The sequence below is a fragment of the Armigeres subalbatus genome, chromosome 2 (assembly GCF_024139115.2).
Source record: "Armigeres subalbatus isolate Guangzhou_Male chromosome 2, GZ_Asu_2, whole genome shotgun sequence".
In the NCBI taxonomy this organism is placed as follows: Eukaryota; Metazoa; Arthropoda; class Insecta; order Diptera; family Culicidae; genus Armigeres; species Armigeres subalbatus.
The window spans coordinates 358,812,876-358,957,054 of NC_085140.1; the positions used below are offsets into that span (position 1 = coordinate 358,812,876).

Sequence of the window (144,179 nt, forward strand, 5' to 3'; positions counted from 1 at the left end):
AAGAAACCACCTTTCAGCTAGGGTAAATTTTCCCCAAGATTTTGGTCCGCATGAAATTTAAATGGAGTGAGATTTTGGAAGTTCCGTGTGGAACTCCAAGCAATCACGCAGCAGGAAATACATGGAAACAAAATTTGCTTACAAGATTTCCAGAGTATAAGGCCAGTGCAGTGTTGGTAGAACCATGTTTAAATCTCAATCATCGAAGTCTCATGCGTGAGCTAATTCGCTTGCGGTCTGTAGGCAGAGTAACGCATCGCTTATTTGCTGAAAAATGATTTCAGTACAAAAAGCGTCAAAACCAAACCAATGAGTATTTTATGTTTAGGTATGGATTAACTATCCATTGTTTTTAGCAAAGAAAGTTAATTTGATGAATACATCGAAGAAGGGCACGTTGATATCATTCAATGATGCAAATTGCGAATCCATTCATGAACGATTCTCTGAGCTATGAGTCGGGTGAGCTTCATTTGAATCCTGGATGAGATTTGAGAATTTGACTATTTGCAACACTGCATAAAGCTTGAGTAAAAAGAACTATATAGATAATTTTGTGTGAGTCACAGAAGCATGTTTCAATCTTTACTTCTATGATCCACGTGATTGCAAAACGTTTGCTTTAGTCAAAATTATATATTTTGAAAATCTAATAATACTCAGAAATAACTGATTATTCTTTCTATTTTTATCTTTTTCGTGGGACATTATCTTGAAATAAGTTAAATGCGGGAAGTTTCTCAAGAAGCTTTTCAGCGCGAGACAAATAAGGAAAATGCGGGACTGTCTACACTACATGGCCGGGGTTCGGCCAAACCGCACCAAACGCCACAAAAAAATCCCATTTTCCTTCACAAGCTTTCGTTTAACGGTTTCAATTGATAAAAAATCGTGTCGGATATTCCTCAACCCCATGACCAAATATCACAAAATATGGTACAGTTTGACAGAACCCAGTGGCGTCCCAAGTATCCTTTTATGTTTTATAATGCTCTTGAAGACCATATTTTACTTTTCAAAAATGATTTAAGACCAGCATAAAATCAAAATGTTACTAGGGGTAGGTTCACTAGCGTTTCAAAATCATGGAAGGACCACATTCCACGGCAAAGATGTCTCGTTTCTATAGACATTGAGAAAGGCAGATATATAATCAGCGGACTCTACTGAAACTATTCAGACAAGTTTATTTTAAAATTTATCAACGTTTTCAAAAATAAATAGAACAGCTTACTCATGTTACCACAGCCGCAGCGAAACTGCCTGCTTACAGAAACCTGAGTAGCTATTTGCTATCACCGAGTAGGTATATGGTAATTATTGCAGCTGGCAAGGAACTGAAATCGTCTACTGGATCTACCCGATAGTATTCTTTCGCTGGTTTTGAAGCGCTGCATTATTTTTCTTGCTTCATTCTCCCAAAAGTTTTAAATTTGTTTTTGATCACAGGAGTTCTTCTAGTCTGCTAGTAGCATTCGTATATTTTTCCCTTCTTCAAAAAATGTTGTCAGCGGACTGTCTCGTATTATCGTGATATAGCTGCGTTGAATGTCACCTTTAAGCTGCTTGAGCTATTCGATTTACGTAAGCTAGATTAGTTGACTTCGTTCGTTGAAATTTGGGACCATGTTTCCTTACCGTTTCAGTTTGCTCCTGTGTTCCTTAAGACCTTGGTCCACTCTTATTCTTGCTATATATGACCGATGCACATCTTATTTTGAAGCGTCCAAAATTGTCATATGTCGATAAGCTATATTTCGTGGTGCGTTCTGGCTTTGCTGAATGGTGTCACAAGGGCAATCCTCCCGGAGTCAAAAACTAAATTCACTCGCGTTTTTTAGGACAAACCACTCAATACGGAAGCAACTCACAACCGTCATTTTTATTATTGTCTTTGCTATCAATGTTTAGACTTCTGCGAAAATGAATTATTGGCAGTGGCTGATTTTCTACCCGCCGCTGTCACACCCAAGTGCTATATGCGCAAAATAGCCAGCATGAGTTAACCGCAAGAAATTTGTATGGGGAAAGACATCTAACGCGTGTTTTCTCAAAATTAGAAACTTTCCATGAAAAACTATTTGGTACCGGTTATGTAGGAAGGTGTCCGCTACTACGCCTACCAAATATTTTTTTGATTAAGGTGCTGATTTTCGAGATATTCAACATTAGATGCCTTTCGCCATACTGATTTCAAAAAGTTAACTCTAGTGTGCCGCTGTAAGCATGCTCAAAGCAGGCGATTCATTGTCAACGACTGGACTTATTTCCTCATCCTAGTAATCTGTCAAATGAATCGCCTGTTTTGAGCGTGCTTACAACGATACACTGGGAGTTAACTTTCTGAAATCAATATGGCGAAAGGCATCTGAGATCGATTTCTAAAAACTAAGCACCCTTATCGAAAAAATATTTGGTAGTATATCATAACCGGTACCAAATAGTTTTCATGAAAAGTTCTAATTTTGAAAACCCGCGTTAGATCTTCGCCATACATCTCATGCTGGCTATTTACGATAACGCCTGGAAGCGGCGGGTGAAAATAAGCCACTGCCAATAATTCATTACTGTTGATCAGAATGAATTATTGGCAGTGGCTGATTTTCTACCCGCCGCAGCCACATCCAGGCGCTATATTATATGCACAAAATAATCAGCAAGCCACCAGAAATTTATATGGCGAAAGATATCTAACGCAGGTTTTCTCAAAATTAGAAACTTTTCATGAAAACCTATTTGGTACCGGTTAGGAAGGTGTCCGCTATTACGCCTACCAAATATTTTTTCGATGAAGGTGCTTAATATTGAGAAATCGAACTATAGATGCCTTTCGCCATACTATTCAGAAAGTTAACTCCTAGTGTGCCGCTGTATGCACGCTCAAAGCAGTCGATTCATTGAGAAGTTGACATTCTACAATACGTGTCAGAATAGATTGACTTCTAATGTTGTTGTCTGATAAGCAGAGACCCTTGCAAATCTTTTCGGATTGGCTATTACGGCGCCAATACTATTAGCAATAACTCACCAGCAATCAGCATTGTACTAACTAACTTTTGGTATCTTATGGTTCAACAATAGGCTTTGAATCCTGGCAATTAGCTGCACTTTCGGATTGTCGTTAAACAACGTCAAAGAATTGCATATACGCCTCCACGTTAATTGCCAGACTGAATAAAATTCATGTCCATAAAGTTTTCCAGATATGCTGAAATTTTTTCAATGAATTTTATTTCGAACCTTTAACTTATGTCAGCCCTGCTGCTCTTTTCACCAGCTTCATTTTCACAGATGGTCGAATGAATCTCACAGGCAAGCGTCCTTATTGTCCTGTCCTTTTTGCGTTATTGTGTAGGCTGTCGAATAGGTTTGGTTTGTAAAACGTTTCATTCAATCACTATGTTTCCTGACTAACCTCCACTAAACCTCCACTCTCGACTACCTGCAATATTTTCTTAGCACTTTGGGGAATGCAGCAATTTGACAAACGAGTCATCGGAAAAATAATCAAAACAATCATAGAAAACCAATCATGCGTTTCATATTGAGCTGAGAGATCGTAACTGAGCAAATAATTTCAGCTCAGGAGTCTAATAAAGTGCAAAGTACTCAATATATCAATACCAAATTTTCGAAACGACTTTTTATGCTTTTGTAAATAAAGATTCAAACGTCGATTTGACGAATCTGATTGCACTCCAACGCAAACCAACACCGTCAACAGGTACACGGTAAAAAATATACACGTCCATGCGATCTGTCCTGCATTTGAATACGCACTACTTTGGAATCAAATCTATATCAATAGCTGAGCTCGTCGCATTCAAAAACCACCACTTCCATTTGACGTGCACAATGTTTTGAATATAAAACAACAAAATAAAAAAATAGAATTACCTCAGCTCAGATTTGAACAACATACCTTTGCTTGAAAGTCCTTCATCTTACCATGACTCCATCTCACACTTCGAAATACCTTGTGAAATAAGCAGAACAGATAAAAGAACTGTCATCTATTTTTAGAACAACACCAATATCGCTCCACTCTTAAATCAATAGCCTTGAAACTGTGAATTCAATAGCATAGCACTTTCAATTCTAGTGGAGACATTATTGGTGCTGATCGAAGTGCTAATCATTTCAACATCTAGTGAGTAGCACTTTGATCAACAGTGTTGATGTTATGGAATTGTCTGCATTCAACACACTTGTGAAAGGTGTGACACCACTCCAAAATCAAAGGAATATCATGTCGGAGATCTCCATTTTATTTTGTAATATCACCTCACTTTTTATTTTATTTTATGTAAAACACTTTTTGCACTGAATTGAACCCAACCGATAGTTGTAACACCAAACTCCAAACTGATCTCTCCGCTTTTCAAATCCTATCATCAGACTCGCATTCCCGTTTCAAAGCGTCTTCCGGTCTCCACAACTCTCCATAGTTTTTCATAATGCTTGTACTAAATCGTACCAAGCTTTTAAGTCTGGCAAAGCTTTTTCAGTTTGTTCTAAAGATTTCAAGGATTAATTGACTTACAGATTATGTACACTGAAATCATTAAGGTCAATTCCTCCTCCTTTTTGATAATGTTTTGTGATACCATTCATAAGTCCTACATATCATTTTCAATAATAGTGATTTTAAAGTTGATCATTCAATGGATGAAACAGTTAAATTGAGCGAGTTGATTTTTTACCGTGTAGCATAAGCCATCACCTACGTATTGATTCATATCGACGTTTGTCAAATTGACGTTTGAACATTTGGTATTGATATCACGCATGCTGCGAAGAAGCAAAGCTGCAATAAAAGGATGGCAGTTGTGCGTTGCTTCCATATTGAATAGTGTGTCCTTGAAAACACGAGTAGATACAAAAAACAAATCTTACAATTATTGTATAAAATCTTGGCATATACAATTCTGCAAGGTTATAATGCGAAGAGCTTTTTTATACAGATACTGTTTTCAAACAGTTGCCGAAATTGTTTATGCCATAATATTATACAATATCTGTAAAGCTCTTATGCAGAACTGTATTAAAATCTGCCATTCGCTGATTGGGTAATAGATTCAAAATTTGGATTCCGGGAGGCTTGTCCTCAATAAATTTTATTATGTGTTCGATTTTACCGTTTCTACGAAAACAAATAAGTGCAGTATTGAACGTATTTTATGTTAGATGTAAATACATATCTCATTTCAAAAAAATGAAGCCTCTGCGCAGTTTACCTCAGAACATCAACATTTCTGCATTGCTATTCCATTGATTTCCTTATATGACACGTGACATGTTTTCAGAAGATGTGACAATAATAAAAGGCAGACATAATTTTCGGATACAAAATAATTCAGATAAAAACTCATGTTTTCAGGGTTTTTTGCTTTACAGAATTCTTTATTACACAACGCTCCAGGAGGCGACTTTATGTATGTATAAGGGTTTGTTTAGTTGCATATAATGCTCATCAGCTAAACTCTGAGATGATAGTACAGTGTCTTAGTGTGTTCGTTTTCCTATCCATCACACATAAAGAGTCATACATTTTTATATAGTAATAATATTGCAATAAAATAATTATCCTTATAAGAACTGTACGCAGCACAGCATGTATTTTTTAAATCTTTTTAATTTATGTTGTGTATTGTGTATGACATTTAAACTTATCGTTGACTCATGTTGTAGTTCTTTTGCCAGTGTACTCAAACTGTTATCGGAAGGATAAATTGAATATATGCACGTAATGATGATCCATTTTTTAAATGGGGCAACTCTTATTTTTGTGGCTATTGTGAATGAATGATTTTGTGTACGGAAGTGTATGTATTCACTGTTTGGTTCTGATTTATAATTTGCTTTCACGCAACTCTCTTACATAATATATAATACATGGTGAAGCGATGTGAGAGATATACTTGAAACGATTTTCATTTTTTTCGATTTGTCGCAGATCATTTTAAATTATAAACAGTCTGGTGGTAGGTAAATTACATCGTTGTCAATAAAAGTGATAGCCAAAATAAGGGCCTCGTAACTAAATAAAAGATCAGTTGTGGGTGTCTCACTAAAAACTATATCTGAACGAAGTACGATTAGATAAATTAGTTTACAATATCACTAAAATCACTTTCAAGTGCTTCTCTGTTTAGCTTAGTTTGTCTTTTGATTTTCGCAAATTTGTTGTGCTGATTCTCACTTGTCGACTTGTCGAGAAGAAAGATGAACACTATTTTGAATTTTGTTACGACGAATTCGTGTCTGCTTTCAACTCATTTAACACATTTGGGAATAATTCGGCTAACTATTTAAAACCAGTACAGGTCCTTGGAAGACTCTTGTACTTGCGCTTCAAGACCTGCAAAGAAAGAAGGAAAGAGAGAAGAAAATGAGATTTTTGTGCGTTTTTAGAATTGAATAAGCCAACAGGCAGTGTGTTATGAAATCCGTCAAGTATGGATGAAAGGTATTCGTTTTTATTGCATTTTCCATTGCAGGCGATGTTCACATTTCTAGCGAACGAGACCAGAGCAAACTGAATCGGCGTGCAATGCTATAAACCGTATTATGGACAAACTCTTAGACTACAGTCGACTCTCTGCATCTCGATGTTCTATATCTCAATATCTCGCCCTATGTCGATGGTTTTCTCGGTCCTTTCAATCTACACACATTTGGGCTTTCTATATCTCAATAACCTCTCTATCTCGATATCTCTCTAACTCGATGTGTATTGGTCATATTTTGTTCAAGATTATATCTATTTATGTCGATATATTCAAATTTCTAGGCTAGACTATTTTTGGACAAAAACAATCGCATGAAAACAAGAGATTACATTTGTTTGATGCCGTTTTTCATAGCAAATAAGCTTTTTACAATCTAGTACACGTTTCAATTTTCCTTCTATTCCTTGATCTCTTCTTATCTCGATGGTCCTTTCAATATCGAGATGTGGAGAGACGGCTGTATTAAAATCTGAATATACACTACAGCAGAGGTTCCCAAACTTTTAGACATGCGACCCACCTAGCAGAATCCCATATTGCTTGCGACCCACCAGGTACCAAATGCATTCACTTTGCAAAATTAGATAAAAAGGAGTTCGCGTTAGATTGGACAAATCATAATAAATTGCTTTATACTCCATCAGTGTATTGTCACAAATTTCGTCAATATTTTTAGATTGGATGTGGTTTAGATTTGGATAAGATTTGAATTGAAGTTGGATTGATTTGGATTGGATTTGAAATTTATTCAGATTGGATTTGAATTGGATTTCGGTTTGATTAGGATTGTATTTGGATTGGATTTGAAGTAGATTTGGATTGGATTTTAAAAGATTTAGATTTTATTTAGATTGACCTCGTTGACCTCGTCAAGTTTGTTGTTCTTTAATCATCAAATCATTACTTAGATCCTAATTCAAAATATGGAATAGATTTGTGAGACAAAATAGTAACAATAATGTGAATTATGATTTGTCTTTCGCGACCCACCACTGAACAGACCACGACCCCCCTGGGGGTCGCGACCCACAGTTTGGGAACCTCTGCACTAGAGCTTATAGGAAGGAACCTTTCTTAGTCGATAGATATCCATATACAATTTTATTAAGAATAGCTATTAGGTCACCGTTAAACATATACTTATATATTCATAGGTACATTGGGGTCGCTTTTTATGTGGATAGATTCCATCAATTGCTCAGCCAACCTCAATTTCAACAACTTTCTGAATGTCATCAGATTTTTTTCAATTTTTGTTAAGTTTTTTTTCGTATGGTTAACTCAATGTTTCATTAAACCCAAAAGACCAGGCTGTTCGGCCACATTGAGAGTTGACGTAAAGTCAATGTCAACTTCTCTCCACGAACAGCCTAGATAGCCGTGTGGTGTCGGCAGCTGGTTATCTGGCTAAGAATAACATTACGGATTGCCTGTTCCAGTGGTAAAAGTCCACCATACAGGTGACCCCTAATTCTTGGTGTGATGCGGTGACGAATGAATGGTTAGGGGGGTCTAATAAGAACCTATCCGTAAATGGAGCCTGTGAAGCACCAGGGCCCCCTTCACAGTATTTTAGCCCTCGCTGCGCTAACCGGAGCTATGGCGTAGTTGACTTTTTACTTCTCCGAGATAATCGGCTACTCTTATTCAACCTCATCGTGAGGTTAAATAAGAGTGGGGTTATGAATATGTGTTTTAATTAGTTTTCAACAAATTGTCACCTATATGGATTCGCATTATGCGTTTTTTACAATGTGCTTTGTGTATGTTACCTATATGGATTCGCATTATGCGTTTTTTCACAGTGTACTCTGTGTCTCGTCCTTGACGTTCATCTTCGGCTACTCTTGTTCAATCTCAACGTGAGATTAAATAAGAGTGGGGTTATGAATATGTGTTTTACTTAGTTTTCAACAAATTGTCACCTATATGGATTCGCATTATGCGTTTTTTACAGTGTACTCTGTGTCTCGTCTTTGGCTACTCTTGTTCAATCTCAACGTGAGTGTGGGGTTATGAATATGTGTTCTACTTAATTTTTCAACATACTTCCACCAATATGGATTCGCATTATGCATTTTTTTTACAATGTACTTTGTGTTTGTCACCTATATGGATTCGCATTATGCGCTTTTCACAGTGTACTCTGTGTTTCGTCTTTGACGTTCGGCTTCAGCTACTCTTGTTTAATCTCAACTTGAGGTTGAATAAAGGTGGGGTTATGAAAATGTTTTTTTTCAACAAATTGTCACCTATATGGATTCGCATTATGCGTTTTTTTTTACAATGTACTTTGTGTATGTTACCTATATGGATTCTCATTATGCGTTTTTCACAGTGTACTCTGTGTTTCGTTCTTGATGTTAGGTTTCGGCTACTCTTGTTCAATCTCAACGTAAGGTTCAATAAGAATGGGGTTATAAATATGTGTTTTACTTAGTTTTCAACAAATTGCTACCTGTATGGATTCGCATTATGCGTTTTTTTACAGTGCACTCTGTGCTTCGTCTTTGACGTTTGTCCATTGTTACGTCCTCTGTGTTTTTGTGACACCTCTCTTTAGTCCCTAGCTGAATGCGTGTGAGTCTACATAATTGGCTTTCCTATAAATGGTTCCATTCTCCTTTCCAACTTCCTCTTCCTTCCCCTTTTCACTTCCTTTTCCGTCAGGTAAATGATGAGAAAGGCCAGTGAAGGCGATGGCACAAATCTCCCAAATTGAGGGGAACGTGCCTGCTGAGCCGACGTTCTGATACCTGATACCTGATAGTCGATAGATATCCATATACAATTTTATTAAGAATAGCTATTAGGTCACCGTTAAACATATACTTATATATTCATAGGTACATTGGGGTCGCTTTTTATGTGGATAGATTCCATCAATTGCTCGGCCAACCTCAATTTCAACAACTTTCTGAATGTCATTAGATTTTTTTCAATTTTTGTTAAGTTTTTTTTTCGTATGGTTAACTCAATGTTTCATTAAACCCAAAGACCAGTACAAGCAAAACCAAACCTCGTTTAAAGCGACCTCAGAGATTTATTTCCAAAATAATTATTTTTGTTTCATCTTGATAATCAAATTTAAAGTTTTATGAATTGAATAGCCGAATTAGTTTTGGCAATTTTGCTTTAACTGGTCCCTTGGAGACATGACCATTCGATCCACACATAATCAACGCCTCCATGGCAACGACGAAACATTCAAAATGGTTACAACTGCACAAGTTACACTTCTAACTTGCTCAAATATTAGGCATCTCCAACAGGAAAACTCAACGCCCAGGGAAAAGAGGATACAATTTATTTCCACCATGTCGGTTAGTTGAGTTGGGGCGACGACGATATTTTTCCAAGCCGGAGACAGCCCACACAGACACACACGATAACAAACGTGACCATGGCCGACGAGGGAGGTTGAGAATGAAATATGTATCCTCACTTGTAGTCGAATTGTCCTGTTTAGAAGCCATGGGGAGTGGGCATCCAACCTCGACGATGACGATGCTTCTTCGGTAGTAATGCTGGTGCATGAGATTAAAAGCGGCAATCTTCTGTGTCGCATATCCATACGGCCAGTACACATAGTAATCATTCGCATAGAAAGGTCGACCCGGGTGAAAAGTTGTCCTTTCGAGCACGAGTACAAAGGATCTCCCCTTATGGTCGGCTCTTCGTGTACGACAGGCGGAGGCAAAGTTTTATTTCATTTATCACATAAATTTTGCAAGCGCTTTCTGTTGATGCTTTGATATTAGTTTTCGTCATGGACGACCATTTGAATTTGAAGGAAGCAAAAGGGGGCTACACGGAGCTGTTGGTTTCATGAATGGTTCTAGGAACCTGAGAACGAACCATTTGTTAGGATGTGGTAAAAGTTTGATCAAAGTGAAAATGCAATTATGTGTTGTGATAGAAGCTCGAATGGTCTTAAATCTTAACATGTGTCAACGAGCAGGTTGTCAAGGATGTGGTGATAGGATTTATGTATTATGAAACGTGGTGCTGTGCGTGCACAAATAGCTTAGACAAAATTGAAGTAGGAATACATTATGACTAAAGTAATACTAACGGAGATATCGGAGAAATTGGAAACTGAGAAAAAACAGTGCTGAAATAAGATTGAGATTTCAACGTCTAACTCTGTCTATCTTCTCCTGAATAGGTCTTTCGATAGCTTTTCATTGAACTTTGGCAATGCACAATAGCATGATGCCTCGCAAGTTATTGCACAGTCAGATTTAACTTCTTAGGACCTTTCCTATAACGCCCTGCACCCAGTTGGCCGAAAATTGATGGTGTCCCAGATATTGCAGAATAGTTAAAGCTATATTCGAACGGATAGCATAGAATCAGCTTTTAGCACCTCTCTTGTTATGCGATCGACTCAGGAGATATCATAGAGGAGGTTAATAACACCAGTTGTTTCTGTCATTTTTCCCATCCCTCGCTTGGAGTCCTTATACTCATCTGTAGCAGTGATTGACTTCCTTTTCTACCGATGAAAATCATTCCTGGCGAAGCATTTGAAATCTGTTCATTTCTGTAGACCTCGAGGTATCACTAACCGTGCGTGCTAAGGGGTAAATTAGAGCTGCATCTAATTTTTTAAATTTATTTTTTTGCTGTATAGCGATGGGCATTATTAGAATTTATATCTGTAAAATAATCGGATCTTTTGTTTGTTATTGGAAACTCTGATTAAATTGATCTTAATTAATTATCTAAAAGATAACTCGTCCTTATTTTGGGAGAAAAAATAATACGACAGGAAGCATTCCAAGATTTTCAATTAATAAATATGTTTCGTTTGCTAATCGATTGGTTTTCGGCGAGAAATAAAACAAATGTTTGCCAGATTGTCCGGACGTTTCGGTCGATTCACTGGCCTTCGACCATCTTCTGCGGACTAATCTTCATACCGCTAGTAGTAATGGCCGTCTTAGAATAATCCCTGGTCCGTCGTATCAAATTTAATGTCTATAAAACGATCATTTGTCCAGCTATCCACAACAGACACAAGACTTGTATAATGCACGTATGCGTTGGGGCGCAAGCTTGGAGTCTTTGAAAGAAATGTGTACTGCGTATTTATTTCATTGCTGGTTACCCTTAGTTATGGTTTTACACGTAATTATTTTTGTCAGAACATTTGCCATCTTGCCAAATAGTTAGTTTCAACCGATGTTGATGTAAACATGTTTATTTAACAACAATGTAATGATGTTGGTTATTTGTGGATTTGGTTACATTCGCACAAGTTACCGCAAGTTTCATGAATAATGGTGTATGATTTTTGCATCGGCTCCCGTCCGGAAAAGCAAAGCAATGCTGTAAAGGTAAAAGTGTTTCCGCTTCTATTTTTTAATAGTAAACGTTAATGTACTTTGTATATATTATAAATTGCAATCTGAAAAGTATCACATTGGGATTAGCTGTGTACTTTGTATATTGGCTGACCGATTTTAAAACTTATTTCCTATTTCCCGCACATAAATATATGTTCTTGGTGGGCATTTTGTGTTGAAATTAATCATTCGAAATCGAGCATGAAGAAACGAACGCTGACAGCGGAAAGCAACATTAATTGTTTACCCAGAAAATATCGCCACCAATCCGTCAAAATAATTACAAGCAATTAAATTAAATTAATTGCATCGAGCATGACACCAGCCATTTCTTCGCCGACCAACTCACTAACGTTTGGCTGCCATCGACCGGTCTAACTGCTACCATACGCAAACCGCTTTCCTTTGATCTAACGCCGTCAATTCAGTACATAATTGATACGAAACACAACTGCTTAGACTGAATTTAATTAAAGTAAAAAAAAGTAACCCCAAGCCCCAGCATTGGTAAACATAAGAATGTTTACTGCCGAAGTTGGCTGCCCGCTCCTTTTTCGCTTGCGCTAGGGTTTCTGGTTTATTATTAATAACGTGCAGAACGTGCTCTTATATTTAGTTGTTATTATAAGCGAGTACGGCTGACATTGTATATTCTACTGCTTTTTAGTTATAGCTGGTATCGTAACCCATAACTGCTGTCGCGCAGTATAGGTTTCATTGAATATTTCCAAAGTGAATAACTACGATGTTTCTAAGTGAACTGCCATTTATGTATTTGTTTATCATGTTATTAGCACAAATACGCTTTTATGCCCGGTTGGTAGAGATATTTTCCTCCCGAAATTTTCCAAGACCAGGACCGAAGTCAAACTAAGGCAAATTGGGATATAGTCTGCCTTGTAGTCGCACTTCTTATCGATGAGCTATGGAGTTGGGTGTCGAATAAAACAAAACAACTCGATTATGACTACGAGTGAAGGTACATGAGCTCAAATTCAGGAGCAGTAACCCTAATACGTCCCAGTCCGAAGGAAAAATAGCTAAAATTACGGCAATTACGTCTACCAGTTCAGGACGCAACCATATGCCTTAACGTTTTCGGCACTGGTTAAGGCCAGTAACTTCAGGCGCACCCAGCGAACATACATAGCTTACAAGAACCACGCCAGTGTTCAATTAATTTACTAAATGAGCTTTTTGCTTTCCTTCATGGCTGGACTCCACGCTTATACTACTTCGGCGACACCACCAGCACTACCACCAACGTTCTGAACCGGACCCTCTATCAGCTTTGGTGTCAGGTCAGGAGGGCCAATACCGCTGCCGTCATCATCACATGGTATAATATTATAATTAAAAATAATTTATGGCATCGGTAGCCATCGCACACGGCCAATCGCACAGTCCGTTTGGAAGGTTCGTCCAAGACACGCCTTTTTTTATTGCCAACTCCCGTTTGCACACACTCTGCGTTTACAGACACAGATATAAATCGGCGGGCGGTGTGATGCGATGTTTCGAGTTGTGGTGGGCTTATTCAACTTCTCTGAGTAAAACCAGCATCAGCAGAGTTGCGAACGCTCGCAGATCAGAAGCGAAATATGTACAAGAAAATGCAATGCGAAAATGAAGTGCTTCTGTGCATTGCTTGCGGAATGCGATACAGATTTAGGGTTACGGTAGACATTTCCGTCCATGGTCTAATTTTCGTTATTGGTTTGACGATCAATGGAAGCAATATAGTTTTGATAGGTAGATAACTCTGCGTCAAAATACTCACTGATCTGAAATACAATCAAGTCTCGTACAACACGAAGCGAAGAAGACTACAGCACTAACAATATGGATAGAAATTATTCTGCGTTCTGACTGCTCTTTAATTCGCTTTAATTGCCCAAACTAAAATATTTCGTTTCATTGGTTTTTATTGAAAATACCTACTTCCTTCAGCTACCTATGTATTTGTTTCATCATAACTTTTTAACGCATTATTCAGCCCATCATTGACAGTTCCATAGTTTCGAATAAATCTTCTCATTGACAGTTCCATAGTTTCGAATAAATCTTCTCGCAGAACAAGTTTACTTTTGACAAACATGATGTTTTTTTTAGGCTCAGGCGCTTTTTAAGCAGCTTTACGGACCGATATTCTATTAGCATTATCGACGTTATCGTTCATTTCTTCAAGGTTGGTGTCAGTCAAGATTGGAAATCAAAAGCACTGGAACCTTCAGTTTGGCCTCCGGAAATCGAATTTCGGGAGTTTGTTGAAACTAGTTACCAGTGTATAACATTTAAGGAAGCCGAGTCAGAGAATCGACCCCGGTGCATCGAACAGTCTTGAAGTTCCTCAACATCCATCATCCACATTAGAACAGATCCAGCAATCACAACCATCACAAATTCGATTCAAGTCTATCCGCTCCTTCATCGTGCCTTCATCGGAACCGGATCGACCAGCTTCTTTTTCACTGACAGTAGATATAATACCAGAACGTTCGTGGTTTCAAAACATCATCTAAACAGCTTGATCAATTCTGGTGGACGCCACAGCTCCGGAATCTTCGCAAACGTTTGCGGAAATCCAGGAAGAAGTTCTTCCGAAATAGGGTTCGAGTGAACGCGACTTATCCGCGGTTTGCTGAAGATGAGTATACCCGAATGGAGCATTGTCGATCCCTTGAGTATTTGGAAACTCTTCAAGCAAATTTTGAAAATGATCCTTCATCGTTCTGGGCCTACAATAACAAAACGGAAGGGATGGAACAATATCCCTGTTGTCGTCACCTATCGCACGCTTTCCACCCGATCACCTGTCGCAAAAGCAAATTTGTTTGCCAGCTTCTTCCGCTCAGTACATGACGACAATCCTACTTCATTGGATGAAAGCTACATTGAAAGTCTCTCGTCCGGCTTCCTCAGGTCATTTTTAGAAATGCGGATATTTTTGAAGCTCTCAGATAGATCTACACAGCAAAAGGACCGGAACCCGATCGCTTACCGCCCACCTTCATCAAACAATGGATGCTTGTAGTTGTAAGCATGCTTTAATAGTTCCCGTCTATAAACGCGGCAGCACACATGGTGTAAAGCACTACAATCCGATATCCATATTGCTAAATAGTTTGAAAATCTTCTGCATGACGTGTTATACCTAGCAGTACAGTCCATCATTTCCGAACATCAACACTGGTTCATGAAGATTGGAGAACCGTAGCCAGGTCGATGCTATTTATTTTGACTTTTCAAACGCGTTTGACAAGGTCAAGGTCGTTACTCATGCACTAGTGATTGAAAAACTTGACCGACTGGGCTTAACTACTTGGATCATTTGGTGGTGAAAATCGTACTTATCCTCTTGCAAGGCTTTCGTCAAAGTACATGGTGCCTATGACATTCCATTTGGAGTACCGCAGGGAAGTCATTTAGGTCCGCTCATCATTATTCTTTTTGAACGACCTGTGTAATAACCTGAACTACGGGAAACTGCTTTATGCGGATGATCTGAAAATTTACCGCACCATAAAAACGCTGGTAGACTGCTGTGCTTTGCAAACTGATATTGAATATGTTTCAAACTGGTGTAAGATCAATGGTATGCAGATGAACTCGACTAAATGCAAATCCATTGTGCGAGCATATTCGAATATGGAGTACAAATCTGGCGCCAAAACCATTGTGCTTTGATTGACTTGCAACCAGTGACGGGAAATGTCATATCGATGTCATGGGACTAATTTGTTAATAACTTTTTTCACAAGTAATTTACAATCGTATGTTTTATAAAAACATAAAGCACTCAAAGGATACTAAAAATTTGTCTAATAGGTCATTGCTCTAAAACTAAAATTGGCGGCGTGAGAGCCGAATTAGTGTCAAATGACATTAATGTCATGACATTCCGTTTTCACATTTTTTTAAATTCGTTATCATGCCTCACACTGTATATTTAGAACAATGACCTGTTTGGCAAAGTTGTAGGATCCTTTAAGCATTACATGTTAATAGAAAAATCCGAATTGTAAACAACTTTTGAAAAAAGTTATTAGCAAATTAGTAATAGCAACCCCATGACATTTTTTTGACATTTCCCATCACTGCTTGCAACCATTAGCAAACCGTCGAGTGATGCTTCAAAGGATGTTTATTTTTGACGTCATATCGTGTAACATCGACTGTAGTTACATCTTGGAGAATGTTGGATTTCATACACCGTTTCTTCAACTAAAACATCACCACCTGCTAGGGATCCGTGATCAACGCACCCATTGCGGTCAAAATAATCCATGAGATTTTTGCTGCATACTATTCACTGAAGTATTTGTTTTTTGATTTCAATGTTAGCAAATTAGTGTTTAAAATATAAATAAGTCAAACAATAGGCCTGTACAACTTATAAATTGAAGACGGTGTTCAAATAAATAAATATTTCTGTACAATGGATACACTAAATATGTCCAGGGAGCCGAGAATGTTTCTCATCCGAAAACATCCTAGGTCGGATCGAGAATCGAACTCGCCGTCTACGGATTGGCAATCCTAGGCCTATGTTCGCAAGGCTAACTCCAGATCGGGTAGTACTATCCCATTTAATAGAGCACTTGCACCCCCAGTTCCATTCGGCCGAATTGAAAGTTTGGCCGAAAAGGTTAATAGGTTGAAAACGATTTGACCAAGAATGTCATTTGACTGAAAAAGACATAAAGCCAAACTGGTAGTTTGGCCGAAAACACCGTTTGCCCCAACAAGTTGTTTAGCCGAATAGGTCATGTGGCCGGAATTACAACCGTAAACGTCATTTGTTGAACGGGTAATAAGGCCAAAGGATTAGTTTTACTAAACGACATTTTTGGCAGTCCGGTCTAGGAAATTTACGGGTTTGAAATTTTCTCGGCTTCCCTTTGCATAAAAGTAACATCGGGCTAGCCTCATGATATACGAATGCAAAAATGGTAACTTCGCTTCGAAACCTCGCAGTTAATAACTGCGAGGCGGCAAATGTCCCAGTGGGGGATGTAATGCCAATAAGAAAAATAAGAAAAAGTTCATTTCGGCCAAATGGCATTTTCAGTTGAATGGCCTTTTCTGGAAAATTATTTAAGCTCTTCTAGTGGAACGTCTTCTATTGTCGAAGTCGAGTCAAGTACGAGATACTGAAAACGGCTTCACAGTTGAGGTCGAAATACGTATCTGTAAAGCTAACATACCGTAGTGGAATTAAATGGAAAGTACTAAGCTAGACAGTTGGCCCTTTCTGCCAAATGACCATTTCGATCAATTGGTTTTTTTTTTGTCAAATGACCTATTCGGCTAAATGACCATTTCTCGCGTAACATATGATTATGGCTTATGAACCAAAATTACGATTTTTTATTTTCTAGCATAAACGGTTGCTTTGTAAATGATTCTTTATCCTAAGTAAAACTCCGTACTTAATATCTCTTGAGAAACACATTTATTGCTATTTTGGGTGAACGTCTCATGAACTATTTGCACCGTAGTGGTTTTTAAGTCCTTTGTTGGCGCCCTTAGCTACCATGCGGAATATTTGCTTTGGTTTTTAGGCCGTTCACTTTATATTGTTTATTTAGAAAAACTAGCTTCAAGTTATTTTAAAATGTATATTTTTATTAGGTTTTTGATATATCACATAGCAGAACTACTCTGGCTGGCAAATCTTATCAAACCCGATGGTGGTACTAGCTTTGAGCAAACGGCTTAAAAACCAGACGTGTTGCCGGTAATGCGAGTAATCGGCGCGATTTTTGTGTTAGCTGAATTTTTGTAGATTTCGAATGGTTTTTCAATTAATCTCAATCTGCTGCTATATTCTAACCATTTTCATGTTTTTGGCAATTAAATGAGTTACTACTTCAATCAATGAACTAAATTAGTCATAGAACATTTGCACATCATTTTTCTCAGTTCAGTATTGTTGGTTTTACGGCCCTAATCATATGTTGCTCGAGATTTGTACATTTCGACAAAATACCAAGTGGTTTATTTCGGCCAAATGACTAGTTGTTGTTTTCGGGCAAATGGCAGTCTTGGCCAGAAAGGTTTCGATGGAATAAATTGTTCGGCCAAATGACATATTCGCCAAAATAACCTTCGGCCTTGTGGCCAAATGGTTTTCGGTCGAAGACTTTACTGCCGTTATACGCATATGTGTCCCATGTGTGCTGGGATTTCCTATATACATGAGACAGTCATGCGTATAACGTCAGTTTATAGCGACCAGCTTTTCCCATGGTTTAGCCAAAAGTCATTCGAAGGAAAGCTATCTGCCCGAATAATATGTTAACCCGAAAGTCATCTGGCCGAAATCAAATGACATTTTAGTCCAAGTGACTTTCAGCCACATGGGTTTCGGCCTTACACACTCAGTTTTTATTTTTGCAGCTCGGCAAAATCCGCACAGCCGTGTGCCCAGGAAATTAAAAAAACTGATATCGCGTCAAAACTCCGGTTTGTTAGCTGGGTTTCGGCAAATTATTTGCTGATTTTCAGCAACTCAGCGAAAAATATGTTTGCTGTGTCTCGGCTGTGCGAATCTCGATAAAAGTTGAACAAATTGCTGAGATCCCGGTAAAAAAAAATAAATGTGTATGGTTTGTTTGGCCAAATGACATACAGCCAGGACCGGATTTAGCGAGAAGGGGGCCCCGGGGACGACAGTGTGTGGGGGCCTCAAAATGTTCAAAAAAGGTTGGTTTTGATACATAAGATTTGTGGGGGCCCGGGGCCACGCTCTCCCCGATCCCCTCCTAAATCTGGCCCTGCATACAACCATAGTAACTATTTGGTTTTATGATGGTTTTATAAGACTCTTGAAAAGTAAATTGTGGTCTTCAAGAGCGTTATAAAACTTTAAATCTTTCTTGGGAGTGGACCCCTCCATGTTATAAGACTCAATGCCGATTCATGGAAGCAAATTTTGCCAAATTATAAAATATTCTGTTGCTTACTGTGATTGTGCGTATGAACAGCTGCCCAAGGATGTTCTGTTTCACATCTCGACATTTCCATGACTCGATGACCCCTTCAATATTGATACAAGGAAGCTCGTCTGTATTCGCCCAAATAACTTTCGGTCTTGTGGACTTCGGACAAATTACTGTTGACCTCTCCGTAATAAATGACGTTACCTTTCCGCAATAAAAGAAGATTAACCATTGGTATCACACTTATTCAAATCGGAAAGTTTTCCTTAAGCAACCAATTAACTTTAAGGACAATCCTCTCGGAGTTTGAAATATCTTGCGTTTTCAAAGGCAAAAACATACGCAGCAACGCATAACTGTAATTTTTATTAGGGTAAGGCACCCATAAATCACCCACACCCCTGTTTTCGCTCACCTATTTTAAAATCTTCATTCCTACACAGAAAAAAATCCGTGGTGAAAACTACTATTTTGTAGACTACGCTCTGTTTTTAAAACTACCTTGAAATTTCAGTATTTTTTACCATGGTTTCAGAGAAATACACAACTTTTTCAGTTCATATGACAACACTCCGCATGGGCCACAGTTGATTTTGACTGCGCGCATGGTAAAATTAAATAGGTTTGCTATCTGCTGAAAATCGTCGGTGCATATTCTTAAAATAACCCTCGGAATGATAGTTTAGACTGCAATATTTTTTTGCGTGTCATTATTGAAAACAGTGAAAGTTTATATTTTTCCATACAATTATTAAACAGACGGGGTCCCGTTTCGTAGTTGGCTACACGTTCGCCTTACAAGCGAATGATCATGGGTTCGATTCCCAGCCCCTCCACCAAACCCTCGTCAGTCACCGGATTCGCAGCTCATACAGTGGCGTTTTGGGGTACGCGCCTTACCGTACGGTTGCCTGATGACGGCTGACAGCTTGTTCTTCTCGGAGGCATTTCTCCAACGTTACCCGGATAAATGGCAACCGAAAAATGCAACGATCATTGGATACATGACATGGACAAACGGACACAATGGACTCACGATGAGACAACGACAACAATAACGAATTATGGATTTATAGATTTTGTTTGGACTCTGTTCAACAGAATACCACAGTAGATCTCCTGGCACAGTAGCGGTTAAGAACACAGAGTGCCTACCAAATAAATATATGAATAAACAAAAAGTGAACAGATATGGAAAAAGGTGAACTTAACCTGTTTTCAACGACTAGTTTTCCAGAAATAAAGATTTTAAAATAGGTGGGCGAAAATGGGGTGTGGGTGATTTATGGGTGTTTGCGGTGCACCATGAGTGAAATAATAAAGATGACAGTTGTGCGTTGCTTCCGTATTCAGTGGTCTGCCCTTGAGAACGCTAGTACTTTTAAATATTGATTCCTTGAGGATTGTCCTTGAATTAACGTTTTTCGATGTCATATAGTAAAATTCCACCCAATTTATTTGTTTCACTATTTTTAGAAAAGTCACTTGCTTATGGCAGTCAGTCAATCGTTTTCAAATAATTGCACTTTTTCGCCCCAAAATTTAAAAATCTTTCTGGTATTTTAATTATTTATACAACGATTTATGCATGTTAAAAATTTAAGAAGCAGGCTAATAAGATTTTATTGAAGAATCTCTTCCGTAATCCTCATAGGGTAGATGAACCAGTCGTAGTAACAGCGCCAAAGCACGATTGGTCACGCCGGGAAATTAGGAATAACAATTATTTTCATCTTGAAGATGATATTTTTTGGAACAAAGTGTCTTCAGCAAAGTCAAAGCTTATTATTTCAGCTTTATTTTGAAGTTTGTTCAACTACATTTGTTTATCTTAGCGTACAATGTTCTGGAAAGTTGTTCCTTATTTAATTTTGAGGTATTTTTTATGCTTTAAAATTTTTTAGAAGACGTCACTTCGATAAAAATTAAATCTAAAAAGTTACAATCAAAATATTGATTTTAAAGGGTCACCCTAACATTATTATTTGAAATTATCCCAACTAATGAATATACGTATCTGTCAAGGTACAATTAAGTGGTGGAACTAAATGGGATTGTACAAACTCGTCTTATGACAAGTGAAGACATTCCACTAAAAAACTCAAAATAATTTTCTTAACATAACTAATGATACAAACGACGTACAGCAATGGTTTTGAGCAAAATGCCTCAACATTAAATCAGGATCAACTTTCTAGAACATTTATCTCACAATATAGTGGGACCACCCTATTGCAACAAACTTTTAAATAAAGCTTAAATACAGACCCCATTCGATTTTAGCAACATTCGATTTTGGCAACAAAGCCATTCGATTCTGGCAACAAAACCATTCGATTTTGGCAACACAAATGTTTTTTTTCTTTAAAAAAGTGGCACAGTACCGTCATATGGGGGGAAGGTGATCATTGAGGCGAAGATGATCATTTGATGTGTCAGTCAAAACTGCCTAATTTTTTCAAGTAATGTTACCGCAAGGTAGAAAATCCGAGTTTTTCGATTATAATCATGAAAATGTATTTCGTGGAGGAAAAAGAGCGATAGCTATTTTCTTTTCAAATTACGTAGTAAATTCAACATTCATACAAGTAACGTAGAGTATTTTGACGGATAAATCATAAATATTTTGGTAGAGCTGTCTTGATCAACTTCAACCAGATTACTCAAAAAATGTGTGATAATTTAATTAATTTGAATAAATGCGAACACATTCCAGAAAACTAAAGTTGTTGATTATTGCAACGTATAGCAGTACATGTTTTGAAAATATTTGTGTCGATTTAAAATGTAAACACACATTGTTATTGCATGTTTTGTCTTAAAAATGATCATCTTCCCCCCAGATGTGTGTATGTCTAAGGTCACAATAAGTGAAGAAATGTGAAGAATCACGAGAAAAAAAAAACCATTCGATTTTGGCAACACAAATGTTCCGAACGTGTTGCCAAAATCGAATGGGGTATGTAATAAGCTTTGACTTTGCTGTAGACACTTTGACCCTAGAATATTATCGTCAAGGTGAAAATATTTTTTTCCTCCTAATTTCCCGGCGTGACCCATTCAAAAAATGTGTGTGTCAAACCGTGCATTATATTGTAGATCCAGTTGAAAACCGAACTGAGCTCTCGCGACAATCGCATTTTCTCCCATTTCCGGATGTCGCAACTGCATCGCGAGTAGTGCGCATCTATGCCATAGCCATGCGCCATCATGCGCACCACTCGCGATGCAGCTGCGACATTCGGAATTGGGAGAAAATGCGATTGTCGCGAGAGCTAAGTTCGGTTTTCAACTTGATCTACAATATGACCAATTGGCAATTACAAATCAAATCATCGAATATCATGTGCAAATCAATAGATTATATTCATAACTAGCAGACCCGAGGAACTTTGTTTCGTCTTTAATTGATTTATTCTCTGCTTAGTTCTCGAGTTGTGTAGACATTTCTGTTTCATTTGTATGGAAGCCCCCCTTTCCAAAGGAGGGAGGGGCCTCGAACCATTTTAAGAACGTTCCCCGGTCTCAAAAACCTCTGCATACAAATTTTCACGCCGATCGGTTCTGTAGTTTCGGAGTCTATAAGGTTCAGAAATTCATTTTTATGTATATAGATATACGATTACATCTTTAATTTCATCCAAAATAAACAAAACATAATAACAAAACATCTTTTTTCTTCATTTTTGACAATCTTTTTACCAATTGTCGAACAAGTTCGATTCGCCATAAGTAGGAACCAAAGCAAGAAGTTGTGGCACAAATGATGCATGGGTTTCTATTATGGATCAAGCAATTTTGGATATAAATATGAGTTCTGTTATCACATTTTTTTTTGAGAAGCAGGAAGGAAAACCCATCGTTAGACATAACAATATCCACATGTCCTTTATTATTTTTTTTATTAAAATAGTTGTTCTTAAATGTAGCACCCACTTAAATCATAAATATTTGTAAAATGAAAGATTTAGGTACATTTAGGCTTAATCTGTGTCGTTATTCATTGCTGTCAGTATTACTTACTGTGAGAATCATAAAAATGAGAAACAAAGCTGTTTACGCTCCAATTTTTTGTATTGGATTGTAATGGGTACATGTTACGATTTCAAGGGGCAGTAACCCCATGTAAATTTGCAAAACACGTTACAAACAGCACTTTTCATTCTAAACTTTTCGAACGATGTACGCAAAAATTCTCATTCAAGTTCATCGAGAGTGGCATACAATCACAATGAAACAATTTGAAAATGGAGATTCTTATCAGTACAAGCTGCTTCATTTCGTTTCGGACCAAAAGGTTCTAATATCCCGCATCATTTTTTGATATGTTTGGTGATTTGTCGGATCGTTACAAACGAATCGTTTGTGTTGCTTTGTGCATTCCATCATAGCCTCGGATATCTTCCGTCAGTCATCATCGTTCCCGTCGGTTGTCGGCACATGATTCCTGCTTCTACGTGGTACCTAAGACAATGATCGACGGTGATTATGACGCCGCGCTCGAGTCGTGGCCGACGACGGCGACGACTACCACGTCTGTCGGTGGAATGTAGATTTGACAATACATATTTGAGCAGGGGAACGTCTTGTCCTATACTCCAAGCTGCCTCCAATACATGCCGCTCGGTCACCGCCACGGAGTTAGAAGGTTCGTGAAGTGTGGCGCGTCTGATTCATCATCATGCGGCCGGTTTGTTTCGTTTCAACAAATTCATCATATTGTCAGTCTGAGATCCGTTCCGAAAGAAGCTTAGAGAAATGTCACAACCAGGAAGATTCTCCTTTGGAGCGACTTGTAAGAAACGTGCTGCAAATCAAAGATTTTGGTTTTCTGTGTAGAATTTTGGCGTACAGAAAGGTTGTCATCCCGTATCGAAAATGATTTGTTTGATCGAAAAGAAATAATGGCGTAGACAGTTTTGTGAAGCTCTCGACTGATGTCTACTTGTTACTTCATTCAAGAATATACAATTTTGTAACAATATTTTTACAACAGACTTGGAAATGAAAAATCAAACATTGAATATTGGATAATAAATACATTTTCCAAATTTATATCGAGATATTGCATCTTTATTCCAAGTAGCTGCTAGTGGAAATTGCCTTGGAACATTTTTATTAAAAATTATGAAAAATGTTTAGGAAATAATTACTTTACTTTAAATGGTACAATTTTGTGGAAAATGTTGCTTGTTTTTTCACGAAAAAATATTTTTTTGATGATTTGTTTTTGTTTCGTTATAATTTTGCTAAGTTGGTGATGTGCGTGCGGAAAACAAAAATAAAAATTTCCAAGGTAGTTTTCTGGGGTAATAGACGACCCATGTCCATAAAGCCTATTTCTGTAAAAGATGTACGAAAACCTGACTCTTCAGTAAAATTTGTACAGAAAAAACAAAAACTACACATTTGGGTTATTTGGCCTAATGCCGTTTGGCCGAATAGTTGAAATGTATTTCCTTAGGGGTCGTACACTAATTACGTAAGCACTTATGGGGGAGGGGGGTCTGCCATTTTCATACGCTCCATATAAATAAAAAAGGATTTGCATGGGAAAAATCTTACATGGGGGGAGAGGGGCTGAAAAATTCAAAAAAAAAAATCGCTTAATTGTTATTAGTGTACGGCCCCTTATTAAGCGTGTGAAGTGAGAAGTGAGTAGTGAGTAGTGAGAAGTAAGGAGTGTTTGTAGTAGGCAGCAAGAAATGAGAAGCAACAAATGAGAAATGAGTAGTGTGAAGTTATTGGTAGCGAGTAGCAAGCAATTTCTGAATGAAGAATGAACAAAGAAGAAATAAGAAAGAATTAAGGATAAAGAAGGGAAATAGAAGAAGAAAGAATGAAAAAGGAAGAAAGAAGTAGGAGGAAGGAAGGAGGAAAAAGGAGGAAGGAAGAAGGAAAAGGAAGAAAGAAGAAGGAAGAAGAAAGATGGAAGAAGGAAAAAGGAAAAAAAGGAAGAAGGAGAAAGGAAAACGGAAGGTGGAAGAAGGAAGAAAGAATAAGGAAGAAGGGAAAAAAGTAGGAAAAAGGAAGAAGGAATAGGTAAGAAGGAAGAATAAAGAACGAAGAAATTAGAAGGAAGATGGATAAAGGAAGAAGGAATAAGGAAGAAAGAAGAAGAAGAAGGGAGAAAGTAAAAGGGAGAAGAAAGTAGGAAGAAGGAATAAGGAAGGAACAAAAAAAGAAGAAGAAAAAGGAAGGAAAAAGAAAGAAGGAGGAGAGGGAAGAAGGAAGAAGTTCTCTGTTCTCAGTTCCCTTTACTCTTTCCACTTTTTACTTTCCACTTCTCATTACTCACTTCTCATTTATCATTACTCGTAATCTGAGGTCAATTTTTGTTAACAATTCGGTCAAACGGCATTCGGCCAAATGGCTGGTCCATTGGACGGTCACACAACTATAATGCCCACAATCGCATATTTGTCCCATATGAATAGGATATCCAGCATAGTTGGCATAATTTGCCATCATAAGCATGTCATGAAAGGCTTTTATATTATTCAGTAGCATGCGGGAAAGGCACCTTCATCTCTAGGTGGATTGTGCTTGTTTCAATTTGCTTTTAAACACCATATTAGTAGCTTAGAACGACGCGTGAATTTATCCTTTGGACAGAGCGAATTCAGCACATAGGAACAGGAATGTGAAGAATTTGATTTGGAAGTGGCTTCAGTTCGGAAAAATGAAGAAGCTCATGAGTGAATGTTAACAGTAGCAGATATGGCCCTACAACTGGGTGGAGAAGCATGAATGATGATAACAAAAAATGTCGCTTTAGATCACATGGTGGACAGTACACGGTCGGACAGAATGTGAATTCCTGACGTTTTAGCGTTTGGCCTTGCGCTTCCTCTAGCACGGAGCAGGTTAGGGTTGGAATTTCATGTCGGCGGTGTGATGTGCTGAAACTTTGCGAACACTGGTAGCATCACTTTGATACCAATCCAATATATGACGAATGATGATTTGTGTCAGTTGGATTGCTGTTGCTATTTCTTTTCCGTATTATTCGATTGGACGAGTCATTTTGAATGATTTGTGATGATGAAAAGGGTAATTCATCTGCTGAGAAGAAGCTGACCAGAATTTGAAATAATTGTAGCCAAGGACACTTCATGCTTCATGCCGACGGAAACATATTTATTTTTTAAAATGAAGATTACCCTCACCAAACAAAGTTTTTTTTTTAATGACAGGTCTCTTGCTCGGTCACTGACAGTTAATTTGGAATTCTAATTGGAGCATGTCCTGTCTTTGTTTATAGTCTTATCAGTTAAAATAAATAACAACACAAAGAGCTACGAATTAAAAATTCTATTGTTTCATAACACTCAAGTTTTTTTCTCAAAAAATATGGTTTATTAGAGTTATTGCCAAATCTGATAATTCTCACATACCTGCCATCGTTGGATAACTAGAATATGCAGCCGCACTTTCCAGTGCATGTGCCGCCTGTTGCTCGTGATGTAACCTAATGAGGAAAAACAAAATTTAGAATTTGATCCTGTTGTGCATATTTAGCTTTCTGTAATCATAACTATCCTGCATATGTTCAACCCCTTACCTAGATGTGTGCCCGTATTGCTGAGGTAACCTCAGTAAGCTACCGTACTGCGCCATGTTGTGATGATAGGCGTGCGCGTGGGCTGCATGTGCGTGGGCGGCATGGGCATACGACCCATAGTGAGCTGCATGCCACGGGTCCGTTGAATAGCCTCCGTCGGTCGAGTAGAGATCGGAAACCTACAAAAAGACAGACGGATTTATTCAACTATGGGCTTGTCTAGATTTGCTTATGCAGCAACGAACCTGATGGTGAGTAGGCGCGGGTGTAGGATGGACGTAGTTGCTATTCCAAAAGGAAGGAGGAAAGTTTCGACTCGACATGGAACTGTAACCTTCTAGAAAAAAGATAGAGAATAAAAAAAGAAATGTTAAAATTTGGTTTTTCATGGTACGTTTGAATACAACTTTTCACTTTTGAGATCGGTGGCAATGACAACAGCGTCAACGGGTGACATTTCCCAAAAATCTTGTATGCAGACCCCCATTATGTTACTGTTTTATGTGATGTTTTCCGCCGATGGAAATGCGGCATAAGTCACGAAATGAAGACAGTTACATGTAAAAAGCAAACCAGCAGCGATCTGTTTGGCTGATATTCCTTTAAAACAGACCACTTCTTGTGGAGCACATTCGCACTACAGTTCTTTTAAACTTGTCGAGAAACCCCAAAACAACACCGAGAGCAATAACATTTAATCGATTTCGGTGAAGTTGAAAGTTTGCTGCTTCAGCCATACAAGCGGGAGCGACTTCAGGTCTGCAACACAGGTACCATGTGGCCATGGAACCTATAGGTCCCGATCACGAGTAGCCTCGAAATGGTATTTGGTTTAGGGAGAAGCGAGCTCCGCGGCTATAAGTCGAGGACGAAAGTAAAACAGAATTCCAACGAAAACAGAGAAACACAGAGACAGCGGCCAGAATAGTGGAAACTACCGTGCGATGGCGGGAAAATTTCTGGAAGTGTTCACGGCACGAGGAGGGTGAATTAGGGTTTATGGTTTGGAACGGAAGGGAACAGCCCCTGTTGTCGTTTCAGCCGTTGTTGGTTTTGGCTGTGTTCAGCTCCCAACGGGTACAAAATTCACTGGAAAGGCATTTAGTAGTTTGGCAAGAAAAAGGTAAAGTTCACTGAGTGGAGCGGCGGCGTAGATCAAACTGGAGTGTTGCAATTTGGTTGATATCATGGCGGTAAATGTCGTGAAAAAGGAGAGGTGAGTGGGATTGAGCTGAGCATTTTAGATGTCCGAGTTGGTCAGGAGAATGACGTTAGATTTTTCGTGAAGGCTCTATCTGGGTTGCGTTTCAGATGCGAACTCGAACAATTGGATTTTGGGTAAAATTAATTGCTGTGAGATGCTTGCTTGTTACATAATTTCAATTATTTCAGTAACGAACGTTCGAGCTGCATAGCTGCCAAATAAAGTTCTAACGATTAACGAGAGCAGTGCTCTATATATTTGCTCTAAAGCAACAAATGTCTTGACATTTCCTAATTTTTTAAAAAGCGTGACGAAACTTATAGATGATCTAATATTCATCATCATGCGCTACATCAAAAATTAGCAATTTACGACTCATATCTCATTTAACACGCATTGTTATAAAACATATTTACATTTAATAGGAATTATGCCTTTTTAAGCACAACATGTGAAAGAGTTTTATCACTCACCCCCAACCAGATAAAAAACAAATGTTTTTTAAACAAAATATTACTGAATCTTGTCAACAATATCCAAATGTTTCTAATCAATTTATTTCTGCTTCGCTTTTGCGAAGTAATTATCAGAAAGAAAAGAGTTCATTTTCCAGATTGTTTCCACTGGTTGAAAACTCGTACAGCAAGAAGGTTCAAAGTTGAAGTTATTCACACGTGTAGTGGTTTCGTTCTTTATTACAGCCGTACGTTGCCCCGGCTGTAAGATTTTCCCAGTTGCTATCGATAGAAAGGAATTTTCTTATGGAGTTTGGTTCACTCGTAAGAACCGTTTCTTCGAGGTTCGGAGCATGAGAGAAGCTGCTGCTCGACAAACCACTCGAAGCGGAAAATTGCTAGCTGATTAAATTTATTATGTTGCACGACGATCAAAGGTTTCGAGTTTTAAAAAGTCTGAGCACTTTATTAGGGCGATGAGGTTTTTTAGTATGTATGTAAGGGATTGGTAGGAATCTTAAGATGAGGCATGAATATTGGAAACCAAATTTTTGTAGTGCAGAGGTAAGATGCATGGCTACAAACACGAAGAAGATGGCTAGGTCGCAATATCGATCCCAGTTTAGAAAGTTATCATGACAGCCCTGGGCATAAGATAATTCGTGTTACTTAGCAAACAAATCACGCAATTAATAACTGAGAATGTTCTTAATGAATAAGCTGCGAGGGGACAAAATCCCATTCGTGGGTTGCGAAGTCACAAAAAGAAGAGGACCACATTTCTCATAAGACCCCTACTTAGTCCAGTGGTTTGAATATTTATCACGTATCTGAAATGCTTTGCATTCATCAGCCAGATTGAAATTGTTGAACCTTTTGGCATTCAAAGAAACAGATGAGTTCTTTCCGGTCAGTCGCACGAGCAGCCGGTGAAGGTTTTTGCATATTCTTCTCCTCACAGTGAGATGAATCTCGGCGGTTTCTTCACCGAGATGAATTCTTCGAATTGAAATAGAAAATATTCGGCGCGCCATGTTCAACGAACAATTTAATTTTAATTTATAGCGAAATAGCATCTGTTTGTACGGTATTTTTATGAATTGTAAAACAAACCACATGTGCCTAGAATGCGTTGTTTGCGTGAATCGTTGATGCTTCGATCGAAAGCCAGTCGGTGGCGCGGATTCTTTGGCAGACGAGGTAGCGCTCGAACTATTCAAATTGCTCATGGTAATAAAAGTGTTTATTTTTCGGCTTCACGATTCGATGACCAGACATATTTTGTGTCGTCGTGACACGAACTACCATCACGGTTTGGGTTTGAAGTCAGTTTATTCTGATTTTTTAAATATTTCCTCAACTGCTGTCAGAGCTGTCTGTCCTCGAATTAGCATTTTTGTAACATATTTTTAAACAGAAATAACAGTAATATAGAAATGAGATGAATTTAAATTTGTTTGGCCTAAATGCTGCGGCAAATCCACCACCCGAAATTTATATACTTTTGTTCGATTTATGATTTTTGGGGCAAATCCGATGCCGAGTCCGACATCCCTGCTTGTACACGAGCTGGCGATAGACAATCAAACGAGAAGATTTTCTCAAGTAGACAGGTTTTGTCTGCTTTACGATAATTGGCTCATTTGTATTAACTGTAAACTGGTTCATCCGTTGAGTGATTGACAACTTTCACCTTAAAATTGTTTAGCTTTGCCAAGTTTGTAGTAATAACACAAGCGATTGGATATTTGAATAATATAGTTACACAACACATTGTAAAAATCATAAATCGTTTTTAGTAAATTAGATTTTTTTGTTCTTTAAGCTTCCTATAGGATAAATACATGAAAAATCTCCAATCCAATGACTAGTTGTTTGATTTGCATAAACCACACGTAATTAATAGCAAACGCCGGCGTCCGATGGATAGATTTTGACAAAGCACTATTGTCGTGTGAATGTGAGTAAGCCGCATGGGATGGTTCACATTTCACATATCTCCAGTGCAAAATAACTCAATCTCACAGCACTGTGACACCGGCTTATTTCGGGAGCACGAAAGCGCGTTTCCAAGATGCAATTGTAATTCGCGTGAACTCACTTCTGTGAACCGTTGGTGTTTGCGCATCACACGGCCTCTAACTGTTCGGAATGTTTATCCCGCTGTTGGATGCGTCCTGAGACATCCCGAAACCCGTTCCGTTTTTCGTCAATTACGAAAGTGAAAAATTTGCGCGCCGAAAAAAAATAGTCATCCCGCGCTGTGTTGGATGCAATGCCGTTGCGAACACAAAAATGTTATTTCAAATATTTGCACTGCTCGAATGCATGAAATAGTCAAAATATCTGGGTTTGATTTCTTTCCCGACTGACTTGCTCTTGTCTCCCCACTTCTGTGACCTCCTCAGATGGATCCACAGAGGAAACAGACAAGGCGACACGCAATAAGGTGCTTGAATGATAGGATTGAGTGGATTTTGATGCCAGCTAATTTCATGAATGGGCTAGCGTTGTTTAAATTATCCGTGTAAACTATTTCAGGCATTTACAACACAAATATAGTGTCTTGAGAGAATGGCGCACACACCTCACCTTCTCGAATTAAGTCAGATTCAACGATGTGAACGGTGGGTGATTATAGCGTGCCGCTCTCCGAAAGACAGAGCTCTGCGAAAGAATGTGGCCGAGGCACAGCCGTATCGGAAGCTCACGTCAACATGTTCGAAATGGTGTCATCGTGACCATTATCAGAAGACGCGACATTATGCATAAACACGTTAGGCGTTAGTGCATAAGTTAGACTTCAGTGCGTTAGGCATAATTTCAAAAGGTAAAATATGCATTTCACTCATTAGCGTAACTAGCTCCGATGCCTGCGGGGGAGACCTATAGCCCCTCCCTCTATTCTTTTTATTTCAAGCTTCTTTCCAAAAAATCTTGAACATCTTACCACTCTTATTTTAACGAAGAAATCAAATTGAAATTTACGCCAAGTAGGGGAACAGACTGCTTTGACAGGTTTTGTTCTATTATTGTCGGGGGGTTTTTGTCGACCGAATTTTATGAAATTTGGCCACAATATGTTTTGATTTGCAAAGAATGTTTAGGCCAAATTTGAGCATAATCAGTCGTAAAAAAAACCCCTGACAATAATAGAACAAAACCTGCCAAAGCCGTCATTCCCCTAGATATATTATGTTAAGCTTTTATTCACCAATCTCATATGCTTATGGCAAAACGTAGCCGATTTTACACTGTTCGCTTTGATAACATATTGTTCGTCGATTTAATAAAAACCCCTTCTGCAGTTGAGCTCGATGCTGATACTTTATCTTTCTCAGTAGACATTCGCTAATTAAGGTTTCTATTCGCTAGTTGGTTTGAGGCCTTGCTCCAATTAGCGAATGATCGTTGTCCTTCGTCATCAGCATTATTATGATCTGCTTCATCAAATCGGCATGAAGTACACTCAATCGATTATTTAACTTTTCTAAGCTCAACTTTCCCAAAGAACCGCATATTTTCGGATTTCTCTAACCTTTTTTAAAAATTTCAAGCAAAAAATAGAAAAATATCTGATGTTTAATTTTGGTCCAGCATTCGCCAGATGTTCTTCAGGCAATTTCACACTTGCACCACTTTTTCATATTTTGTTTTCAATTTTTATAATAGTTGGAGGCTTCGAAATGCCTATATAGATGGATTCCATGGGGAAGTTGACCTCAACTTTTTACTTTAACCCTTTCCTTCCCACGACTTTTTTCGAAGATTTCAATAGAAAGGAATCACTTTTAAGAAGAATCCTAGAACGATAATTATTTGGCATAGCCGGAATCGATCCCAGTCACCTTCAGCAATTTTCCCATGACTATCGGCAAGTACAGCGGGAATCAACAGCGAACCAGTTTCCGTCCCCTTTTATCGATGATTGCTCAACTATTGCATCTCTCTTTAGACATCGCCACTCGTTTCATTTAACGGCCCTCATAGGGCCATTAAAATATGCGCGGTGTTCCCTTTTTTCGGAACTGCCCTTTTCGCTCCCGACCTTATTTCCCTGTCGATTGGCTGCCACCACCTTATTGCCAATATAAATCTCCGACGACTCGGATTCGACAAGCTTGTGCTGCTGCTGATCTTTTCACATCGCGGCAGTGGAATCCACTTCGATTGGGATTCCTCGTTCGATTACTACCAATATAATGTCGTTGCTTTTTTTCTCCCTTTCGGTTTTCTTTTGCATCTCGTGTAATCACATTGGAAGGGAAATCTCTCGAAGAAATCGCACATTGGCAAGCATTAAGGCAATATGGGTCGTGAGAGCTCTCTCACTAATTGGGTCATAAAAACTATTTTAAATAAGTTCGTCTGTATACATTTTGAATATTGCCTAAGCTCAGATTAAATATTCAATTTTGAGAATATTGTAGAGTCTACTAGCCTCAGTTTTAAACACCAAACTAAGAAATCTTCGTATTGCCCACCAGAGTGTTTTCTCCCCATTTTTTCCTATAAGCTTCTTTACTTTGCTATGGCTCCGTTTGCCAACTTTTTTCTTACTGGCGATGGCGGTTTCTTTCAACCAATCTTCGAGTGGTACCTGCCCCCAGCAGTTCCCCCAACCACGGGCAAAGCAGTCAGAGAGATGGAACGATTCGGACGTAGTAAATCACAAATCGAGATTATTGCGTGGTGGACAACAAAAGTCGTTGTCAACAGTTGAGCCCGGTTCGGATGGGTGACCAGTTGGTGAAGGTTCCCATGCATGGGATAGGGCCGAGTGAGCAGAGCAGAGAAAGAATTCGTTGAAGGATTAACGTCGATGCTCTTGTTGAGGTTTCGATCGTGCCGGGCGGAGATTCACTATCGGCTTAAAGCGCGTTGTTTCGTTTAGTGTTGTGAAATAATTTGTTGTCCCCGATCCGCCTCTACCGCGAGCCCACCGAGTTCAGCGCAGATTGAGCCGATCTCGGTGTGAGAAAGAAGTTGATTTTTTTGTTTAAGTTGGTCGCAAAATGTGGAGGAAGAAAAATGAAGATTTTAGCAAGGTCGTTAGCGGGGTTTTCTTTAACTCTGGTCCGACGGTAAATCGTGGATCGATCGTGGGAAATGCATCACCTGAAAAGAGGCTTGTTTATGAATGCACAACCGGAAAATAGCTATTTATGCCCCATATGCTTTTCTTGATAACGAACATTTTGAAGCCAATATAATAAAGTGTGCCATTGGCTTACTGCTTGATTAAAGCAAGTTCTTAAAACTCTTAGATTCGAAATGTAACAAATTAGTAAATACAGATCAGTTCTATAATAGTGGCAACAGTTTAGGTAATTTCCTTTTTCATTTCAATGTTATCTATGATGACCAACACAAACATCACAAGTTGTATGCTTCACAATATTTTAATAGTTCATCACAACGTTCATCACAAAACGATTTTTTTTAACATGTCGATAACTTGTCGTTCAATATTTTTGTATTGTGGTGTTATGAGGTCCAAGGGTCTCGTGAAAAGTGTTTCACAAACGTTGTTGCTCAGTAGATTATAACGAACCTCTTGTGTAGCAACATTACTGAATACATTTAATGGAGGATTAAATAAACTACTTTCTGATTGAACAGAATTGGCAGGTTGTAATAATGTTACAGTTAATGTTGTAATGCAGGTAATATTCCATTTATCCTTCCATTTCAACGGCGACAGAATCACAACGCGATTGTCGCGTCGGGTGTGTTTGGGGAAACCTTTATATTTCAGTTATCTCCGGCCATTGCACTGGTTCAGAAGTCCCCAAAACGTGCGTTTTTTAGTTTTCGACCTGAAAACTACATTTTAGAGTCATGATGTCTTCAGAAGAGTTGAAGGATATTTCTTAGGCTTTCTTTTGATAAGAAAATATCAATGATCTATCCACCTTGATGGGCGGTATGAAATAAAATAATTACGCAGATTTACAAAAACATTGGTTGTCCTCTGCAATGTTATAAAGAATGTGAATTGGAACATCTTTTCTGAAGACACAATATTGGACAAACGGTTTTGTAACGAATTAGAGCACGTTTTGTATGGATGACCCCCAAAAATCATATTTTGAGCACATAACTTCTAGAAAGTTGTGCATAATGACAAAAAACATGTTTGTCTAGAAGACTACTTTGATCTATCTTGAAACATGTCAAAGTTATTGAGGAATCTTTAGAAAAAATAGTCAATTTTCACATCCACACACCATGAAAAGCGGCAAGAGGCGGCAAGCCAAACAGCCACCATCCGTCGTGTTCCACTATTGTTTTGAATCAACTTAAAATAGTCCTTATTAATGTGCGTTTTTAAGTACAACTGTTACGTAAACAATTAAAAAGTGCAACAAAAAGTACGAGACACTGAAGACGACCACACAGTTGGGGTCGAAATACGTATCTGCAAAGATATCGAAATAATTGGTGGAATTAAATGGAGTTACTTAACTCGTCTTAGACGGTTGAATACATTCCACTAAAAAGAGCTTAAAATATATTTTTTCTGAAGAGTGGCTAACATGATTAGTTATTTATTGCATGGTTACAATCTAGACAAATGTCAGCCTTAAATGTAGCTGTTTCGTCTTGATGGAGATTATTACTATATAATAACCAATCATGTTAGCCACTTTTTAATTGTTTACATAACAGTTGTACTGAAAAACGTACATTAAGGACTATTTTAAGTTGATTCAAAACAATAGTGGAACACGACGGAACAAAACAAAACATTGTGCATTCGGTAGCTTAAAACCGAAACTTTCAGATGGTGGGCAAGGGCATAACGGTAAATCGTGCAATGAACACCCTTGGCATTTACTCTTCTCTGAAATCCAGATTTCGACACAAACATTGCTGGTGCACCATTACACTATGGGGAATTCTCATACAAATGGGTGGCCAAAAATATTTTTTCAATGAAAACTGTTTCTATGCAACGTATTTTATGGGCAGGAATATTTAAAAACCTTTTTCAACCCTTTAAGGGCCATCGTTAACCCTTAAAAAAATGACGAAAAAACATTTTTTTCGGTATTTTTTTTGTTTTTTTTTTCATAAAAGAGCAAACAACTATATTTCTAGTAATAATGTTGTTTATTTTCTAATCATAACGAGGTATAGAGAATAGAAGCCACAATTTTCAAGAAAACTTTGATTGCAGCGTTCTCGTAAACGCGCAAATCACTCACTAGAACGTGGTACTAGGGTCACATTTCAATCCCCCATTTACAGATCAGGGGACATTTGGGGACATTAGGTTTGCGGGACCATTTTATAGCAAAGAATTATGATAATTAAAGTTTTTCCTCTATAACTTTTTGATATTAAACTTCGCGTGCAGAACAAACCAATCTATCAGAGGCTAAAGTTTTAAGCTTTGAAATGGTATATAAAACAAAAAAGAAAAAATGACTTCATAACATACATATCAAAGTAAGTGATGATTTTTTATTTTTATCAGCTTTTTTCACTTCATCAGCCCATATCTTTTGACTGAATAAACACAGCGCTTCAATATTTTCCGATTCTCTTATCTAGAGTACATACTCTCATATGATATATAAATTAGACAAATTGGAGATAGTTAATTTTCCGATTAATGGCCACCCTTTTCCCCATTGTGCATTAGTACAAACTCCTAAAACTTTTTTCCACTGCATGCCACCAGATTCAAAAAGCTTTTTATTGTAGTCATGGCGGTGTCGCTTTTGGTTGTGACAGACTGGTGACAAATACCGTGTGCAAAATTTGACAAATTCTTTATATTATACGAAATTCCGATGATATGGAAATGCTAATATCATCTTCCAAACTTGGACGTACATGTTCATGATAGCATTAGAGGCGAAAGTATAGAATTGATAGTTCCGTTAGGATACGGCAGGCATGAAGAATGTTTTTATAGAAGTCGATTTGAAAGCGAGCGGAGGGCAATATTTGTGATGGCACATATCGCACGACCTTCCTTCTGCCAAGCTCCCGTAAATTCCGTTTAACAGGATAGATCATAATGACGTTTCACCACCCGACAGGGAGGGCTTTGATAGTGAGATGTATAAAAGATGATCCTTCCAAGTAATTTTGTAGGACTGTACATTTGTAGGAATTGAACAACTAATAGTTGTCCATAATATTACCTCTCCATGCTTGGCGAGCTTTCACAGAATCGTAGATTGAACCATTTTCCCGCGGTCTCTGCACACGGGAAGTTCTTAGGAATTTCTATGGAGTATTTTCCGGAATTGTCAAGTTGATTTATTTGGATGTTCCAAAGGAAACTATTTGAAGTTTGCACAGGATTTTTTTCTAATTTCTGTGGGAAACTCTTCAGAATTTTCACGATTTTTTTTAAATTTTTTTCCGTCATACTGTTTGGTAAAAGTAGGGGAAGGTTTCAAGAATTTTAAATTTCTACGGGATTTCTACCGATTTCTTCTTTAGATTTCTACGGGAAATTCTTTATATTGTTCAAGAATTTATTCCTCGGAAATATCACGAGAATTTTTTGAGGAAGTGTCACTACGCTCAGGGAGTCGAGCATGTTTCCCAACCGAAAACTTCCTTGACCGGACTATGAATCGAGCTCGCCATTTCCGCCTTAATCGTTTGGCAGAAAGGAACATTTGGCCAAAAAAGTTATTTGGCCGTACGAGTTATACGGCTGAAAATGTTCTTTGTTGAACTGGTAAAGTTTAAGGGAATGTGGCTGAAAATGTCGACCCGTTCAGCCAAATGGCCCTTTCTGCCAAACGATCTATTCGACCAAACGACATTTTGACCCGTCTGTCCATTTTGGCCAAATGACATTTTCGGCCAAATATCACGTTAAGCTGAAAGTCATATAGCAGAATTCATAAACGGTTATTAGGTCATTTTAGCGTTTGGCCGATCTGGTACTTTGGCCGAAAAGTTGTATGCCCTAACAGGTCATTTGGCCGAAAAAGGCCGTTTGTGTGAATTAATCGTTTGGTCGGCTCAAAATGTTCTATCTTTCAAAAGATTATTGGCCAAACGGCCAAAGGCCGAAAAGTTGTATGCCCTAACAGGTCATTTGGCCGAAAAAGTCGAGTGGCCGAATAGGTCATTCAGCCAAAAAAGGACGTTTGTGTGAAATGGTCGTTTGGTAGAAAGGGTCATTCGGCTCAAAATGTCCTATCTTTCAAAAGATTGTTGGCCAAACGGTCAATAAAACGACTTTTTTGGTTCGGCCAAACGAGACTTTCGGATGTATGTTCACTCCGGTAAAATGGCCCATTCTACCAAACGACCATTTCAGCCAAATGTTTTACCGACCAAACGACTTTTAAATGAACTGTTCCGCGAATGACATCTTCGGCCTTACATCTATTTTGGCCAAATTACATTTTCGACCAAATAACTTTCGGCCAGATGTACTTCGGCCTAATGGTTTGTTCGTTCAATTGTTATATTCGATAATGATATATCAATTACTCATAAATATCAAACATCGAGCCCTCCCGCAAGAGCAAGCTCGTTTGCGATTTCAAAAGAATACAACAACCTAAGTTTTTCATGCTAAAACATATCGTTTCACTCATTTTCAAAAAATCATTTCGGTTCAAAAGGAGTTTGAAATCAATTTAGGGGCAATTTGTTATTTATAGATGCAAGAGAATCCATTGTCATATGCGATGAACGTCAATTCACTGTTTGTAATAAAAGGGAACAAAAGAAAACCTACGATGATTTAAATGGATGATTCAACTCAGCCATGACTTTCTAGGTACTGAATTGGGTGCGTTTCAACTAAAAAATTGATTTGCAGTTTGAGCTTTTATCAACAATGCTAAGCCAAATTGCTTCTGCCCACTTCAATGAGAAATCCTTGGTTATTTTCATAGGAAAATCTTCAGAGTTTCCACAAGACGCTGTTCGATATTGACACGGATAATCTCCAAAAAATGTGGAAAATTATAGATCAGCGGCGTGACAAATAAAAATCGGCGACGCGCCGATGTTAAAATATCGGCGGCGCACTTCTCTAGACCAGCGGTTTTCAACCTTTTTCTTGGGAGGTACCCCTTAGATCTTTTGCGTTCATTAAGGTACCCCCTATGTTTATCGCCCTAATGAAAATAAGCGGAACTAATATATATGATAAATGCTCCTGAAAGCTAACGGGATATGTGACTCTCTATTATTCACATAGTTCTATCCAAACATTTGTTTAAAATTTTTGGTTTTCCTGAAACTTTTCAATTCAAATTATGTTTTTTTTTTTTTTTTAACTAATTTTATTTGCTAATTATCTAATACATGCATTCATCTTTTAGACTAGGTGTTCCGTGTTTTCTTAACACTATCATCCTTATTTGCTATGTTATATTTTAGTTATTATTAATACATTTCAATTGCCTCTGGCAGTTAGAATTTTTCCTCTGGTTGAATTGAACCATGTAGGAATTACAATGTTTTCAACTTAAACTAATCTTAACCTATTTTATACTAAGGATACAAGGAGTTAATCGTTGCAATAGAAGATTGCAACGATTTTTGTCTGAAATTGAAAATTATTTTGTTGGACATTTGGTGCAAGGTCTCAATATTAGAAATTGTTTGATGTTCATTGGTACTATACCACAGAGGCAGCTTCAGCATGATTTGCAGTATTTTATTTTGAATCCTCTGAAGTGCCTTCTTTCTGGTATTGGAGCAACTAGTCCATATTGACACAGCATACAACATGGCAGGTCTAAAAATTTGTTTCTAAATCAAAAGTTTGTTCTTAAGACAAAGTTTCGATTTCCTGTTTTAAGTGGATATAGACACTTAATATATTTATTACATTTGGCTTGAATGCCTTCAATGTGACTTTTAAAAGTTAATTTTTGATCTAGCAGAAGTCCTAAATATTTAGCTTCGCTAGACCAATTAATTGGAACCCCGTTCATAGTGACAATATGTCTGCTAGAAGGTTTCAAATAAGAAGCTCTCGGCTTATGTGAAAATTATAAGCAGAGTTTTGGAAGCATTCAGGAAATTTTCCATTTTGCAAGTAAGTGGAGAAAATATCCAAACTTTTTGCAATCTACTACAAATGACACGAAGGCTACGCCCTTTGACTGAGAGACCTGTGTCATCTGCAAACAAGATTTTGACACCCTGGTGGTAAATCAGGTAAGTCAAGTAAAAATGTTATACAAAATAGGCCCCAGTATGCTGCCTTTGGGGACACCAGCCCTTACAGGTAATCTATCAGATTTAGAATTCTGATAGTTTACCTGCAGTGAACGATCTGATAAATAATTTTGGATCAGTTTAATAATGTACAGAGGAAAATTAAAATTCATCAATTTTACAATCAAACCTTCATGCCAAACACTGTCAAATGCTTTCTCTATATCAAGAAGAGCAACTCCAGTCGAATATCCTTCAGATTTGTTGAGCCGAATTAAGTTCGTAACCCTTAATAACTGATGAGTGGTTGAATGCCCATGGCGAAAACCAAATTGCTCATCAGCAAAAATAGAATTGTCATTAATATGAACCATCATTCTATTTAAAATAATCTTTTCAAACAGTTTGCTTATTGAAGAAAGCAAACTGATTGAAGCTGACTCTTCAGAAGCCTCAGCTGGATTTTTGTCCGGCTTCAAAATTGGAACAACTTTGGCGTTTTCCATTTATCTGGGAAGTATGCCAATTGAAAACATTTGTTAAATAAATTAACCAAAAGGATAAAGAGCTCTCAGGAAGTTTTTGATAAGTATGTAGAAAATACCATCATCACCCAGGGCTTTCATATTTTTAAATTTTCTAGTAATAGATCTCACTTCATCAAATTAGTTCCCAACGAAGGGTCAAAACATTATCTTGGTTGAGAATGTCTTCGATGCTTCGTGTAACCTGATCCTCACTTGGACTAGTGAGACCTAAGCTAAAATTATGGACACTCTCGAACTGCTGAGCCGTTTCGCCATTTGTTAATAAATTTTATTTCCCTCTTTAAGCGCTGGAATTGGCTTTTGAGGTTTTTAAATGAATTTTCGTTAATTTCCAAAAGGGTTTCGAACTGGGATCCAACTTTGAGACATTATTATTCTCAAAGTTGGTATTTCTCAGAATAGCGAAACGTTTTTTAATTTCATTTTAATCTCTCCAAATAACTTTCAACGCGGGATCGCGAGTTCTTTGGTATTGCCTTCGCCTCACATTTTTAAGACGGATCAGTAGCTGAAGATCGTCGTCAATAAAAATGGAGTTGAATTTAACTTCACATTTCGGAATTGCAATGCCTCTGGCTTCGACAATTAAATTTGTCAAAGATACGAAAGCATTATCAATATCACTTTTGGTATCGAGAGGAATATCAACATCAAAGTTCCTATCGATATACGTTTTATATAAATCCCAATCAGCTCTATGATAATTAAAAGTAGAGCTGATTGGACTGGTAATGGCTTCTTGTGAGATTTTAAACGTCACAGGAAGGTGATCAGAGTCAACATGAGTTACCAATTGGCCACACAGCTGACTTGAGTCCGTTAAAACTGTAGAAGGATTTCGACTGGAAGAAAAACAAGTTGGTCCATTGGGATATTGAATAGATATTATGCTGCAGAACAATCTTCAAACAAAATTGTACCATTGGAATTGCTTTGAGCATTATTCCATGAACGGTGTTTGGCATTGAAGTCACCAATTACGAAGAATTTTGATTTGTTGCGAGTCAGAATTTGAAGATCAGCTTTCAACAAATTCTTTTGCTGCCCATTGCATTGAAAAGGCAAGTAGGCTGCAATGAAGGAAAATTGTCCAAAATTTGTTTCAATAATAAAATAATTTGAATCTCTTTTAATGGAGAGTCCTGGTTTTAAATACGTTTCAGTTATAATGGCAATGTGCACATTATGAACTGAAAGGAAGTTGAATAATTCATCTTCCTTACCCTTTAGAGAGCAGGCATTCCAATTTAGAACTTTCACACAATTATTTGGATCCATTGAAATGTGGTCCGATAACAATTTTTTGTGTGTACAGCTTCAGGAATGGTATTTGCTTTGAACATTGCATCAATCATGTGATGCAATTGTTCAGTTAAAAAACAAAATCTGAAGCAGTCATGCTACCTGCATCGGCAACATGACCGTTATTTTCCGTTGGGACATGGGTATAAACCTCATTTTGAGAAGAGAAATTTTGTCTACCAGCAGCGATGTTTGCATACGTAGGTACATTCGAAAATTGGAATTTACTGAAGTGCTTGCTGCCGTTGACGAGCAGCAAAATTTGTTTGTGAATTGTGGTGGGTATGAATTGCTCGACCGGTAACTGGTTTCGAAATTTGAGCGTTTGAAAATTTCTACCCGGCGAATCTGGGGTCCATTAGAATTTACCGTCATCAATTTTGCACGGGAATTCAAAACTTTTTTTTCGTGATGGGCATTCCCAGAAATTGGATTTATGATTGCTCTCACAATTGGCATATTTAAATTTATTGAATCTTCTCTCACAGGACATGCGTCCTTGGCGAGAGAGGATCCACCACAAATCATGCATTTGGCATCCATGTGGCAATGTTTGGTTCCATGACCCCACTTACGGCACTGGGTGGGGTTTTGGAAATTTCCCCCAGGCCTGCGGAAATGTTCCCATGTAACACGGACATGAGACATAATACAGGCCTTTTCCAAACTTTTCATATTATTTAGTTCACTTTTGTTAAAATGAACTAAATAAAATTCTTGAGAAATGCCCCTCTGGGAAGAATCAGAATGGGATTTCTTTTTCATCTTAATTACGATTTGCTCCATTTCATCATTAATCAAATCGAACTGATTGCTCAGTTCGATAGGAGAAGAAACAATGTCATCATTAGATTTAGAAGGAATATCTGAAGTCTCCAGCTTCCTTCTATTTTTTTCCATAACTTAGGCAGGACGGTCTTGAAACCTTGTTTCTTTGAAGGAAGTGGAGAATTCAGAGACTCCCCCTTCCTCTTGTTTTTGTTAATGCTCATGGCTGAGCGTGGAGACGTGACCTTCTAAGAGTTTTTTCCCAGAACGGTGTCCCTGCAGGATTACCACCACTTGTTGGAATTTACTTCCGCAAACGGGTCCAACGTAAACGAAGGCACGGGTCCTTGCAAAGATCGTAACAGGATCAGTGGGTACAAATAGCGCTGAGAAGCACTGTTGAAATTGAAATAGCTTCAGGTAGTATTAAAAACTTCCTTCCGCAAAGAGAGTAAGAACCGCAAAGCACGAAAGCACGATGCGGTCTGTGAATTCAAATTATGTTTATACATCAAGCTTCCTACAAAACTTTGAAGAACCGAGCCTCTCGAAAGGAGGCTTCCGAGCCTATTGAAAGAAGGCTTCCGAGTCTCTTGAAAGAAGACTTCCGAGCCTTTTGAAAGAAGACTTCCGAGTCTTTCAAAAGGTGGTTTTCGAGTCTCTTGAAAGGGGGCCTTTAAGACATTTGGATGGGACTTTCGAGCTTCTTGAAAGAAGGCGTCCATTTTGAAAGAGGCTTCCGAACTTTTTTTTAAAGAAGATCAAGCCTCTTAAAAGGAGTGTTCCTAGTCTCTGGAAATGGGGCTTACGAGCCTTTTGAAAGGTGTTTTCAAACCTCTTGAAAGAAGGCTTCTAAAACACTTGAAATGAGGCTTCCGTGTCTTTTGAAAGTAGTTTACCGAAGCTCTTAAAGGGAGGCTTCCGACCAGGGCAGAAGCCATGAACAGAATAACAAAACATGATATGGGCTTGGTTGATATAATAGATAAAAGAACAGGCAACAATATCAAAAATTTGCACAGAAATATCATTTAAATATCAAGATATGCTATGGATATGAACAAACTAATGGCACATGATATTGATAACTTATTACAAATAGCAAAACTTGATCTTCTGATGATATTTTAGTGCAAAATTTTGATATTATCGTCTGATATTTTATTTCATATATCAATCATGTCCATATCTCATTTTGCTGTCTTATCAACATTTGATATTATTGAGCTATTTTCGCCTACTCGGGGAGGCTCTTCAAAAGCCTTTTGAAAGGAGGCTTACGAGCTGCTTTGCGGGGGCTTAAAAGCTTAAAGCTTCTTAGCTTTTAGGAAAAAAGTCTTTTAAGCCTCTCAAATAGGGATGGATTTAAGTTCAGAAGCATAGTCTTAACATAACAATATTTTTCCAACACGTACTTATTCATTGTTTCGATCAGATTTTCAAAATTTGTACCTTCTTCGTTTGGTCTTTGGCCCTTCATGTACTGTGCTGGTTGTGGTAGACTAGATTGATTGTATTTGCGTGCAATTTATGTACAATGCAAAGTTTTTGAATCAAAAATTAAAAATTTCTCAAAACTTTATCAATCAAGAAATTTTATTACATCCGCCATTGCGCATTTTTACGAGGTGAAGCTAGCAAAGGTACCCCCAGGGGTACATGTACCCCAGGTTGAGAGCCGCTGCTCTAGACCTTCAAGGTCGTGTTATACTTTCAGAATACAAGGGAAACGATGCTTGCTGAGAAGAGAAACCTTAGGGCCGATGTCCACTTAGTGGTTTTTGAACGCTGCGTGCACTTGGCGTTAAGACGCAGGTGTGCACCGGGAAAAAGCGTTAACGTAGCGTACTGGTGGTGTTGAGAAACCGCTACGTGAGCATCGGCCCTTAATATGTTCACTAGACTGACTCAGCCTATAGGGTGTCCTAGAAAGTATAAGCACGATTTAAAAATAACATTATGTATGACTTTGTTTATTGGGAATAATTGATTATTATTTTGCTTTTATGCCCTTTACTTCACTTTACTGCAGTTCAGTATCACTTTTCCGAGATATTTTTGATCGTACGCCAAAGAGTGGGATTTTGATCAGATGGCACCCATCAATCTGTTTTACAAAGTTATGATGGAGTCCGCTTCTTTAATATGCTTTCACAAATGTGTCTTTGTCAAAGCATGAAAAGTTATAATAGAAATTTCCTGGGAATGGTTTAGAGAATCCATCTTTTTGGGTACGGATTCGACACTTTTTGCTTTGTATCAGATTACGGTGTTCATCGCGTAATACACTGATATAAAAACCGGCCAAAATAGTACTGGGTTATGATGCTTTCGGAAAATTGACAGTAACCGCCGTTACAAGAATTCCTGTACGTACACATAAACTGTTATTGTATTGGATTTGAGAATATTCCACATTTAAAAATTGTTTACAAAATCATTACTTTTTTACAGAACTTGCTTATCAACATAGTCAATACTTTACCAGTACGGATCATGTTGAACTGGTCCCGTGGAAGCATCTTGAAACCAAACTCCAGTCATGGCTTATCATCATCATCACCTTGCATAACGATCTTCCACATAAAAGTTTATCGTATAACTTATGGGCCCATGTTCTGAAATATGCAGCATGTTATTCACTTCTTTTTTTGTTTTCTTCTGCTCCCTAAAAGTCCGTTGTCCATTCTGTGTCTTGTTCGGTCAACTTTATTCTTCGATGTTCTCAGATTTTTACAAATCTTGAACAGAATTACCATTTTTACGGGAAAAGATTGAACGATTTTCCGATCGAGCATATGGCTCATGTCATAGGAACCGATTTACGTTCAGATTTTATGCCTGGAAATGAAAGCTCCTCACCTCCTACCGAATCGCATTTCAAACTGCTCCGATGCTCTTATCTTCTATTTTCGCCATCTGACTCAGTGAATGTTGGGAACAGTGCATAATTCGAGCAAAGTCTGTTTGCGCTTTTTATGGAAAAAGCTTCGCAATCCCATAAAAACTTAACCAAATGGTACTTATGAATCACAGAGTGACAGATTATAACGTAAGCAATGATGCTCAGTGATTATCTCTCATTTAAAATTTATCTGAAAAAAAATAGGAGCGCATCAAAATCGTGCTTATACTTTATGGGACACCCTATAGTATAAGGGAGAATAGGAAGTTATCAATTGTGATCGAGATCTGTCTTCAGATGATCTCTCGGTGCTTTGCCGTAGGTTGAGAAGACTTTCTCTGAACATTTCTGCTCTATCAATTGTTGCCAAAACTGGCACAGTTGATTGTATGTGATGTTTTCAATCAAAATACTTGGTACTGAAAAAATACCGCCATGTGTTCATTTAGCACTTTCAAAGTTGTAATAGCTTATAGTCGCCATTTTTGTAATCGTAAATTCATGATGGTATCACGATGATACTCGATACAGGCGAGTAAAAAAAAATATAATTCAAAAATTTAGTAGACCATATCGGGAATCGGCCAAAAGCCATTGAAAATCTCTATTGCCACGCATCTTGCAGGGTAAGGATGGTCTCATTGGAAATTTATATTTGGCCTTAAATCATGAGGAAGCTATCATGGGATTTTTACAAGTTCTGATGACCCATCACATTGGAACCGTTGACTTACGAGTGAAATAAAATATACATCAACATTTCATGTTTCATTCCTTCTTCAGCTGATGAAACGCGGACAAACATAAACCTTCCTACAATTAGATCCCTCAAACCAATCATATTGTTTGGTAAAAGGTGTACAAAGTGTCTTATATTTTCGTTCATGGACTCCGGTTTTGAATGATACCTCATTTGTACCACTTTGAAAGGCTACAAACCACTTCCGAGGTGTTGACAAACGGGTGCTGTCTAAGGGTGTCACCTTTCAAGAAGCCATCATAAAGTGAAAACATCTTCACTCGTGTCACACGTTTCGACTCGATTTCAACGGAGATCATCGTGACTCGTCAGGTGTCACCACCTAAACCAAACGGAGGGGAACAAACTTAACCTATAACACACATCACACGCGCAGTAAGCAATTACCACCATTCTGCCACCGCAAGCCACTCCGACTGACGTGGGGTGTCACTGTAAATTATGCTTATGCTAATTAATATTTTAATTATCATTCTCCCATTCAGCAGTGATGGGCTCCTAGCTGGCCGGCCCTTTTGGCATCGACCGACGCTTTCCAAACCTCGTCCGATGCAATTTTGCGCGCCGTATGAATTGCATTTCGTTTTAATTAAATGCGATTATAATGACGCTAATGATGTATATATTTCACAACGCTGATGTGCATCCAACTGAGAATAGTGGGCCATTTAATTGAAGATGAAGGCGGATCTTGTAAACGTACATAGCACTAATGACGTGCGCTTTGCCCGCATCCTTCCGTGTTGCTTATTCATTACCGCAAAGCGGCGGCGTCAGACTTTGAGAGACTTTTGGTCCATCAGACTAACATCTTCAATGAAATTTGTTTGATCGGTGTGCAACGCCTCATACATACGGTGCCAGACGGGCCGACGGTGTGATAATGTGGGAAGTCGTCATAAATTACTAAACGTTTCCCCCACAAGATGCCTCAGCTTCTGGCTGAATAATAGCGGTCCTCCGGTATGGCTCAGTGATCTTTGCTGGGATGCAATGCGGTACCTACCAGACGAGAACAACGAAGACGGTCTAAAATACGTTACTCCGTTGAGCGGATCCAGAATATGTCGCGAGGGAAAAAGGGGCGACACAACCAGTTGGCAGCAACCGCGATGTACCTACATCGAAAGGCAGCAATTCCCGTCACACATAAACGAGTTAATGAAAATGCGTATAAAAATAATAAATTATGGCACGTTTTAGGAACCTAAAAATACAATTGAATGTAAGCAAAGCTTAGCATGTTTCGTTACGAACGTGAGTATGGAATAACAGTGGAAAGACGTTATCCAGATAGTAAAGGTGATCTCCTCTAACATTTGGCGAACAATTTTTATGCAACTACTAAGTTTATCATTTTTTTCGGCCATTATTGTTTTGCGTTTGGTATACTTGTACAGAGAGTTTCAAAATTTAGATTTGTTGCTTAAAATAAAGCGTTTTGAAGGTTATGTTCTTTTATTGGCAGTCAATGAAGAAGCGTCATAAAATTTCATTGTACTTACATAGAAATCTGCCCTGTCAACAATTTACTAAAACATATAAAAACTGTCATCAACCCTAGCTGCTTAAGCAAAGGATTTAAATAATATAATTTGCAAAAGAAAAATATTTCAAGCGCCAGCTTTGTTACTGTCAAAATTTTAATAATTTCGTCTACTTTGCATGCGGACGAAACGAAAACTTCAAAGCATTTTCCAAAATGAGCGCCTTTTATGGAAAATGCAGACTAATGTTCGCTGTCTCACTGAAGCTAATAAATTTATTTGCAGCTAACGAGTTCATTGCCGTTAATGGTACCATTCTTGACGAAAATAAAAATCTCAGACAGGTCTGCATAAAAAAAACACAGTTGGGGGAAAAAGCCTTTGCTGACGGTGCAGATTCGCAAGATGCTGATTCATTGTTGCGAGATGAATAATCTATGGTAGAATGAAAAAAAGTATTCTTCTAATTTGTTTGTTTTTCCTTAACGACATAGCGATTTCTATTCACAAAAACTGCTGTTGCTTTCCACTGTTTCCTCAGCAGGGAAATGCCTTTTGCACTGTGGAATAATGTATCAGCCCAACTTTAAAATAATCATTTTTTCTCTTTTTATGTGCAGCGATAAACATCCTTATTGATTATGACTTATTTGTTATTTACTTACGAATAGCAGAATTTTTGTTATTACGTTTTTCTACAATTGTAATCCCGTAATGTAATCCCGAGCGATTTACAATATTGGAAGAAGTGGCAAGAAAAATACTATGCTACAGTTATACTATGCATACCGATTCTAAATTATGCCTCTGTAATGAGTCACACTTAGATTGAATGATTCACTTGCTACATTACTATATTCTTTATTTTTATGAACGTAATGTTTACCTATCAAGATTGAATTTTGACAAGACCAATACGGATGCCTATGTCCTTACAGTCAATAGAAATGGGAATGGAACGATAAGAAGTGGAAGGAAGTCGAGTCAAGTACTAGACACTGAAGACGGCCTTAATGTTGAGGTCGAAACACGTATCTGTCAAAGTTACGATCACGTGGTGAATGAAATTGTACGAACTCTTATGACAAATGGCACGATAGTTCGATACATGCGGAATAGGGAGATGTCGCCGAATTTTGACAGGTGAAGAAAGAATAGAAAAATGTAAATAAACATTTTGCACTGGAATGAACTTTTTGTTATTCGTTTTTCTCCAAATTAATCTTTAACGAAAGTGATTATCATATATCCAATCAACAATTTCAAGTGCAATAAACCTTTTTTTAATTCATTTGCGAGTTTGTGTTTTTGTATTATCCACTTTTATCGAGTTAAACACTACGGATTTTTCATCAATCAAAACGTATTAATTACAAACCGGGACCGGTTAAATGAAGAATTTGTTAGTGATATTATCATAGGATCATCAAGACTGCTTCATTCCGTATTTATAAAACTCACAATTCCGTTCGAAATGGATGAAAAGGTAGGTCAAATCAGTAGATAGAATATGAATCGTTTTGAATTTTCACCTTTTGCAGAATCTTTTTTTACAAACCATACGTGTGGATGTCGATATAGTTGATCTGTTCGATTTCGCAGAAAAGAGCCGTCGGAATTGGATTGAAGGCAATCAATTATTCAAGAACAATCATGTTCTAATCGCAGGAGCGACAAAAATAAAAGGCAGCCAAATACATATTTTCTGCAGCTGTCTTCGGGGATCTAATCCGTCTGAACCACCAAGGCAAGTGAACATTGTGACATCAACAAATTTCAAGGATTGGCAGATACACTGTTCATGTCCTGCAGGGAATCATCACTGCAAACACAAATTTGCATGTCTCTTGTACATTCACACGTAAGTATAACATACCTCTTGTTGTTCGTAGTGCATACTAACTACTCTTTCTTAATTTTGGCCAAGCAGAACTAAAGAGCTAGAAGTGTTATCGGCTACCGACATACGACAGCAATGGGGTAAAGTTGCCAAGGTACAATCAGAAACGATGTACTCGCCAGTACCACTTTCCGGATTGTGCAATCAGAGATCTAAGCCTGCCGGATCGAATATATCCGATGACTTATGTAATAGCATACTGCAACTTTTCATAACAGGTAGGTGTTTTGTTTTACCATTCGTAAATAAAGGTTTTTGAATCAGTAATCATTTTGCATTTCAGAGCTGCCAGCAAGTGCCCTTGCAAAGTCATTTAAAGGAAGAAACGTACTAGCTAGAAATGATCAGCAAGATGAGGAGTTGGTTCAACACGTTGTACCGGCAGAAGGCACAGGCAAGGATATTAGTCATGTACCTCTACCTTCGTGGAACCCCCAGCGGCCACCGCAAAAGTCGACTAAAGAAAATAATTCAGAGGAGAAGGATCACGTTCGAAGTTACCTAGACAGACTATTCGGGATTCCTGCTGTCACTTCAAAATGGAAATACTATTTTGGGCCTTTGGGTGATTCATACCAACATGCTTTCTATGAATCGAAAATATGTGTATCTCCATATGAAAGTATTTCAATTTGTTTGGAAACTCATGACCAATCTAATCCTGTATGGCGACGAGAAAGACGAATGCGCATCACGGCGAGTGAGTGCTACGATTTATTCACCTACTATAACAATGATGATGGAAGTCGAGATTGAATAAAAAAGTTGTCCCCGATTCTACACCCCATGGAAATGCGATTACCCCAACTCCTGTATGGGAAGGAAACGGAGAGTAAAGCTCTGCATAGTTACAGGCGTAGAAATATTGGGAAAACAGTTATAAGAATGGGTCTAGTTATACCTCCTCAAGTACCTTATTTAGAGTGCTCGCCAGATGCGGTGGCATTGGAAGAGAGGACCCTAATTGAGATAAAATGCCCTGTTGTTGGTAAATATAAACCCGCTACAGAAATTGCCGCAGAACTAAAATGGTTGGAGAACAAGAATGGTGAATTCTACTTGAGGAAAAAACATTCATACTATGGACAAATTCAATTGGGAATGTGTCTTCTGAAACTCGAAAAAGCTGAGTTGGTCATTTACTGTGAGTTTAATGATGATTATTTGAGCATATGTGTACCATATGATAAAGATTTTATTGCTAGATTGATTCCAGTATTATGTGACATTTTTTTAAATATATTTTTGCCTATCCTTTGTTCAGAATAAAATCGCCTATGGACATACAACTAATAAAGAAATGATTAATATTCAAAGTAAGCTTGTAATTGATTTAATTTTCTTCATAAAAGTCGTTTTACAATCAATTTGTTGTAAATCGTTCGTCAGAAAGAATAGGGGCGGATAGATTCACAACCCCTCCTAGTATTATTAAAATGTCATCCAACAAAAATACCAGCGAACTGTCCACTTTATCCGTCAATATGCTAAAATTTTTCAATCGTTGGATAGCTCTTTCAACATGCACTCGTGCTGCAGCTATGGAGTAAGGGTATGCGATAAGACACTTTTTCCTAACGAAACGAAACGAAACGAAATTTAAAATGTCTATGTTGATTCGAAACGAAACGAAACGAAATATATATTTACTTTCGAGACTCCGAAACGATACGAAATGAAGGTCCATTTAATTTGAAGTTTTACGAAACGAAATTTCAATTTTTTTCCGCGGAATTTTTATTGAATTGTTTTACATTAATGTACGCAATTCTGATTTCATTTTCTCAAAGTCTAATATCTGCTTTGCGACCAATTGAATTTTGCTAACAGAAGAAGCAGTCTGTGATAACTCACCGTGTTCCCGTTCACCATTGGCGATAAGGCTATACCCCAGCATTTGTATCGCTTTCAAAGGAATTCAAAAGGAAGGGTGCTCCCGAATCTGATCAATTTTATATCAGTTCAGCTTTATATCAGTAAGTATGTATATAAAAATATAGGAAATGTGGGATTTTTTTCTGATTTAAATTCTATTTAAAACCTTATTTCATTTAAGACTTATGTGATTATGCTGAAGCATACTTCATATTCATTTATCAGCGTGGTTTTTTGGTATTGAGCTTAATCAAAACCAGAATATGAAAATATAATATGCGCAGATAGAGAATTGTTAATAGTGTAGTATATTGCCAGATTTTCTTAAAATTGCACGAGGCGAACCCTTCATGAAAGGTACCGCCGCGCTTTCTGCACCCCGTTTACTTGATTCTTATGGGGGAATAGCATTGCGGTGTATCGTTTGGCGCGGCCGTACTTTTCGACAGTCATTCGCCGCGTGAAATTTTGTGCAAGTATCCATTTGGGAACATTACAAATGCCGCGCAGTGTATCATATCCAGAAAATCTGACAATATTAGACGCGCATTACCGTACAACTTATGATAAAAGGCACAATATGTCAGTAGTCATTAAATGTCTAGATCTTGCATTTGTTATGTGTTCGACAACACTGTTCATGATGATGATTGCTGCTGAGGTGGTGACAGTTCAATCTTGTTTACCCGCAGCGACGGACGGACGCGATCCTACAAATAGCCCACATTTGCGCGCTAGACAAATCCCCTTTTGCACAAAGATATACCGCCGGAAATATGTATAAAGACAAGCATGATTTTTATAAATTTTCATCATGTTTGAGGATCGAAATCTCGATTTGTAGCAATTCGATTTGGCTAAAATTTCACTAGTCACCTGTTTTTAACTTGAACTTTCGATCTTTGAGTGCATTTGAAACAGTTCTATTAATTTTGACCGAATCTGGAAATAATTATAAAGACACCACTTTTTTATATGGGGCTCCATACTACAGAACAGTCTTTATAATTATGTCCAACGGAAACGCGTATAAGCAGAAAATATGCATCATTGAATGAAAATTCATGTCATTTTAGGCCTACTGGCAAAAAATCAGCCCAATCGAATCACTAAGAATCGAGATTTTGACCTCCCAACATGGCCATTTTGTATGAAAATCGAGCTTGTCTTTATACTTATTTCCACCAGTGTATGTCTTTCAGATTGCATTTCAGAAATGTGATCGCAAAGTTTTTACGGCAGCAGTTGCCAGGTATAAAGAAATAATTTTTCCTTTCTCATACAAAAAGTTGTACCAAAAGGCTACCATTTCCTTCCAAATTCAACCTTTTTCGGAAACCCATAGTCTTATATACAATCAACTCGAGGAACCAACCTATTGTCTTTTTGTCCTTGTTTATGTGTTTGTGCATATGAGGCATGCAAAAATTGTTGTCGAATTTTCATCCTCAACCGACTTCAATTAAGTGCAAGAAACAGCTGCTATGAACAGTATGAGCCGGTTACGCCCTTACAGTCAATTGGAATGCTCTGTATCTTCGTGAGCGTCACGGGAAAGGAATCTTTGGTTTGTTGAAAAGATAATTCATGTGAAGCCACCTTGGTAAGCGACTAAATATTTATTTTTTAATGAAGCTATTTTGAAAACTCGAAGACGAAAACCGTGTTTCAAATCAATCGAACGCAAAATCATGTGTTTCGTTTGATGTTTTCCTTAGGACCTTCCTAACTATTAAGCGGTGCTTAGTCATGCGCTTAAATCTAGTTTGATGCATAAGAGGTGAAGAAGTTGGCCTTTAATAAAAAAAAGAGGCGCTTTAAAAATAATGTATAAGGGCCACGACTTTGCTTTGTTGACAAAGTTGTACTGATCTGATTCATATCTGATTACATTTACACTCTGAGCCTGACGTCTTAAATATTGAGTCGGACCACTTTTGAAAAAAAAAATGGAATAGAATAGTTAAAGATAGGCTAGGTGTACCAGTTGTGGCTATAGCACCAGTTGTCGCACTAGTGCTTTATATGCCAAATGGCCAATCGAATCACCGCAAACCAAGTTCAAATCGATAATAGCATATTCATATGATACGATAACACCTTTGATTTCCTCCAAAACAAACAAAGCATAATTGTAAAAACTGATTTTGCTTAATTTTTGACGTCCTTTGCACCAGTTGGCGCACTACCCGGATAAAAAATACAATAGAGTTGCAATAAAATATCATAAAATTACAATACATTTTATTTATGAACATTAAATTCTATTGTTTTTAAATCATACCAATTTAAGTGCCATATTGTTGTTCCAATAGATGTACAATAGACTCAATTGCCAGTAAAAAGTTGGCAATAGAATCACAATAAATTCAATTGTAATGGCAAAAATTTGTTCGAGAAAAAATCGATTTTTTTATTGTAAATATACATAACAACCCCCATTTTCTATTGTAAAACTGCCATTTACAATAGCCGTTATGGTGGAAAACAATATTCTTCAATGTTATTCTATTGTGAGCCACAATAGAGTTTACCGTAATTACTATTAATTTCAGCGTAATGTTACAATAATTTCTATTGTAATTGTTTTGGATTTTTATTAGGGTAATTGGTCCCTATTTGGCCAGTCCCATAAGAAAACGATGAGATTTGCCAAATAAGGAACCAAAATTAAGAATAGTGCCACAACTGGTGCATGGGTTCCGATTAATAAATTTTGAGGATAATAACACATTTTATTGTGTGAAAACCAAACTAAAGAGCAGGAAGTAAAACCTTTCGCTTGATATATAATGTCTACCCACATGCCTTTTACTTATTTTTTTAAAAATAGTTGTTCTTATGTATGGCGACAATTGGTACACCCACCCTATTTTTCTTTTCTGTTGTACATTTCTAACGAAACACCGAAGGCGTTTTATTGAAGAAATACATACCTACGTGAATACGTACATATTTGTCGACTTAGAATGGGGTTTTGTAGTAAAAAAAATGGTATAACATTAAGTTTTGAAAACAGCTTTATGATTTTGTTCAGCGGTGCAGCAGAAATTTTTGAAAATACACGACTTACGAGACAGTTTGGTTTAAGTCTAAATTTGTTTCGAAATTCCGCGGAATTCCGTTAAATTTGGTTAGAAGCTAGTTTTTTCAAGCGAAATTTTTGTAATTTTTCGAAACGAAACGAAATCAATAAATCAGATTTCGCCATGCCCAAATTCCGCGAAATTCCGCGGAATTTCGTTTCGAACCACCTGAAACGAAATTTTTCGAAATACCGCATATGCTTACTATGGAGACGTTTGCGCGTGCTTCTTCTGTAGTCAGTTGGTCTTCGAATAGTATTGGTGGTCGAGTCAGGTGTAAGTTGTGTTCAGATAATTCCTTAGCAATAGCGAATCCTTTATCTACCATGATCGCATCGTATTCTTCAAATAGAGAAACCATGTCAAATCCATTGAATATGAACTTGTCCGATGCTTTTCCTCCATACCCAGGGCTAATGTAGCTGAAACATCCTCCAGGAGTAACCGATACTAAGTACTTGGCAGTTTCTTTTCCTTTATAGTGAGAATATGTTATTATTCTACAATGCAAACAGAAGGACCGTTGTATCGGAACTTCGGTACAATCCAGCACCGCACGAACGTTTTTATGCTTAGCGAAATGATAGGGCAAATCGTTTGAAACCATTTCAGCGCTTTGCCAGGGCACAGCAATCCGCATAACATCTGCTAGGATTGGAACAGCTGTAATGAAATATCGGGATGCAGTTCTTGGCGAGAGGTCGAACATAGATGAAATGCAGCGGAATGACAGATTTGTTTTCAGCTTTATGAAAACCAACATTACCACATTTTTCAGCGATATTACCCACTTCGACAAAATTGATGATTCAGGAACCATCTGCAGCGCTTCAGTTATCACATCAATCATTTTGAAATTACTTATTCCTGTCCAAGCAGTTAATTGTTCCTCACTTTGAATTTCGATAACATTTCGAACTTTTTTCAAGAAAAGTTTGTCCATTTCAATAGTATCAACTTGAATGGAGGCATCTTGTTTTTCAACACGCACTGGTTCCACTAATATATCATGATTTCCAGATGTTTCGACCTGCGATTCATTGGACAATCCACTAGCGGCCGTCGCTTCCGTTTGCACTCTTTGATCTTCGTGTAGGAGCTGGGAGCGCTGATCTTCTTTTCCTTCCGTTCTGATATCCTGTATTGCCAACTTCGGAATGGCACCGCGCTTCAGTATTAGCTTGCGTTGATCGGATGACTCTAAAGTATAAACTAAATGTTCGTCATTTGTATGCACAATAAGGAAGCTTGAACTTACTGATCGTATGGAAATCGGTTAAATCGAAATGGTCGCTGCATACTTTAGCAGATGCTGAGGGTTTACATGGCAACTCTAACGCAGAACACCATTCATTGTAAATGTTTTGATCCGTTTTAATATCCGGGAACTTGTGGAGAGAAATTCCGGGTCCTTTTTTCTTGGAACATGACCGAACTACACATTTTACGTATGAATCTTTGTGAAAACTATCGTTCATATTGCGATTGTTGTTGTTAGAAACACTACTTTAAAAAACACGAATTTACACCACTCACGAAACAAATATTTCTTTGGATTTAGTAAAAAAAGACACTACAAAAGCTGTGTTTTGTGTTTACGGAACATTATATGGGACTTCAAGTGATTTTTCTAGTAAAATCAGCGAAATAAAAACGAACATTTTTGCACGACTTTTGTTTACGTTTATCCTATTTTTCTCTAAACTTTTGAAGGTGGCGCCACTGTTCCACGACCCAATCCTCACAGAGAATGATACACAAACTTAGAACAAAAATGGGGAAAACGCAAATAAAAGAAATTTCTCCACTCATCTATCGTTTTTGAATCTATTGTTCTTCTGCTCTACTTGTATGGTAAAAAAACAGGATAGAAATTTGAGCGGGCAACAAATATTCTAAAATACGAGAAAAGCAAAAAAACGCCAATAACTGAAAATATTCGTTAGCAAATCCGATTGTTTACAAAAGTTCCACCCAGAGCTTTTTCTAATATTTTTTATTTGTTTATTTTTCACTCCTTGACTGGAAACACTAGGACATGTTTTTTTTTACAAAGGATAAATAAATAAATTAATTAATTATTTAGTGAATAAATAAATTGTAAAATAAATAAAAATAATTAAATAAATTAAAAAAAAAACAAGTTGTAGCAAAATACATTTAGTAGAATATTATAGAACGATCTTAGCATGAAACCCAAAGTCTTCCGCAAGGAAGCCACTAGAGCACCAGGTCTATCATCAAAATTGCAAATTCAAGTCTCTGTACTGAACATTTTAACAACCAAAACCAACACACATGCTGTCCAAGATGCGTGCCGTAAATCATAGCGCACTTAAAACTGTCTCATCTTTCTCTTCCCACCAACGGCGAAGCAGCTATACACAACTATAGCAAAGATTCGGCGACATTAATCATCTTAATTTAAATTTAAATGACGCTATTTAATCCAGTGTGTTTGGTTGCGGCTGGCAGTCAGTAGTGGCAACAGCAGTGTTGTTGACAGCCCCGCATGCACTTTGAACGAAGCGATTCTTTGCACGATTGCGGTGTGTAAAATCAACAAACAATATTTTATGGCTTGTATTTATTATGCGACCACAAAAATAACAATAGCCAAGCAACTTTGCAAATTAAAATATTTCCAATTGGCTGCATGAATAGTGCATAGTGTGTGCTCATTGTGATCGTGGCGTGAAGAATGTTAATTTTATTACAAAAATAAACACTATTACAGCGTCGAATAATTTATGCACTCATGCTTGGTCATTTTGCATCAGTTAAGCTCAAAGGTTTGACTTGGAGGAGCATTCGGGTGGAAAAACGTTCAATTATTTCTATGCATCATATGAAAAACAGGGAAATTCCCCACCAGAATTCACACTTTTGTCTTCATGTATCAGTTAAAAACTATTTAAACTTTGTCACGTGGATAATCACTTTGTTCTATTTAACGCCAACAGCTCGTGAGCATTAGCCAATCTCGAATTGAAATTAGAATCCCTTTGAAGCTTGCACTCGGAAGAACTTAGAGTTGAAATTGACTGTCAATGCCCTGCCGTCATTGGAGAAATTCTTAGGTTTCCTACAGCCTCGTTGTCATTGTCTGGAGCACATAGAACATAGAACAAAAAAACTTTTCAACCGCTCCGTTGATATAAAAAGCTTCGGTATTAACCGCGGAAACAAAACTGTACTAGCGCATTACTAATCCGCAAAATCATTCAAACAGCTGAAAAAGTGCAAGTCTGTAAATATAAAAATCACGTGACTCAAACTTTTGTAGACTACACAAGAAAAAGGTCGAATTACAATTACGTCATAGATATGAAATTCATCATCATCATCGAGGCGAACAAAATAGTTTAAAAATTGAAAAATACTATTGTCCAAACAAAATATCCGTAGGTCAAATTTTGACAAGATACAATAATTAATGATTTTTAAAAAGTCAACTAAGTAGCTGCTTAAAAGGCAGCTTTTACGTGTGAAACACATTTTATTTTTTATTAAAATTTTATTTAGAGATTTATTTCGGAAAATGTGTTGGAGGGAAACCACTTCTTTCGGTGGGGTTTGATCCCGACTAAAATAAAAACTTCCCCCCTAAAAAATTAGAAATTCTCCATAAAAAAAGAAAATTGCCATTAAAGAAATCAGGATATAAGCAACAAATAAATATAAAAAATCCACAAATAATGCAAAATTTCCATAAACAATTATTGTGATTTGCGATAAGTCAAACCATTGAAGATTGAACCAAGACAATTTTTTTCAAAGTACAAAACATAATATATTAAATAGCAAGCGTTCATTGTTCATCGAAAATTTAATCAATATAACTGATTTTTTGTATTTTTTATTGAATTTTTGATTGATTTATTGATTTTTTGATTTTCTTTTTATTTTTATGACTTTCTATTAATTATTTCGTGGAAAATTTTCATTTTTTTTTTGAAAGAAAATAACTTTTTAGTGGAAAATTTTGTAATTGTCAATTGCCAATAATGATTCAACTATGAAATTTTTGTTTTTTTTCAATGGAACTTTTTGATTTCTTTATGAGAACTGCAATTTTTGCGTATTTATTTTTGTTTTGTGGAAAATTCATAAGGCCGATAAAAATATTTAAAAACTTTTTTGTCTCCCCCCTCGGATTTTTTTTGCCAAAAAATAATATTCTGAGGGGGCAGCAAAATAAAATTGGATAACACATAACTACATTTGAACAAGCTCCCAAAAGAAGCCGTGTAATTATGTATATCACCATTTATTGTTTACAATTTCCTTCATCCACTAATTCACTTGCAATCTTACTCACCTTCTAGCATCTATTTTCATTTGACACCATCCAAGTGAATACAGTCTCACAATGGCACGAGTGCGTGTGATATGTACTGCAACCGATGGTAATAGTCTGCCGTCGCCAAGCGATTATGTTTTGCACTTTTGCAGATAATTGTCTTGGTTCAATCTTCTATTAAATGGAATGATTGGTCTTTTCACAATGCGCCTTTCCAACCACTAACAGCAGCAAAACCAAATTCTAAATTTTTGTGATTAAATTTCACTTCACTTGCTACTGACGCCAACGTCACCTACTCGATGATTTATTGCTGAAACGCGAATAAATTGTTGCAGCGAATCGTAGATTTCTGCCGTCGCCAAGCGATTATGATTTGCACTTTGAAGAAAATTCGTCTCAGCTCAACCTTCTGCTGTGTAAAATCATGGTTCTGAAAAGAACCGATTTGTTTTAAGAATGCGCCTTTCCAATCACAAACAGAAATAACATCAGAATTTTGAAAGGAATTTTTACTTGTCTGCTACTGACGCCAACTCGATGATTTGCTGCTGAAATGCAACTGACGCCATCCATGGGAATAAGGGTTCATTCTCATAATTCATAACGCAAATTTGTTAACATTCGACCCCCACCACATCCTTGTAACGTTTGTCTGTGAATAGGCCATACATTTTTAAACCGTCTTCCTCCGACAAGCGCTTATAACTCTGCTGAATCTGTGTCAAAAAGTCGAAGGTCAAAAGGTCGAAGGTCAAAAGGTCGAAGGTCAAAAGGTCGAAGGACAAAAGGTCGAAAGGACAAAAGGTCTAAGGGACAAAAGGTCTAAAGGACAAAAGGTCGAAAGGACACAAGGTCGAAAGGACAAAAGGTCGAAAGGACAAAAGGTCAGAAGGACAAAAAGTCGAAATGATAAAAGGTTAGAATGACAAAAGGTCGAAAGGCCGAAGTTTAAAAGGTTGGAGGACAAAAGGTCGAAAGGACATAAGGTCGAAACGAGGTGAAGGTGAGGTCGAAGAAAAGAAGAAGAAATAACTGGGTCAAAAGGTCGAAAGGGTGAAAGATTGAAGAGACAAATGGTCGACAGAACAAATAGTCGAATAGACAGAGCTTGGATGTTTAATTCTATTAATCATTAACCGTTATTACGTGTTATGCCTTATATTTTAAACAAAGCATGTACTTTGTCTTTGACGCATTCACCACCAGTCCAACTTTTGATGCTTCACGTTTCAGGTGGGTGTACAGTTCTGCCACCTTTGCAAATGTTCGGCCGACAATGTCCATGTCATCCACGAAGCAAATAAATTGACTGGATCAGTTGAAAATCGTACCCCGGCTGTTACACCCGGATCTCCGCATGACACCTTCTAGCGCAATGTTGAACAACAGGCACGAAAGTCCATCACCTTGTCTTAGTCCCCGGCGTGATTCACCAGTTTGTCGCCTTTCTTGTAGATGGGGCATATAACCCCTTCCTTCCACTCCTCCGGTAGCTGTTCGGTTTCCCAGATTCTGACTACCAGTTTGTGCAGGCAAGTGGCCAGCTTTTCCGGGCCTATCTAGATGAGCTCAGCTCCGATACCATCCTTACCAGCTGCGTTATTGGTCTTTAGCTGTTGAATGGCATCCTTAACTTCCCTCAAGGTGGGGGCAGGTTGGCTTCCATCGTCCGCTGAACTGACGTAGTCATCTCCTCCGCTGCCTTGACTTTCACTGCCTGTACTCTCAGCGCCATTCAGATGTTCCTCGTAGTGCTGCTTCCACCTTTCGATCACCACACGCTATCTCTCACTTTTCACTTTTTTAGAAATTTGTTTGTCTAGTTTGGAATTATTTTTTGACCAGATTTCAACAAGTATTGAAGTATTGATCGACATCATTTTTTTTTATAAATCTGAACGATGGATAAATCTCGAAAGAAAAAAATATGATTAAACGAAGGAAAAAATCTACAATTAAATATTATCAGAAAGACAAATAAACATAAATCCTGCGAGGTGAACCGGCCCAGGGCCGAAAACCTCATTAATAAAAATAATAATAATAATAAACATAAATGTGCAAAATTATGGTTGATTAATACTCAACGTTTTTCTTAATTTTTTAAATTTCATTTATCCCATCTTACCTTTTAACCCTTCGATCATTTGACCTTCAACCTTTTGTCCTACAACCGTTAGTTCTATCTTTTGTCCTTTAGATGTTTCGTCCTTTCGACCTCTTGTCCTTCGACCTTTCGACTCAGATTTTTTGTTTCGACCTTCTGTCCCTTCGACCTTTTGACCCCTCGACCTTTTGTCCTTTTGACATTCGACCTTTTGACCTTCGACCTTTTGACTCACAGTTTTTGTTTCGACCTTTTGACTCATAGTTTTTGTTTCGACCTTTTGTCCCTTCGACCTTTTGTCCTACAACCAATTCTGCTACCGACCTTTATTCCCATAAAGTGTTGGTCCTGAAAAGAACCGATTTTCTTTTCACAATGCACCTTTCAAAACACTAATAGCAATTGTCCAAACATTGCGTTTGGACAATTCTCGCTTAACTTTTCAAAAGGACCTAAGTCACATTTTTTTCATAAATTAATTTGAATACTGCAATCAATAGCTTCGATGTTCTGTTGATTGCGATATTCAAATTAATTCATGAAAAAATGTTACTTGGGTCCTTTTGAAAAGTTAAGCGAGAATTGCTATTAGTTTGCGTTTTCATTGGAGTACTACTGCTGTCGGCAACAGTCACTCGACGATTTACTTTCTGCGAGTGCTGCTGTTGGCGACGGCCAATCGACCACTCTCTTTCCACTGCTAAACGGCGTCATCTTGCGACATCTGCAGTGCGTCCTTGGGTCTGCTTTCTGCGAAGTCTTGATTAAATCCGAAATAGGTTGGAAGATGGCTGAGTTATTAGCACATACTTCCTGATCATTTTTCGTGACGGGCTCAAGTCTGAACCTGCAGAATGACCCCCATTTTCCCGAAGGACGTAATCCTACGTCAATAAGCTCCTAAAACGACACCTTAAGTAACGTTACTGGCCTTTGCTTGAAGTTCATTAAGCACTAATTTACGACTTCATTTCGTCTTCATCCTTCACCGGAAATGAAAATTACCCATCACACAAAGCTAGTACTAGTCGACGCGTACCAGGCCAATTACGTCATAGAATTTTTTTTTTCAATTTACAAAGAAAATTCTTTAGAATTGCAACATGAACAACCGTTGAATTTCCACGGTGAATTCTTCTGTATTTCTAAATTTACAAGGGGAATCTACAGGAAATTATCCTGTTTTGAATTTCCACTGGAAATTATTTTAAACTTCGTCTGGATTTGTTTGAACTTTCGAGGTATTTTTTGTGAGGAATTATTTCGGTAGTTTTTGTGAGGAATTATTTCCTATTTGCTCCATCGGATTTTTTTAAAATTCAGTTGGAAATTTTCATACGGCTTTAATAAGGGAAATACATTTTGCGTGCAAGCTCAAGATTTAAAATCCTCACGCAATATTAATCACTTCTAATATGACTGATATCAACTATCTAAACAACATTACATAACCCTTTTTCAAGAAAATTATTAAGCTCTTTTTTAGTGGAATGTTTTACTGTCATAAGACGACTTACGCGGTAGTGTTCCTATAGTTGCGTGTCCCGTATTCAAACAATGAGATTCGCAACTATAGGAACACAAATTAAAAAAATACCGCAACTATTGGAACACTTCACCAATAATTGGAGAAATAATTTTAGGCAACAATGGTGGATTCTGTTGTGATTGGATCAATCTTCGTTTCAATTATAATTGATGATCTTTTGAATGCACATTAAAGGTAAGTGAAATAAAGTACCGACTTGATGTAAACGAAGGAATGGTGGTTGAAAGAGCTTAGTTCCTCCACTATTGGATTTTTACCCTACCTCTAATAAGAGGCCGATAGCAAATTAAATTCATGTATGGAAGTAGGACTGCAGTCGGTCACATGTTATGTATGGGTGGAAACGAAACAATATTGAAAGTCAGCAGGACATCGCTGCAGAGGCAGATATGGAGGCGACATATTTTTTTGTTTCTTTCTGTAATTTTTACCTGGGTGAAAGAGGCATGCTTTCATAAGGAAAAAAATAAGATCGATCAAAATTACACATCATAGCAACCAACGGTAGCAAGCGGTCGCCTAGATTCAAGTAGGACCTTTGAACCACCCGATGATCAATTTACTTCCGTGCACACTTAAAATAAATCGCAGATGATTTTGAAATTTCACCAAAATCTCAATAGCAGAACTGTTTGGTAAATAATTTCACAGATATCGGCGATTTTGACAGTTGAACAACAGAAAAAATCACAGAAAATTGGTGAAATTAAATAATTCTGCTCTTGAAATTTTGGCTTTGTAATGATTTAAGTGTGTATTGTGCATGTTTGTTGTAATTTGTTGCATAAATAATGGTATTATTTATCCATCAGTAGGAAACAAACTAAAAGTTTTCTTCATTAGTCCATGATAAAACATTCTAGAAATCTTCAAACCTTCCCACAAACCATTGATGTGACCCTCGTTCCAACTAATTTTCCACCACCGCTAATTTGTAGCTCAATAAATCATTTCCTGCGGCTGCTGTGTCGACATCATAAATAATAATACTAAATTTTATAAACCTTTATCTGTCTGGATCATCAGCATCATCATCATCACTGTCGTTGTCGTCTGCTTCGCTACTACTCAGTGCTGTGTCGCCACCGTTTTGTATTTTACCTCGTTGTTTACCCGTTCTGTCTTTGTCCCATTCTACGGTTCTAGTCTCGCTGACACCCAAACAAACCACGGGGACACAATCCCAAATCAATAAATAAATAATTGACTGCGGCACCCGTCGCGGCCGGTTGTCCCGGGATACACGGAAGGGATAACCGAAGATCAGAAGGAATCGCTTATGCGGGGGAGGATGGTTCATAATGTGCCACTTGAGCTCTCACATTTTGAATAGATAGAAAATTTATACAGATAGAAAATTTAATAGAAAATTTATATAATCCCGTAATAATTTATTACCAAAAAATCAGTTTTATGTGATCACCTATTACATTGACTTGAAATATGTTTTATACCATGCTTCTCCATAATTGACCAGTTAAAAAAATTACACTCTGAAATTATGCCTCATAAAACTTTATATTAATTCACATAGAAATTCAAAGCAATTTTCAAGTTTTGGGCCCTCCTTATCCTAGCAGTAAGACGCGCGGCTGCAAAGCAAGACCATACTGAGGGTAGCTGGGTTCGATTCCCGGTGCCGGTCTAGGTAATTTTCGGTTTGGAAATTGTCTCGAATTCCCTGGGCATAAAAGTATCATCGTGTGAGCCTCATGATATACGAATGCAAAAATGGTAGCTTGGCTTGGAAACCTCGTAGTTAATGACTGTGGAAGTGCTGAATGAACATTAAGCAGCAAAACGGCAATGTCTCAGTAGGGGAATGAAATGCCAATAAAAAGAAGAAGACTATATTAAGTTTTATTCATACGAAGAATTGAGCTTCTTGATCATGGCTTTTATTCAATCGCATTTTCAACATTCAGCCATCGATGCGTTTAACGCACGTCCCCCTAACTATTAAAAGGAAGGTAGGAAAAAGTGAGTAATCGCTGAACCGATCAATTTATGAAGCTGTTGAACAGCCGCAGCAGCAAGACCTTGCATTGTTGAATGCACACAAATGCAGCCCTTTGATGGCCCTCTAACCTTTTGTGTTTGTTTTGTGGAGCACAGTATGTATACCATTCATTGCCACCGCTAATACATATTTATGCTGTGGGTTGTATTTTTCGAGTGAAGTACAACCGAAGGAAACACCTTGGGTGAGTATAAATAGAACTTCCGAAAATAAACCTATAAAGATGTCACATAAAATAAGGAATGCGCGTACGGAGCGAAGCAACTGTCTTGACATCTCGGTTACAGGGATGTTGATAAAGCAATCAGCTTGGGTGATGTAGAACAAAGCTACGTGATACATATGATGTTTCGGTAATCTTTATCTAGAGTTCGGTTTAAAATCTGTTTTTTTTGTTCTTTGTTTTTTAATCAATGAACTGATCTAGATGCACTATCTGAAATATGAAATGGACCGGTAAAAGCTCGTTTCAAAATCAAATTATAGTTTCTAGACTAAATTTGCTTTCATGAGAAGTCCCCAAGCAATGACTATGCGATCCATAAATGCCAGTCTAAACGCATCGGATGAAAACCCTTTTTCCAACTTCCATAACTATGTTTCATTAGATGTCTATTTCAATAAATCATTCATTTACTTCCTCACGTCTTAATTCGTTCTCCCGTAGGAGATCTTGTGCTCAAGAAGTAATAGCAGGGGTTGAATTTAACGCCTTTTGTGATTTATTTTTATAGCTATCTGGTTAAGAAGGCATAAACAGCTAATTACCACGGTTAAGCATTATGATCTCCTCGCACGGTCCGTGGCTTTAGATGCAGCTCCCGGAACGATTAAACGAGCAATAACGTTTCTTAACGCACTCGTGCCAAACTACATCGTAACCGACGCGTTCTTGACGTGACGTTTCATCGAGACAGTTGTGAAGCAAACGTTCGTCAGTTTTACGATCTGAGCTTACAATGCACACCACTGCCACCGAAGTCTCGTGTTTTCGAACTTACCTTTATTATTTTTATCGCTAAAATTTAACGCCCTAGAAAAGTGCTCGTCCACCACGCTGGCCGCATCGCCGGAATAATGGGTAAACACTACACACGTGGCGGACACGTACTGCGCTCGGCCTCCGCCACCACCGCCAGAGGTCTCACCACTACTGCTACCGCCAGCCGGACCACTGGCCCCACCGGTTGCACCACTCCCGCTGCCATCCTGGTGGTGCAGATTATGTGGCGACTCGGGACCAGACGAACAAGAGCTGTCGTTGTGCGCCCCAGGGATGGTTCCTGGAAATCAGTAAATAAATGTTTAAGTTTTCTTTATATTGGGGGTATTTAAGATTGGGATATAAAAAATTTCGATACTCAGGATATTTCTATATGTTCAATAAAAGAGCAAATATTTTTTTTCTGGGTTGGATCATTGGTTGGTTGGATGCAATATATTTGTTTTTCCAAGGTATGTACAAACAAACTTTGTTGCGTCCAATCAATTAAAACTTATTTAGAAAGAAAACAGAAATACAAATCAGTTCTATTTGGGTTAAACATATTTCAAATAGAACTTATATGTTGACAAATATTCATGGATTGCTAACGATGGTGTTTTTTCAACAAGTTTGGTATATAGCATGATGTCCATGGCCAACATATCGTGGATTACTATAATCGCCATGTTTTTTTTTTTGCAATACTGACGTGTTTTAACTTCATTAACTGTTATGATTTAATGACTGAAAAAATTTTGCTTCAAGGATATGGCTTCCTCAGTCTTTGGGTTGATCAAAATTAGAGATGGGCCAGTTTTGCAAACCCGAGCCCAGCTTGAACCCGATAAATAAATTCCTTTCAAACCCGGACCCGACCCGAACCCGAAATAAAAAATCTTATCAAACCTAAACCCGACCCGTACCTGACAATTTTCACATTCGTAAACCCATATCCGACCCACACGCGAATTGATTCAACTATTTAAATCCGAGCTGGGCCCAAACTATTTTTGCCGGAAAACTCAAACTAGATATTGTATATTTTTATTCACTTGAAAAAAGATGTAGTTCCAATCAACAAAAAAGCCTCAAAATTATCAGACACGAATAAAAAAACTCAATATTTTATTTCTCAAACCCGTTACCTGACCCAACTTTTTTATCTCACAAACCCGTACCCGACCCGAAACAGACATTGCATCAATTTTCAAAACCGTCGGGTTCGGTTTCGGGTTTGGATGGCCACCAATGCCCAATTTATAAGAAAGGGCACATACCAGAATTACTGAGGGTTCACCCTTTTGAGCTCGGCGTACAAAATTCTGTTTAACAAACTGATACCGCTTGACGAGTCCTTCGTCGGCAAATTTTAGGCAGGCTTTCGTGAGTGCCGATCAACGACGGATCAGTTGTTCAGTCAGCGGATGATCCTTAATAAATTCCAGGAGTACAACTTGCAGACTCACCATGCTCCTTGTTCATTGCACCATGTTCATTGATTTCAAAGCAGCGCAGATTTATAAAGGTACCTATTTATTGCGGCTACTTGTTGCGCTGGAAAAATACCATTCCTATGGGCAAAATCCACGACCAATCGAACGGTGCTATTTTCATGCGCCGGAAATTATAGAACTGGCCGTTTTGCCCCATTTACTTCTAAATATCATATTTTTCTATGACAGCTACAATTTAAAGTCGATTGCGGCAAACTATTTCTAATATTTCTATGTTTTCTGATGTTTATTCATTTAAAAATACGAATGGCCGAAATATATACTAAATTAGTACTAATTAGTATTACTAATTGTATTTTCTATCAAATTAGCATCAGAAAACATAGAAATAATTAGCCACAATCAATTTTAAATTGTTAAATTATTGTAAAAAAAAAATTCGAAGGCAGATGGTGCAAAACGGCCACTTCCATTTTCCAAGGCCGGAATTTAAATAATTCGTATTTTCTACCAAACTAGCATAACAAACATGGAAATAGTCAGTCGCATTTGATTTTAATTGGTGGCTGTCATAAAAAATACTATTCCAGGGTAACAAGACGTCGCAGTCGGAGAAAACAAAAGTGATCTTAATTATGTATCTACGGGGGTATCACAAGACAGCAACCTAGGACCAGTCTTATTTCTACTTTTCATCAACGACATATATTCGTTGCCACTAAAAGGAAAATTATATCTCTTCGCCGATGATACATCCGTTTTTTACCAAGGTTCAACTAGTGAAGCAGTCCAAGTACAAATCATCTATGACATCCTTGTGCTGGAGAACTATTTAAATAGGAATTTACTGTCGTTAAACCTAAGTAAAACTAAATATATGCTGCTGTATTCTTCTCGACGACGATTGCCTCCCAATGATCCTTTAGAAGTTCAAGGACGTGTAATAGAAGAAGTGAAAGCGTATTCCTTCCTAGACTCTTGACTTCACCATGAGCTGGTCTTCCCACATCAACAACCTCAAAGCAAAACTAAGTTCCTTGTGTGGATTATTAAGGAAAATCTCACTGTTTGTTCCGAAGAACTGGTTAATGAAGCTATACTTTGCGCTCATCAACTCCAGACTCCAATCAATATCTGGATGCCATATAGGGTACCGCCAGCAAATTTCGCCTAAAGGAGCTACAAGTGCTGCAAAATCGATGTCTCAAAACGGTACTGAAGAGGCCTTATCTTTTCCCATCTGCTTCACTCTACGATGACCCAAATAATTCTGTTCTACCAGTAAGAGCGTTATATGAAATACAGACTCTTATGAAGCGAATGCTGTCAACATCAGATACATTACACCATAATTTGACATTGAGGACAGACATGGGAAAGAAAACAATTTCCTATGTGGCCAGTAACTATACAACGCCCTGCCTACGTCATATAAAGCATCCAATAGTACCAAGATTTTCAAGAAATTGTTGAAGACATCTTATAAACAAAACATTCCTCGTTATTTAAATTGACTCTTCTACCGCTGACACAATTTTATTTTCTGTTTCCTCCACCCTACCGTCACTAGCCACCCGCCGCCATCTGAACCACTTGGCCGATTTCAACCAAATTTGGTACACACATTCTCTATCCTCAGGAGAAGTTAACAAAGGGGGTGGGATGGTCATTTGAAAAAGGGGGAGGGGTCTGGAGGGAGAGGTATTGTTTAGAAAATTCAGTGTAACTTCTGAACCCCTTTACCGATTTCAACCAAATTTGGTACACAAATTCTCTATCCTAAGGAGAAGATAACAAAGGAGTTGTAATGGTCATTGGTAGAAGAAGGAGGGTAAGGGGGAAGGGGTTTTCTTCATAAAAAGAGCAATTCAGTGTAACTCCCAACCCCCTATGCTCTTGCCCGATTTTAACCAAATTTGGAACAACCATTCTTTTTCTTAAGAAGACGAAGATAGGAATTAGAGATGATATTTAGAAATCGGGAAGGATGTGGAGGGACTGGCATTGTTCAGCTCTCAATCACCTCAGTGTAACTTCTGATCTCCCCTTAACCGATTTCAGCCAAATTTGGAACACATATTCTTCATATTAGGGAGACGACGATAGTGGATTGAGTATGGAAAAGAGGAGAGTGTGGGTGAGTGGTATTGTTTAGTTATCCATCAACTCAACCATTCATCGAGATCATGGTTTCCCCAGTGAAAAACAATGATTAATGTGTTTCCTTCTGAATGGTGAATGTGATCCCTTCTTTAAAAATAGATGTTTGCCCGGAATCAGTCATCGGTGGATGTTTTTCCTTCTTTAGAAATAGACGTTTTGGCGAAAAAAGTAATTTTGGGTTTGGTTCCTTTTTCAAAATCAGTCAATGTTTTCAAATGGAATCTGCCTTCTTTTAATCAAATGATGAAATATCAATAAGAAAACAGAATTATCCTGTTGACAAATTGGTTTATTAATTTTCCGGTTATGAAAAAACTGCGAATCAAACTGGCAACTCCGAGCAAGGCCGGGTACATACAGCTAGTAATAAATAAATAAATTTTAAAAAAATGGGGCAAAACGGCCACTTCCAATCATGGTATAGGGTCGGAATAGATTCCACTCTTTTTTTCTACTAAATAAGCATCAGGAAACATAGAAACAGTTTTTGGGTCGGATTTTCCCTACTATGCAGTGTACGATTCAGTGAAAAGAGAAGAGTTGAGGCAGATAATGTCTGAACATGGTTTTCCGGCGAAACTGATTAGACGCTTGATGACTCTGTATAAAACGGGGAAGGGTCGTTTGGCCGAAACCCATTCGGCCGAAGCCCATCTGGCCGAAAGTCATTTGGCCGAACGGGTCATCCGACCGAATAGGTCATTAGGCCGAATAGGTAATTTGGTCGAATAGGACATTTGGGCGAATTGAACATCTTGCCGAATAAGACTTTCAGTCGAATAGGTCATTTGAAAAGTGAGAAATGAGGTGTGAAAAGTGAGACGTCTTACTTCTCACTACTTATTCCCCATTTCTCACTGTGAAAAGTGAGTAGTGCGAAGTGAGACGTCTCACTACTCACTTCGCATCTCGTATAGTAGTATGAAATGAGGAGTGAGAAGTGAGACGTCTCAATCCTCACTCTTCACTTCTCACTTCTCATTGTTAAAAGTGAGAAGTGAGTACTGAAACGTCTAACTTCCCACTCCTCATTTCTCTTTTCTCACTGTGAAAAGTGAGTAGTGCGAAGTGACCAATGAGATGTCTCACTAGAAATGAGTAGTGGATAGTGAGACGTCTCACTTTCTTACACTTCATTCCTCACTTCTCGCTGCCCTGTTCGGCAAAATGTCCTATCCGGTCAAATCTCGAGTGTTTTTTGGAAACGTCGTAAGTCCAAAAGAGAGGCTCTCTTTGTTTACTTTCTCTTTCGATTATTACGAAGCCATACTAACATTTACATCGGATTTTTTAACAGAAATCTGAAGAAAATAGCTTTGTCTAGCGTGTTGAGGTGGAAATATTGCAATAAATATGAAACTAGCTTATATATGAGTTAAAGAGAGTCTCTCATTTGGACATACCACGTTTTCAAAAATCATGTTAGAAATGTCCTATTCGGCCAAATGTCCTATATGGCCAAATGTCCTATTCGGCGAAATTTCCTATTCTGCCAAATGACTTTTGGCCTAATGGTCTGTTCAGCCAAATGGTATATTCGACCAAATAACTTTCGGCCTAGTGGCCTTCGGCCAAATGGCATTCGTTCGAACGATATTCGGCCAAACGCCCTTCGCCATTTAAATGTCGGAAAGAAGACTAGCGAGAACAATATACAACAATATACAATATAGAACCGGATAGAGGCCGGCTACTTCGTAGAAGCTAACGAACACGGCTGCTGCACGCCGTTGAATAGGATCTGGGACCCTAAACGTTCGGGGATACTGGAGGAACATTACTCAAGACCGACGATTATGGAGCTCTTCAATACGTCAGGCAACCCGAGTAACACACTTATCATAGACAAGTTTTGTGACTCGTATGCGACTAAATTGAGTCACATTAGAGTTGCTGCAACCAAACCAGACAGAATGGTGTTACTAGGGAAAGGTGTATCCACGCTGTAGTCAACCAGATATCAAGGGGTGCTAGGGCGAATCGAACCGCCACTCCACGGCTCGCAAATACACTTAGAAGACATAGAAGCCGCCAACCACACAGCCACGAAGCCCATACTGTATATTTCTGTAGCTGCTATGCTTCTCAAAGGTGGATGGCAATTTAGTGTCTTGGATATTACCGGCCTAAAACTGGTCGTTGTAGAATGCGACTTCAAGATGGCAGACTGGAGCAGTCGTTTCACAAACGCCAGAAACGCGAGCCAAGCATCGACGTTCATCAAGATCAAGGACCAAGAGACGGGTCATATATTGACGTAATATTGTGCAGCATAAGTTAAACGATCGAACGTGTTTGGTTGGTTGAAGAGGGGTATACGTCTAGCGACCATTAAGATGTTCGTTTCTGTATGAACTACACCACTCCAGGAACCACAAGGCACCGCTTCATGTTTTCAAAAAGTATCAAAAATTTAACCGGTCAGCCCAGAAACACAAAATTGTTATTAGAGGAATAATAATATAATAAATTAACACTGATTTGTAATAAATTAAAGAATTTTGTAGAACAACGACTTTTAGAGGAAACATTGTTTTTATGCACTTAGGAGATTGAAAATTACTTTAACATGGTTAAAACGTGAACAGAACGAATTGCAATATTCACAAGACTTGTGGAGCACACCAAAAGCTCCCATTTAGAGGTTGTTGCGATTATTTTTGGCGTTCAAATCTCTCGTTAGATTTATTTTTCAAAATTGAAAATCTAAATTTCATCCGAATTTGCTGAAAATTTGGCAGGAAGCTTATTTTAGCATGAGAATTGTGAATCTGGGCTGACCTGTTGAACTTTTGACACTTTTTGAAAACATGAAGAGGTCTGCAGTGTAGATCCAGCACGGAGGACAACGCAGTTTGATCCCAAGCAGAGGCTTTGCGCTGGGTGGTTACCACGATATGCCTAAGTGATGAGGATCGCTATACTGACAAGAGCGTGTGACGTGTCCACGCCCAGGGAAACACAATATAGGGTTGGCCGTCAACTGGGGTACTGGAGGAAGGACACGATTGCAAGCTTTCGTAGAACTTTTTCATTAGATCTTTATTATAGTTATTTTTTCAATTTATAAGAAGTTCATCACTTAGCTAAAACACGACGTGTCAAAACAGAACAGACAGACTGGAGGGAGTGAGGATTTTCAAAGATGCCAGCAGCAACCGGAACTACAAAATCAAGGGAAGCAAGCAAGCATGCATCAATGAACTATGCAGGATGGTGAACGATATTCCTTGGGGGATGAATACAGGGTAGTGATGGCTAGACCTAAAAGCACACTTTTTGAGAAGTCCCTGGAGTGGTCGGCCAGGATAATGGACGCATTGTTTCCGACACACGGCTCGTCTCTTTGGCTTCCTTCTCCGTACGAGTCCGACAATGTAGAACCACTAGTGGCACTTGAAATTGGGCAAGGCATCGGGTCCAGACGGGATCCCAAATCTTGTCCTTAAAGAAAGCAGTACTTGTTGATCCGATTATGTTTAGGAGTGTTTAGGACGTTCAACCAAATTACAAAATGACCTATTTCTATTCGACCAAACGACTTATTCGGCCAAATGGTATGTTCGAACAAACGGCATTTTCGAACGTTAGATCTGTTTTGATACATGATATTTCCGGCCAAATGGCACTTACTGCGAAGATCATCCCAACACAATTCGCGAAATGAATGTCTCTCCGACTGGTCCACTATAGGAATTCGTAGTTACTGCCTATTGAGTTTCGAAACTGTAATTCAGATGGCTGCCACTTTCCTAAGCCATTTTTTAAACTGGGAATTCTCGTCAAGCTTGAGGCTCCAAAATTTAATCCAATGTTTATTTTCGCTGTTTGGTGGATTTATTGATTAAAGGCAATAATTGATATTTATCATAAGACGAATTAGTACTATCCCATTGAATCTCACCACTTGATTGTAAATACAGATACTTATTTCGACCTCAACAATAAGGCCGTCTTCAGTATCTTGTACTTGACTCGACTTAACGACAAGACACTGAAAACGGCCCTACTGTTGAGGGCGTAAAACGTATCTGTATTTACAATCAAGTGGTGGAATTAAATGGGATGGTACTAACTCATCTTATGAAAAGTGAAAACATTCCAGTGAAAGATCAAAATAATTTTCTTATAACAAAAATAAAAAAAAACTTTGGGATGCCACATTGTTTTCAATTATGCACCTTAAAATGTCTTGCAAATGCATTTATGGCGTTGCAGACGTTATTTCATAAACAAGAGAATATGTACGACAAAACCATTTTAACTGCATTTACACTAAATTAATTGCATTAATTCTTAACCGTTGTAGCCTATTAAATGATAATTTAATTAAGCAACCAAATTTGAATCCAACCACCAACATCAAACTTTACGACATACATATGTAGGATCGGAAGAGGGGACTACCGGAATTATCATTGATAATGCGCGTGCGCGCCACATAATTTATGTTGGCTGTCATCTTTATCTGGCCGGTTTGTCTGCGCAGGCCGTGTGTGGTTGGCTGAAAAATGAATGTGCATCGACAACATCTCGCGTCATCACCCTTTCCTGTTAGTGCTTGTTACACAATGTGTAGGTAGACAGAATGTTCCTTCTACAGATGTTTAAACGATGACCCTCGGAAGTAACTGGGCAGATAACATCGTGGATGGGGGTTAATATTTTAAACATTTATGAGCTTCCGTGTTGTCCTTGCCGTGTTCTGTTACACAGCGATGAAAGGGTTTTTATTTGTTTTATTGAATTGCTCAGAACAGAGACAGATGGGGTGAAGAGATCCACCTGCACCAGTCAGAACATCAACCATCGAATTTTCGACAGTCTTGAAATCGTGACAAAAAACTTTTCGGTAATAAATAAATTGTCCTGAAAGTGAGATCAATCATCGGTTGATTGAAAGACCATTGGGCGACCTTTGGTTGATGGTAATAAATTTGTTGTGGGACCGTTTCTTACCTTCGTTATCACTACGTGCCGTGCTGATGTCTTCCTCTTTGGTTATGTGCCTCTGGAGCGCGCCCAGCGGTATCGTTGGTATCGTTGTGTTTGAGGTGGAGGAGGATAGGGCCGAGGTTTGGGCAGCCGCCGCCGCTGCCACGTTCGACGATAGCGAAGGCGGGAGTAGGGGACTGCATGGTGAGTGAGACCCGGCTGATGTACTGGAGGATGCCGCCAGAGGAACGCCCGACGACGGATAGAGATCCTGGTTGAACTGTAATGGGAAAGATTTTTTTTTAATTAGTTAACCAACAAAAAATATGTATACATACAATTTCAGTTTATGATGATGAATACTACTCACAAAAATGTTTCGTGCTAGAAATTTGATTAAAAACTAGATTGAAAATGTATTCTAGAATCCTTAAAATAATAATTTCGTATAAGATGCGGTTTCCAACAAGAAACGAGCCTCAAATACGAAGGTAATTGCAATCCACAAAGTGTCCGATTATGCATCAATCTTCTTTCCACAAAGTAAGGGACAATATAATAGTAGTCGTCACTTCGAATAAGCCACATATTACGACACATCGGCTCATTATTTTCTTTCTGACTCATTTTTTTTATCTGAAAACTTATTCTGTTTCTTAGCTCAAATAGTTTTCCTCTTCATGGAGAATAACAATCCAAAAACTACTGACGTCGAGAGCGGACAAGCTTTCGTCGCCTCCGACCAAAGCAAAATAAATGGTTGAAACGTATTAAAATAATTCAACTTATATCTAAAGACTACTTCAAGCATCTTATGAATCGCATTCCACGACACATACTTGATCCCTTCCCTCGTCGTATCGGGCAGTCTTCCGTCCGGCTAGCACGCTCGCTCATTGCTGTGGCGTTGGTGGTATGACGACACAGCAATGAAGGTGATCGACTCAACAGCCAACAACACGACGTAACTCGGCGGGACATTGACTGATGCTTTGCTCTTGTTGTTTGTACGTACATATCTTTACCAAGTTATTTGATCGTTGTCGTCTGGTGTGTATACCTTATTCGGGTCAAATAATTTAGTGCAATACCATTGCATGTGATCTTGTTTAAGTAGATGATCACGCTGTCGATTGTCGCCATCGTTATAGTTCAATTCAGTTTTGTTTTTCGTTTAATTTCTTATGATTCTGTTATATATTTCTACGAAAATGAATAAATTGTTTTTCTTTGTTTGGAAAACACAATTGAACTTAGCAAACAGCTTCGAAGCTCTGATTAATTAATACAAAGTTGTGACTTGGCTCGGCCTCACTGGGCAATTTAATTCTTGTCATTTAATTTCTCAATAAACCTCAAACTGCGGTTCATCGGTTAATTGGCTATTTTCCCTGTTGTTGACCATCCTGCATTGACATCAACTACTATGTTCAACTGTGAATAGGCACAGCATGTTAAAGATTTGGTTTTAAAATGGTGTTGGAGGTATCCACTTTCCTTCGGTGATCCTCAGTAGATTAGACAGGTTCTCTCCCTACTAAGCTAGAAAGGACCTCTATCGTCCTTCGGAGTTTAGCTGATGGGACAAAGGGTGACAACCGAATGACAAAAGCTCACACAACCTTTACTTGACTTGATCGTTGCATTTGCTGATGAAGAATGTATGTAGCTGCCAGACAATAATAACTACTCATTCTAACTCGATTTGAATATGTACTACATATGTGTGGAAGTTTGGTACTAGAAATAGATTGTAAGTGCTTGACCATATGTCTAGTGTTGGAGATTAGGAAACGAAGCAATTAAAGAGAAAATCTAGCATATCGGACAATCCTTCCTTGAGTTAAATTGTGACAAAGGAAATCTCTTGCTCAATATTATTCGTTTATCTACCCGAAAATATATTCCCAAATTATAAAATATTTTGAGCTGATTGTATTTTTTGGTTTGGAAAAACACTCAACGAGTTTCTTTAGTTTTCATTTTTGAAATTCTTCTTAAAATATCAACAAGAATACTTGGGAAAGATTTTAGATTTTTATTAGAGCTTCTTCAATATTTAATTTGCAGCTATTCCCCAGGAACCGGTTTATCAAATTCATCTAATAATACACTTCCAAATTATATTCGAGTATTCCGCGAAGAAATTCTCAAATAAAATAATTCTACCTACATACATATGTATATTTGAAGAGCAATAGTCCTCCCTTCAGTTATTCAGATACACTAGTAATCAATGATAACTATAACCAGCGAATCACGGTTGATTACCTGTCGAATTATGATTTTGACTGAAATTGACTAGTATTAGCTGATACCAATTTCTCAACGCTTTTTCATTTTACAGGAATTTCTCTGGGAAATCGAAATTCTGGATCAGAGCTCACCCAAACCAAAGATGTCCAGCTGCATGCCCACTGCCAATGACTTGCGATTAAGTTCATCTCCACTCCCTTGCTTCCACCGATACAAAAAAGCTGATGCCGACTGTGATCGCGGCGGATTACACACTGCAAAGCCCCCGGCTGGGGTCGAACGGTGGTGTTGAGCCGATGAGTTTACCACCCGTTCCACCCTCATCATCATGAAACCATGAAACTGCAGCCATCTTATTATATGGTTCTGCAATGCACGGCGGACGGACCGGGCGATAAACCGCAACGCTGCGCAAGGCGAATCGAGGAGAGACTTTACGAACTCGACCTGCTGGCCGAACGTGGCCGTTCGCATCGCCATCACACCGCAAACGCGCTGGATAATTGGGCGTTAAGACAATTGGAATTCTTTTATAAATAACCGCGCGCGCGTTTAAGATAAATCATCAGCCGATTATTAGTTTATTTTATTCTCGGTCATTAATTTTGCGCCTTTCAGCGCGTTTTGTGCGTTCGGGATTTTCAATTGGTTTGTGAGGTGATATGTGCTGCAGGGGCTTGGTTCGCCTTTTCGGACGTTTGAGAAGCGATACCCGCAGCAAGTTGATATCAGAAGTGCCGATTAGCTGTGTTGGTAGAGTACAATGTCCCCGGTGTACAGTTAGGTCGATACCAAGCCAAAGTTGTACTACTTGAAGGGTGTTAATAAAGTCCAATATAAGATTTATGTTTTAATATTATGGCTGTGGGAAGCTGCAGGCTGTTCAAAAAAGTTCTTTTATGTGCCACTCGCGTTATTTGGAAAATAAATTAAAAATGATCTTATGAATATTAGAGTTAATATAATGTTGGCAAGCTTTGTATCACACTGAGTTGCAGATAGGACATTTTCTTCTTCTTATTGGCATTACATTGCCCCCTCGCAGCTTATTCAGCAGTTCCACAGTTATAAACTGCAAGGTTGCTAAAGCCAAGTTACAATTTTTTGCATTTGCATATCATGAGGCTAGCACGATGATGCTTCTATGCCCAGGGAAGTCGAGAAAATTTCCAACCCGACCGAGAATTGAAGCCAGCCACCTTCAGCATGGTTTTGCTTTGTTGTTCTTTTTCTTATTTAAAGTTTGCTTTTGCCTTTTTCGAATAAGTATATAATAAGTATATGATTTTTAATTTTCCAAACACGCGCAAAAATCTTTGTCATTGCACACTTTTTCTTGTCCCGGGATTCGGGATAGAAAATGTTGCACATTTCGGGGAAATCCCGGGATCCCGGGATTTTTTCGTAATATTTCTTGATTGCTTTTCAAAAACAAAAATATGTTACTGAAAAATGGCAAATACGAGGATTTGGCTAATTGAATAATTTAATAGACGTGGCGTTATTATACATCGACTTCAAGGGCGGTAACCTCACAGCCCATCGATCACAAGCTATGATAGTAACCTATCGGTCTGTATCATAAACTCGCGTAGGAGTCGAGCACCCCGACAACAAAACCGCGCAGTAACCGTAATGTCCTCTTTATCTACATACGGAGTTCACCGCAGCCCACCCGCAACGTTTTTATTGTCGCGGTGAGCAGATCACTGCATCACAGTAGTCTCTTTTGCAACTGTTGGTTTTGTTCAAGACGCCACCAATGCTGTAGTTTCGACATAATCTGTTGAGACACTGTGTTCACCGCCAACCATATAACTTCCTACCGGCACATCCTCTCGACGAGGTTGTCCGGGGTTGTATCCATACCGCTAACAAGCAGCATGGCATTGCGTTCTACCTCGAATCGCGGGCATGCGAACATCACATGTTCTGCCGATTCTACATCACTTAAACATTCCAGGCACTCCGCCGAATCAGCGAACCCGAACCTATGCAGGAACTTTTTAAAGCAGTCATGTTCAGACAACATCTGTGATAGGTAGAAGTTGACCTGACCATGCTTCCTACTAACCCAATTCGACACATCCGAAATAAGCCTGTGGGTCCAACGTCCTTTGACTGCGGTGTCCCATGCTCTCTGCCATTTACATCAAGTGTAATCAATGCGCAGTACCTAATATCTTGTCTATTCAAACCACGCGCTACCTTTGCCGTATCCGTTGCCGATTGAATTGTCTCGATGGTGGAACGACATTTATGAAACCATACTGGTTGCTAGATTAGCAACCAGCACACTCCGTATAGTCCGACAATCTATTCAGGATCATCCTCTCTAGTAACTTCCCAGCAGTGTTGAGTAGGCAAATTGGTCTGTATTCCAAAGGATCTCCCGGTGGTTTGCCGGGCTTCATCAATAGCACCAATTTCTACCGTTTCCAACGATCTGGGAAGTTTCCTTCATCCAGGCATCGTTGGAGGCAGCTCCTAAAAATATCTGGATTAGCAAGAATGGTGTGTTTAAGGACCACGGTTGGAATACCATACGAGCCTTATTGAGCTTAAGTTTTCTTGCAGCTACGATAAGCTCCTCGTTAGTCACTAGCGGTGCCATGTCGACTGACTCGTACGGTGTAGTGGGCCAGTTCGATGATTCATGTTTTGGAAACAACCGTTCTACTATTCTGGCTAGCATCTCTGGGGATCTCTCAGGAGACGTGCTGTTGGTCCTAGCCATCACTATCCTGTATGCTTCCTCCAATGAGGTGTCATTTGCCATTCTGCACAGCTGCTCAAAGCAGGCTCTCTTGTTACATTTTATGTCGTAGTTCAGAGCTCTGCTCGCAGACTGGAATACCCGGCGTCTATCGACAATTTCGCCGCAAGAATATCGGTTACCCAAGTGATCTATACTCCATCTAGGAGGACAGTAGCAGCTACGAAAGTAAACTCTGTTTACCTTTGCTATGATAAAACCCTCATCGTAAGGAGATGATGTTATCTACCAGCTGCTGTTTCCAGCAGGGATGTGGTATGGGCTGGACAACAAGGCAACATCAACCTGAATTGGTTTGCTTATGCTCAACGAGCATACCGGCCAGCCCACTTTCAGTTTTGCCTTATCCAGCACCTTCTTGGCTTCAGCCACAGGTACTTGGAATGAGGCAACCTGCATTCCCGCATAGCCTTCGCGTAACTGAATCGCGGATTCTTGGATCTCGACATTGCACTGATCTCTCAGTGCCTCTGCCAGGTCTCCGGCCTCGGTTATTCAATCCAGGCCCTTGTACTGGATGTTCGAAACTGGACATAGGGCTCTAACTTGAACCCCATATCCCAGGACCTCATCCGTCAACTTTTTGTGCTCAGAACTATTCTAAGCAGGATTCCGCCTCAAGATGAGAAAAATCTCGCCTTTCCGCATTCGACGGATGCAGATAACATCTTCTTCTAGACTAGAAAGCTTTTCGTTATATCTCATAGTCTTCAAAACGTCGGCGTAGCTTTTATCCTCAGTCTTGATGATAATCGCCTCACCTTTGTCTTTTCGCTTGCCACTGCCATTGGAAGGTGCACCCTTTTTCTCACGGGCTCTACCCTTCTTAGCAGTGGCCTGCTCTGCTCCATTTGCCGCACTCCTTACGGCTTGTTGACGACTACGCTTCGCCTTTTTGGGATTCACGACCTCCGTCTACGGCAGGTCCTCCTCCCGGCGATCCTTAGTTACCCTCTTTGGTGGAGGCACTGTTTTCCTCAGGGCCAACTGCCCTCTCAATCCTCTCCGGGCGAGTTTTCGTATCTCTCCTCTTAGGCGGCACTGGAACCCTTTTAGCTACATTCAGGTCCGCCACCTGTGTGACCTTACTTAGCTTCGCTGATGGCCATCCGCTTTTGGAGTTCCGCAGTCTGACGCTCTGCCAGCCGGATGCGAATCTTTTACTCCGCCTTCTTACTGACATATAGTCTTCCACTCCGACTTCGCTTTCACTGCTAGAGCACAGAGGGTCAGTACGGCCTGTTTCAGATCCTTACTATAGATTTTTTGCCTTTCTCGTACAACAAAGTTGTACCAAAAGGCTATATGATTGCTTCAAAAATGAACTTTTAATAGAAGGCCCAGAGACCCATAGTGTTATATACCGATCAACTCAGCTCGTCGAACTGAGGTGATGTCTGTATGTATGTATGTATGTATGTGTGTGTGTGTGTATGTGTATATGTGTACAAATTTTGTAGACACACTTTTTGGAACTTAGCATTATCCGATTTACTCGCAACAAGTTGCATTCGACGGGGAATGCGGTCCCATTGTTTGCTATTGAAAATTGGCTCGATCGGACATTGCATTTCGGAATTATTGAAAAATCATTGTTTTTTTCCCAAGGAAAAAAAATCAAAACAAAAAAAAATTTTTTTCCGAAAATGGTGACGATGCATTTTAACTAAAGCAAAAGCATGCAAAATGATCAAAAAAATGTGATCTATTCTCCTAAAAAGCTTTTTTGACCTTTCTAATGTTATTCTTTCAATATATTTTATAATGAACGAGAAAGGCATCATCACCGCTAGGTAAATTAATCTGGTTTTTTTTTATCTATTGCATTTATTTGACAGGCTCAGGCGTGTATAACACTTAACGGAGCCGAGACTCTTTATGATATTTAAAAACTATATCATTATTATTAACAGTTAGTAAGGGGAAAGGGACATTGACCAAGATACTCGTGGTGACTCAACTCAAGGTTAGATTGCGTAATTTCAGGATGGACAGGGTTGGGATTTTGGATTTTTCAGCTGCTCATCCGCGTATTTGACGTCAAAACGTTGTAGCGTAGAGTCGTGCTCCAGTTGTGGTTCGTCAGGGAGCATCTTCCGGATGGCCAGAGCTTCATGGTACACGGAACAGTAAAACAAAGACAAGAAAAAAACCCAGATTAATCCACCTAGCAGTGATGATGCCTTTCTCGTGCATTATAAAATATATTGAAAAAATCACATTAGAAAGGTCAAAAAAGCTCTTTAGGAGAATAGATCACATTTTTTCGATCATTTTGCATGTTTTTGCATTAGTTAAAATGCATTGCCACCATTTTCGGAATTTTTTTTTTTCGGTTTTGATTTTTTTTTCCAAGGGGGGACCCTTGGGAAAAAACAATGATTTTTCAATAATTCCAAAATGCAATGTCCGATCGAGCCAATTTTCAATAGCAAACAATGGGACCGCATTCCCCGTCGAATGCAACTTGTTGCGAGTAAATCGGATAATGCTAAGTTCCAAAAAGTGTGTCTACAAAATTTGTACACATACACACATACACACACACATACATACATACACACATACAGACATCACCTCAGTTCGTCGAGCTGAGTCGATCGGTATATAACACTATGGGTCTCCGGGCCTTCTATCAAAAGTTCTTTTTTGAAGCAATTTTATAGCCTTTCGGTACAACTTTGTTGTACGAGAAAGGCAAAACTTGGAAAGAAAAAAAAAATGAAATATTAGACTTTGATGTCAGACGAGCAAAGAAAGACATAGATAGCCTGCATATATACCACATCGCGATCCCCCAAAACACTTCTTACTTCCCTGTAGGGTTGTTTACCTCGGGCCACAAGGGTATCCAATAGTTGCTCTCTGGAGGCGTCATTTTCCGAGCAATACCAAACTACGTGATCGATGTCATCGTAACCGGCTCCACACCTACATATATTGCTATCGACCAGGTTTATTCTATAGAGATGTGCGTTTAGTGAATAGTGATTGGACATAAGCCTCGACATCGTGCGGATGAAGCCTCGACTTAAGTCCTCACCTCTGAACCACGCTCGCGCAGAAACTTTAGGAACTATGGAAAATAGCCACCGTCCAAGTTCATTGTTTGACCAAATCATTTGCCAATTTTGAAGAGTACTCATTACTATAGATTACGAGGGTATCTAGAAGCGACATGATTACATCTGAAACGTCAGTTATCACCTGCTGTTTAGGATTAGCAATAAATGTAAAACTAGCTTTACGTTAGGTCAACTGGGAGATTGGGGGAGAAAAATATCGTTTGATATATGTACTCATATTGCTCACCAACACACGAACCTACTACTACTCTGCTGTTAAAATTAAAATAAAGTCAGTTGATAATCGTTGCCCAAATAAAACAGTCGCTTTAAGATTAAAATTCTAGTAGTGCCAATAAAGTGGACTTGTTATTTGCTCGCCGTATTTGATTGGGTGTAACTTGGTGTCCGGAAGTGCTAGTGAGTCAGTGCCGTTCGAGTAGGGTCCTCTGAGGTCACATCCTGCCACTCCCGAGCCGTTGGTGCAACACCTGCATTGTCTGGCCTCCGCTATTCTCGTGGCTGGTCATCACCGAGATTATGACCAAGTGGAGCCGTCCATTTTTACGTCGACCATTCGCCGTTTCAGGTCGGTGCCGCCGGGCTTGCTAAGAGAATAGAATGTCAAGACTACCAGCCCTCTCTTCACAAAATTACAATATTCAAAACATAATCCAGTAATACGCAGCCAGCCATCTTACTGGCATCGATTCTGATGTGCCGATTGGCACTCCTGCTGGGCTCGTACGCTTTAAGCGGCACACGGTCGTTTTGATAGGGTCTACTTGCAGATACTTGTGGCTTTTGGGAGAGGTTTAGCGGAGCCCACTGCCAAACCCCACCACCTTCTAGGCCAGCGGTTCTCAACCTTTTTCATGAGTGGTACCCCTTCGAACTTTTGCATTAATTGAGGTACCCCCTATTTTTTGCTTTTTTGCCTCTTGAAAGGACGCTTCCGAGCTTCTACAAAAGAGCTTTCCGAGCCTCTTGAAAGACGCATCCGATCCTCTTGAAAAAAGGCTTCCGAGCCTTTTGAAAGGAGGCTTCCAAGCCACTTGGAAGGAGACTTCCGAGCCCCTTGAAAGGAGGCTTCCGAGCCTCTTAAAGGAACATTCCCAGCCTCTTGAGCTTTTTGCAAGAAAGCTTCCGACCTCTTAAAAGAAGACTTCCAAGCCTTTAAAAAGAAAGCTTTCAAGCCTCTTGGAAGGAGGCTTCCGGGCTTCTTGAAAGGAGGCTTCCGGGCCTCTTGAAAGGAGGCTACCGGGCCTCTTGAAAGGAGGCTTCCGGGCCTCTTGAAGGGAGGTTTCCGGGCCTCTTGAAAGGAGGCTTCCGGGTCTCTTGAAAGGAGGCTTCCGGGCCTCTTGAAAGGAGGCTTCCGCGCCTTTTGGAGGAAGGTTTCCGGGCCTCTTGAAAGGAGGCTTCCGGGCCTCTTAAAAGGAGGCTTCTATAACTTTTGAAAGGAGGCTTCCGGGCCTCTTGAAAGAAGGCTTCCGGGCATCTTGAAAGGAGGCTTCCAGGCCTCTTGAAAGGAGGCTTCCAGGCCTCTTGAAAGGAGGCTTCCAGGCCTCTTGAAAGGAGGCTTCCAGGCCTCTTGAAAGGAGGCTTCCAGACCTCTTGAAAGGAGGCTTCCAGACCTCTTGATAGGAGGCTTCCAGGCCTCTTGAAAGGAGGCTTCCAGGCCTCTTGAAAGGAGGCTTCCAGGACTCTTGAAAGGACGCTTCCAGGCCTCTTGAAGGAAGGCTTCCAGGCCTCTTGAAAGGAGGCTTCCGGGCCTCTTGAAAGGAGGCTTCCAGACCTCTTTAAAGGAGGCTTCCAGGCCTCTTGAAAGGAGGCTTCCAGACCTCTTGAAAGGAGGCTTCCGGGCCTAATGAAGGAGGCTTCCGGGCCTCTTGAAAGGAGGCTTCCGGGCCTCTTGAAAGGAGGCTTCCGGGCCTCTTAAAAGGACCTCCAGGCCTTTGGAAAGGCCTTCGAGCAGCTTGGAGGTACGCTCCCGACAAGCGTAGAAAGAGCTTGCCTTGATTCCTCTCAAACAAGGCTTTCGAACCATTGAACTCTAGATTTTAGTTAAGAAGCATATTTTCAACATATTCTTCAACATTTTGTTTCTATCAGGTAGATTGCATAGAAGATTGTTCATTCGTTCGATCTTTTGTAACCATAGCCTTTGGTTATGGAGGTCAGGATTAAATTGGCTTTAATTTACTGACAAGACAAAGTTTTGAAATTAAAAATACACAATTATCAAAACATTTTTAATATGGATTGATTGGAATTGTACTAAGTATGCCATTACACATTTTTGTCCGAGGTACCCCCTGGGGCTAGCAAAGGTACCCCCAGGGGTACATGTACCCCAGGTTGAGAACCGCTGTTCTAGGCAGATCCCCTTACTCGCAGTCACTTGGGGAGTAGTCGTAAAGTTCTTGGACATAGTCTCTGCTGCTCTCCAATACTGGGACATACCCACCTAACAGTGTTCAATTTGACTTTTCTTATATATAATTACCTGAAATTAGACAATTATTGAAATATTTTGTTTTAATTTCTTTATTATAGTGATTTTTCAAAAAATTATTGTAATAGCTCTAACTTGCAAATGTGCAAATATGTGCAAAATTTATCGACGCCATCTGACAGATCCGACAATACTATGAAATGTGGTATATGTAAAGTAGCGGGGACATGCGGCTACAAAAGACTTTTTTCACAGTCAAAAACGCCAAATTTTTAGAAATTTTCAATTACGTGGCTAAAAAAAAATAAACGCAATTTTTATTACTGTAAAAAATGCCTTGGGAAGGTTTTAGTTTGAGTATTATTGTACCTAATAACATAGAACTTGTAACATGGTGTAAATATGTGTTTTTAAGGCACTTTTGGAATATTTTTTTAAATATTTTCCACTAGGGCTATTTTATTACTTCTCGCTGTAAAAAGTGAGAAGCGCAAAGTGAGAAGTGAGGCGTCTAACTACTCACTTTGCACTACTCACTTTTTACAGCGAGAAGTGAATAGTGCGAAGTGGGTAGCGCTTCTCACTTTTAAATGTGAGAAGAGAAAAATGAAGAGGAAGAAGTGAGACGTCTCTCTTCTCATTCCTAATTTCTCACTTCAAATGACCCTTTCGGCCTAATGACCCTTTCAGCCAAATGACCCTTTCGGCCTATTGACCCTTTCGGCCAAACGACCCTTTCGGTCAAACGACCTTTTCGGCCAAATAACCCTTTCGGACAAATGAACCTTTCGGCCTAATGACTCTTTCGACCTAATTACCCTTTCGGTCAAATGACTCTTTCAGCCTAATGATCCTTTCAGCCAAACAAGCTTTTCGTCTCAATGACTCTTTCGGCCAAATGACCCTTTCGGCCAAACAACCTTTACGGCCAAACGGCCCTTACGGCCAAACAACCCTTTCGGCCAAATGGTTTGTTCGGCCTAGTGGCATTCAGCCTAACGGCTTTCGGCCGAATGGGTTTCGGCCAAACGACCGACGTTATATGCTTTCTGAAAGATGGGGCCTGTATCGTCGCATTTAGACACAACTTGGGCCTCCGAGAAATACTTCAGATGTAAGACCCACTACCCGAGTCACACGGGCATTTGTTGGCTTTATCCAAAGTTGAAGGTCCTATCACCCCTTGGTGAGCAGGCAGCCTGGAAACCCCGACGCGGGCATGAAGACGCATTGCTCTTCTTCAATTTTGCTTTATTCCCAAAAGATGCTGATGCTTCTCCCCTTTCCGTATTTTCTGGTCATGCTTTATCAGTTCAAAAAATGACTTACGATTTCGGGGATTTGCCTTCGCATCAAGCAAGCGTAACCATTTCTGGAGAGTTTTTTTAAAAGTACTTTTGAAAACCGTGGTTTTTGAGTTGGTGTGCATTATTTTGCATTATCTCATTTGTTCGCAACAAGTTTTTTTGCTTTTTTTGCTATTGAAAATAGGCCTGATCTGCATTGCGAGAACTCGATTATGAAAAAAAAAATACAACAATGTGGAGATCCTAACGGAAGACAAATAATAAATGTCAACCTTTAAATGGTTACTGACATCGCGCTTAAAGAGTGTCTATGCGTATGTGTGAAATAGACCCATAATTCCCCAATGCATATCAACAAACCAAACCTTCGTATACAGAGCCAATAGCTTCAACATCGTTCGCTGTGCGTGTTCACGCTGGGTGTTTCTGGCTAAGCATGGGAAGAAAAAAGAACTCGAAGCGAATAATTTATGGGGCTATTTTACGAATGCCATTAGATATCACCCAAGACTGAAGTAGTCGGTGGTGGCACTGATGGTGTAGTACGGGGAAGAGGGAAAATTAATTTTATTCGTAATTTTTCAATTCTTTATGGATGTTTTTGCCACCCGAAGCTACTGTAATCATAATCTTGTCAAGACAGCACGTCGTCGCGGCTAAAATGATAATTAATGATCAATTTATCACTAATAAGTACTACTCATCAATGATCATAAAGAAAAAGCATTTCAAAACTTGGAGGAAATGATTGATTCAAATGGGTTTACGAGCTATCTAAATTTTATTTGATTCCTTCCATAGCTCATACACGTAAGACAATGTATAGTTTGCTTTGCAGAATATCTAACCTGTCTTGACAGCCTTTCAAGCGTCACTATACCATCTTCAAATGACAGTTTGTCTAGACTGTGTGTAAGGCAATGCAGGCGCAGTTCCGTACGAGATTAAGCGATTTTGCAATCAGTCACATGTAGCACAAATCGATTTCAACGCACAGCTTGCTTTGGAATCAGAATTTCCAATGAGTTACAGCTACACGCGAGATAACATCTCATCCGACGGCAGCTGTCACAAATTAATGAATATCGATTCAACTGAAGCACTATCGGTCAAGCAGCCTGCGTGCACTACGGTTGTTGTTTTGTTCCACATTTCGTGTTCCGCTATCTATCGGGGCTAGCTGTACAAACAAGTAGGTACATGTCTCTGCAATCGCAATCAAACTCCGCTTCTATGCGCGCGTACGTGCGTGCGGTTTCTGCGTTCATTGAGGATTAATTCCTCGTAAGTTATTTACATCGGAAACTGGACTTATCGTACGCGAGGGACTGTGCCAGCGGCTCACATGAGCCATCACCTGTCCGGGATACCAACCACCGAATCAACGGAGCAACGACTTTCGTCCGGTTGCGCGCCCGTTGAAGGTTGTTCATTGTGAGTAGCTGCCCGAGCGAAGGGAAAAACTCAGAAGCTTCAACAACCAAACAGGTTCGTCGCTTTTCCAGTGAAATCAGTTTGCCCCTGCCCCGCGGATTGGTTAAGGAAGTCTGCATGCAGTAGCTAATATCCATTGAGAAAAACACTTCTCAGAATCTTCAGGTCCCGGCAAGCGCAAACGCAACGCATGATCCAATGTGTCCATTTGGGAAAACCACTCACTAAGACCGGCAACGCGCAGGAGTGACGAGAGGAGTCAACTAGGGTCTGTTACATCGAGCGTCGCATGGGGTCCTCACGCAAGTCGCGCTTGTTGGCTGATGTAATGACGAGTGCAACCGACAGAAAAACAAATTGTCAGTAGCTTATTAAATTAATAAAAATTATAAAACTACGACATGATGGGATGATTGCCGCACTGTAGTCTCGACGGTGTTTGCCAGCAAATAGACTCCAGCGCGGGTAGCTCTCTGTGTGATATTTCCTTTGATGGGTAAAGTGGCGTAAATTAAATACAGAGTAATTGTTTAGTCTGATGATGTTTAGTGCAAAATCACCGTTCATATAAGGCATCAGACTATGAGATGGGTTTCCATTTGTGAAAAGTCAACTTAGTTTTGCAACGTAATTTTGATAGGAGCTTATGTTAAACGGTATCGTTCATAATCGATATCAAATACCTATCCAATGTTTTGAAACTCATTTATACAATACCGCAGCAATTGACAATTGTGAAACTAAATTCGCTCGGCTTGGCACGACATTTCAATTTACTATAATAGATTCATATTTCAGATGCAATTGCACCGTTTGCTCTCATTAGCTCTCTCCTCGGAACAAGGCTTCATAAAATTCATCAAAATTCCTGCATCAATTAGAACCACCACATCTGATAAAGCTCACCGTTGGTAGGTTGGTAATAAGCGAATTCAAATTCCTCAGCCGACCGTCTATTTGCCATCAACGTCGGCTTCGGTCAGTCAAGAACAAATACATGCGTGGAAGCTTGGGTGTGATACACAGTTCACCTTAACATCCACCAAGTAGCCCCAACTGATTAGGATTCCTAGAATCGTACATGGTGTCCAACTCTCTCGCTGGCTCTCAAATGGTTCGGGGTGATTAATACATTGTTAGCGTCCGGATGCTGCGAATGAGTAATCGCCCGCTACACTGCTGGCTGCAATGTATGATTGATATCGATCGATGAAGTCGAATCGCGAGTCCACATATGGTGGATGCTGCGAGGAATCCGTCAGAGACGCGCCCGTCTCAGGGAGCACGAGTGGAATGCTGGTGTATCTGCGAGTTGAAATGCTCTACATACACGGTCAGTAATACAGCCGGTGTGGTAGCTCGTGCCCAACGCTAGATGCCCCCGCTGATGCAGCGTGATGCTGCTCACCCCTTCGACGACGGTAACGGTAAGCAGGAGACTACAATTGTAATTCATCATACCATCTCGAACCGATGAACCCCCGCTGCGTGTGTGCGCAATCGATATCGTCAAAGCTGTTTTTGTAGTCAATACAAGGTGAACAGTTAGTTTGAGTTTGCTCAACTTGATAGTAATGTTGGAGGCGATTTGTGCCTTTTATTGTGTATTTAGATGTAGGTAGGGCAACTTATTTCACTTTCCACCTCACGGTCACAAAGCGCTCTCATTTCTTAAGAAAAGAATAAATTAATGATTGAATTGGTACTCAATGTTGAAAAAAATCATACATATAAAGCATAGGATGACAATTAAAATGATAAACTTGAGCTAGTACATCTTATTCCTTAATTGAATACGCATCAACAAACGTATATAATAAAGTTTCACTATGGCTAAATTAATTTGAGCACTTCTCGTTTTTAGTCCATATTTGTGGACCGAAAGTTAAGAAAAAAAGTTCATTCGTTCATCATTCGTTCATTCATAATAAACCTGTGCAGGGGTTCAGAAAATTCACTCATCTGTCATTCGAGCGGGAGTTTTCACTCGCACAAAAGTTCATTTTGCGTTCATTATGCGACCCGCACAATCGTCAGAGAGAAGTTCGATTTGCGTTGGTCTATCTTAGTCAGTTGGTTTCTAAAATTTTTCTCATAATTTACTTGTTTATTTTTTTATTTTTTTTTGCTTTTGGTGGCTATCTAATAGGAGAGAGACCTCTAACATGCGCCTCTAAGCAAATCTTGTAGTTTAGCGATGATTACAGCGGAATGAGTGTATTTTCAATGTGAAATTTAGCATTTCTAGAGCTTTTTTTAGAATCTACGCTTTCTTTCCCTAAGAGATAGGCAAGTATATTATTTTTTGCTTGATTTGCACTTCAGAATGGTTGCTGCAGAAAAAATCAGACTCCATGTTATTGTGCCACATGGCATAGCTCGACAAACCATGAAGCGATAGATAAACCTGTACTTGATGAATTTCGATGCGATGTCTATTAAATCATTCCAATCACGTAATAGGCGTAGAGAATATAAATACTATATAAATAATCTCCCAAGCTAATTGAGCAAAATGCTGTCATATGACTACTGTAATAATGTTACTTTTCCATTATAGCACTCAAATGAGTGTAATATATATATAGAGAGTCGATATAGAGAGCTATTGGAGGATGATGAACTGCCTGCCGGAGGGTTGGACGGCTTCATATGCCCAATCTATAAGAAAAGGGCACAGACTAGAGTGTGCCATTTACAGAGTGGCCACCCTTGTGAACTCGGCGTACAAAATTCTAACGCGTATCCTGTTTAACAGACTGAAACCGCTTAAGGCGTCTTTCATCGGCGAATACCAGGCAGGTTTTCGTGAGGGCTGATCAACGACAGATCAAATGTTGAGCATGCAGATGATCCTTGATAAATTCCGGGAGTACAACTAGCAGACTGTCCATCTGTTCATTGATTTCAAGGCAGCGTACCATTCAGTGAAAAGAAATGAGCTGTGGCAGATAATGTCCGAACATGGTTTTCCGGCGAAACTGATTAGGCCGATACGTGCAACGCTGGATGGCTCAAGTATCATGTACTCGTGTTGCAGACGAAGTGTCAACCTCATTTGTGACCTTATCTGGATTGAAGCAGGGTATCAGGTATCAGAACGTCGGCTCCAGGGGCACGTTCACCTCAATTTGGGAGATTTGTGCCATCGCCTTCACAGCCTTTTTCATCACACACCTGACGGAAAAGGAAGTGAACAAAAAGGAAAGGAATGTGGATGGGAGAACAAAGGGAATGTTTGGAAAAGGGCCCTTGAAGAGGGCATACAACGCATAAGCGTACAAGAGCTTATTGCTCCTTACCACAACGGGTTATGAACAACAAAATACTCTGAAGGTTCAGGTTTCTGAAGTCAATTTCACTAAGTAAGTGTTTACCAAATATTTGGAAGCGCAATTGTGCATAGACTGGGCAGTTACATATTAGATGATAAGAAGTTCCATAATCGGATTCACAACTATCACAAACAGATGATTCAACGCGTTGAATATTTGCCATGTGATAGTTCAGTCGGCAGTGACCTGTCTAGGCCTTGACTAAGACACTGCAATTCTGTTTAGACAGATTAGCTAAATAGCTTGCTACTACCGGAGATGGCTCCCGGATGTACAATTTTGTTTGATGACATGAATCCAGACTACTCCAATGCCATTTGTGCTGAGTGACAGCCCAAGAGTTGATCAAAAGCTTCACCCAACACTTGGATATTGGAATAGCTGGCTCAGGACCAATAAAGTCATGCGATGCTCCATTACGAGCTAACTCATCAGCCAATTCATTTCCAGCTATGGAAGAATGGCCAGGTACCCATATAAGGTGTAAAGTATTTACTGAATTCAGTTCCTGAATTTGAGTTCGACATGCGATTACTAACTTCGGCCTTGAGTTGGCCGAGGCGAGAACTTTAATAGCTGCTTGGCTATCTGAACAGAAGTATATTACTTTGCCCATAATGCGCTGCTGCAGTGCAGATTGCACTCCACACATGATAGCAAATATTTCCGCTTGAAAGACAGTGCAGTGTGTACCCAGTGAGTGTGACTGTTCCAATCTCAGCTCACGCGAATAGACGCCTGCACCTGCTCTACCTTCGAGAAGGGAGCCGTCAGTGTAACAAACAATGCTGTCCGACATACTTCTCTCCAAATAGCCAGATGTCCACTCATCCCGCGAGGGGAATTGTGTCGAAAATGTCCTACTTGTGAAACTACTAACTTGTGTGAGATCACTTGGAGCAAGGAAAATTTTGTCCCAATTAACCATAAGCGGTAACAACGAAGTGTGTGTAGAACTGCGGTTTACAGGATTCTCTTCCATAAAACCGAGTACCCATAGTCGGTAAGTATAAGAAAATGCTTCTTGTTTGAGATGTATGTGTAGTGGGGCCACGTCGAAGAGAACTTCGAGAGCAGCCGTGGGAGTTGAAGAGAGCGCACCAGTCATTGCCATTAGGCACATCCTTTGAAGATGGCCTAATTTAGACTGAATTGTCCTCACTTCCCCCTTTTGCCACCACACAAGACACCCCTAAGCCAAAATTGGTCGTACAACTGTTGTGTAAATCCATTTGATATATTTGGGTTTAAGACCCCAAGTTTTACCAAAGGTTCAAGGCATTGGCCGAAAGCCATACACGCCTTTTTGATTCTGAACTCAATGTTAGGAGTCCAGGAAAGCTTTGAATCCAAAATAAGACCCACATACTTTACTTGATCAGTTACATTGATTACAGAACCAAAAAGATGTAATGGACGAATACCATTACGATTACGTTTTTCCGTGAAAATAACAATAGATGTTTTATTCGGATTGACTGAAAGGCCATATGTGGCAGATAATGTCCGAACATGGTTTTCCGGCGAAACTGATTAGACCGATACGTGCAACGCTGGATGACTCAAGTATCAAGTACTCGTGTTGCAGACGAAGTGCCAACCTCATTTGTGACCTTATCTGGATTGAAGCAGGGTGATGCACTTTCGAATTTTTCGAGGGCGCTATTATGACATCTGGCGTGCAGAGGAACGGCACTATCATCACACGGTCGCATATGCTCCTGAGCTTTGCGGACGCCGTTTACCTCATTGGAATCGATCGCAGAGCAGTAGTGGAGGCTTTTGCCCACTGAAGACGGAGACGGCGAGGATAGGCTTAACCATTAGCTATACCAAGACAAAGTACATGATGGCAGGTAGAGATAGAGGAAGACCTAGTGGTGTTGATGCTGAGGTAGTGCTTGATGGGAATGTGTTTGAAGTTGTTGAAGAATTTGTTTACCTTGGAAAGCTTATGACTTGTTACAATGCCGGGTCTTATGAAGTGAAAAGACGTATTGCCGCTGCGAATAGGGCCTAACAGGGATACGGATTGCGTAACCAGCGTAGGTCCCATGGACGAACGTTAAAAAAGGCGGGGAGCGAAAAGTGTACAATACTCGGAGGGAAACTAGAAAATGGTGTGTGGCGCAGACGCATGAATCATGAGCTGTATCAAGTGACTCTACGACACTACCCATAATTCCGTTACACATAATGCCCCGAAGGCCGCTACCCCTAATGGGACAGGGGGAGATTATGCAACACGTGCTCATGCACGATGCAGAGGCAGACTTTGAGGCAGTTGCGGTCCACGTCAGCATGGCTACAAGGACAACAAGGTTGAAGTTGATCCTTGGTCGCTGTAGTAAAAGCTGAAGCGTGGTCTACATCTCAGAATCGACAAGTGGGTGAATGGTTGAGTAAGAGTGAGTGAATAAGTAATAGAGTATGAATGAGTGAATAAAAGTGGGTGAGTTAGTGAGAGTGAGTGAGTAAATAAAGGTGAGTGAGTGAGTAAGAGTGAGCGAGTGAGTAAAAGTGAGTGAATAAGAGTGTAAGTAAGTGAGTGAGTAAGAGTGAGTTAGTGAGTAAGAGGGAGTGAGCGAGTAAGTGAATAAAAGTGAGTTCATGAGTAAAGTTGAGTGAATAAGTAAGATAGAATGAGCGAGTAAGAGTGAGTGAGTGAGTAAAAGTGAGTGAGTGGTATGAATTAGCGAGTGAGTAGGAGTAAGCCAGTGAGCACCAGTGAGTAAGTGAGTAAGAGTGAGTGGGTAATTAAGAGTGAGTGAGTGAGTCAGATTGAGTCAGTGAGCTGGAGTAAGTGAGTTAGTAAAAATGAGTACGTGTGTAACGGGGGATGCATGAGTAAAAGCGATTGAGTGAGCGAGAAAAAGTGAGTAAGAGTAAATAACTAAGAGTGAGTGAGTAAGAAGAAAGCGAGCGAGAAAGGGAGAGCGAATGATTAAGTAGAAGTAGATGAGTGAGAGTGGTTGAGTGAGTAAGAGTGAGTGAATGAATAAGAGTGGGTGAGTGAGTAATAATTAGTGAGGCAGAGGAAGTGAGTGAGTAAGGGGGTGTGTGTATGAGAGAGAGAGGGAGATCTTGTTTGTCTTCGGGAAGTAGTGTTGGCTTAAAGAAGGCATCATCCCTGTTCGCCTTCTATCGGGCAGATGCGTCGCTTTTAAAAAGGCATTATTTCCTCTGTGTGCCTTATACCGGGCAAACACGTTCATTTAAAGAAGGTATTTTTTCCTCTGTGTGCCTTATACCGGGTAAACGCGTCCGTTTGAAGAAGGCATCATCTCCTATGTTCGCCTTATACCGAGAAAACGCGGTCTATTTTAAAAAGGCTCTTTTACTCCATTCCGTAGAATAGTACTGTAATGTCTGTAATGCATTTATCAAAGTAGCTCTATTTTTTATTCTTTGCAAAGATTATCATTTTGCGATTTATCGATATCTGTTGGTGTTAATTATATACCGGGCAAACGTGTTAATTTTAATAAGGCATTATTTCTTATGTGTGCCTTATACCGGGCAAACTCGTTCATTTAAATAAGGTAATATTTACCCTGTGTGTCTTATACCGGGCAAACTCGCTCATTTAAAGAAGGCAATATCTCCTCTGTTCACCGTATACCGGGAAAACGCGTTCTATTGGAAAAGGCTCTTTTACTCCATTTCGTAGAATAGTACTTTTTCAGGTCATAATGACAGGAATGACAGTTTAATTTAATTGGAAGTAAAATCGAAACTGTTGGTCAAACAGAATCTGTAATGCATTTATTAAACATTTCTCTTTTTTTCTTTACAAAGAATGTCATTTTGCGATTTATTCGATATCTGTTGGTGTGGGGTGGAGCCATAACAAGTATACAAAGAAGAAAATAATATGAATCGTATAAAATACGGCAGACTTCTGTGGGCTGGTCACTCCGAGCTAATTTCGGAAGAATGAATAGCGAAAACAATATTCAACAGAGAACCAGATAGAGACCGGTGACTTTGAGGAAGGCCACGAACATGTTGTCTGCACGCGGTGGAATCGGACCTGGTGACCCTAAACGTTCGGGGAAACTGGAGGAATACTTCTCTTTTCCAACATGTTACTTCCCATTTCTCATACTTCCCTTTTTCATCTCCATTTTCACTTCTCACTTTTTACTTCACATTTTTCAATTCTTCTTTTTAAACAGCTTATCACATCTCGCTTGCTACTTTTATATCTCAGTTGTCTTTTTCATTTTTCCACACACTTGACACTTTCTTTATCACTAACCACTTCTCTTTCCTCTAATTTCACTTCAAATATCCCACTTCTCGCCTTTTCATGCCGCTTCTCACTTCTCGTTTCTTTCATCAAATTTCTCACTTTTTATGTCCTACTTCCCATTAAACTATTTCCCCCTTAATTTTTACTTTTCACTTCCCGTGTCTTACTTCTCATCACACTCTCATCACTTATCAATTCTGTCTCATCATTTCTAACATACCATTAGCGTGCCATTTCTCACTTACGACTCACAACTTCCAACTTACACAGATTTGGGTTCGGTTGACTAAGATTAATTTTGACATTTACTTAGATTTTGAAAGCTGTTAAAAACATAAAAAATGAGTATACTCCCGTGCCGAGTTCACATTGAAGGCATAGGCAATCGCAGCCCTACTGGAGTGATCCAACAGCCTTTACGTAACCTTAAAGTATAATTATTATTATTCCGCTTAAACAGAATTCTGCAACCAACCAGCGGATGGCAAATTTTAATACAGTTTTGCAAGTGAACTTTACAGAAACTGTATAAAATTTTGGCATAAGGTATGTCGGAAGATTTTCATACAACCCTTGTTTGAAACAATTTTAATTCAGCGATCCATTAAAAATCTAAATCTGGCAAAATTGATATTCATTTATCCTTGTTTTATATGACCGGTTTCTTTTTTGAGCGCAACGTAATTAATAGATGAGGGGGTTAAACGCAAATTGCTGTAAGCGACAAAAACTTAGTTTTAAGAAAAATGAGTGTAAAGTTTTTCAATTATTTTTCGTTCCATACAAATTGTATGGAAGTTCAAAAAAATACTAATTTTCTGTGAATTTTCACATTTTTTGCAAATAACATACAAACTATATTAACATATTGCTGCAAAGCTCTAAAACCAAAGCATTTTTTGCTATAGTCAACTCAAATATAATTAAATTGTCACTTACACCCCTCTGCTTCTAACGTCTGAGTGGCTAGTTTTTCAAGCTACCCTTTTTTTCTTTTTCTTCTCTAACTTATTTTTTTTCCGCAGAACACCCTAATGTTTTCGACGTTCATCGCACTTGTTTCAATTTTGGTTCAACGCTGGATGCAACTCCGCTATGGTGCAATGAACCAACTGCATCGCACTGCATTGCCCACGTATGTATGTTACCACAAACAGCCTCAGTGATACTCTATTCGGAGTCCGTGTGGAAGGTATTTTTATTGGATTACTATATCGAAACGAAATATTTGATAAATGTTGTTTCGCTGAGTGTGGTCTTGCGAGCATTTTCCGATGCCGCACGCAGGTAGCAACGCCAGGCTGTCGAATCCAATGCACGCAGTAATTATTTTATCGGTAAACGTCGATCGACTGCGTCATACGGCGTGCTCTCGAGTGTCAGTGCATTTCCAGTGGATTTGGTCCGTGGCGCAGTGAATTTTTCACCATTTTCCATCGTTCAAATTTTCAGACCAAAATGTGGATTTATAGAGGAGAACCTCCCACCTACTGCTACCTTCCCACACTGCTGCGCTGTTCAGAGTTGTTCATTAAGTTTAATTAATTTCACTTCCAACCACTTGAAATGAGAAATTGAACGAGTTCAATTAATTCTGGTAGTTCATAATTCTATGCAGTCAGGTTGAATTAATGTGATTAAAAATGGAAGTTTGGTGGTCTTATTCAAACGGCATTTATTACCCTAGACGTCGTTGGCTGTCGGTAAGCAGCAAGGAAGCCTTTGCATTTCTCACCTTCCGTTGGCTTTAGCCCTCGATAGGTTGACGGCACCCACCTCGCTACCCTTGGATCGTACCGTAATTAATAATTAATGAGCAAATTAAATATTAATATTTCTCCTTAACTGGAGTGGCTGCTCTGCGTCGAAAGAAGCGACGACTGGCAACTTGGAATCGCCATTTTGACTGATGGAAGCCATTTTTACCTCTACGGTAGGCAAACAATTGAGATTAATTATGCTCTCATTACGTCGATGAATGGCTAGTGACTAATCGCGGAGGGCGCTGAGGGTTGCGCGGCCAAACAGCATAATTGTTGGTAATAATGAGCGAAGAGGCTTCCAAACGTACTCGTTCGAAAATAAACCGTGCAGCAATGCAATGCACCATGAAAACCTAAACTTCTCGCTTACAATGGTATATTGTTTGCTAATTTGTCCATTATGGGCACGGACGATGGCGAGGGTGGATGTGCATTCGGTTGGAAAATTACAAGCGAACCTGAATGAGGTGTTTAGTTTTTCCAGGAATCGTGTTACAGTGGAAAGCTTGCAGTTGCTACCGACAAGAGCAAAAACGAAAAATTCATCGTGTACTGGATAGTGTACATTGCTTCACTATGCCCCGTTCTCTATAGCACTTGGCTGGTTGGCTCGAGACCTTCAACTTTCAGCAAACGAGCGAAGACTTTTTTTCATGAATCATCAACAACATGCAGAGCACATCATAACTGAACATTTTTGCAAACGACACAATCCTGTAATACTGTTGAAACAGAGATTTTTTTCGTTGTGCAATTCGTCTTGGAATCATACGTATAACAAAATATGTACGAAATAAAATACATTTTCGGAATATGGCCGATGACCTAACTTATAGAACAAGACTTTGTCTCGATACAGATACAGCTATGACCCAATTTTAAACATGTCAAAATTTTGACTACCCCTGGAATGAATTTTGGAAGTCTATAGAGGAAGAAGAATTATTCCAATTTTTTGGAAGTCTGTATTACAATCACAAACTTGTGCCCGTACAATGTACCGTATATAAATTTTTATTTGCGCAGTTTTGACCTCCCTAATGAACATTTCTCGATTCATTATAATGGACTTTAAATGCATCAGGTGATTTAATCTGTTTTTTATTTTACGAAAAACTTGAATAATATTACATATTAAAAAAGTACATCCGAGTTGATTATTGCAAAAGATCGTGAGTATCAAAAACGTTAGTCGTTTATGTTTTTGGGTCGTTGACGGGTTCATGATGGAATGCGCAGGATATTAAATTTGAACAACCGGTAGATGTACAGGGTGGCAACTTTCAAGTGTGTATTACAAATTTCAGGCAAATAATTAGTCTTAAATTTGATGCATATCAACAAGCAAGTATAATAAAGTTCCATTGTATCTGATTTAGTTTGAGTTGTTTTGTTGCATTCGTTTTTGTCTGTGTTTTAAGATCGAAAACTCTTGATGAACCGGAAATCTGTACGCTGCCTCCATTTCCAAAATTTAAATCAGTATCTGAAATAAACCTGAAAACATTATTTTACCTTAGATGAATACACTACTAGGTGCTGCAATCTGCCAAATTTATGTAAGAGAAGAAGGCGGGGGTAAAAAAATCATTTTCAGTGCAAAGTGTAAACAAACTCGCTGGCTCTCCCATACTGAAATCCAAGATGGCTGGTTTGGATCAAGATGAATACACCACTAGATGTTCCAATCTGCCAATTTCATGATTGAGTCATCTTGGATTCTAATATGGGAGAGCCAGCCGGTTTGTTTTCATTTTGCACTAAAAATGAATTTTTCACCCCCGCCTTCTTCTCTTCCCCAAACTTGGTAGATTGGAGCACCTAGTACACCTAGTACTGCATTCATCTTGGTTTGGATCACGGTATACAGAAAACAAGGTAGGCTCGTTAGAAGAATGACACTTCGAATGTGACGCATATTTTATCGCCACATGTTGGAGTACAAAAGTGAGCATGCTGCGACCGTAGAGCATCGTCTCGGTCCAGCTTGTGCGAAGATAGCAGTGACGTCACATGTTGACATTCAAACTGAATGTTTACATACGTGATGAGCCTGCCTTGTTTTTTGTATGCCGTGGGTTTGGATCTTGGTTTGTAGTCTGTTGTTTTTGTTATTTTTGCAATCCATTAAATTTATCATGCTAACAGTTCACTCGTGACAAATAAACTGGAAATAATTAAAAGTCCAAAATTAGGAAATCCAAATCATTTCAAAATTTAAAACTCCAACTAATTTAGATTTTGGTTGAAATACCAGAAATGGACCTGCGTGTGGTTCGTCTATCGATTTACAAATTTGGGTCACATTCAATCACGGATACAAACTAAACTACCGCCATCGGGGGTGACAATGGGTCTGGGGCGAGAATGAGTCATCACTCTCACCGACAGTCTAGACGTCGGACAACAAAATCGTTCAAAGAGGTCTCTTATATTTTAGTTTTGTTTCCCTCAGATATATTCACTCTATACCAAAAGCATTTCAAGTAGCATTAAGACCCATTGATTATACAATTCATTCCGTGATGATTTCTTTGAAAAAATGTTGTATAGTAACTGCAACTGGGACAGTGCGCCTTACAGTTAAGTGTTTATAGATCTCTTATGGGCCAAACACAATTGATACGTTTGCGTGCGTTTTGACAGTTTTCCCATGGGAAACCCATTATTCAAATGGCCATTCATGGGATCGCAGTGTACCGCGCGTGAAAACTGACGTTAATTTTTATGTTCCTGTCTTTTTCGTAAAAAAAAGTCTGAATAACTTTGCTAAATTCGAACCTACCGGAGAATTCTAATCTGTCAGACCAACCAGTCCATTCTTCAAAGGAATCCGTAAGCTACTGATGGGAATTTCTAATGGATAAACCAGCGGCTACTCTGAAACGTGTGCTGGTAGAAAGATATGTCACCGGAAGGCATGCACGATACCATCAAGCAACATAATGCCAGAAATTTGATTCATGTAGAAGAAAGATGTAATTTAAAACATTTCATGCTATGGAGTGCGGTGATTCCAAATTGAAGACGAATGCGCTGTTCAAATGCGCTGCCGTTGAGTTTAGAAACTGCTCTACAAAATGCATGATTGGATTGCGAATCGATCAGACGAAAGGCACAAGGGAACTGACGAATCTTGTAATTTGATGAGATCCAATCAGTTATTATAAAATGACTTCATAGGTTTAGAGGGATGGGGTTTAAGATTTTGTGATAGTATATACACTAGGGGAAGAGGCCCCAAAACGCCCCCCCGAGGCAAAACGCCTTTTGTGGTTTCCTTCATATTTATCGTCATTAAGATGGCCGTAACAAAACTAAATCTAAAATTATGTAGGTTAGGCGAAAAAAGTTTCAAAATAGTGTATGGGAAGGTCGGAAAAACCGAAAATTTCCATATTTTGGAGAAACATCTAACATTTTGGCGAGGCAAAACGCCCTAGTGAAACTAACCTACAATGTACTTGCGTCTCCACGCACTATCCATACCAGAATGCTGATTCGCCGACGCATGGTGCTTTGTTCCCTAGGAGCTGCCAGCTAAAAGGCGTTTTGCCTCAGACGAATTTCGCGCCAACCCTTCTATGGGGCTGGCAGCACCATCTCAGAATCGAATGAAACTTGGTGGGCATAAAGATATGGTATTTCTAAGCCACTCTGCATACTTAGTTTTTCAAAAATTGTCAAGAGTAACATTTGATGAGGGCCTATTTTTTTTCATGGATTTTTTATAAATCGATGTAACTCTAAAATGACAAGACCTACAAAAAAGTGTTGTATGGCGGACTGTCGTGAAATTCCCAGAAGTTTTTTGGAAAAATATCCAAAAAATAAAATACCGATTTCTACACTGAAAAAAAAAATAGTTTTAAAAATTAAAATCGATATTACAAAAAAACCTCATCTCAGAAATCGATGAAATTTTTTCTGCAGATAGGTATTTTAATTATCTAACTTTTCTGGGAATAATGTTCCTGTGACATATTTAAGGAAAAAAAGTTAACAAAAACTTTTTTCATGTCCATATTGAGTGAAAATTTATCAGCGTGTTTTATGCCTACAGCGCCAATTATAGGTTCAAAAGCCTATTATCAACCAACGACACATTTTGGACGTATTAAAATTTGTTTGGGAAGCTATTTAGCATAATCTAACATAATTGTGGACCAACATTTGAAAAGGGTTTATGTTTTTTTTGACTTTTTGTATCGAAGTAACTTAAAAACAATTACAAAAAAAATAATTACTTTGAAAACGGGCAATGTTGCCGAAACGAAACTGAAGTGATATTTAATTGTAATAGTGGAAAAGAAGATGTTGTTTTTCAGCAAAGGCTAACCACTGAACAGTGTAATTTAGAAACCGTTATAAAGCCTGTCACTAGCCCTTTAACCAGCGGCATGATGACAGTCAGCCGCGAACAGAAGAAGAAGAAGAAGAAGAAAGCCTGTAAATGATTTTGTATCGTATTTTATTGAAAAAATTGATAAACTTATAACTTATGACATTATTTGCAAACAGCACTTGTACTGTTAGATTTCTCTGAAAATTATTCATTCATTATTCAAAATGCTGCTCAAGGTTGGAATAATTCCCAGGCAACAATACATCCATTCGAAGTTTACTTTAAAAGAAACGGTTAATTAGAAAACGTTAGCTTTATTAATCAGAAGTAATGACCCATGACACAAAAGCTGTTCACTTATTCATTTCAATATTAAATGACTTTTTGAAACAGTCGATCGATTTTACAAAAAATACTTTTGTGTCTGGGTGAGCTGCAGCACATTATAAAAATAAAAGGAACTTTGCAAGTCTGTGTAATTTAAATTCAAAACATGGCTTAGAAGCAGAATGGCACTTTTTTACAACATCGCACGGAAAAGGCCCTTGCGAAGCTATTGGTGGCACTCTCAAACGAATGGCAAAACGAGCAAATCTTGCCAAAGATTATGGAAATACTATCAAGACTCCTCGGGAGTTGTACGAATGGGCGAATGGGCACGTTTTCAATCAAACAAAAATATCACTATAGGGGAACTGTACCGGTTTTGGCCATGTTCCTAATTTGGCCAATTTTGCGAATAACTCCAAAAATAAAACAATTCGCAAGGGTTTTATTAGTTCCAACAAGAGATATATCCCTCAAGCTTCAGCGCTGCTTTCAACTGATCGATTATTTTGGAAAAATATGTATTTTTCAGGGTTGGCCAAATTAGGCACTAAGTTGGCCAAAACCGGTGCACTTCCCCTATTACATTTCTGTTATATCACGAATGAGCAATACCGCCATCGGGGGTGGCAATGGGTCTGGGGGTGAGAATGGGTCATCGCTCTCACCGCGAGCATGGAGGGCGTAGAGGAAAATCGTTCAAAAAGGTCTCTTATATTTTTGTCTTCTTGTCCTCAGATACATCCATTCTACAAGCATTCTAAGTAGTTGAAACAGTGACCCATTCTCACTCCCATTTGACCGATTGTCACCCCCGACGATGGTATTCAACAAGAGTTTGATGAACTTTTCAAAAAAGCAAAAACTGTAATTGGCACACAAAAGCTTCATTCTTTTATACCAATCGCTCATAATGAAATCCTGGCTAAAAATATTCCAACTCAGATGAAGACCCAAAAGTCTTTGAATTGTTCGACTAAGTTTACAAATTAATGAGTATTCAAGTAGAAATAAGAATTAAATGTAGTAACAAATAAAATTGAAGAAAAAATTAAAAAAATGCGGAAAATTTATTATTCTTTAAATGTGCGTTTACCGGAAATCCCCCTAATGAAATTACCTACCGAGCTTCATCGTTTGGAATCAAAATGTTTATCTGATTAAAAAAATCGACCTCCAATTTTTTTTGTGCTAAACCAATTTTAATCTTTACATTCATTAATTTATTTTCTCGGTGAACGAAACGCTCTTTTATGTTTCAGACTTCATAGTTCAGACAAATTTTCAATAGTCCATCAAACATCACAATTTTGTAAATCTGGTCATTTGTGTGTAACATTGATATAAGCAATCTAGGAAAATATACGCCCTTTTCAAATGTTGGTCCACATTAATGTTAGATTATGCTAAATTGCTTCCTAAACAAATTTTTATACTTCCAAAATGTGTCGTTGGTTGATGATAGGCTGCTGAACCTATAATTGGCGCTGTAGGCATAAAACACGCTGATAAATTTTCACTCAATATGGACATGAAAAAAGTTTTTGTTAGAAAAACTTTTTTTCCTTAAATATGTCACAGGAACATTATTCCCAGAAAAGTTAGATAATTAAAATACCTATCTGCATCGATTTCTGAGATGAGGTTTTTTTGTAATATCGATTTTAATTTTTAAAACTATTTTTTTTCAGTGTAGGAATCGGTATTTTATTTTTTGGATATTTTTCCAAAAAACTTCTGGGAATTTCACGACAGTCCGCCATACAACACTTTTTTGTAGGTCTTGTTATTATGAAAAAAATTAGGCCCTCATCAAATGTTACTCTTGACAATTTTTGAAAAACTAAGTATGCAGAGTGGCTTAGAAATACCATATCTTTATGCCCACCAAGTTTCATTCGATTCTGAGATGGTGCTGCCAACCGCTGGTCGAGTTGGCGCGAAATTCGTCCTCATGAGTTTTCCGGCAACATAATATAACCACTTTTTTAAAATGTGAATATTATCAATATGATTGAGATTTTTGACAATTTTTGAATGTCATCAACTAGCTATCTTGTTTAACTGTTGCATAATGTAAAAATACCCATGAATAGGAGGACATCCGATTGAGGCAACTAAGTTTTGAGAGTGGAAGTGCTCTTCCATTGATAAAGATTAGCATTGATCATGAGACCCTGAATCAAAATCTATTAAAAGACAACTACAATGATACTAAAACTACAAAAAGTGTTTCGTCTGCTCTCAGTTGTTATTGCTATTTTTAGTGCCAGTAGCAGTGGCCTTATTAAAATGTATATTGTGCTATTCATTGATATACTTTGAAATTCGTTAAAATCGAGAAGGTGGTGTCGATAGAAATGAAGGAAAGGAATAAAATGGAAAAAAAATAATAGGGGAAGGGGAATCAAATATAATTGATTTCTTTCTTGTTTCAGAGAGCGAACAATGGCGCTTAAACCTAGGCTAATTAGCCAGGGCAAGTTTGATAGCTTTGCCCCATCCCAGGGAAATCAACAACGGAGTGACAAAAATTTCTAAGTATGGTCACTCCCATCGTTTGTTCAAACTTATTATATCATTTACTTATGATGATATTCCTAAACTAATTTCCCTACCAACCATCCAACTCAAGGGGCAACTAATACTAGCGAGTAACTACGTCGTATCTACAGTAAATTGATCGAAGAGCCCTGGTTCGGAAAAAATGAAACACAACGCCATCCAGTTCACCAAGTTTTAGGCAATACATGATTTCAGTTTCCTTTAAATTCTTAAAAAATCACTGAACAACTATTTTTATTACTATTACTTTTTGAGCAATCTTTAGGGCTCACGTTTTGGTTTGATGGCATTCGAAATATAAAATGCGGTTTGAAAGTTTTCTAGAATCTGTAGAAGGTAGGAATCAGGTGTTTCCAATACGGGGGAGCACTGTGTTTCATCAACAAACTGATAAACGCCATAGCAATCGAACTAGCCACCGTTTCTTTGTTTGACGAAAATCGTGGATACTAGAAATATCACGAAATACTATTGCGAGACAATGAGTAATATTATCGCAAAGTTTAGAGTTACTTGCCTCTTGATCCAACACCTTGACAGCTATGATGTCATATCATCATTTCTTTCCTTTCCCTAGTAACGGAGAAGATGGGCGTGGCCAGCAATGGTCGCTTTCATGCTTTATCATTTTTGAACTCAAATTGGGTGCTATTAAATCCCAAATAGTAACACATAAGCAATTGGGTTAAAAAAAAGTTAAAGGATATACATGACAGCTATCAGAATGCAATCTACGAAATACTCCGTTACAACGCAACGCTCTAAATCAAATTGCCATTCATGCATTCGTGTGCTGAGCGACTAGCATGAGTATTGTTACGCCTAGTAAAGACCGAAGTTTCCTCTAACGCATCGAAATTTTCCTCGAACGGACCGAGATTTGAACCCAACCGCTTCCGGATGAATTGTTTTGTAACCACGGCTCTTACTATGTAGCTATGTAGCATTTCGTATATTTTAAATTACATCCATCTCTTGAATCTATAGAGTAACTAGGCGTCTCACTTCTCACTGTAAAATTCGACAAATCCTCCAGAAGTAATGCTGGGAGAAATAATGGGCGGAGCCCAAGGGATTTTGGTCAGTATTACCCTCACTAGTCGAGTCCGACACTCCAGTAGAGTAGAGTGGGGCAAGAGTGCGCGGGGTGTAAGAGTACTTTTTCGATTTTTGAGAAGTTATACAAAAAGGAAAAACTAGCAGTACTGCGTTTGCGAGATGTATGACGATCCATGCAATTTTTTGAGGATTCATACAAAAATTGTAGGATAGGGGGAAGGGTGATCAAATGGCCAAATTTTGCGTTACGTAATTAGTGTACTTTCTTTAAGGAAATTTCTTTGTTTGCGCCACGCGAAACCTGATATATTCTTACCTCCATAGTTTTTTGGTATTTAAAAAAACACAATGTTTTTCTCGTATGACAGTTCACATTTCTAGGAACCCCTCCCTCTTTCAGAGCTACGTAATCTTTAAACATTCCACAACATACTTTCAGTAAACATCAATTAAATGTTATTAGATCCTTTTTGTGTTAATAAATACTTAAAACACATGATTGGAAAAGTGCGTACTCTTACCCCACCCAATGCGCACTCTTACCCCACCGGTGGGGCTAAAGTGCGTTTTTTAGATGTCTTGCAATAAGGATTCTTCTAAAACGAATTTAATTATACATATCCATTATTTTTTCCACTGGGTAACATAAAGGAAGAGTATACGAATCGTCGACATAGATTTGATATGAAGAAGCTTGTTTCGAAAGATCCCCATGTTCGATTGAAAACTAAGTGCTACTCTTGCCCCACTCCACTCTACACTTCCGTGTGGTAGCTTGGCAGCTACTAAGCACGTGTGCTGGGTCGTGCGTAAATACATTCTCCCTTGTAAAAAAAACAAGTCGGCCAATTGACTTATTCGGTCAAATGACCTACATGAGTATTAGGGTTACCGTACTTAGTGGAGGTAGCACCAATAGCGTAAGTCATGAAGTTTCAATGAAATTTTTCATAATTTAATTATAAACTTTATGATGGTTTCAGTTAATGCATCGTGCTTTAAATGTCCTGTTAAATGCAACTTATCCTAAGATTTTGCTTGAAAATCTATTAAAAACAATGATTTTCCTTAATAAAATTGACTCCTTTGCACTTTGTAACGAGTCTAATAAGAAATAAATGGATAGTATTATTATGGGAACCAAAATTAAGCTTTACAACCACTAAAGGAATAGTGTTAGTGGTGCTAGTAATATTTGGTATTTCAACTGTCTAAGACGAGTTCAGTATTTCGATTCAATTCAAGACGACCTCACAGTTGAGGTCGAATTACGCATCTGGTAAGATAACAAAACGTGGTGGGTATGACTGAATAATTCCAAGAAAAAGCATAAAAGCAGCATAAAAATAAGTTTGTTGATTTGTTTGTTGATAAACTCAGTGGTATTGAACGATTTGTTAATGCCCACAACCGAATTTAGGAGCGTTTCAGGAAAGTGATGAAACAAATTTTCGAGCTAAAATTCTGATGACAATCGTTATTGAACCACAAAATAACTATATTTACCATATGAATGTGCATTAGAACTCACTTTTTCAATTTAATCACACCATTTTATGACACTTTGAAAAAGGTCAAACAAAATTTTCGTGTTGATTTTAATGTAGAAAAAAAAATTTGTTCATAGTTCAAAGTAGAGGTGTCTATCTAGTTCGGTATTCTGCACAAAACATCGTGTTTCGATAGCAAATGAAAGATAGATGTCAAAATAACAGTATCTCCTTTCTGTCAAAAGGAACGTGGGGGCGCCCACAACCGAACCACCTCCCCTCCCCCCATTTCATTTTAGTTTATCCATTGGCAAAGATATTAAAGCTGTTAATTTCCCATCGTCATCGATTTGGGAAAACATATTTTCTTTTGCGGATCTGCTAACCTCCACTCTTGCTGCAGTTTCTCTAATATAAAGCCTAGTTATTAGAAATGGGGCACTGCATTATAGAGATAGTGGCGTTCCTAGTGGTCGGATATCCAAGTTTTTCACAGCGTTTCATAATTAGTAAACCATTCTTTTCGGTCTATTTTTTTCACAGTTTGAAGCTAACGAGGTTTCAAAATATTTACCATGCAGGAAGAGAAACGAAAAATAATTAGGCACAGTCCTGCAAAATCGATCTGCGTCAAAAGCCGGATTTTACCCTTCATTCAGTCCCATGATGGCCCATTTGAGTTTTGGCTAGATATAGCCAGCTGCCATTGTAGACAGTAGGTGCTACAATGGTTCTATAATAGTGAAGTCCAGTTCATCGCAAAAAATTGAATCCATCAAATTGTCCTCAGCTCCATACAACTGAGTAATTTTGAGTGTTAATTAACCAGAAACTGAAGACAAAGGGAGCAGTCACCAATGACATTGGCCGTATGGAGATTGGTGGAAACAGCTAGCCAAAATCATAACTGGAGAAGGTGTGCGCCGACGGACAAGCGACATCAACAGGAAACGGCGAAAATTTCTTCGAAATAATGATGCATGATTCGTTTAAGACATTCATATGGAATAAAATAACATAATTTTTGTTCCATTCTTGGAAGTTTTTCGATCAAACTAAAAGTTCAAGAAATACACGCAATTGTAAGTGCCTATTTTGTAAATCATTTGGTCTTTACTACGTGGTGAGCAACCATGCGACTCCATGCTCGCGTGGTGCATTTGTTGTAGATAGTGTTTGTAATCAAAATAATGATTTTTCAACAAATTGTACCTCTGGAACGGCTTGTCCTACATCTCTTCATTGTGAAATTTAAAAAAATATTTCATTAAAAAATAGGTATAAAAACACGGAGACGTTTAAGACCCTCCTCATGAGAATCAAGTAATTCAAAGTAATTCAAAGATGATATGAATTCAAATTAATCGCAAGTTTCTTCTTAGATATCACACTTTTTTGTATTCATTTCGTGACAGTAGATTAAGAATCAGTCCAGCAGTGCAAAAGTTATGATTTATTTTAAAAAAAGTTATGTTTTATTGATGATTTATATGTTAATAGCGAAATAAAAAGTACGGGTCTAATTTTTTTCGGAATCGTTCGATTCTACACAATATGACGACAATCGAAGAGACCCCATATTAGTTTTAATTTGAACTGCCGAGACATAATGGCGTGAAAAACTAAAACTTGAATTCATATGAGAATCTTTGAATGGGCAGCTCACTACGGCCTTTTCGCCTAATATGCAGAACAACGTCTGCCGGGTCAACTAGTAGATAATAGAAGTCATTAAACAACTATCGTGAATTTCTGAACTATAACATAGAATTAGACCTGCGAAAAAAATCTCAAATCTTCCATAGCAATTCCTTAACATTGTTTTGCTCAACTTACCCGCTCATACTGATAGAAGGGTCGACTGGGTCCGGCGCGGCCGTACAGATAAGGATAGTATGCTCCGTACATAACTTCCGGGCAGGACACTGCCATTGTCGCGATCCGAACGGAACCGAGCAACCAAACTGAGCCTGCTAAGCTTCAGTTGGTTGCAGGGGTGTAACGCACCCTTTTCTCACCTGAACGTGACCACACTACGGAGGTTTGAGATCCTCACTCTCTGACTGATTGCACTTTTCCACTAGCAACTCTCTTCACAGCTGTCAGATCTCTTCAAATCACTTAAACCGACGGGCGTTTTTGGCAGTTATATTTATTCACACTTTTCTGTATACCACTCATAAAACTGCTACCGCGCAGACGGAACACTGACGATCCATGGAGCGAATACTGTGCAGAGTTTGAAAACTGGTTCTGATTTGAAATTTTAAATCGCTTCTTCGTGGTCTCCCGTCACCGCTACTGGTGCTGGTGGTGCTCCGGCAGGCATAATGGTGGCAGGGTTCTCCGCGGCGGCGGCTCGTTAATTTCTGCTCGTTTCTCTTCACGCTGACGCTGCTCCCTTCTGTCTGACGGGCACACTAAATGCAACGAGCGAATCACGCGTGTTCTCACAACTCTATATTATTTCTTTTCTTGATTAATGAAGCACTGTTAAGACTTTTTGTTCCGGCTAATGTGAAATGATTAATTTAAACACTTTTTTTCGGGAGGTGGCCTCCGTCGTGTAGATCAGCTCACCAGCAGAAGCACTTTTGAACTGATTCACTCGTTCGTTGGTTGTTCTTAGTTCAATCCGCATTAATCTGCAACAGAAAAATAAGTGCAAAAGTGGTTTAATAATTAACCTCGGATTACACTCACTAAAAATGACCAGTTGTTTTCACCTGCGATAATGGATCTTTGCACCTTTAGGGTCTTTCGAAAATCACGGTAAAAATTTACTAAACTTTAACGTTCTCTTACAGAGAGTTTTTATTGATTTTATTAAATACTAGCAGACCCGACGAACTTCGTTTCGCCTAAAATTGATATATTCTCTGCTTAGTTCCCGAGTAATGCAGAAATTTCTGTTTTATTTGTATGGGAGCCCCCCTTTCCAAAGGAGGGAAGGGTTTCGAACCATTTAAAGAACCTTACTCGGCCCGAAAAACCTCTGCATACAAATTTTAACGCCGATCGGTTCAGTAGTTTCGAAGGTTCAGACAGACAGAAATTCATTTTTATGTATATAGAAGATATCTGCTACAATTTTATCCATTTTTTAAAGTACGTCATTAGATTAATATATAATTGATGGCTGACAGCTGTTCACAGATATTTCATAACCCCCTACTTCAACAACAAAATGTACGTGATTTGCAAATGACCCTTTGGCGTAATTAGCTAGACGGAAGATCGACAAGTGACGGCCAAACACAATTCATTCGCTCATATAAATGAAACAATTAAACTCACATAAAACTGACTCCTCTGCGGAGCTGGTTCTTGTGCATGCTAATTAGTGCGGGTTCCGCAATCATGTTTTCCCATTTCATGACTTCTTAATGGGAGAGAAATCTCGGTGAAAGAAATTGTTTAATTTTCATTCGGAGCTGTGTTACAAAGAACGTCAGCAAAAAGTCTACAAGAATACAAAAACGCGCGACACTCACTAGCGAGGAAAAACAGTTTCCAGACTACAACGGCGACGCAACGCCAGGTACGAGTATGGTGGTTTGGTGGTGCACCTCAAGGTAAGGAAGCGCATTTTACACAACGATTACAAGAGCCGGGGCCAACCATCCACATTGGTTTGTATTGGAACAACAGCCTTGTTTTAACGGAAACTGTATGGCGACTGGAGGTGAATACTAATTAGCAGTAATCATCATTATCGGGAAAGTCTTCGCTGGGTGTACCCTGCGAGAGGAAGAAGATCTTAATGATCAATAATGGTTGGAAGAAGATTTGTGATGACCGCCCTAGTTGAATTTCATTTGTCAATCCATTGCTTTGGTGTTAAAATGATTTTTTAAAATTTCGAGCATTTGAAAAAAAAAGATGGAACTCAACAAAACTGTCTTTTCATACAATATTTTTCTAGACGGGACAAACGCACTTGCAAAACGGAACATGTTCAAAAACTTTGTGACAATGTGTTGAATTTAAGAAGAAAGCAACATTAGTAAATATCGTCAAAAGCCGTATGCAAAAAGCACAATAGGGCAGAATTAAGTAGATAAGAATAAAGAGAATCTGAGAATTATGTCCACGCAAATGGTTTTTGATCAAAATTGATTCAAATGAAGCTAAACCCAACCAGCGGATGTCGGCTTTTTTCAAAATCTTGCATAAGTATCTGCCAAAATCTTTATAAGAACTTAGCATATATTACATCTTAAACAGAATTTCTACTTTTCCGTTCCGATTAGAGGAAATCAACCAAATTTCGGGTCGAAGGAGATTTTTTTTTCAGTTCAAGTTTTTTTTTCTTTTTTGAAGTGTTTTTTTTAACGGCATTCAATCCTAGAAAACCAAAAATGTTGTTGTGAAGCGCTCACTCTAGCCACATCATTGCATCAACTGCTTGTAGCTGATAGGTTGTTTATGCCATAAAGATTACTATTGTTGGCATTGCCAAAAGTTTGCATATAATTCCATTATAATTGAAAAATCACTCTAATAAAGACATAAAAAAAGGCAAATCAACTTTTCACTGCGCCACCCCACGCAAGGGGCCGTTCACAAATTACGTAACGCAAATTTGTGTAATTTTAGACCCTCTTCTTCCCCCACGAAACATTTTTGTATGAATGATTCAAATTTTTTATGGACCTTATCGCTTGGTCTGACCTCCTTCCTTCCCCTACAACGTTACGTAATTTGGGAACTGCTCTTAAGCGAAACATTGTTATAAAACATCTAACTACTTTATCAATCGCTCAATACGTGTTCTCAGCGAAAATATGCTTGAGTGGGCAGGGCATCATCTGCTCGTAATATAGTGTGAGAACTGAGAACCTGATCATACATGATTTAGTCAGTTATATACAATTCAGAAGTATTCCTTCTTATTCGAATATACCGTACGAAAAGCACAACTTTCCTTATTATCCTAAATTAAAAATAGGTTTGTGATTGAATAGGGTAATTGGTAATTTTGGTCTCCTAGAAGAAGTGCTTACCAATGGGTCTGGGTCATTTGGCATAACGCCATTTGGCATAAGGTCATTTGGCATAAATACCATTTGGCATAACAGACATTTGGAATAATTTTGAACAGCATCAAAAAAGTGGGTTATTAGACATAACGGACATTTGGCATAATTTTGAACTGTGGAAGAGAAGTGGATCAAGGATACCTTCTGATAAATTTAAACTGATGGAAGACATTTGCGAATGGACGGACAAACGAAACGGAAGAACTACTTCCGAGGAAGAGATTACATTTATCATTAACTTATTCTAGGCAAACGGCCACTTCCAAAAAAAGAAATCTCAATTCCCGTTGCTTGATGTCGGACAAACACCTTCGTTTGAAGAAGGGATCGAATTCCCAATTACCTCAATCCGGGCAAACACCAACTTCCAAAAGACGAATCCACCATTTACTTTATCCTGGACAAACTCCTACTTTTGAAGAAGGCACATCACCATTGCCTCAATCAGGCTTGACAAAACTCCTCACACTCGCTAGAGTCAAATAAAATCATCATCAGCAAATAGCAGAGGTACGAAAAATAGTGTGAGGAAAAGCAAAATAAAAACACATGTGGGTGAAGCCTACTTTGAAAAAGCGATCACATCCACCATCCGGGCAACCGCCTACTTTAAATTATTGTCCGTAGTCCGGACAAACGCTTAGTATTCAAGAAGGAATCACATCCACCATTGCCTTATACCGAGCAAACGCCTACTTTTGAAGAAGGAATCACATCCACCATTGTTTTAATCCGCACGAGCGCCTACTTTTAAAGGATGGATCACATCCGTCGTTACCTTAATCCGGGCTAACGTCTACTTTTTAAGAAGGGATCATTGTTTTATACTCGGCTAATGCAAGCTTTCTACGAAATTATTATGCCCTTGAATATTATTATCGACCGTTGTATTTTCACCATTCCTGTTTTTTTCAGCACCACTTAGTCAAGCAACTAATTTAGTGAACACCGAAAAAAAACTATGCCAAATGTCGGTTAAATGACCCTCACGTTTGATGCTGTTCTTGAATATGTCAATTTTTTTTAATCTTTATTATAGTGATTTTTTCAATTTATAAATTATGTCAAATGTCCGTTAAGCCAAATGACTGTTATACCAAATGGCTTTTATACCAAATGACCTTATGCCAAATGGAGTTATGCCAAATGACGCGCTCCCCTTACCAATATTTGCATATAACTCCCAAATAACACGTTTGATGCAAGAGGAGACGAATGTCTTATCTATGAAGTACAAATCTTAAAAGGGCATCATTTGTAGATAAATTGCTGCAGACTTAAATGGACATATTCTTCTTTTTGGACAGTGCAACATATTTTGGACCCCCAAATGTACACATTTTGGACAACTCCAATTTAGTCTGTTCAAAGCCAAGTTTTCGATTAATGGTGGTCAATTGAGTCGAAACAAAGTCTTATCTTTTCACAATTCTCAATTTCGACATAAACTTACTGTGTATATTCTGAGATTTGACGTATCTTATCGAAACATGTTGTAACTTCATAAAAAAATTCATAAAAATTACATCTAAACATCGTTATTTTCGCACAGAAAACTAGCAGAATAATATTGTTTTTCTCATGTTAGTGGGGGAATAAGTAGCGTCATTGATTTTAGTAAAGAAAAAACAAAATGCCGCCAAGGGAATCCAAATTTTGCAGGAGTTCAAATCAATTTGGTTACGGTATACAAAATGAAATGAGTAAATCCCCAAAAAACACGATTTAGAAATGTCGCATAAAAACCCAAGTGTTGGGTAAAAATTCGAACGATCTCACCAATGTTTTAACTAAAATAAACTGTGAAAGTTTGAACTCCTAGAAAACTTATAACATAATAACTTTTAGCTCGTTTAGTGTAGTTTTACTCATTTCATTTTGTATACCGTAACCAAATTGATTTGAACCCCTGCAAAATTTGGATTCCCTTGGCGGCATTTTGTTTTTCAGAAGCCAAAGGTACACACTTTCAAAACATAAATTTTCCTGTTAAGTGTAAGTTTGAGTAACTTCATTTGATTTCTGATGCAATCGACTCTCTACATCTCGATGTTCTTTATCTCGATATCTCTCCTTATGTCAATAGTTTTCTCAGTCCCTTTGATCTACATCTCGATTAGCTCCCTATCTCTATATCTCTCAATCTCGATGTGTTGTGGTCATATTTTATTCGGAATTCTCTCTCCTCATGTCGATATATTCAAATTTATAGGCTACTAGACCATCTTTGGACAATAACGAACACTTCAAACACAGAAAAAAAAACATTCGTTTTGTTGTCGTTTTACATAGCAACGAGCTTTTTTCGATCTAGAACCCATTTCAATTTTCCGACGGTTTCGATCAGCTGGTTGAAATTTCACGATCAATTGATTGAACGGCTCGGTTTTGGTAAAAATACATGTTAAACCGTCATCATGATATAATTCCATTTTCGAAAATGTTCCATGGTGTGGCGAATATAAAGTAAATATTTGTGTTAGGACTCCTGTCATTTGATACCGTTTTATAAAATGAATTGTTCGAAGTACGGAATATGATACCGTGTTACCGAAATCCGTCTTTCTCAAGGAATTGTTGAGGGTTGAAAGTAATTAATTTATGAGAGATTTTTCTTATCCTGTTTATGCACTGAAAAGTAAGACATGGAAAGTAGGCTTTGAAATTAAATCAAAATAAATCAAAAACAAAGCACTATCTAGCAAACGCGGAATTCAGGTGCCATTTGTTCACGTGTTTTTAATAATTGTAAACAAAGTTCTACGATCTATAAAGCAGTGGGACTGCTTCTCAAGCTGCGTACGGAACTATTCATAGTGATAGTCTAATCAGTCGGTTTGCTTTAATTTAAATATTTTGCAAAATAACTTTAACGGATTAAGACCCTTTGATTCAAAATCTCTCCATGGTGGATATATACCCAAGATTTCTGGAAAAGGCAAGAACGTTGAACGAAGGCCTTTCTCGCCATCCGACGGAACCTAGTAAAAGGCTGCTAAAGTTGCTGGCGAAAAACAAATGAAACATGGCTAAAATTATACCGAAGACCGCTGACCTTTCCAAGTTTTCTCAGCTGTCATCGCCAGAAAAATCATGAACGTACTCCAAAGGGAAGATCTACTCCAGGGGTCGTACACTAATTATGTAAGCACTTATGGGGGGAAGCGGAGGTCTGCCATTTTCTCACGTTTCAAATAAATAAAAAAATATTTGTATGGGAAAAATCTTACATGGGAGGAGGGGGGACTTTGAAAACCCCAGAAAAAATGCTTACGTAATTGGTGTATGGCCCCCCAATATTTTCGTGACAAAGGAGGAGCAGTTGATCGCCAAAACCAGAAAGAACTCGACAGTCGACATCCGAAATTAAAAACATCAACAAACAAAGCTCAACAAACTCATACGATTCTAAATTAGAATTCACTAATGTTTTTGAGTCTATGATATAAAGTTATTCGGAAATTTTAGTTTAAAAAACGTAATTTGGTTGCTTCCATATTACATTCATATCACATTAGTGCACTGCAGTGTCACTTAAAGATTTGTTAAAAAGAGCAATGCAATCCGCCGGTCTGCAAAGTCCGTATTAGAAATTGTGTAGTTGGATTTTTTTATTTATCTGTTAATTAATTGGCGGACCAGACGGTCTAATGGATAGACCCTGATAGATAGAAAGGATAGACAATAATCTGCCTTCAGCATAGCAATTTGTGGGTTCAATTCCAGGCATCATCCCTGCTCTTCTTTGTGAAATTATGTAAATGCCTCCGCCACAACCACACACCAATATTTTCTTCTTGTCCAGACTGATTGTAAGAACTTGACCAGCACCTTCATCGTTACAAATACAAAAATTGTTGAAAGGTGCACCTCAATGATATGTGGAGAGCACCAATCCTCATCAAAGTACAAATTACATCACAATACGATCATACCAGCTTGGTAGTCTTGTAGTTAAAAGTCTATAATAATTTTAATCGACGATTGTGCAATATTTTGCATAAAATTTTATCATTAAAAAAAGTTTATACTCCCAAATGCGTGTTTCTTAAGCTGATATTTAATCGACTAGTAGACGCAAAATTAAATTGTACCGATTATGCGCAATAAACAAGTAACCAGCAAGTGGAATCTCTGTAACCAATCACCTCGCATCGCCAGCCAATACCGATAAAAATGTTTGCCATTTTAATCCCCGTCGACTTTTGCGGGGGGTGCATAGCGGTCACCTTGTTGACATTTTTGTGCCCACTGTCACAACAACATTGAATACTCCTCGTCAGTCAGCTCACTAGAATCCAATTATCTTAATTGAGTTATGATCCGTCGTCGCCGTCGCCGTAGACGTCGCATTATTCTCGTCGAAACCGAATTGTTCACATCGCTCAAGTATTCTGCATTGCAACACCGCTGGCATAGTATGCATGCGGCGGAAGGTACAGAATCTGTAGAATATTTCACCGAACACTCACGAAAAATGGATCACGAGACAGAAATACGCAACATTGCTGAAGAACTCGCTAGCTATGTGGCGTCGTTGATCCCCGCCACCCGGCAAAGCATCTCCGCCCAAATGCAACTGCAAGTGCAATGCAAGAAGTGTTATGCAATCGGGCGGTTCACCGTCCCACACCGTCGTTCAAATCGATCACGTCCTGCAATCGATGACAGACGGGTACGTGCATCGCACAAACTGGCTCGGTTCTAAATATAATCGTCAATTGCTCTCTAATCGGATGTGCAGTGCACTCAATCACTCCGCGATGGATAATGTTTGGCTTTGCCAAGATCACTCGTAACCATTTTGTAGAAGCCATATTTATAGCTGAATTGCAATAAGCTTTTGTGTCGTCAGCTTCGTCGATTCGGTTCGAAAAGATCCCTAAGAGATCCATGCAGGTGAAAACAACTATTCAAACAACTGACCATAAATCACTGCTTTTACGTTCCGATGTTCGTTAAAGTCACTCCAAGCGCGTGCGAACGTTAGCTGGAAAATTTCTAGAGCATGTACTTTATCACCTGAGTCAACCCACTGCAGCTCAATGTCAAACACACTATCAATCACTCAACCCGGCACAGGTTGGGAGTTTTGTTTTATGATCTAATTTTTGCACAGGTTTTGTTTGTCATACACTTCTTATGCACATTGTCGACAGTTTTTGCCGGTATGCTGGAACACGTGTTCGCCACGATATCCTGAATCACTATTTCCGGTTTCCAGCGTTGGTAGAAAGCATCCAGCGTAACCGAAAATTAACATTTTCCCCGCAATACCGACGCTGATGCAATTGTCATCGACCGTCAGTGGAAACAACAACGAATTGCTCCACGCACTTTCACGTAGGTAAGCAGCGAGCGGTGTTGTTGCAGTCAAACAGCAGCGCGCGTGGTTGTCGAACGCGCGCGTATCAAAACCGAAAAATCAACTGAAACAGAAGAATTTCGAGCTGTTTGCTTTAGGTTGGAAATTCTCGCAAAACCAGTTAGTCGCCGTTCACCGCGACAACAACCCACACTGATGACGAGACGCGACGGCGTGGTTGGTCTATCGACCAATCAACTGTTGTCCCGAGTATTGAGGATAATTCGAACGACGGTGAGAAGTGCTGAGCAAGCGAAGAGAACCATTGTCTATGTAGTGGTTCAATAGGAACCGGTTTTGGCGGTGTGCGGCGATGGGAGTGGCTTAGGAAAGGTATATGCACCGGCAAGCCTCGAATAGCTCCACCCACCGTGAGCCAAGTGGCGATAACAACGATTATGATGTTTGTTGGTGTTAATCCGGTGGCAATGTTGAGTGGAGGAAAATGTGGTGCAATCAATCAGAAGTTTTTGTGTTTCACTAATACAATAAACCTATCTGTGTTTGATGGAGTGCGCGATGCACGGTAAGTGCAGCGAAATCAGTTGAATGAGAAGTGTATTTACGAGAGGTATGGCAGTGACTGATAGGGTGGACACAATTTTCAAAGGCTCTCATCGTTTTGAATAACATCAAATAAATTTTAATTTTAATTACGTTACTCTTTCACCTAATTATTTACCTAGGGACACTGCTTTAATTGTGAGCTCCCTTTGGCTTTTAACCAAGTTGAAAGCCTATATCATTGGCCTTAGTTGATACTATGTTGACCTGTGTAATTCAATGGGAAGCTAGAAGAACAAATCCAGTGAATAAAGTAACCTCACAAAACCAGAAATATACATGAGATTTTGAATGCTCTGAGACTAATATGAGATTGTTAGATTTTAGTATAATAATTGTATTAAAATCGGGTTGAGGAGATTATCTCTTCTGATAATGATCGCGTCTGCCCGGTATAAGAAAGGAGATAATGCCTTCTTTGAATGAATGTATCGACCCCTCCTTTGCTTTCTACCGGCAGAAATTTAATTGAATATCTATTTAAATTTACAAGACATTTCATTCACATCAAATTTAATTTTACGTTGGATATTATTTTACATGCCGTTTAGTTTTCATTATTTTTTTCAGGCAGGCAAAATTTCATTTCTGAAAATTTACCGAAGATGAATGATTTTCATACCCAATGGAAAATAACGGTCGTACTGACAATTCAGGTAGCATGTCTGCTTCCGATTTTGATTTTCTAACTGAACAATTGCAAATACCAAAACTTAAGCTGTTCAGGTTGGTATCAAATTTACTCAAAAAATGGTCATTGGACTTCCTTCTAATGGATCTAAATATTTTTTTGAAAATTTTAAATTGGAATGCCCGCTCTTTGAAGGGTGAGGAAGATAAATTATTCAATTTCCTAACAGTTCATAATGCGCACATTGCCATTATAACTACAACATACTTAAAACCTGAGGTCCAAATTATTTTATTTACAGAAATGATCGTCTTGACAGCGCCCGTGGTGGAGTCGTCGTTACCATTAATAGACGTATCAAACATAAATTATATTCTTCATTTGAAACCAAAGTTTTTGAAACCTTGGAAGTTTCTGTTTAAACAAATTTTGGACAATTCTTTTTTGCGCCCTTCTTGTCTTTCCAGTGCAATGGGCAGCAAAGGAGTTTAATGAGAGCTGATCTTCAAATTCTACCTTGCAACAAATCCAATGCCAAGCACCGTTCATGGAATAATTCTCAAAGCAATGCCAATGGTAAAATTTTATTTGATGATTGTTCTGCGGGATATTACACTATTCAATATCCTAATGGACCAACTTGTTTTTCTTCCAGTCGAAATCCTTCAACAATTCAGTTTTAACGGATTGAAGTCAGCTTTGTGGCCAATTGGTAACTCATGCTGACTCTGACTTCGATCACCTTCCTGTGACGTTTGAAATCTCACAAGAAGCCATTAACAACCCAATCAGCTTTTTTTTAAACTTTCGTTTATTTTGGAGGCTTAATTGCCGTGAATCGTTACGGAGCCGAAATCAAGTTTTACAATTCATTTCTTACATCTTATACATAATGTTAGTTTTGGGGAACCGAAAGACTCGCGGTTTGGTCGAGGTTAAGAAATACAATAATATAGTAGGAAATGAAGGGAATTTAGGGTGCTTAAGTAATTACGTTGCTGATATGCACACAGTTGACATTCTTGGCGATGATTAACATCTGTAACAGGACAAACATTTTTTTGGGAGACATAATGAGAGGAAGACATACGAAAGGGGTTAACGACAGACATTGAAATGGACAACAAGAGGAAGACATTCGATATGGGGTACGACAGACAAGGGGGTGGGCAGACTTAGATCACAATATTATATCAGAAACTTTCACAAATTGGTAGACGAGGGTCATGTATCGAGATCAAAGTCCGCCAACACTTCTCTAATAGGCTTTGGTTGTTTTCCTAGGATCCGGAGATGTTCAGCTGATACATATCTGGGACCGCGATTCTCCTCGCATGCCAACACGACATGATCAATGTCCTGATAATCCTCGCCGCAAAAACAGAGATTGCTGTCCAAGAGCCCCCCCCGAAAAGGTGTGAATGAAGTCTCGTCCTATATTAAATTTTTTGAACCATGGACGCTTCGACACCTGCGGGCGAATTGAATACAGCCATCTACCCAGCTCTCCATTTGTCAATTTCTGTTGCCAGCTGATCAATGTTTCCTGACGAACCAGAGGCGTCGCGTCCGCATGTGCAACCTGTGCACTGCACAGGTAGCCATTTTGTCCCTAATATTTAAACTCTCGATAGATTTCTTGTCATTCTTATACAAATATATACTTGGATTATGTGCATTTGTCATATGTTTAGTATAAATTTAACGATTAGGAATAAATATGCACGGATTTTTTACAGGCGACATGTGGTCGGAGTTCAGCCAAACCGCACCAAGCGGCTTTTTGATTGACTTGTTATATTTAGTTCGCAAAAAGAAAACGGAAAGTATTCTATATCAAATCATGAGTACATTTGTTGAATGATATCCTCGGTTATGGCGTTGAACGATGTCTGATGCGATTTGTGATTAATTGAATCTGATACACGAGAACTTTAGAAAAAAAATTAAAATTTTCATTGGCGCTTGGTGTGATTTGGCAGAACCCCGACCATGTGATATGAGGCAACTGAAATGCTGCGATGGGGGCGCGTTATATTTTACTCCACGATACCGAAACGACCCACCGCCACATGTTATCCAAAAACGTGCACTTTCAGCAGAGAACGGTTTGTCATGCATCATACACGCATTATTTTGTATGTGTAGGTCATCCGCTTTAAATGCAATCAGCGATGTATAGGTAGCCAAAGCGTTCATTGTTGGCAGTGCACGGTTTTGTGCCGATGCAGAAAAGCCCATCGGTTTGGTGTCTACCGAGCATACGCGTTTGGTTGAAGAGTGCGCGATCGGAGCAAAATAGAAAAAAAGAGGCGGTGATTAAATTAATTTTCTGCTCTCTCAAAGCGTTCTATGGCGAAAATCCTGTTTTGAATAAGCATATCGGATCAAAAGCGTTTTATTATTTTATATTGATTGGGATTTTGGCTTCGTCAAATCCAATATTAAAAATATTTAGGAGCTTTTCGTATACAATGTGGGCAACTTAGGGGTAGGGGGTTGGAAGAATGTCCATGGTTCACACAAATTAATGAAAAATTGCATGATCAGATGTATACGCTGATGGAGGGCAGTACACATCTAAAACTGTTCGACATCTGTCCACGTGGTATAAAACAGCCCTTCGGAAAAAAAGATTCATCAAAGGAATAAACTAAAATAGAATAATTAATAATTGAGGAACAAGCGTCTAAGACGAATTAAGTACTCTCCATTTGATTCCACCAATTATTTTCGATATCTTTGCAGATACGTATTTCGACCACAACTGTGTGGTCGTCTTCAGTGTCTCGTACTTGACTCGACTTGGTCGAAAGTCGAGTCAAGTACGAGACACTGAAGACGACCACACAGTTGTGGTCGAAATACGTATCTGCAAAGATATCGAAAATAATTGGTGGAATTAAATGAAGAGTACTTAATTCGTCTTTGACGGTTGAATACATTCCACTAAAAGAGCCCAATATATTTTTCTGAAAATTGAGTAACGTTTAGATTATAAACTTCATTGCAAAGACCCCATTTTTCTGATATTCTTACATGCTTATTACAAATGTGTATTGGCCGTCTAATTATTCTTGATATATTTCAATTTTCTGAACACATAACTATTAATACTTGTCTCATTCTACGAAATAACTTGAATTAAAATTAAAAGATACCGTTTCATTGAATAGATGTCTTATATGTCATAACGAAAAGCATTATATTTATGATTCCCCAGATTAGTTTGTTTTTCAGTTTAACGCACTGTCACTTTAAGTTTAGTTTGAGTTTAATTCGATTAATGGGATGTAGCTTAGAAGCAGATAGACGAAACATATGGGAAACACGCTTGAAGATGGATCGTTTATATTGGATGTTTCATTCAAGGTTCCTTTTTTCAGGTCAGGTTTTTCTCAAAATATTGAACTTTGATACGGGAAGCACGAACAATCATCAATTCGTCATAATTTTCATCATTGAAGGCTTAACTTTTTTTCTACAACAAATATAATTGATATATTGAAAAGTATCACCGGCGCGTGCTTACTCGTAATTTTGATGCTGATGCATTGACAGCTACATCAAACTGAAAACCGAAGTACGCCGCTCGGTGCACAGGTTGAAAAATTGACCACGCGACGCCTCTGTGACGAACTAATGAGAAAAATTCATTGAAGGTGATTTGCCGACCATAAATATCACCTTTCACGGCGCCCACCTTAGCCAAAGAGTCCGCTTTATCATTTCCCGGGATCGAGCAATGAGAAGGGATCTAAGCCATGGTGATTGTGAATGACCGTTTTGACATAGCACTCAAAGCTTTCCGTATCCCGGTTACAAGATACGCTGAGTGCTTTACAGGTTTCATTGACCGAACAGCCTCCAGGGTACTCAGACTGTAGGTGAAGATAAAGAAGTGGTCAGGAGGTAGGGATGCAATATGCTCAAGTGAATAGTGTACAGCAGCTAGCTCAGCGGTATACACGAAACTAGGCTCTTTCAGCTTAAAGTAGGCGCTATGAAAAACCCTGAGGTATTTAGAAGACATGCTATGATTGATTGCCTTACCCATCATTTGGAGCGGGAACTTTGCCGGCTTATGTTTTTTTTGAAAAGACAACTATCTCAGTTTTCTCCAGAGAGAATGCGATACCCAGCTTTAAAGCCCAAGTAGACAAATTATCCAGAGTATCTTGCAACGGTCCTTGCAGATCAACTGCGGTTGGCCCCGAAACGGATACAACACAATCATCTGCATGCTGTCTTAACGAGAAATTTAGCATGAGACATTCATCAATGTCTCTGACGTAAAAATTGTAAAGAAGGGGACTTAAACATGAGCCCTGAGGGAGACCCATGTAGCTAATTCGTGAAGTTGCCGAGTCACCATGGGAAAAACTCATACGCTTCTCTGACAACAAATTGTACATATAGTTGTTCAAAATTAGTGAAAGTCCACACTCGTGGAGTGTTCGGTGTAACGAACGTGCTTCCCGGTTTCCGAACTCCATCATCATCAAAAAATCATCATCAGTGCACCAATATGAGCCGACAATCCGCCGACCAATGAGAAGACGAGTTGTATCGTCATTGCACACGAAGCCGTGTTTCCATAGAACAGTTCATCGCAGTTCTTCTTCTTTTTATTTATTTTCTTTCCTCTTTATACCATACATTTTTCCTATATAAGAAAATTGTCAACATGTACAGTCGATCAGTTCAAATAAATATTCCAAAGTGAAAGGATCGAACTGATTTAGTCCCAAACATCGATGGAGATTCCGCTGAGAATTTGATTCTTCCGACGATGCAACAAGGTTCCTGTTGGCGAGACCACTTGTTTGTTGCGGTGTTCACTGGCATTCCGGCCATTCGCTTGCTTCCAAGAGTTAATTAAGAGTTAATTAAATTATCCAGGTTCTTATCAGAACCTATGACAAGCATAGCGAACGTGCGACGGACAGTGAGACACGCAGTGATCGCTTGTGGCGACGAAGGCTTGCCATTTGCTGTACTCAATCCGCCATCTTGCTGCGTCATCGTCGGAGCGATTTGCTACCAAGCCGGTGGCGTTCTGTTTGTGGAAGCTGCAAGCGTTCTACCTGGATGCTCATTCAATTTCGGTTGGGTCCTTCATCTGCTGCCACCTCGGTTGCCCTCCGCGTATAGAAGCTGATTCTCCCTCCGACCTCTCTGGTTGAGATGGTGGCTGTGGCCATCATTTTGGTCCTTCAACCCCGGATGCAAGAAAAAAGAAACTAATAAGTGAAGTGATGTGTTGTGACAAGAAAAACATTGACATTGACAAGGAAAAGAACTGAAGTGATAAAAAGTAGTGAAGCTATCGAAGTGCTACCGAAGAAGAAGACAAGAACTAAAAAGTGCTAAACGTGAATGTGGGTCCCAGCGGAACCGATCTTTTCGAGTTACTCTCTCTGTAGTGAACTACTCTCGTGGTGATGCCAGTCGTCCTAACGCCAAGCAAATCCAAAATGGAGGAGGCGAAGACGATTATTCACCAGCGCGGCCAGGTGAAGGCGAAGTTAACAGCAATCTCCCACGCGCTCGAGAAAGCCGAGGATGATAAACAGGTGAGTCTCCCGTTACTCAAAGTTTACACCAGAAAGCTAGACGCTCACTATCTCGAGTATACTGCACTGCACAAGGAGGTTTTAAGTCTTGTTCCTGACAATAAATTTGAGGAGCAAGATGCCAAATTAATCGAATTTGACAAGCTTCATACGGAGTGTATGATACGTCTTGAGTGCCTAACTGAAAAACTTTCCACTCCCGTTGTCTCTCCTGGCAACCTGATTCCGTCCTCCAATCAAAATCAAATTATTGTGCAGCAGCAGCCTTTGAAAGCTCCCATCCCGACATTTGATGGTCGATATGAGAGTTGGCCCCGCTTCAAATCGATGTTTTTAGACATTGTTGGGCGTTGCTCTGATTCAGATGCAATTAAGTTGCATCATTTGGAAAAATCTCTCGTTGGCGCAGCTGCCAACATCATTGATTCGAGAACCTTAGCTGACAATAACTATGCCCATGCGTGGGAAATACTCGAGGAGCGCTACGAAAACCCCAGGGTAATTGTGGACATTCATATTGGTGGGCTTCTATCAATGAAAAAAATGTGCAAAGAATCTCACAAAGAACTAAGGGAATTAGTTGATTCTTGCACACGACACATTGAGGGTTTGAAATTTATGAATCAATCGGCAGATGGGACAGCCAGTCTAATTGTTAATAAAATTTTGATTTCTTGCCTTGACCCAAACACCCGTAAATTGTGGGAACGAACTCTTGCCCATGGGGAACTACCAGACCTTGACGATACCCTAAAATTCCTCAAAGAACAGTGCCAAGTGCTAGAAAGGTGTGAAACCGATCACCCGATTCTCCAGAAATCAGTGCCAGCCAAACTTCCCCAGTGTACGAATAAGTCTACAAGTGTGAAAGTACACACCACTACCCCAGACTCGAAATCTGTCGCTTGCAATTTTTGTTCAAAAACGCATTTTAACTATCAGTGCCCAGAGTTCCGAAAACTGTCTATTCCCAACCGCGTTGCTAAAGTGAAAGAAGCGAGTCTTTGCTTTAACTGTTTGCGTCACGGACATCGATCAGTCGACTGCTCATCGAAAAGAGCATGTGCTAAGTGTAACAAGCGTCACCATTCACTCCTTCACGACGAAGGCGCTAAATCTGATAGCAATGTTAGTGCTGCTACTGAACCAGCTCAGAACTGTCCTATGGCGAATCCAAATTCGGTTCCGATCCCAATCCAGCCTACCAATGAATGTGTTCAATCTGCTACTGTCTCTTCATCTTACTCACTCACTAATCCTGCCGTTCTCCCAAATGTGCTGCTTCTAACAGCAAAGGTGAATTTGCTCGATTGTAATGGTCAGCTCGTTACATGTCGGGCTTTTCTGGATTGTGGTGCCCAAGTCAACCTTCTTTCCACATCGATGTATGAGAGACTCGGTCTGCAAGGCAAATCTGTAAATGTGAATATTTTCGGTGTGAGCGACACTCAAAGTAAATCCAATCATTATGTGACAGTGAATATGCAATCCTTGTACAGTGATTTTCGCCTATCCCTCGATTGTCTGGTTACTCCAAAGATTACTGGTCTTTTACCCAGCAAACCCATCGACACTAGCAGTTTGAATATCCCTTGCGGTTTGCAATTGGCAGACCCCGAGTTCCATCTTCCTTCCGTAGTTGATCTTCTGATCGGCAATCGACATTTCTTTAGTTTGTTGAAACCGGGCAGTTTTGTGGTTGCCGAAGGTATGCCAGAGTTTCGCGAAACTCATCTCGGTTGGGTTGCATCAGGTGAAATCATGATGAATTCGGATACGAACGTCAATTGTCAGCAAGTTCACTTAGTTTCGCTAACGTCGCTCGATAGAAGCATCAAGAAATTTTGGGAAGTAGAGGAGGTAGAAGAAATCAGTTTGCGCTCCGAAGAAGAGGAGCATTGCGAAGCGTCGTTCCGCCAAACACATCGTCGTGATAAAACAGGAAGATACATAGTTAAACTTCCCTTGAAAGAGAATTACACTCAGCTGACAAGTAATCGATCTCTAGCTCTACGTCGCTTTCATTTGTTGGAGAGGCGGCTTAATAAGGATCCTGTTCTCTATTCGCAGTATTCAAACTTTATTCGAGAGTATGAGTTGTTAGGCCACTGTCGGGAGGTTTTCGAGATTGATGATTCACCTAACATGCTAAAGTACTATATGCCGCACCATGCTGTCCTCAGACCAGATAGCACGAGCACAAAGCTACGAGTAGTCTTTGATGCTTCAGCCAAAGAGTCTCCAGCCATTTCTCTCAATGATGCGTTACAAGTAGGCCCTACAGTTCAAAGTGACCTGATTAGCATTCTCTTGAGATTTCGAAAATATCGTTTCGTACTAACAGCAGATATAAAAAAGATGTACCGTCAAGTGACGGTTGATCCCACCCAGACTTCCCTTCAGCGAATATTCTGGCGCACAAGTCCATACGAGAGACTGCGGGTTCTTGAACTGTCTACAGTCACTTATGGTACGGCTGCAGCGCCATTTTAGCAACAAGATCTCTAATTCAACTCTGCGATGATGAGGGAGATAATTATCCGTTGGCGAACCGCGTCATTCGTGAGGATTGCTATGTAGACGACGTCCTATCAGGCGCCGACTCATTCGAAGATGCAAAAGACATTCAAAGGCAAACAAAGGATTTGCTAGCGTTAGGTGGATTTCCTGTGCACAAATGGTGCACCAATTACGAGCCTATTCTTCAAGATGTTCCAATATCAGAAAGAGAGACACTTATTCAGCTGGATCAACTTGCAGCCAACGAAGTTATCAAAACGCTTGGCCTTGTCTGGGACCCTTGTAATGATAATTTTCTGTTTGCCGTAAATTTCGCCTCTAATCAAGTCGTTCCAGCAACCAAAAGAAGTATGTTTTCGAGTATCGCAAGACTCTTCGACCCACTAGGGCTTCTATCACCTGTAATCGTGTTGGCAAAAAGGCTAATTCAGGATGCATGGATCGCAGGAATCAAGTGGGATTCCCCCTTGGAAGGAGATCTTCTTGAAAACTGGTTGAAATTTAGTAGTTCCCTTGTCGACGTGAATAAAATACAGATCCCTCGTGCAGTTACCCTACCCAACTACGTGCTTCTGGAACTGCACGGCTTTTCCGATGCCTCAAATATGGCATTTGGGGCATGTCTTTATGTGCGAAGCATTCAATCTGATGGTACTGTGGCCGTCAAACTCGTGTGCAGTAAATCGAAAATTGCCCCGATAAAAGATATGACAATACCGCGAAAAGAACTGTGTGCCGCCTTGCTCCTTTCAAAATTGACTCTCAAGGTTGTGTCCGCTCTGCAGTTGAATTTCACTACTGTTCAGCTTTGGACTGATAGTCAAATTGTGCTTCATTGGTTAAAGAAATCTCCATCAGAATTGCTGCCTTTCGTTCGTAACCGGGTCGGGCAGATCGTACAGGAACATTCTCACACAAATTGGAACTACGTGCGTTCTAAAGAGAATCCCGCCGACATCGTATCACGCGGCCAAGTGCCTAGCGTTCTGAACACCAATGACATGTGGTGGAACGGCCCTGTATTCCTACGCTCAACTCATTTCCAATCTCAAAGTGTTGATGTGATTCCTGATTCCGATCTGCCAGATCTAAGTCCTGTAAATGCAACCGTTATGCCTGTTCTAAACAACGACAAACTCCCGTTGTTTACAAGGTTTCAATCGATTCGAAAGCTGCAGCGTGTTCTCGTTTACGTGAAACGTTTCATTCATAACTGTCGACAAAAGATCCCAAGAATCGTGTTCAGCACAATTTGCCTACCATTCCTGAACTTCATGCCTCTATGCATACCATCGTCCAAATTATTCAACATGAGTCACTTCCCGATGAGTTAACGCGAGTACAAAATGGTGAAACATGCAAGCGTATCAGCACTAGGCCCTTTTCTCCAAGATGGAGCCTTGAGAGTCGGTGGACGTATACAAAAATCAACACTACCTTACGAGTCGCGACATCAATACATACTACCCCGCCATCCGCTCACTGATCTAATTATCAGGGCGTATCATGAAGAAAATTTGCACATCGGCCCTCAGGATTACTTTCTGCTCTACGACAGCGCTATTGGCTTCTAGGATCACGATCTGCGGTCAGAAAATTACTAGGTCTTGTGTTCAGTGTTTTCGCGTAAAACCAAAGGCTGTTTCTCAGTATATGGGTAATCTGCCAGCTAGCCGAGTCACTCCTGCTGCCCCTTTCGAGGTGTCTGGCGTCGACTATGCCGGTCCCTTTCTAGTCAAACAGGGAAATAGAAAACCGATTGTTATCAAAGCGTATATAGCTGTATTCGTGTGTCTCGTGACTAAATCAGTTCACCTTGAGCTCGTTTCAGACATGACCACTTCGTCTTTTATCGCGGCTCTTCAAAGATTTGTCAGCCGACGTGGCTTGATTCGCGAACTTCATTCCGACAATGGAAGCAATTTCCGTGGCGCCACATCAGAGTTACACAAATTGTTCTTAATGTTCCGTGATGAATCCGCGATTAAGGGAATTGAATCGTTCTGTTTAGGTAAGGAAATCGCATGGCGATTTATTCCTCCAGAATCACCAGAATTCGGCGGCCTATGGGAGGCCGCTGTAAAATCTACTAAATTCCACCTAAAGCGTCTTCTTAAAGCTACTCCCTTAACGTATGAAGAATTTAGTACCCTATTGTGTCAAGTCGAAGCAATTTTAAATTCGCGCCCTCTTTTTGCACTTTCCGATGACCCAAGCGATGGAGAAGTAATAACCCCTGCGCATTTTATTATCGGTAGACCTATGAATGCTGTTCCTGAACCATCTTTTGATGGAATTAAGCAAAATCGTTTGTCCAGATGGCAATTCCTGCAATCCATGCGTGAACAATTTTGGAAGTCATGGCACCGTGATTATTTGACAAGTTTGCAGCCCAGATCAAAAAATCGCACTGTTCTGTCTAACGTCAAGCCTGGAAATGTAGTTCTTCTAACGGACAGGGGTTTGCCTTCACAATTTTGGAAATTGGGAAAGATTGTCCAAGTATACCCTGGGGATGACGGTCTAGTGAGGGTTGTAGACGTAAAAGTGGGAGACACTGTTTACCGGCGATCAATAGTGAAGATTTCACTGCTGCCGATCGAAGAAAACGTAACAACATATACATCGAGCCAATGCCGATCTACTGGTGAACTGCGTGGGGGAGAATGTTCGGTGTAACGAACGTGCTTCCCGGTTTCCGAACTCCATCATCATCAAAAAATCATCATCAGTGCACCAATATGAGCCGACAATCCGCCGACCAATGAGAAGACGAGTTGTATCGTCATTGCACACGAAGCCGTGTTTCCATAGAACAGTTCATCGCAGTTCTTCTTCTTTTTATTTATTTTCTTTCCTCTTTATACCATACATTTTTTCCTATATAAGAAAATTGTCAACATGTACAGTCGATCAGTTCAAATAAATATTCCAAAGTGAAAGGATCAAACCGTGTGCTGATTTAGTCCCAAACATCGATGGAGATTCCGCTGAGAATTTAACTCTTCCGACGCTGCAACAAGGTTCCTGTTGGCGAGACCACTTGTTCGTTGCGGTGTTCACTGGCATTCCGGCCATTCGCTTGCTTCCAAGAGTTAATTAAGAGTTAATTAAAATATCCAGGTTCTTATCAGAACCTATGACAAGCATAGCGAATGTGCGACGGACAGTGAGACACGCAGTGATCGCTTGTGGCGACGAAGGCTTGCCATTTGCTGTACTCAATCCGCCATCTTGCTGCGTCATCGTCGGAGCGATTTGCTACCAAGCCGGTGGCGTTCTGTTTGTGGAAGCTGCAAGCGTTCTACCTGGATGCTCATTCAATTTCGGTTGGGTCCTTCATCTGCTGCCACCTCGGTTGCCCTCCGCGTATAGAAGCTGATTCTCCCTCCGACCTCTCTGGTTGAGATGGTGGCTGTGGCCATCATGGAGTTTGTCGGATAAGACATCGACGCAAACTGAGGAGATCGAAGTAAGCCACGTTTGTGACAGGGTGGATTGTTTGTCTCCTCTGCCCGTGTCATTTTTTTTTCAAAATTTATCTAATTATTTGTGGATTGTGAATTGTGATGAAAATGTGAATTTTGTTTTGAAGAAATTGAACTCTGTGTTGTGAAGATGTTCAGGATTTGAAGGGCATTCTTTGGACGATTGATGGTCTGCAAAACATTCAAATGCGATCAGTGGTAACGGCAGAGCTGAAGTGGGCCCAGGCAGAATATGTGGCGACGACAATTCAAAAAGGATTACGCACAGATGGTATTTGGAAATACTTCGAATCGGGTGAGATCAATCTATTTTATGTTTTTATGCAATTTTATTAGATTAGAATATTTACCACAATGTAATGCTCGTAACCTTCGGGGACTCGCGCCTTTGTAAAAAGTACAACACCTTCGAAAAAAGCACGCTTCTCGTTCACAACAGAAGCGGGACTGCGTGAGCGGTCCAGAACCAAGCGAGTCCCGGAAGGGTAAAACAAGTAAATATGTCTGAGGAGTCTTTGGCCAGGAGGTTATGTTTTTATTGTATCGTACCACACCACTTTGACACTATGTGAGTGTGTTGAAATGAATCGTAAACTCATATATTTAATACATTTATTCGACATTTAAAAAAAACTTTCGTAGAAGTGATGAAGGCTCTCGTGTCCCCATATTGAGTTAACAACTAAAGATCAAAATATCCTTTGCCCAATCTAACGTGAAGAATGTTTTTTATATACATTATATAATCAAAGGGCCGCATTTTGAGAAAATATTGATATAAAATCAAACATTTATTAGCTCCAGTAAAATGAGCTTTTCTTGCATGCTTTTCTGCTAAAAATCCAGCTACAACGAGAAGCACGGCATCTTGTGCATCCACCGATGTTGCCGATCTGCAAGGCGAAGAGAATTTCTACAGTCGACTGAATTGCATCGTAAAAGCATTACGACAGGTGACAATTAAGATGGGCGAGATTGGATCCCAAGTAACACCACTTGTTTCTCAGTGAGTAACAACTATGGTGCACCATATGTACTATATATATGTATATATATATGTACATATATGTATATATTCTTACTAAACGTTTGAGTTATGCACAACGCATCGTATTTGGAACACTTTTGTGACACAAAAAGCGCAAGAGGGGGAGCCTATTTGCAACATCTTGCGGCTACACTGAAAATAAAAACACAACAACCAACCGGGAATCGAACATTGGACCTTGAGATTTGAAACCTTTCACTATAACCATCACACCATCAATTCCATTTGGAGGTTCTGCTAAAAGTGCACTACATAAACAACAAAGTCATTTGTAACTTGATTGTACCTTATACGGAACATGCAGGGGACTGTCAAAAATAAAATACTGCTCTGCTGAGCTCAAAGTGTTTTGCAACATATCAAAAATATTGTCGTAGCAGCAATTAACCGAAGAGTTATTAATACTGCAACTTATCTGTTTTGTTTCTGATATGGAACACATCGAATTCCAAATCACCCAAAACGTCAGACTCGATGTATTGCCAGTGTCTTCAATGCATTTTTTAGAAACAAAAAGCTATTTGAATTATGTTGCGCGTGCTGCTTGGGATCTAACGTTTCAATTTCACATAGATGTAATAAACTGAGGTCCTTGCTGCAGAGTTTCTGATAACAATGGCATGGTGATCGAGGGATCCCTCATCTCCATATCTGGTTCACAAGGTCACGTGGATTTGACTGAAAATAAAATCGACTTCACCATCGAAATCTTTCGACAATTTCGCCAGCAATTCCTCTGAAATGACTTCGGCATTACCCCCAGGACTCTTTGGCAAGTTCCCAGGATTTCCTTCGGCAATTCTTCCAGGAATAATTTCCACAATTTCTCCAGGAGTGCCTTTGGAAATTCTTCAAGGAATTATTTTAGCGATTTCTCTAGAAATTCATTCGGAAATATGTACAGAAATATCTACGGTATTTTCTTCGAGAACTCATTCAGCAGTTCCTCCGAGAATTGTTCCGGAAATTCATTCTGAATTTCCTCCAGGAATTCTTACAGGAGTTCCTCCAATATTCACTTTGGCAATTACTCCTGGATTTTCTTTGACAATTTGTTCAGTATATTGACAATTTCGTCAGGAACAAGTTCAGCAATTCCTATAGAAAATCCTCCAAACAATTCCTTCGGCAATTCCTTAAGGAATCTCTTAGGCAATTATTTCTGGACTTCCTTAGGCGTTTTCACCAAGAATAAATTCGGCAATTTCTTTACGAATTACTTCCACCCGCAATTCCTTCCGAAATTCTTCAAAAAGTTCCTTCGCTAATTCCTCCAGCAAAGTATTCGGAAATTCTTCTAAGAATATCTTCTGTAATTCCTTCGGAAATACATTCAGCAATACATTCACAAATCCCTTCGGCAAATCCTTCAGAAATATCTTTGAAAAGCCCTTCATGAATGCATCCGGCAAATCCTCAAAAAATCCCACGGCATTTTCTTCGGGTTTTTTTTCTTCGGGCAATTTTGCAAACATTCTCCTTTAGCAATTCCACCAGGTGTTCCTTTGGCAATTTCTTCATAAATTTATCCATGTTTTTTTTCGGCAATTCTGCAAATAATTCCTTTTGCAATTTCTTTGAAATTACTTAGGTAATTCTTTCAGCATCAATTGCAGCAGTTCCTCCAGGAATTCATTCATGAATTCTGGCCGCAAATCCGTCAGGCATTCTATCGGCAATTCCTCCAAAAATTCCTTCGGTTACTCCTCCAGAAATTCCTTCGGCAGCTTTTCCATGAAATTTCTCAAAAATCGTCGGTACATTCTTTCGGCAATTTTTCCAGCAATCCCTTCGGCTAGTCTTTAAGAAACTCCTTCGGCATGACCATAGAACATAAAACCCCCCTCAGAGACATTTTTTTAGATTTTTTTTTTAAAAACATCGCCACTGCTACGACAAGACCTTTTGAAATAATTTTGACAGTTTCTCCAATAGTTCATTCAGAAAATAATTCGGCAAGTCGGTCAGGAATGCCTTCGGCAACTAGTCTAGAGAATCTTTCGGGAATTTTGCCAGGAGCTCCATCGAAAACTTGTCAAGTAATTCCTTTGACAATTCCACCAGAAAAAAATTCGGCAATTCCTCCAAACTCTCTTCTAAGTATTCTTCGGCTCTTCATCCTCAAATTTCTTTTGAATCCAACCGTCGAGTCAAGTACGAGACACTGAAGACGACCACACAGTTGTGGTCAAAATACGTATCTGCAAAGATATCGAAATAATTGGTGGAATTAAATGGAGAGTACTTAACTCGTCTTAGACGGTTGAATATATTCTACTACAAAGAGCTTAAAATATTTTTTTCCCTTTAGAATGTTTTTCAGGAATTTATCTGTTCAGCCCTTTAGGAATTATTCCAGCATTTTCTCCTAGAATTCCTGCTGCATTCCTACACAAATTCTTTAGGCATTTTTAATATGTATTGTCTATCATTAACTCGAGTCTCGCTAATAAAGACAAAAAAAAAGCTCGTCCACGTAATGGATATTCTATTTGCTACTGTTTCGCATGTTGCTTTCATTGAAGATTAGTTTAATGAAAAATGTTTGATCTTTCTCGTAAATATTCTGAATAATTTATACAAATTAAGAAAGTGGTTGATTTGCTCAAAACTTCACGTGTCGCCGCTAAATTATGAATCAATAACATTGTGATGTTTTCTCATGTGCGGTACGTAATTTCCTGAGTGGGACCACGTAATATTACAATTACAGAAACACCCAGCATACATTTTTCAGGGGCAGATTATGTTAGAATTATCACAAACCAATTCCTTCCCTTCCCTCGATGATCGTAAGGACGTGGCCGGCGCCGTTATTGACCCATTAAAAGTTGAGCTTTCGGAACGTGCACATTGAGGATGGAGAGCTAATCCCAAGTCCCATCCGTTGGTTCCCTGTGTAATTACGCTAGTTCTGGTCAATCACGGAGTAGCAACTACGAATTGTACGATCATCTCATGCTCATGCTAAGACATCGACGCAAACTGAATCAAAAGCCTCCTTAATGTCCAAATACACTGAGCCCATTTGCTCTTTTTTAGCGAAGGTAAGCTGAATTTCTCAAGAAAGCAACGCAAGACAGTCGTTCGTTCCCTTACCCCTGCGGAAACCAAATTGTGTATCTGACAACAAACTATTCGATTCATTCCATTCATCTAGCCGGAAAAGAATCATCTTCTCCAACAGCTTCCGAAGACAGGACAACATCGCGATGGGGAGATACGAATTACAATCCGACGCAGGTTTTCCAGGTTTTTGGATGGCTATCACCCTCACTTGCCTCCAATCATCCGGAACAATTTTGCACTCCAATAACTGGTTGAACAAGCTCAGTAGGCGTCTCTTCGCGACGTCTGGGAGGTTTGTGAGCAAATTGAACCTTATTCTATCCATCCCTAGAGCAGAATTGTTACATGAAAGGAGAGCAAGCGAGAATTCAATCATCGAAAAGGGCCGAACCATATCATCCCTGTCAGCAAAAGCATCACGTGACACTTGCTTCACTGGCACCGAATCCGGACAAACTTTCTTTGCAAAATCGAGTATCCACCGCGACGAGCTTTCACGATCTTCGTTTACGGACGACGCGTGGCCCATTCTCCTTCCGACGGTCCACAGGGTTTTCATTGAGGTCTAGCGCGAAAAACCTTCAACAAAGGTGCGCCAACATCCACGTTTCTTCACTTTGGCCAGCTTCTTGAACTGAATCTCGAGCGCGATGTACCGTTTGTGAAGAACGATCGATCCGTGTTTCCAAAATTCCTTAAACGCGTTGGATTTCTCACGATAGAGCTGTGTGCACGCCGTGTCCCACTACGGACTACGTGGTTTCCTACGAACCGAATTAATAACTTAGGAAATGCTAATAGAATACCTAGCACTGGCGTGCACAGGGGGGGGCAAGGGGGGGCACTTGCCCCCCCTTCTATAAAAAAATAATTTTAAAAAAATTACCCGAAGAGTGTATTGGGAGTAATAAAATAGTTTAAGATATGTGTAAAAAAATATTAAATTTAAAGAAAGGCTACGCAGCCTTGGATGAGTTACCCAAAATGTATATTGTGTCACGTTCCGACACAGGAATTGTGTCTTCATCAGAGGAAATTACATGTTGGATATTAAGTCGTGTGATAGAAATGAGTGTCAAAGTTTACATATGTACGTGCGAACGTAGCAACAGGGTGCATGAAATGGTAAGATGAAACATGCAGCATCAAGATGGTGGATGGGATGGCAAAGTGGTGCACGGTTTGACCAGATGGTGCATGGTTCTGCAGGGTGGCGCATGCTGCACCAAGATGGTGGATGAGATGGCAAAGTGGTGCACGGTTTGACCAGATGGTGCGTGGTTCTGCACGGTGGCACATGCAGCACCGAGATGGTGGATGGGATGGCAAAGTGGTGCACGGTTTGACCAGATGGTGCATGGTTCTGCACGGTGGCGCATGCAGCACCAAGATGGTGGATGGGATGGCAAAGTGGTGCACGGTTTGACCAGATGGTGCGTGGTTCTGCACGGTGGCGCATGCAGCACCAAGATGGTGGATGAGATGGCAAAGTGGTGCACGGTTTGACCAGATGGTGCGTGGTTCTGCACGGTGGCACATGCAGCACCGAGATGGTGGATGGGATGGCAAAGTGGTGCACGGTTTGACCAGATGGTGCATGCTTCTGCAGGGTGGCGCATGTAGCACCGAGATGGTGGATGGGATGGCAAAGTGGTGCACGGTTTGACCACATGGTGCATGGTTCTGCAGGGTGGCGCATGCAGCACCAAGATGGTGGATGGGATGGCAAAGTGGTGCACGGTTTGACCACATGGTGCATGGTTCTGCAGGGTGGCGCATGTAGCACCGAGATGGTGGATGAGATGGCAAGGTGGTGCATGACTTGACCAGATGGTGCATGGTCCTGCAGGGTGGCGCATGCTGCACCAAGATGGTGGATGAGTTGGCAAAGTGGTGCACGGTTTGACCAGATGGTGCATGGTTCTGCACGGTGGCGCATGCAGCACCAAGATGGTGGATGGGATGGCAAAGTGGTGCACGGTTTGACCAGATGGTGCGTGGTTCTGCACGGTGGCACATGCAGCACCGAGATGGTGGATGGGATGGCAAAGTGGTGCATGGTTCTGCACGGTGGCGCATGCAGCACCGAGATGGTGGATGGGATGGCAAAGTGGTGCACGGTTTGACCAGATGGTGCATGGTTCTGCACGGTGGCGCATGCAGCACCAAGATGGTGGATGGGATGGCAAAGTGGTGCACGGTTTGACCAGATGGTGCGTGGTTCTGCACGGTGGCACATGCAGCACCGAGATGGTGGATGGGATGGCAAAGTGGTGCACGGTTTGACCACATGGTGCATGGCTCTGCAGGGTGGCGCATGCAGCACCAAGATGGTGGATGGGATGGCAAAGTGGTGCACGGTTTGACCAGATGGTGCATGGTTCTGCACGGTGGCGCATGCAGCACCAAGATGGTGGATGGGATGGCAAAGTGGTGCACGGTTTGACCACATGGTGCATGGTTCTGCAGGGTGGCGCATGCAGCACCAAGATGGTGGATGGGATGGCAAAGTGGTGCACGGTTTGACCACATGGTGCATGGTTCTGCAGGGTGGCGCATGCAGCACCGAGATGGTGGATGGGATGGCAAAGTGGTGCATGGTTCTGCACGGTGGCGCATGCAGCACCGAGATGGTGGATGGGATGGCAAAGTGGTGCACGGTTTGACCAGATGGTGCGTGGTTCTGCACGGTGGCACATGCAGCACCGAGATGGTGGATGGGATGGCAAAGTGGTGCACGGTTTGACCAGATGGTGCGTGGTTCTGCACGGTGGCACATGCAGCACCGAGATGGTGGATGGGATGGCAAAGTGGTGCACGGTTTGACCACATGGTGCATGGTTCTGCAGGGTGGCGCATGCAGCACCAAGATGGTGGATGGGATGGCAAAGTGGTGCACGGTTTGACCAGATGGTGCGTGGTTCTGCACGGTGGCACATGCAGCACCGAGATGGTGGATGGGATGGCAAAGTGGTGCACGGTTTGACCAGATGGTGCGTGGTTCTGCACGGTGGCACATGCAGCACCGAGATGGTGGATGGGATGGCAAAGTGGTGCACGGTTTGACCACATGGTGCATGGTTCTGCAGGGTGGCGCATGCAGCACCAAGATGGTGGATGGGATGGCAAAGTGGTGCACGGTTTGACCAGATGGTGCGTGGTTCTGCACGGTGGCACATGCAGCACCGAGATGGTGGATGGGATGGCAAAGTGGTGCACGGTTTGACCAGATGGTGCGTGGTTCTGCACGGTGGCACATGCAGCACCGAGATGGTGGATGGGATGGCAAAGTGGTGCACGGTTTGACCACATGGTGCATGGTTCTGCAGGGTGGCGCATGCAGCACCAAGATGGTGGATGGGATGGCAAAGTGGTGCACGGTTTGACCAGATGGTGCGTGGTTCTGCACGGTGGCACATGCAGCACCGAGATGGTGGATGGGATGGCAAAGTGGTGCACGGTTTGACCACATGGTGCATGGTTCTGCAGGGTGGCGCATGTAGCACCGAGATGGTGGATGAGATGGCAAGGTGGTGCATGACTTGACCAGATGGTGCATGGTCCTGCAGGGTGGCGCATGCTGCACCAAGATGGTGGATGAGTTGGCAAAGTGGTGCACGGTTTGACCAGATGGTGCATGCTTCTGCAGGGTGGCGCATGTAGCACCGAGATGGTGGATGGGATGGCAAAGTGGTGCACGGTTTGACCACATGGTGCATGGTTCTGCAGGGTGGCGCATGCAGCACCAAGATGGTGGATGGGATGGCAAAGTGGTGCACGGTTTGACCACATGGTGCATGGTCCTGCAGGGTGGCGCATGCAGCACCGAGATGGTGGATGGGATGGCAAAGTGGTGCATGGTTCTGCACGGTGGCGCATGCAGCACCGAGATGGTGGATGGGATGGCAAAGTGGTGCACGGTTTGACCAGATGGTGCGTGGTTCTGCACGGTGGCACATGCAGCACCGAGATGGTGGATGGGATGGCAAAGTGGTGCACGGTTTGACCAGATGGTGCATGGTTCTGCACGGTGGTGCATGCAGCACCAAGATGGTGGATGGGATGGCAAAGTGGTGCACGGTTTGACCAGATGGTGCGTGGTTCTGCACGGTGGCACATGCAGCACCGAGATGGTGGATGGGATGGCAAAGTGGTGCACGGTTTGACCAGATGGTGCGTGGTTCTGCACGGTGGCACATGCAGCACCGAGATGGTGGATGGGATGGCAAAGTGGTGCACGGTTTGACCACATGGTGCATGGTTCTGCAGGGTGGCGCATGCAGCACCAAGATGGTGGATGGGATGGCAAAGTGGTGCACGGTTTGACCACATGGTGCATGGTCCTGCAGGGTGGCGCATGCAGCACCGAGATGGTGGATGGGATGGCAAAGTGGTGCATGGTTCTGCACGGTGGCGCATGCAGCACCGAGATGGTGGATGGGATGGCAAAGTGGTGCACGGTTTGACCAGATGGTGCGTGGTTCTGCACGGTGGCACATGCAGCACCGAGATGGTGGATGGGATGGCAAAGTGGTGCACGGTTTGACCAGATGGTGCGTGGTTCTGCACGGTGGCACATGCAGCACCGAGATGGTGGATGGGATGGCAAAGTGGTGCACGGTTTGACCAGTTGGTGCATGCTTCTGCAGGGTGGCGCATGTAGCACCGAGATGGTGGATGGGATGGCAAAGTGGTGCACGGTTTGACCACATGGTGCATGGTTCTGCAGGGTGGCGCATGCAGCACCAAGATGGTGGATGGGATGGCAAAGTGGTGCACGGTTTGACCACATGGTGCATGGTTCTGCAGGGTGGCGCATGCAGCACCAAGATGGTGGATGGGATGGCAAAGTGGTGCACGGTTTGACCACATGGTGCATGGTCCTGCAGGGTGGCGCATGCAGCACCGAGATGGTGGATGGGATGGCAAAGTGGTGCATGGTTCTGCACGGTGGCGCATGCAGCACCGAGATGGTGGATGGGATGGCAAAGTGGTGCACGGTTTGACCAGATGGTGCGTGGTTCTGCACGGTGGCACATGCAGCACCGAGATGGTGGATGGGATGGCAAAGTGGTGCACGGTTTGACCAGATGGTGCATGGTTCTGCACGGTGGCGCATGCAGCACCGAGATGGTGGATGGGATGGCAAAGTGGTGCACGGTTTGACCAGATGGTGCGTGGTTCTGCACGGTGGCACATGCAGCACCGAGATGGTGGATGGGATGGCAAAGTGGTGCACGGTTTGACCACATGGTGCATGGTTCTGCAGGGTGGCGCATGCAGCACCAAGATGGTGGATGGGATGGCAAAGTGGTGCACGGTTTGACCACATGGTGCATGGTTCTGCAGGGTGGCGCATGCAGCACCGAGATGGTGGATGGGATGGCAAAGTGGTGCACGGTTTGACCAGATGGCAGGCTTGACAAAACTCCTCACACTCGCTAGAGTCAAATAAAATCATCATCAGCAATATGCTGCCTCCGCATCCTCACAATTGAGTGGAAGCGTAAAAAGCAGAGGTACAAAAACACAGAGTGAGGAAAAGCAAAATAAAAACACATGTGAGTGAGGCGTCGGGCGAAAGAGCACTCATTGAGCCTCCGGAGCGACGCTATGTATGTGAAATCTTGGAGGCTGTTTTGAGTGTGAGTGTAAGATGAACAGATAGACTCGCTCTTGTTTTGCGACGCACAAGCTCAGGTTTAATGATGCACAATGTTGTGAGTTTTGATGCTTATTTCTGCTCCTCAAAAACACTCTTGCTCTTGTTCATTTTCTACTCGCCGAAGAGTTTTTGGCAAGCCTGCCAGATGGTGCGTGGTTCTGCACGGTGGCACATGCAGCACCGAGATGGTGGATGGGATGGCAAAGTGGTGCACGGTTTGACCAGATGGTGCGTGGTTCTGCACGGTGGCACATGCAGCACCGAGATGGTGGATGGGATGGCAAAGTGGTGCACGGTTTGACCAGATGGTGCGTGGTTCTGCAGGGTGGCGCATGTAGCACCAAGATGGTGGATGGGATGGCAAAGTGGTGCACGGTTTGACCAGATGGTGCATGGTTCTGCAGGGTGGCGCATGCAGCACCAAGATGGTGGATGGGATGGCAAAGTGGTGCACGGTTTGACCACATGGTGCATGGTTCTGCAGGGTGGCGCATGTAGCACCGAGATGGTGGATGAGATGGCAAGGTGGTGCATGACTTGACCAGATGGTGCATGGTCCTGCAGGGTGGCGCATGCTGCACCAAGATGGTGGATGAGTTGGCAAAGTGGTGCACGGTTTGACCAGATGGTGCATGCTTCTGCAGGGTGGCGCATGTAGCACCGAGATGGTGGATGGGATGGCAAAGTGGTGCACGGTTTGACCACATGGTGCATGGTTCTGCAGGGTGGCGCATGCAGCACCAAGATGGTGGATGGGATGGCAAAGTGGTGCACGGTTTGACCACATGGTGCATGGTCCTGCAGGGTGGCGCATGCTGCACCAAGATGGTGGATGAGTTGGCAAAGTGGTGCACGGTTTGACCAGATGGTGCATGGTTCTGCACGGTGGTGCATGCAGCACCAAGATGGTGGATGGGATGGCAAAGTGGTGCACGGTTTGACCAGATGGTGCATGCTTCTGCAGGGTGGCGCATGTAGCACCGAGATGGTGGATGGGATGGCAAAGTGGTGCACGGTTTGACCACATGGTGCATGGTTCTGCAGGGTGGCGCATGCAGCACCAAGATGGTGGATGGGATGGCAAAGTGGTGCACGGTTTGACCACATGGTGCATGGTTCTGCAGGGTGGCGCATGTAGCACCGAGATGGTGGATGAGATGGCAAGGTGGTGCATGACTTGACCAGATGGTGCATGGTCCTGCAGGGTGGCGCATGCTGCATCAAGATGGTGGATGAGTTGGCAAAGTGGTGCACGGTTTGACCAGATGGTGCATGCTTCTGCAGGGTGGCGCATGTAGCACCGAGATGGTGGATGGGATGGCAAAGTGGTGCACGGTTTGACCACATGGTGCATGGTTCTGCAGGATGGCGCATGCAGCACCAAGATGGTGGATGGGATGGCAAAGTGGTGCACGGTTTGACCACATGGTGCATGGTCCTGCAGGGTGGCGCATGCTGCACCAAGATGGTGGATGGGATGGCAAAGTGGTGCACGGTTTGACCAGATGGTGCATGGTTCTGCAGGGTGGCGCATGTAGCACCAAGATGGTGGATGGGATGGCAAAGTGGTGCACGGTTTGACCAGATGGTGCGTGGTTCTGCAGGGTGGCGCATGTAGCACCGAGATGGTGGATGGGATGGCAAAGTGGTGCATGGTTCTGCACGGTGGCGCATGCAGCACCGAGATGGTGGATGGGATGGCAAAGTGGTGCACGGTTTGACCAGATGGTGCGTGGTTCTGCACGGTGGCACATGCAGCACCGAGATGGTGGATGGGATGGCAAAGTGGTGCACGGTTTGACCAGATGGTGCATGGTTCTGCAGGGTGGCGCATGTAGCACCAAGATGGTGGATGGGATGGCAAAGTGGTGCACGGTTTGACCAGATGGTGCATGGTTCTGCACGGTGGCGCATGCAGCACCGAGATGGTGGATGGGATGGCAAAGTGGTGCATGGTTCTGCACGGTGGCGCATGTAGCACCAAGATGGTGGATGGGATGGCAAAGTGGTGCACGGTTTGACCAGATGGTGCATGGTTCTGCAGGGTGGCGCATGTAGCACCAAGATGGTGGATGGGATGGCAAAGTGGTGCACGGTTTGACCAGATGGTGCATGGTTCTGCAGGGTGGCGCATGTAGCACCGAGATGGTGGATGGGATGGCAAAGTGGTGCATGGTTCTGCACGGTGGCGCATGCAGCACCGAGATGGTGGATGGGATGGCAAAGTGGTGCACGGTTTGACCAGATGGTGCGTGGTTCTGCACGGTGGCACATGCAGCACCGAGATGGTGGATGGGATGGCAAAGTGGTGCACTGTTTGACCAGATGGTGCACGCTTCTGCAGGGTGGCGCATGTAGCACCGAGATGGTGGATGGGATGGCAAAGTGGTGCATGGTTCTGCACGGTGGCGCATGCAGCACCAAGATGGTGGATGGGATGGCAAAGTGGTGCACGGTTTGACCAGATGGTGCGTGGTTCTGCACGGTGGCACATGCAGCATCGAGATGGTGGATGGGATGGCAAAGTGGTGCATGGTTCTGCACGGTGGCGCATGCAGCACCAAGATGGTGGATGGGATGGCAAAGTGGTGCATGGTTCTGCACGGTGGCGCATGCAGCACCAAGATGGTGGATGGGATGGCAAAGTGGTGCACGGTTTGACCACATGGTGCATGGCTCTGCAGGGTGGCGCATGTAGCACCGAGATGGTGGATGGGATGGCAAAGTGGTGCATGGTTCTGCACGGTGGCGCATGCAGCACCAAGATGGTGGATGGGATGGCAAAGTGGTGCACGGTTTGACCACGGCTCTGCAGGGTGGCGCATGCAGCACCAAGATGGTGGATGGGATGGCAAAGTGGTGCACGGTTTGACCAGATGGTGCATGGTTCTGCACGGTGGCGCATGCAGCACAAAGATGGTGGATGGGATGGCAAAGTGGTGCACGGTTTGACCAGATGGTGCGTGGTTCTGCACGGTGGCGCATGCAGCACCAAGATGGTGGATGAGATGGCAAAGTGGTGCACGGTTTGACCAGATGGTGCGTGGTTCTGCACGGTGGCACATGCAGCACCGAGATGGTGGATGGGATGGCAAAGTGGTGCACGGTGGTGCACGGTGGCACATGCAGCATCGAGATGGTGGATGGGATGGCAAAGTGTTGCACGGTTTGACCACATGGTGCATGGCTCTGCAGGGTGGCGCATGTAGCACCGAGATGGTGGATGGGATGGCAAAGTGGTGCATGGTTCTGCACGGTGGCGCATGCAGCACCAAGATGGTGGATGGGATGGCAAAGTGGTGCACGGTTTGACCACATGGTGCATGGCTCTGCAGGGTGGCGCATGTAGCACCGAGATGGTGGATGGGATGGCAAAGTGGTGCATGGTTCTGCACGGTGGCGCATGCAGCACCAAGATGGTGGATGGGATGGCAAAGTGGTGCACGGTTTGACCACATGGTGCATGGCTCTGCAGGGTGGCGCATGCAGCACCAAGATGGTGGATGGGATGGCAAAGTGGTGCACGGTTTGACCAGATGGTGCGTGGTTCTGCACGGTGGCACATGCAGCATCGAGATGGTGGATGGGATGGCAAAGTGGTGCACGGTTTGACCACGGCTCTGCAGGGTGGCGCATGCAGCACCAAGATGGTGGATGGGATGGCAAAGTGGTGCACGGTTTGACCAGATGGTGCATGGTTCTGCACGGTGGCGCATGCAGCACAAAGATGGTGGATGGGATGGCAAAGTGGTGCACGGTTTGACCAGATGGTGCGTGGTTCTGCACGGTGGCGCATGCAGCACCAAGATGGTGGATGAGATGGCAAAGTGGTGCACGGTTTGACCAGATGGTGCGTGGTTCTGCACGGTGGCACATGCAGCACCGAGATGGTGGATGGGATGGCAAAGTGGTGCACGGTTTGACCAGATGGTGCATGGTTCTGCACGGTGGCGCATGCAGCACCAAGATGGTGGATGGGATGGCAAAGTGGTGCACGGTTTGACCAGATGGTGCATGCTTCTGCAGGGTGGCGCATGTAGCACCGAGATGGTGGATGGGATGGCAAAGTGGTGCATGGTTCTGCACGGTGGCGCATGCAGCACCAAGATGGTGGGCCATGATGGTGACTGGTGTGGCTAATTGGCGCACGGTCTAGGTGGTGTATGATATGGAAAGGTGGCGCATGCAGCACGAAAATGGTGAATGGAGTGGCAAAGTGGCGCACAGTCTAACCAGGAGGTGCATGATATGGCCAAACAGCAAGGCGCACCAAGACCAAGATGGCTTGACCAGGTAGAGCATGAAATGGCCGAATCGTGCAAATCGCACCATGATGATGGATGGGATGGCAAAGTGGTCCGCGGTGGACCGGGTGGTGGAGTAAACCGCACGAAGATGGCGAAAAGGATGGCAAAGTGACGCACGGCTTGACCGGGTGGTGTATAAAGTGGCGAAATGGAGCAAACCCCACCAAGATGGAGGAAGGGGTGGCAAAGTGGCACACGGCTTGACCAGGTGGTGCATGAAATGGCCGAATCGGGTAAGTCGCACCATGATGATGGATGGGGTGGCAAAGTGGTCCGTGATTTAGCCGGGTGGTGCATGAAATGGTCGAATCAAACATACCACACAAAGATGGTGCATAAGGTGGCAAGTAGCGCACGATTTGACCGGGTGGTGCATAAATTGACCAAATGAAGCAAACTGCACCTAGATGGTGGATTAGGTGGCAAAGTGATCCACATTTTGACCTGATGGTGTAAAAATTGGCCAAATGGAGCAAACCGCACCAAGATGGAGGAAGAGACTGCAAAGTGGCGCACGGTTTGACCAAGTGGTGCATGAAACGGCCATATCGGGCAAATCGTACCAAGATGATAGATGGGGGTCAAAGTGGTCCACGGTTTGACCAGGAGATGCAATAAATTGCCAAATGGAGCGGGAAATAACGGGAAACGCCGGCCGGAACACCGAGCGGAACACTTTGTTTACAAATCGCGGGGGGATTTTTTTTCTCATTTTCTACAAAAAATTGAAGGCGATCGGTGTTCCGGTGCAGGGGCAGATCGATCTGGATGGATTTGTTTATGGAAAGACCGGAAAATCACTCCAAAAGACTCGGTTAATTTGCGTGACGGAGGGGGAATCCGCTCGCATCAATTTCAATGTTTTCAGCAGGAATTTGTTAGTTCCAAAAATGCATTTGTTGTTCCGCTGCAGGAACCAGACAATCCGGATGATTAGGATTGTGGGAAGCACGGGGAGGATCACCCGCACATTCTCCTGGTGCAATCCGGATGTTTGCGATTATGAAAATAACGGGAAACGCCGTCCGGAACACCGAGCGGAACATTTTGTTTACAAATCGCGGGGGGATTTTTTTCCTCATTTTCGAAAGAAATTTGTTGACTTCCAGAAAGCGATCGGTGTTCCGGTGCA

General features: G+C 40.3%; 1 protein-coding gene across 3 annotated transcripts; it reads right to left on the reverse strand.

Annotated features, from left to right (window-relative positions):
* Positions 1-5,381: 5,381 nt before the first annotated feature.
* On the reverse strand, positions 5,382-116,367 carry LOC134212979 (protein vestigial). 3 transcript variants are annotated; one of them, XM_062691393.1, is made up of 8 exons: positions 115,837-116,367; positions 107,609-108,417; positions 73,365-73,620; positions 64,805-65,086; positions 26,617-26,708; positions 26,372-26,550; positions 26,205-26,278; positions 5,382-6,361 (listed from the first exon to the last, which is right to left on the reverse strand). In XM_062691393.1, the coding sequence occupies exons 2-8, from the start codon at positions 107,702-107,704 to the stop codon at positions 6,312-6,314; spliced, it is 1,029 nt and encodes a 342-aa protein (XP_062547377.1). In that variant the 5' UTR covers positions 107,705-108,417; positions 115,837-116,367; the 3' UTR covers positions 5,382-6,311. The 3 variants fall into 3 exon arrangements, with proteins under 3 accessions (XP_062547377.1, XP_062547376.1, XP_062547378.1); XM_062691392.1 differs by having other exon boundaries at positions 115,741-116,367; XM_062691394.1 differs by lacking the exon at positions 115,837-116,367 and adding an exon at positions 115,287-115,438.
* Positions 116,368-144,179: the final 27,812 nt, after the last annotated feature.

What these genes read in the sequence shown, in the direction of transcription:
- LOC134212979 (XM_062691393.1), bottom strand. Translation starts at nt 107,704, where the DNA reads ATGGCAGTGTCCTGCCCGGAAGTTATGTACGGAGCATACTATCCTTAT. An exon ending in TAGCGATAAAAATAATAAAG is followed by an intron (nt 26,709 to 64,804) that starts GTAAGTTCGAAA and finishes TCTTTTTTCTAG; the next exon opens with AAGGTTACAGTTCCATGTCG. An exon ending in CAATACGGGCACACATCTAG is followed by an intron (nt 26,279 to 26,371) that starts GTAAGGGGTTGA and finishes TTTCCTCATTAG; the next exon opens with GTTACATCACGAGCAACAGG.